At 38.3% G+C, this 144,179-nt stretch overlaps 7 protein-coding genes across 10 annotated transcripts in view; 3 read left to right on the forward strand and 4 right to left on the reverse strand.

The window, feature by feature from the left end:
• Positions 1-18,167: 18,167 nt before the first annotated feature.
• Positions 18,168-44,536, reverse strand: phka2 (phosphorylase kinase, alpha 2 (liver)). Of its 2 annotated transcripts, XM_033983703.2 has the most exons (32): positions 44,291-44,536; positions 44,099-44,184; positions 42,016-42,174; positions 40,777-40,824; positions 39,138-39,306; positions 38,464-38,546; positions 38,313-38,393; positions 37,821-37,919; positions 37,092-37,238; positions 36,964-37,017; positions 36,061-36,183; positions 35,888-35,983; positions 34,294-34,401; positions 33,589-33,667; positions 33,001-33,135; positions 32,144-32,253; positions 31,924-32,068; positions 30,926-31,004; positions 30,031-30,179; positions 28,963-29,133; positions 27,741-27,856; positions 26,998-27,134; positions 26,051-26,213; positions 25,459-25,538; positions 25,302-25,380; positions 24,657-24,786; positions 24,070-24,171; positions 23,463-23,581; positions 22,273-22,326; positions 20,488-20,721; positions 19,255-19,455; positions 18,168-18,594 (listed from the first exon to the last, which is right to left on the reverse strand). In XM_033983703.2, exons 2-32 carry the CDS (start codon positions 44,174-44,176, stop codon positions 18,421-18,423), a joined length of 3,702 nt encoding a protein of 1,233 aa, XP_033839594.2. In that variant the 5' UTR covers positions 44,177-44,184; positions 44,291-44,536; the 3' UTR covers positions 18,168-18,420. The 2 variants fall into 2 exon arrangements, with proteins under 2 accessions (XP_033839594.2, XP_055088547.1); XM_055232572.1 differs by lacking the exon at positions 22,273-22,326.
• Positions 44,537-44,970: 434 nt separating this feature from the next.
• On the forward strand, positions 44,971-50,944 carry LOC117386365 (AP-1 complex subunit sigma-2-like). Its single transcript, XM_033983722.2, has 5 exons — positions 44,971-45,130; positions 45,596-45,774; positions 47,600-47,708; positions 48,410-48,547; positions 50,658-50,944. The coding sequence occupies exons 1-5, from the start codon at positions 45,128-45,130 to the stop codon at positions 50,703-50,705; spliced, it is 477 nt and encodes a 158-aa protein (XP_033839613.1). The 5' UTR covers positions 44,971-45,127; the 3' UTR covers positions 50,706-50,944.
• Positions 50,945-52,867: 1,923 nt separating this feature from the next.
• On the reverse strand, positions 52,868-59,596 carry zrsr2 (zinc finger (CCCH type), RNA-binding motif and serine/arginine rich 2). Its single transcript, XM_033983711.2, has 11 exons — positions 59,314-59,596; positions 59,032-59,111; positions 58,856-58,934; positions 58,655-58,763; positions 57,893-57,979; positions 57,464-57,502; positions 56,775-56,905; positions 55,494-55,707; positions 55,330-55,385; positions 54,641-54,750; positions 52,868-53,704 (listed from the first exon to the last, which is right to left on the reverse strand). Exons 1-11 carry the CDS (start codon positions 59,352-59,354, stop codon positions 52,983-52,985), a joined length of 1,668 nt encoding a protein of 555 aa, XP_033839602.1. The 5' UTR covers positions 59,355-59,596; the 3' UTR covers positions 52,868-52,982.
• A 211-nt stretch (positions 59,597-59,807) lies between these two features.
• LOC117390613 (transmembrane 6 superfamily member 1-like) lies at positions 59,808-76,121 on the reverse strand. Its single transcript, XM_055232057.1, has 10 exons — positions 75,855-76,121; positions 75,684-75,787; positions 75,063-75,160; positions 74,862-74,965; positions 73,361-73,443; positions 70,206-70,324; positions 69,066-69,161; positions 68,171-68,263; positions 66,633-66,752; positions 59,808-60,475 (listed from the first exon to the last, which is right to left on the reverse strand). The coding sequence occupies exons 1-10, from the start codon at positions 75,944-75,946 to the stop codon at positions 60,278-60,280; spliced, it is 1,107 nt and encodes a 368-aa protein (XP_055088032.1). The 5' UTR covers positions 75,947-76,121; the 3' UTR covers positions 59,808-60,277.
• A 403-nt stretch (positions 76,122-76,524) lies between these two features.
• LOC117390196 (BTB/POZ domain-containing protein 1-like) lies at positions 76,525-87,699 on the forward strand. Of its 2 annotated transcripts, none has more exons than XM_033987867.2 (8): positions 76,525-77,065; positions 79,463-79,619; positions 81,184-81,289; positions 81,801-81,998; positions 82,791-82,983; positions 83,469-83,556; positions 84,751-84,897; positions 86,518-87,699. In XM_033987867.2, the coding sequence occupies exons 1-8, from the start codon at positions 76,659-76,661 to the stop codon at positions 86,674-86,676; spliced, it is 1,455 nt and encodes a 484-aa protein (XP_033843758.1). In that variant the 5' UTR covers positions 76,525-76,658; the 3' UTR covers positions 86,677-87,699. The 2 variants fall into 2 exon arrangements, with proteins under 2 accessions (XP_033843758.1, XP_033843766.1); XM_033987875.2 differs by having other exon boundaries at positions 82,854-82,983.
• Positions 87,700-96,282: 8,583 nt separating this feature from the next.
• Positions 96,283-98,247, reverse strand: LOC117392121 (RNA guanine-N7 methyltransferase-activating subunit-like protein). Of its 2 annotated transcripts, none has more exons than XM_055232390.1 (3): positions 98,158-98,247; positions 97,793-97,981; positions 96,283-97,274 (listed from the first exon to the last, which is right to left on the reverse strand). In XM_055232390.1, the coding sequence occupies exons 2-3, from the start codon at positions 97,978-97,980 to the stop codon at positions 96,989-96,991; spliced, it is 474 nt and encodes a 157-aa protein (XP_055088365.1). In that variant the 5' UTR covers position 97,981; positions 98,158-98,247; the 3' UTR covers positions 96,283-96,988. The 2 variants fall into 2 exon arrangements, with proteins under 2 accessions (XP_055088365.1, XP_033846003.1); XM_033990112.2 differs by lacking the exon at positions 98,158-98,247 and adding an exon at positions 98,125-98,152 and having other exon boundaries at positions 96,846-97,274.
• Positions 98,248-98,652: 405 nt separating this feature from the next.
• homer2 (homer scaffold protein 2) overlaps positions 98,653-144,179 on the forward strand; it is a 78,957-nt gene continuing 33,430 nt past the window's right edge. The window contains exons 1-5 of the mRNA XM_055232381.1: positions 98,653-98,860; positions 98,939-99,124; positions 122,690-122,846; positions 138,362-138,493; positions 139,974-140,066. Coding sequence (XP_055088356.1) covers positions 99,120-99,124; positions 122,690-122,846; positions 138,362-138,493; positions 139,974-140,066 — 387 coding nt within the window. The 5' untranslated portion in view covers positions 98,653-98,860; positions 98,939-99,119. The remainder of the gene's footprint in view (positions 98,861-98,938; positions 99,125-122,689; positions 122,847-138,361; positions 138,494-139,973; positions 140,067-144,179) is intronic.

Consider the following 144,179-nt stretch of genomic DNA (forward strand, 5'->3'; position numbering starts at 1 on the left):
GAGCCGAACGCTGTGGTGACGTCGCACTCACTCTGTCCATTTCTTTATACAGTCTATGTCAGGGGTGGGCAAACGTTTGACTTATGGGCCACAATGGGTTTTAATATGTGACAGAGGGGCGGGGCCAGGAGATATGTATGTATATATATAATAATTAATTTAAATCATTTCAGTTAAAACACAGAAGAAAAACTTTGAACAAGGTTTACCCTCACCTATTTTAATGTAATTTGGTCACGCTCGGCGGACCGGATTAAAAAGCCCAAAGGACCGTGTGTGGCCCCCGGGCCGTAGTTTGCCCATGTCTGGTCTATGGTCTGAATACTTTTGAATGAACTTTAACTTTATTTAGCATCTTAAAATTTCTTTTATGATGGGTTTTTCAGCAATCCAGCAACAAGAGGAGGAGATGAAAAGAAAGTTTGGAGACATGTTTAAGGACATGGAACTTGTAATAAAGTGAAGCCTATTGGATTTTTACTTTACAAACTCTTAGTCCTAAGGGCTTAAATGATGAACTGTTGTTTAATGTAATGTTGTGATGTGGATATGTAGAACTGTTTTTTGCCCTCTCTCTGAGTTATGAGGGAGATGTAATGGAACCTTTTGGAGGGGTCAGTTATGTCATTTATGTCTATTATGCTGTTTTTTACGAAAATCTAAGGTATATAGTATATATCTGCTATTTTTTCTGATTGGTAATAATCATTATATTTTTCTGGTTATTATCCATGTATTTTAATTCACAAAAAACGTTTGTAAAGGGAAATTATGCACAATCTTGCGGGTGTTTTTTGGGTTCTGATTGTGAATACATGTGTCTTACGACCATTGGTTGATTAAACTATAGGGGGCGGTCCCTTGATTTATATAAGGGGAGCGGAAGGGGCTGTCCTCATACCTGAAGAAGGTCAGAGCGACCGAAACGTTGTATGGAATAAAATTGCATTAAGAGTGAGACAGTGTGCGGGAGTTTTTCTTTAATTTTTAGACATGGGTTTTTCAGAGATAAAATAAAACAGGACACTGTGAAAATCATTGTGTTCTATTTTGTACATTTACTTACACATATTACACTGTTTTCTGATCTGTTCTAATGTTTCCTCGTCACAAACAGACCTGGAGTTGTGTTTTGTTTCATTCACATGTTCACGTTTTAGAGACTCATCTGTGACTAATCTTAATTTGGCAACTGAAAAAACACAAGGAAGTGAAGAAGAAAAAGAGCCCTGTTGTCTAGAAATGCTCAAACAAACAAACAAATAAATAAAATAAGAAATGAGAATCAGTCTATTTCACGTGGGCAGTCTCAGTTAAATAATATGCAGCCTAGCGACGGAGTGTTTTCAGATGTTATCACCAGGCCTGGACTCACAAACACAGGCCAATGTAATAAAGTGAAGTTTAACAGGAGCGTGATGTGCTGTTAAAAGCAGATTCTACATTAAGGCCACAGCAGGTCAGACTCCTCAGTGTCCAACACACAGACTCTACAAAGAAGACACTGAGTCGAGGCTGGAGCAGGTTTAGTGGGCCATTTGGAGCGGAGTTTCATATTTGGGATTCCGGCTGCGTACAAACGATCTGATGATTATAAATCTGATGTTATGTCCAGGCTGTTTCTCTTATGTGACTCTTCACTTGGATCAACACTCTGTACGTCTTGAGTGATATGATTAGTAAGTAAGTACATCTTTTGACAAATGTAAACCCATTTTTGGCGACTGGAACACATTAAAATGCAACAGAAACCAAGACAAAAATAGCAGACCCCCTTCCTCACAGGTTTATACTGTTGTACTTGTGGTTATTGCTGTTGTGAGCCTCTAGAATTTGCAGTGTTTTTATCAGTGCTTGTGTTGATGTGTTATGAATATGTGGCATTGGGGGCCCCTAAAGGCTGGGGCCGGCCCTGCAATGGACCCAACGCACAAAATAGTGACATACAAACCCCAGGATCATGTAGAGGGTTAATACGAACATTTAAGACCAAAATGACGAGTCTGACAGCAGCAGAGACAGAGAGAGGAGACATAGTTTTTCAATTAAAAAGTGAATTGGAGCCAGAGTCGATGGAGCAGGAAGTGCACCATGATCACTTCCTGTTTGGAACGCAGTAGCTAGCAGGTTAGCTCCAGAGTAAACTTGTTGTTTTTTCTGCTTTATTTATGTGATTAACTGTTAATATCTTACGTTAACAAACCAGACACGTGTTCAGTTCTGTCTGTGCTTCATGGAGCTGAATAAATATGTGTTATGTTACGGTTGTTTATACATGTTACTGTTCAATTGTTTGACCTGTTGTGTTTGTAATACCTGTGAGAAAATGTACTTGACTCGTTTTCTTTTACACATTTCATATTTTATTTCCCCTTCATTTATAAAACCATAAAGGTGATGATTTTTCATTTGGAACAGTGTTGTAAATGTTTCGTTTATCATAAGTCTAGTTTAAGGTCACGGATACTACTTCCTGTTTCAGCCTTTTACGCTAATGCTAAGTCTTACCCGATAGAGCACGATTCAAAAATATAAAGTTTGGGGTTCAGTGGTTTGTTGACTCGTAGGACAAAGAGGAGTGCACATTTTCCGTGCGTCATGTGCAGTTTTGTGCGTTTATGTGATATGAGCCAGAGCTTATGTTATATTTGATGTGTTTGTTCTACGGTGTGAACTGTGAAGAAGACGTAAGACCACGGTAAACATCACAGTAAACTCTCGTGTTTCTCGTGTTTGTGGACAAGCCAGAATATGTTACATTAGCGTAGCGTATCTAATTAACTGCTAATATCTTAAGTAAACGCACCAGACACATGTTCAGTTTGTTGTCTATGTGTTAGCGTTATCGTGCTGTACTGATATTCAGCCTGTTGTTCCCTATTTTATTATTATTGTTTTAACTTGTTTTTAAAGATAAAATGTCTGTTCTTGGTCTCGGATTTTGTAAAATAAATTCCCCCCCAAAAAAATGTGACTCGCATGTGATTTTTATGCATTTTTTTTCGTTGGTGCACCTTATACTCTGGAGTGATGTATAGTTCAGAAAATACAGTAATGTTATAATTATTTGAACAATTTTTTATTGCATTTATATAAAACAACAGTGACATTAAATCTTTTACAGCAAAAGACCAAAGCAAATCTTTTATTAGGCTGTTGCTCGGACGTCTCATTAAGGCGTTCACTTAATGCAGAGGAATTTAAAACATGCTTTTTAAATCGATGAGAAGCCATGAACCTTCAGAGGAACAGGGAGAAAACGGCGGAGGAGAGGAGCAGCAGTACCACAGTGGGAGCAGTGGGGGCGCTCCCATTGCACAAGTCGCCCTCACAACAGCTCAAGGGGCTCTTACACAGAGCGTTGGGAATACAGCCTCTTGCGTAAACTCCTGAGGAACAACAAAACAATTCATTTGAGTTCAGTCACAAATTTGAAATGATGTCGTCCACATTCCCTGGGGAGAATGTGTTAGACTGTTAGACTTTAATCTGAGCTTTTTAACACAATCTGAGGATAAAGAACTGTACTTATCTGGATCTACAACAGATGAGCTGATTTGTGCTGTTAAACACGTCCCTCTCAAATAACATTACTCATGAGCTAGCATTAGCATTAGCATTAGCATTAGCATTAGCCAACAGTTTTTCAGTGAGTCACTCTCACACACTCACATGCACACTCACATGCACACTCATATACACACTCATGCACACTCACATGCACACTCATGCACACTCACATGCACACTCACATGCACACACCCACACACACACACACACACACACACATTGCTATATGCTTGCAATAAGCTTCCGCAAGGTTCCATTCTCGGACCCACTCTATTCAATATTTATATAAATAATATCATTCATGCTGTGGGGGAACCTCACGTGCACTTGTACATGGACGACACAATCCTTTATACGCACAGCCCTTGTTTTAACACTAGTGTATCTCTGCTTCACTCTCCTGCAGCATGCTTTCTCTGAACTTCGCTTAACTCTAAATGTGCAAAAAACAAAAGGCATGATCTTTGGCAGAAAACTCCCTCAGAATATCTGTCTAAATATTGTGACCCTGGACGGTGCAGAAATAGAATTTGTCAAGCATTATAAGTACCTTGGTGTATGGTTAGACTCGTCCCTAAATTTTGAAATGCACATTAATAGTCTGCTTACTAAAGTGAAATCACGAATAGACTTCTTATACCGTAACAAATCATCCTTCACACACTCTGCTAAAGAGCTGCTAGTTAAAGCTACAGTCCTTCCTATTTTAGACTATGGTGACAAACTTTATAGATCTGCATCAAAAACTTTGCTCCACACCTGGATGTTCTTTATCATTCAGCCATTCGTTTTGTTACTGGTGCAGCGTTCAACACTCACCACTTTAGGCTTTACTCTCTGCTCAAGTGGCCATCTCTTCACACCCGCAGACAAACTCACTGGTTCATTTTCATTTACAAAGCTTTAGTGGGTATGACCCCCTCATATCTCAGTTCACTGCTAAATATCCACAGCTCCAGCCGTGCACTCCGCTCCAACAGATACATACAGCTGTCAGTACCAAAGCTCACACAGCCTTAGGCCAAAACTCATTTCAGTTTTCTGCAGCAAGTGACTGGAACCATCTACAGCAGGATTTAAAACTTGGTTCTTTTGTTTCACTCTCTGTTTTTAAAAGCTCAATCTGTTTAATTTTAAAAGATCACTGCACATGTTTTTAACCACTATTCTATCCTCCCCTTTTAATGTTTTATTCTTTTTGTGAATTGTGTTTGTGTTTTATGTGTTTCACTGAAGCTGCCTGTCCAGGTTGTCGTTGTAAATGAGAAGTTGTTCTCAATTGACCCACCTGGTTAAACATTGAATAAATAAAATAAAATAAAATACCCGGAAGCCACAAACCACGACAAAAAAACAGACAACAAAAAAACAGCGGGGCTGTCAAAAATGCAGGTGTGTTGTTGAGTTCAGTCAAAGACACTGGAAGATTATGAACATACAACCTGTCTGCTTTGTTGTCTATGCTTTGTTGCAATAATAAGAGTAGGAACTGAGTAATGATAATTCAGTGTACAATAAAATATACAAAGCTAAAATATAACTGTTGTGGAATATTTCTTCATTATTATCATGACAGAAACAGTTGAGAATAACCAGCAGGGGGACTCCCACCTCCTAGACCTGTCTGCTGCTGCTTCTTCAGGGCAGGCTCTTCTGCTGCACCCACAGGTGTGTAAAGGCATTAAGTTGTGGTCAGGCTTTCATAAAACTGTATGAGGTTGTTGTGAATTTCAATGTGCAACTTCAGTCTACAATTTTCCATTAAATGTACATATGTACTGATTGGTTTTCTATATCCATTAACTTGTGTTTAAACGTCATTCTCATAACACTTTGTTTTGTAGGTCACTGAAGAGGAGAGCGAAGAAGAGGTCCCTGGTGTTGTCACCCTCCAGCTTCGAGAGGGAGCTGCTGGCAGCACTCCAGAACAGACCTCCTCCTCCTCTTCGTGCTCCGAGGATGAGCACTTTTTCTTGTCTCTGCTTCCTCTCCTGCAGAAGGTGCCACCTCATTGTAATGATTTTGTAAAATTTACCATTCACTAATTATTATATAAAAACACCATTTCCTTTAATTTTGGAACCTTTGGAGCCTACCGTGTAGGCTGCAGGGAGGAAACAGACCCTCCTTTCTCCTCTACTTCATATGTTCCCTCACTTCCCACACACCTCCTCCAGGCAAGGTCCTTTCTAAATATATATGTAAATATTTTATAAAAATATCTTTTTTTGTTAATATTTGTTGTTACAAAATTTTGATGCTGTTGTAAAATAAAATGTGTACATTTTAATATGAAACGTTTACTACTTTTTACATGATGCACCATTTTTCTACTGCTGTGTAGTTTGGGGTAATATCAGTAATTGTTAACACAATGAATACCATATTTACATATCTAAAAGTATTTTACTTCATTTACCAATTCAAGCCCATAGATAAAACATCAAAAAAGCATAGATAAGAGTTAAATTAATCTGTATGTTTAATCATTTCCCTGTGTAACCTGGTAATTAGGGCCAGTCTTGAATGTTATGATGAACCTGAAGCTACAGTCAGCAGCCCAGTCCTGCAGACATTACCAGCAAACAAGAAACAAAGAACAGCACAAAAATATACAATCTTAAAATGCAGGTAGTATAATATTTGCTAAGTGGATAAATATAATGAATCACAACCATAGATTGTAAAATGTTAAGCTCTTTATAGTTCACTTCGTGGCTCCTAAAAGAGCCGTTGTGGGTCAGTCCTGTGGTGGACATGAGTACTCTGCGGGCTGCCATGGCACTGCTCCCTCTTCACAGAAGTGAGACTTGAACACCTCTCTCACCCTCGTGGCCTCGTGGGACTCAGATTTTAAACTCTCCTCAGTGTTCCCTCTTGAGTGTTTGTTGGCTCTGGTCAGGTCCTGAATGGTGGTGCATAGAGATTCTTCCTCAGGCCATGTTTTTGGAGGAGGGTCTGGAAAAGATAATAATAAAACTCAGTTGATGCCTGCTCTGCGCTCACTCAGACAGTACTACTTCTGCCCAGGCTACAGCTACTGTGGGTGAAAGCACCAAGCGCCCTCTGCTGGTGATACCGATTATTGCTCTTAAAACAAACCATCCACAATATGATCCAAACAGATATAAACAGTAGTTATATTTAACGTTTACAGGCCTAGTTAAGACTAGATTTAATTTATGGGGGGTAAACATCTTAGAGTTCATCAGAAATCACATAGTGCCACACTTATATCAACTTGATTTGAAATATTGTTCTAAAATATAATATTGCAAAATGACTTACAGTAACTTGTAAATGGTCACAGTTGTATTCATTTCTGCTCTTCTTTCCAGAACATTATCTGTTAAAGGAAAAAAAGAAACGGTATAATAAGCTGTTCTACATTAGACAATATATGTGTGTAATCCCTCCGACACTAAACCTACCAGATATCTGATAACTCCAGCATTTGCATCATGATGACGACAGTTAGGCTCTTCATCTTCATCCTGTGTTAACTTCAGGGGCATCTCCAACAGGTGACAGTAGAGTCCACTTCTATACTGCAATAGACAATTAAGGATCAAATGAAAGTGCTGCTGGGAAAAACAATACAAGATTTTAATTCAAATATCCTTGACCTTTATAAGCAAGTTTGAATATTTCATCTTATCTTAACTTGAATCTGTCTGGAATGAACATAAAATAGAATTCAACAAACCTTGCAGCGTTCTTATGGAGGCATCTCACTCTTCTGTCCAGAAACATCCATCCTTCTACTGCACTGAAAAAAACATTTGAAGAGAAATGTTAAGTCTTAAGTCGTTTTCACATGTTAGTGCGGTCTGCTGACTGACTCCAGTGAGCACAAGATTTAACTCTGTTGCCTTTAATTTACTCTTGTTCACATACACCATGCATGCATCATTCACCCCAAACACTCACCATGAGCCACATGAGGCCGTCATGTGGAATCGCTCATTTTGTTCCATCTGTCCCATCTTGCACAGAATTTTTAACTGACATCTAAACGACTTCTTTTAATCACCCTCTGCTTGCTTTGCCATGGTCACTGAAGCTTAAAAAAAAAAAAAAAAAACACACACAATTGCAGTGATTAATTTGTGGCAGTGTTTCTGTCAGAATATCACCAGAAAACCACATGTCAGCTGAAGCAATTTAGCAATTTACAATTTAATTGTTTATCCATATAAGACAATATAAATAATAGATGATGTTTAGTTGGCACCTTCAGTCTTTGTCAGAAGCGTCTCATGGAGACTGGTTTGACGAGTCTTAAGAGCTGTTCTTCCCAGGTTTGGTCAGGGACTCCAACATACCGTAAATTTCGGATTATAAGCCGCTACTTTTTTTCCACGCTTTGAGCCCTGCGGCTTTTACAGCAATGCGGCTTATATATGGAATTTTACTGGATAACGGCCCCTGGGGGGCGCTCTCTAGCTGTAAACGTAAAAGTGAGACAGACGTGGGGAAAGATTCTGCTCTGAAGAATTCACTAGTTTTGATTTTGAACGATCATTTTGCGCATCATGAAATGGATATGATGCCGTTTTTAAGATAAAGAAACAGAAAGGAAACAGAGCAGGGGTCGGCCTTTAACACGCAAAGAGCCATTTGGACCCACTTTCCACGTAAAATAAAACACTGGGAGCCGCAAATACTTTTTGACATCTAAAATGAAGATAACACTGTATAATAACAATAATGTAACGGAATAATGTAGGTTTTACTTTCACGGACAAGCCTTCTACACGTGGCAGATAAATATGGCAAAAACAACTTAAGTGCATTAAAAAAATACAACTCACCAAACCGCTGCATCAGAGGGAGCCCTGCGCTGATTATGTGATTATGTCTACTCTACTCCGCAGTTTCTTTAAAAAAAACAACAACAAAAAAACTCGTAGCGTATCATTTTATCCCAGGTGCTTATTCTCCATGTGCCAAAGCAGTTTTGAAGGTTTCATTGCCTCATTTGCTTTTCCCGTATGTTACGTAGAGCGGACTCTGTGCGTGAGAGTCACCTGCAGCGACAAACCCAGATTTTAAGTAGGCATTGTCTGTTAAATTTATCTTTCTTTTTCTTGGAGGTCGTAGTCTCCTCTTCTGGCTCCTCAGTTGTCCTTTTCCCCTTTGTTAAAAGATCTCCAAAGACTTTTGTTTTGGCTCATTTTCACTCACTTGTGGCTCTACTTTTGTGCGTCGTGTCTGATGTGTTATACGTGATACGTCACCGCGGAGACAAGAGCAGATAATAGACTTGCTACTACATCAAATAGATTTCTGTGGCGATTTCCAGCAGGATTTTCATGATACATCTACGGACGAGCTTATTAGTGTGTCATTAGGGACGGGCGAAAGTTGCTCCTGACCCCTGTGCGCACAACGTCTCAAAATCAGGGCTCTTTACGCAGGACTATGAGCTGTGTCTGTGTTAGTTCCCAAGCCACGCAGAGCCGCAGTATGAGGCTGAAAGAGGCGCATACGGCTCCGGAGCCGCGGGTTGCCGACCCCTGAAATAGAGCCACTGCACGTGAGCTCGACATCAATGAATCCAACTTGGTCAATGTAAAAAGACGACAAAAGTTTTCAGAGGAAATAAAAGCAGATTTTCCGTGTTGGTGCAGCTTTATTTTCTAAACCTGCAGATGTGTTCATCCCGTGTTGTTGTCGTGTTGGTGCCAATTTTCAGGCACAGTTTTAAAAAAAGCGTGTCGGTGCACCGTCTTTCTGTGTAAATGTCTCATGTTACAATATGAAAACCTGCGGCTTACATTCAGGTGCGGCTTATATATGTACAAAATTGATTTTCTCTTCAAATTTAGCTGGTGCGGCTTATATCAAGGTGCGCTCTGTAGTCCGAAATTTACGGTATCTCTCATTGTCTCCTATTGGCTGATATAGATGAACTATGCTGTAATGTGTCTGGTGGTCCAGGCGTGGTCAGCCTGACAGATCGATCATCTCCTATTAGCCATCGTCATAGATACCTTTTACCAAGAAAACAAGATGATTATTATTAAACTAAAATCAGGATTTGATTTCAACAGTCTTACTGCAGCTCATTTTTACAACAGCTTTCATTATTTTTGTAAAAGCTACTAAACCAAAGAACATTTTTAGCATAGTCACTAAACCTACCAGACATCTGACAGTTTCAGCTTTCGCATGATGATGACAACAGTTAGGATCCATCATCTTCATCCTGTTTCAGCTTCAAGGGCATCTCCAGCAGCTGGCAGTACAGTCCACCTGTATACTGCATTAAACAATTAAGGATCAAATTAAATCACTGTAGGAGGCATTTATGGTGAATAGTTACACTGTGTTTTCATGTGGGATTTGCTTATACCTGAGGCACAGAGGAGGAAAGAGGCAGGGTTGTGACATCTGTATGTCGTGAATAAATGCATTCTGTGAACTCTGGCGTCCTAGAGCGTCACTGTTCCATGAGACAGGACCCAGTGTAGTCCCAAAAGTTCATTGGATCCAGTGTGAGCACAAGCAGGTGTTCTTAAACTCAAAATGACATTATCAAGTAAAAAGACACAGTACTGCTCACCGGAGAACTTGTGACAATACCTACCTGTACCTGTCACTCTCAAACAACAAATGAATGGTTAAACCCCACAGCGTAGGGACTTACAGTTCGCTGCTGTAGGGCCAGTCGCTGGAGTGCCAGGTCTCCAGGGTCTCCAGGGTCTCCTCAACCTCACGGACAGCGGAGGCAGACGTCAAGGGGGTAGTCACCAGCATGGAGTCTGAGCCAGAGACGTACATCCAAACCTCCTGGTCCATGTGGTGCAGGTTGGGAAGCATAGTCCACAAGAGCTGAAAGAGAGCACAGTCACTTTAGAGTATTGTGTCCGTTTTATATGTGACCAACAGTATTCTAGTATAGGGTCTGGTATACCTCCCAGAACAGGGACTCGTCCCACACATGGAGCCAGAGAGGGAACCGCTGCCGAACTCCAGGCTGCTCAAACAATATACAGACACATGTCAAACACAATGCGACAAGGGCACAATGTCTCATTCAGAGAAACATTAGACTTACCTGAGCACCAGGGCGAGGGGGCACAGAGGAGCCAGAGGCGGAGGAGCCAGAGGCAGAGGAGCCAGAGGCGGAGGAGCCAGAGGCGGAGGAGCCAGAGGCGGAGGAGCCAGAGGCAGAGGAGCCAGAGGCGGCGGAGCCAGAGGCGGAGGAGCCAGAGGTGGAGAAGCCAGAGGCGGCGGAGCCAGAGGTGGAGAGCCCAGGGCTGCGACTCTCAACAGGCTGGAAATCAAGAAAAAGATCGTGAGCCATTTGACTTTTCATGCAGTTAAGTGTCACTGAATATTTAAGACAGGTCAAACTCACCTGCACACGAGCAGAAGGGCCAGTCTGCCGAGGCAGAGGGCGTCTGCTGCTGGCAACCTACAAAAGTTTAAGTTTGGTTTAAAAGAGGTAAAAATGCAAAAGGGATAAAAACATGTGAAAATTCACACAAACAATCTAAACCACCAAGAGACAGATTTTAGTTGAGTTAAGTGTGTGAGCCTTACCTGCTGAGGAGCTGCGGGCGTCCCAGTGGTGGAGGGCCCTGGGCTGTGCAGTCTCTGGACCTGGAACATCAGAACACACAGGTGAATACCGATGTCTTTATAAAAGACATTTTAAAAAGAGCAAAGGGCAAATGTGACCAGGCCTACCGGAGCAGAAGAGGAGGGTCGAGAGCTGCCCCTTGCTGAAGGATCACCACGGCGGGCACGAGTGATCCGAGGGACAGGCGCCGGAGACCTCTTCCTCTTCCTGCCGCCCTATTGGACAGAAGATAATCAACATTAGATGTATGCTAAAAGACAGTATCTAAATGACAAACTAAGTAAGGTCTTCTTTCAAAACCTCACTACAGGAGTTTGTGGAAGGTGGATAAACAGTAATCAAAGACCTCGGCAATCGGGGTTACTTTTCAAAAAACAAATGTAGTGCAACAGGATGCTTATTTTAATATCTGTGTGCATTGCCTATGTTTTATTTGGTTAGTGTTGTAAATGTATTGTAGTTTCTAAATCATGAATAAGTTGATTACTGCAGCCAATACTCAAATCAAACATTTTTGTTGAACATGCATAAATGTGAGCCATTTGGCCACTTTGTGTTGATCCACTCCAAATTCAATAAAATTCCATAAAACACAACACTTATTTTCAGTAAGCAACATTAAATAAAATACTCTGGGTTGTTGTAAGTTCACCAACTATTGAGCAGATTTACTAGAACAAACTCACAACTGTACTTTCAGAGATGTTGTCCTCTAATGATATATTTACAAAGCAAATCCCTTTTATTTATTAAAAACATACATATACATTGAGGATTCATTCTTTTTGTACAATTATAATACAAGTATCTTTAGTATAAAATCAGTGTTTTGGCCAAATATGGCCTTATCAAACAATATATTTAAGTGTGAACATGTTGCTAAACTGTATTAAACTGTGTTCAAAGTCTTCCCTTTTAAAATTTAACCATGGAGCCTATAGACCCTATACAAGTAAACATTTATATTTTAACATTTCTAATTCTATTTTCATTGTGTTAGTTATTGCTACTTTGTCAATGTTACTGATGCCAAGTAGAAGTAGTAAATACTGAAAGTAGCCTTATAGCTAACGTTGTTATTTATGCTAATAATCATCGCAAATGCTTTTTAAAAAGACAAATTTGCTTTACCATGCTGCAGTTGAACTTAAAGGCTGGTGGCCCAAGTGCTGCTGAACTTGAAGGCTGATGAAGTTCAAGTGCTGTGGGAACAAAAACAAAAACAAAGCTGCGTGAGGCGGTGGTGCTAGTTTAGCTGCTATTAGCCGTTAGCTTAGTCTGCGGAGAACAGTGCGTGGCTTCTCTCTCGAGGACAAGAGCGAAATGGTGGATTTTGAATTCGAATGTTGTCCATAACAACATTATGTTGTTATTCTTTGAATGTTGTGTAACCATTGGCAACCATGGAAGGGTGATAAGATTTCCGTGTTACCTGTTGATGTTTTCACGGGAAGAGCCATAGACATCAATCTTTCCAAATCCAATGAGTTAGACCAGTTTGGGCGAAAAACGTCTCTTCTGTCCAAATCTTAGTTTTTGCTGCAGTTAAAAGTATTGGAATGATCATAAACTCATAATGGCTCCATCAGTGTGAATGCACATACACCACTACATTCTATCATTTCACTGTCTAAACAACCAACCCAAAAAGTAGGATTTTATTCACTTTATGCACTGCTGTTTTTAAAACATCATATTTCACTCACTAATAGTGAACCTGGTTGGAGACTAAAAAGCTCAAACTCTTGTTTAACGTACTTTTATTATATCAGTTCTGCTGATATCTTCATTACTGAATTTGCACACAAAGGGACCCACATGTGCCAGATTTGGACAACCAATTTTGCAAACTTTGCATAGTCAGCTGCTCTAAAAGTGCTATGCATGGGATTCAAAATATTTGCCTGTATTTTATTTTTTATTTTTTTATCAAATACAATTCAATTTCACCTTTTAAAATCTGAAATTACAAAAAATGTGTCAAAGCAATTTGATAAAAAAGTCATTCATCAGACTTTTTACTGTAGTTTGTTTTTTCTTCCAAGTTGGTTCTTGCCCGAAGGAGCTGGGGAAAAAAACAATACATCATTTTAGCTTAAGTATCCTTGATCTTTATAAGCAATTTGAAAGATTTCACTTTTTCAGTCCAGAGCATCCTCTGCAATAGTAACAGGTCGGAGGTGCCACTGGTAGGTGCTGCTGTAGTCACTGTCTGATGTGTCACTGTCGTCTCTGCGCAGAGGTCGGCCCTTTTTTTGGCTAGAACTGGATTAGTTGTGGGCAATGTTCCCTCTAATTTTTCACGAGTCTGAGCAAACACACAAACTCCCTGAGCGTCCCATGGACCAGTGTGAGCGACATCGGACGTGGTCACTGTGGTCATCAGACGTGGTCACTGTGGTCATCGGACGTGGTCACTGTGGTCATCAGACGTGGTCACTGTGGTCATCAGACGTGGTCACTGTGGTCATCAGACGTGGTCACTGTGGTCATGCTGCATCACATCCATCCAAGTTAAATGTTTTATTAAAAGAATCAAATTACCACATTTACATTTCTGTTATAAGACTTTTAATTAAGTGCTTTAGCCACTTATACAATGAAAATGACAAACATCTTGCTCATGACCTGTGTAGTGTGTTAATGCTATTGGAAGTATAAATATTTCATTTTAACTATGGAAAAACATGAGCTTCAACCAAACCAAGACAACTGTAAACTCCAATGTTGAAAACACACTTAACATTTTTATGATAAAGCTCTGACTTGTGTTATGAGTATAATCTATTGTGTGAAGCTTTTGCTGTGTCTGAGTGAGATTGTCCCACTGTGTCTGGGACAGTCCGGTGACTCTTTTACAGTAAATGACACGATCATTTGATTTTTACAACTCATAAACTAGTGACAGTTTCAATGACCAAAACACACTGAGAGGAATCTGTATCTGCAGCTGCTCTATCACTGTACATTTATATATCAAAACACAATATATAATGTGTATTTGTACATAAAATATATTCAAAACAAGTGGTATGGGCATTAGCTAATGCTAATGATTACGCATGATATATTTGAGCCACAATTAAGTGAACAGCAGAATAAACCACACTTACCGATCAGGAACAGCATCCAGTCCATCCGCACATCAGGTCCTCTGCTCCTCAGTCCATCATTAGATCTTCACTCGGTTCCATGAGCCGCTCCGGGTCCAGATGTCTCTAGTTTAACTTGTACAAACATCCACAGTGTCCTCGGTCTTTAAACGCAAATCTGCTGCAAAACAGTGAGTGAAATTACGCAAAATTACGCGCGCGGATCTTTGCCCGGGGGCGGGCCGTGGGAACGTTCAGGGGTTAAACTTAGAATTATTAGCGAGTTTTCAGTCCACATCGGCCACACTGGCTAAAACTCTGGTAGCGGGACATGAGGAGCCTGTAAAGTTAAGGATTCCCTTTTGTTCCTCTCCTTTTTTAAAAACCTTAAATGTTTTTAACCTCAACAATGCATGTGCAGAGCTGACATAATAATTGAGTAAACAGTTAAAACCCAAAAGGCGTGGACCTTGGTGTGGCTCTATACACATGTTGTGCGGGGCCAGTGGGGATCGAGCCGTTTATGTGCAGTTTATGTGCAGTGCAGTTGATCTATGTTATAATGTTGTTTCCTCATCCCAAACGTACCTGGAGTTGTGTGTTGTTTCATTCACACATGTTTAACACACAAACCCTGCATTATTAGGCTGAGGAGTTTTCACGAACAGAAAACACTCTGTTCCACCTTGTGATGTCATGTGGTAATACAGGAAGTGCCTCACAGTGTTTTTAAACTCCACACACCTTCACTAGACTAATTTGGATGATTTCAGCCCTGGAATTGCCCATCTGTACTGAACCAAAGGTAAAAGGTCACTGTCAACGTGAAATCTACCGCTTCATGACATCACAAGGTGAACCAGAGCATTTTGAGCTTTGAGATGTAGCTAGATAAATAATAAAGTGTTACTCAAACATGTGTGAAACAAACACAGCTCCGGATGTTTTTGAGGAGGTAACAACATTATAACATAGCTTGATATAGGAACTTTAATATAAGAACTTTAATTACTTCATAACTGGATTTGTGAAGTAGATTTAGAAATATTTTTTTCTAGAATCCAACTTGTTGAACAGAACTGAAATATAGATAGGCTTATTGATGCTGATGTCATCATCAAGACCGTTGACACTGATGTGTGGATTAACATTCTATCTTAAAAATGGCTCTCCCGCGCCCCCTGCCAAGTTAAAATAGGCCGGAAACATTTATTTCTAACGCGACTCTGAAAATATTGAATGACATGTGAGGCCAGGGTTGATCGGCAGCCCTCCCACTGAAGCCTGCTCTTCTCTTTATCACTACTCGCAGTTTTAATTACTGTTTGTGTCATAATGGCAGACAAATTGGACCAAAAGATGCAGAACTCGGGGAATGTTTACAGTGTTTATTTACAGATTGTGAATTACAGTTCATTAAGGTTAGTAGATGTGGCGGGGAACAGGAGACGGGGTGCGGGTCAGGATCCAGGGGCGAAGCGGGCGGTGCAGCGGAGCTGACAGTGCGGGCAGCAGAGCGTGAGCCGGGGTCTGGGCGCGCGGAGTGCAGGGACGGAGCCAGGGCGACCAGAGCCAGGGCGACCAGAGCCAGGGCGACCAGAGCCAGGGCGACCAGAGCCAGGGCGACCAGAGCCAGGGCGACCAGAGCCAGGGCGACCAGAGCCAGGGCGACCAGAGCCAGGGCGACCAGAGCCAGGGCGACCAGAGCCAGGGCGACCAGAGCCAGGACAGGGAGCAGGGTGCAGAGACGCTGAGTGCGAAGAACAGGATGAGACGAGACTGTACCAGGTCGTAGAGGCAGAGTATGGGCAGAGTAGGGAACGCGGGAGCCGGGTCCAGAGAACCGGATGTGAACACGTGGACGATCTGGCACCGAGTCTCTGGTCTTGGCTTCTCTTATCCACGGCAGGTGGTGGTAATTGCGCTGATGGGCTGCAGGTGCCAGGGGCTCAGCCCAGCTCCAGCTCCGGCAGGTGAGGGAGGAAAGGGACAGGGCAGGAGACAAAACAAGGAACAGAAACAGTGCGGATCGTGACAGTTTGAGACCTGCAGAAAAGGCCGAGGGTTTATTTTTAAGACGTTCATAATATGAGCAAACAAAAATATAACAACAAATAAACAAATAAAAACAGCTAGAATAAAAAGATTGATTCAATTGTATCTGTTGAATGAAATTCAGCACAAATCTTTATCGAAATCAATACATTCAAAGCTTTATTCGATCTCAAAACCTGCATGAAATACTTTACTTTTTACTCTTTAAGTACACTTTTAAACAGGTACTTCAATAGTGTTACTTAAGTAGATTTTTTCATTTGATACTTTTACTTTTTATTTCTTTACCCTGGTTCTTTTACTTAAGCTAAAAAATTGAATAGTTCTTCCACCACTACTGAGACAATGTTTGAAACAGCTGGGACTTGTTATAAAGCCACAAGCTGCACACAAACTTGACATATTGTAATTAAAATACATCTTTACTTTTCTGTTTCTTTTTGCACAGATATAAATGAATGCAGTGACAAAAATGGCGGCTGCTCCCATCTGTGTATAAACCGAAGAGGGACGTTTAAATGCTCCTGCCCCCGCTCCCACCGCCTCTCCACCTACAGCTGGAGCAAGTGTGTCCCAAGAATATCAACTGTTTAGTACGGTATGGGCTGGACCAAGTCGGGCAGGACAATTTTGTAATAAAAAATCAAATTGTGACCTCATCCCTGTGCTATATTTGAGCAAAGTTTGTTCTTCTCCAGTACAGATATATTGTACTTAATCATAAAGCTTTATATTGTTGAAGAATTAGGAAGTACAAGTTTATGAGTGAGTAATGTGAGTTGATATTTAAAACAGACATAGTAGGATCGTGTAATGAAATACTTTTATATAATATATTATTGACACGATGAATATATATACTGTATATAGTTAAATAATGTGAAATATGTAACTTTTTTTTTACAGAATCTTAAATAAAATACATTGGTTACACATGTTTCTTCAGTTGTAGACATTGCTCACCATGAAGTAAACACAGTTATGATAAATGTAAGTAGTACATATTGTAATCTGATATTTTGTGTTTAGTTCAGAGTTGACACCTTTTCTTGTTCTTGTATCTGTTTATGTTGTTAATGTTGCTGCTTTTGTTTGTGACACTTTGTTGCTATGAACACAAAATATCAGATCATTACATTATTTAAATTTTTCATTCACCACAGTCACAGCCATGCAAAAGCTCACAATAAAATAATATACAGGATGTCCGTAAAGTGTCTTTACAATTAAAAAAATGTATTACAAAGGGAATTGATGAGAAAACTTAATCAGACTTGTTCTATTGTATTCAGTGATTTCCAAAGTGTTTGACCTCATTTTAATCCACCTCTATATGGGCACCATTAGTCGCATGAAGCACATCAAGACAGTACTGGATTTCTTGCCATGTTCGCTGTAGCGTACCCTCCTCCCTGGTTGCAGTCGCATCAATTATCTTTTGCTTTAGTTCAGTAATGTCCTGTATCTTTGTTCCATACACGATATCTTTAAAAGAAAGAAAGAAATCCGGAGGTGGAGGTGGTCCGTCCCTTCCAATACCACGGTTTGGAAATGTTTTAAGGAACTCACAAAAAATGCAATGTGGTTAAAAACTTTTATAACCACTGAGTACAATAGAACAAATCTAATTAATATATCTTATCAACTGCCTTTGTAATTAAACTGTAAAATTGCAAAGAGGCTTCATGGATACCCTGTACTTCCATTCATTCAAAAGTATAATTGTGATGAACCAACATTACACACCATAGTGTACTACACAGTGGATATGAATGAACACATAATGGCTGTCTAAAATGTCATAATACTAGAATAATAAATTAATAAATAAAAACATTTATGTTACACATACTCATATAGTTCTCAGTCAACAACCTCCTTTAGTTCAGTTCAGTTTTGCTTCTTTCTCTCTTCAGTTACAGTTTAGCTTTGACATTTTACCATACAGGCTAATCACTGGAAGCACAAAAATCGTGATTTCTTATGATTGCAAAGATTAAATGTTTTTTTTTTCAGCAATTGCCATGACAACAACAGTACTGCTAATATTATCACAGCTATAAGTGCATTTTGTTGTAGTTTTGGGCCAGTTCAGTCACACGAGGAGAGTCTTCACTGTACCAGGCAGCTTGTGTTGGGCAGGAAGTCTTGAACGTAGGTGACCGCGGCTTTGGACAGATAGGTCATTGTCCCGTAGCTGCCACTGGGGGCGCTGTCGTAGAAGAAGTTGCAGATGCCCGTCGCGGGGTCCTTTTCCAAGAAGTAGTCACCAGCACTTATGGATTTCTGAGTTTCAAAGCAGAATATATCGTAAATGGATATAATTCAAAATCTGTAATTTCACAAAGTAGTATTGTTAATTTTTGAAATTGGTGTTTTTGTTCATTGTTCCACAATTTTTGACTGAAGCAGACAAATTTCTATAGATATTTTGGTAACATTTCATAATAACTACACTATTTACACCCTTAATAAAGCATGAAGAAAGACTTAGTTCATAACCAACAAATTCAGTCATGGGGCAAATTTGGAGACAAGTTCCATAGGAGGAATTTCGACTGATTATCATAGCAACCAAAAAGCCAATCCAGAGCGAGGCTGTTGAAGGTAATGCCCCTTCCTGCCCACACCGCTGGCTTAACAGGGAATCAATGCTTAGCAACGCTGTCAAACAAACCTGTTGCTATCGGGGAATGAAGGTGCCTGATTAGTCTGTTAGTAATGTTCATATCTTGATAAAATAGCGAAATAAAAATACCAGGATCACATAGAGCGGGTTAATACGAACATTTTAAGACCAAAAGGACAAGGCTCACTGCAGCAGTTACAGAGAGAGGGGCGACAGTTTTCCAACGTAAAGTGAATTCTAGTGCCCATCTTTACTTCTCAGCGCCTTAGCTATGTCCATTTATATATACAGTCTATGGCTATGCTGATTTTTCTTACCTGGTCGCTGAGGAAGAAATCGTTGGCCAAATGCAGTATTCGGTCGACGTGAATAATGCTCCCAATCGTGGTCACGTCGACGTCCGCGACCAGCCCCAGCACCATGAGCGTCTCCACCAGCAGCTGTCTGTACTCAGGCTGTGGCACATGGTTCAGCACTGACTCCACCTGAACCGCAAACTTTATCTCTCCAGCCGTCATCTACAAACAAACAACCAAACACGTTAAAAGCAAAATATTAATAAAAAAACGTGCTGTGCCACGGTAGTCTGAAAGAAATCTATGAGAAACATGAGTATGTGCACCAGTCTCCCAGTTATGAGCCTTATCCCACTTATGACAGTATTCTGGATGTAACATTTACACGGACTCATTTCCCTGTATATATGCACAATCAGAGTATCCTGGATGTTCAGAGGGGTCGTTATGGCAACCATGGTAAAGATATGGCAAGGAGCTTAACATTTTGGTAATCTTACTAGCTAATAACAAAGGAACAAAAATTAAAATGCAGGTATATGTAAAATGTGGTTGTATTGAAATAGACTGCTTTTATTTTGTTTATAGGTGTAAAAAAACATTTTTTTAAACTTCCAGTAGAGGTTTGAGTTGTTTTAGGAAAGTTGCTACTCGTACCGTATTTGTTACTTCAGTTCGCACATGCTCAGTGCAGCACGAGTGTCAGAAATCTGGACACTGGAACTATCAGAATATCCCAGTCAGAGTATCCTGGTTTCTCATAACCAGAATACTGGCTTATCCAGGATACTCAAAAAACCCGATCATAACTGGTTTACTCGTACAAATGTCAACGCACTCAGTGAAAAATTAAGCAACCCCACGGCTTTTATGTCTCAAAAACCACACCAGGTCAAATAAACACTAGGAGCGTGTCTAGATGGGGGACCTGGGGGTGTAGAATCTCAAAAGTCACCCCAACTATAATTATGGCCATTAATGAGAAAAACTGTTGAATGCAAGTTCACAAGATTCTCCTGATTTGCCTGAGAAAGAGCCCTGATCCCCAGTCTCTATTCATATCATCATCTGTATCGTACACTATTGTTGTCGCATGTTCCTTGCTAGTGAATGTAGGCGTGCCCCTGGTCAACATCCAAGGACACGGGGACAAAGTCATTTGAATTGATATTTGAGCTTTTTTGAAAACTAGTTTAGATTTTTTTTCTCAGTACAGTAAATTAAACGTAGGAACACCAACCCTAAACTCTGTACCTCACTGGTGGTGGAGGAGGGCAGCACATATCCATCTATAGACAGCCCATGGCACTTCTGCAGGATCTTCCAGACTTTTTGATAGAATCCAGTAGGGACTCTGTTTATCGCCCCATCCAGCCTACGCCTCCTCAGCCACTGCCCCTGACGGTCCTCCCAGATCAGCTGCCCCTCCCCTGGACAAGAGCTGACCGGGGACAGGATCCCGCTCGGGGTGGAGGGGCTGCTGCAGCGCTGAGGGTGCAGAGAGAGACAGAGACGGGGGTGTTAATGGAGTTCAGGGATAAACGTGTCAATGAAACTCAACCTTATGTACATTTAGGGAGAGGTGAGGGACGTTAATACCACTTACACACTACACAGTTATGATTAGGAGCAGTTTTAAATATATTAAATACTTTAGTTCTTTCTGATCTTTTGTTTTTGTTAGACTATTGCTAGGCTAGGTAAACACTCCAGTAACACATGTATAAAATACTGTTGGTATAAATATAACTTATTTAATGGTGAATCTTCTGAGGGAGGGTACACCACCTGCTTGTCACCATGGATGTTATTTCGTGGCGTGGAATGTTCCAAAGTATGGCATTAAACTTATCAATCAGGGTAACACGGAGTCAAATTACAGATCTGCGGAGAGGCGCCCCCGTTCATAGTTGTGAATGTTTGTTTTACAAGATTTTTTTTGACCAATACAATAACAAATGCGAGATAGAAAGACACTTTGTCACATTCCAGACAAGCCAATGACATCTCCATGGCAACAAGCAGATGGAAAACTCCCCATCAGAAAAGTTGCACAGTGCACTTTTAACTTAGTCTGAATTATAGTTTTATTACAACAAATATAAAGCTTTGTGCGAACAATATAGCACATCACTTAGAACATTTAGTAGTTTTATAATTAAGCGAATTGCATCAAAAATAATTGTTAAATAGTTACTTTTTATAATTTGTGATTTCGAGTTAAACATTATATAATATACCACCATAGACCGCATTGAACAGCCTCTAATCTTATGTAATTAACTACTTCATAATTATTAAACTGTTGAAACTGTCTCTACATTGAACTGCTCCTTGATGAATGGGGGAATACTTCAAAAATAACCCGTGTGTGTGAGCTATAATAACATGCAAGTTAGACCATACGTTCATGTGACTGAAGAGGTGTTTTAGGAAAGTAACCCACACTATGCCGTAAGACACAAATGTAGATAAGGTTGAGGAAAATTCCCACTGACACTTGGAGATATTGTTTCCCACTGATGTCATGCATGACTTCAGAAACAAACACACACTAACAGGAAAAGGCTCTGTATATTTTCAAATTAAGACTGACACTGACATTGCTAGTAATAAAAATGAAAGGTCCTATATTAAGAAATTGATGCTTGTTGTGTTTTGTTTCATTCGCACATGTTTGAGTATTAGTCTGTCTGCATCTCCAAAGCTCAGAATGCTCTTTTTTGTTCAGTAGAGATTGGCAATTCCAGGTCTGAAATTATACAAATGATTCTAGTGAAGGTGTCTGGAGTTTAAAAACACACTGGAGCACTTTCTGTACCACCACATGACATCACAAGGTGTTTTTTTTTCAGTTTGAGAGAAGAACTCAGCGAAAATATGCAGTGTTTTGTGTGTTAAACGTGCGAATGAAACAAAACACAACTCCTTAAAGTGTCCTAAATGAGCCTTCTCCGTATATTTAGTGTGTTTTTGTTCAGTGTGGATTAAACGTGAGTGAACATTGGAGCAGGTTCAGACGCAGATGAGATGTTTTACCGTTGAACGAGGAGAGGTGACTGTGCTACTCAACGAATGACCTCCGCTGATGATCTACACACATATATACAACAACATATACGGACAAGATGGAGGTGAAAGCATACTTGACTCAAAACGCTTGAACGGTTTGATGAAAAAAATAAATCTGAAAATGCTGTTAGAAAATATTACAGACCAAAATACACCATCTGAAAACAAGGCAAGTACTGTTCAGATAAAGATTCATTCATTAATGTAGTTTATGTATCACAAGCAAAGTCGCCATGAGGTCACCTGTACCAATTTGTAAACAGGAATTATACTCAATATTAATTATAATACTACTTTTTTATGTTATGTTCTTACCAAAGTGATTAATACAAGTCAGATCTGTCTGTATTAACATAAAACATTTAAAAAATAATATAGTTTAAAGGTACACTATGAAACTTTTGTGAGGTATTGTCCACCACCTGCTTCTCTCCATGGTGATGTTCCACAGTATCAAATTAAATGTTCTGTTTACATGGAGACAAGAAAGTGAAACCACAGAGTCAAGTTTCAAGGCAGATCTATGGAGAGGCGTCAACAGTCACTCAAAATATGTTAAAGCTGTAAAGCACCTGTAATTGAATAAATAAAATATTGATATAATTATACATATATTGAGAAACATTCCAGACAAAACAATAACATATCCATGGAGACAAGCAGGTGGCTGATGCTCCACCAAAAAAAGTTACATAGTGCACCTTTATCATGGTTATAACCCAGTTCAATTTCCCTATTTATTATGGATCTATGATGAATTATTTTAGAAAAGCAGTTCATTTGAATCTGAAGATGTTCATTTAGACCTATTAGAAAGTAAAATGACATCATGGCATTCTTAAAACGTTTATAAATGTTAGAAATTCCACTTTTGAAACAGAAAATGCAGTTTCCGGTAATGGATCAAACCCTGGAAAAAATGAAGAGTCACAATGCAATATCTATGGAGTGTGTTAAGTAAAGTAAAAAAGAAGCAGAGAATGTACACTTTATGAATCTGGCTCAACAACTGTAAAAATAAACACATGCTAAGCGTTCTCAAACCTAACGCACACTGATCGGACGAGAACCATCGAGCTGTAACCAGAAGTAGGAACAACATTAGAGGTTTTTATTTAAAGTCATATTTTAAGTTTTAGTCTTGTGTGATGCTGCACCTGTTTGATTTCGCTCTTGAGTTTGTGAATCCCTGTGCGCTCAGTTTTGGTGGCTCCGGTGTGGCCGATTTCACGGATGGAGATGGCAGGGCTGGTGGCGGTGGACTGGATCGGGCGCACTGGAAAGTTATCATAAAAGCAACATGAATACAATGTGTAAGAACAAATGATTTCAACTTCCAGATTCTCAAAAGCAAATGACATTATTAATATGTCCCTCATAGCTAAAGTGATGTGTTTGTGCAGATCTAAACTATAGGATTAACAGGTTTTATGCAGATCATAGACTGTATAACAAGAGTGTGACATCACCCACAGAATTAGACTGAGTTAAATTAAACTCATCGAAGGTAGCAGTTACAGGGGCGAATTTGGAGCTGAGTTCAACATTTTGAATTCCAATCGCGAATATCACAGCAAATAAAGAGCCAATCTGGAGCAAGGCCTTTCCGTTGTTTGTGGAGGAAACTATGATAGTTCAAAAACTGCAGATTTAGCGTTCTGCTAATTGAGTTTTGAGAATTTTATGTAAATAGTGATTTGGATTCAATAGTGATTAATGTTGCAGCACTAATTTATAGTTTATAGTCATGCAAATGAAGCTCACCACTGCGCTCCACCCCAAACTCTTTCCCACTGAGGATGTGATGGAGCAAACTCTTCATCCCAAAAGGACTGAGGCTCATCAGGCTCTCAGACGCCTCCTCACCTGAAAACATTCATGAGAGCTTGTATTTTAAACATATCAATTTTGAATATCGAGTCACCTGAGTCCTATTTTACATAATTGTCGATGGCCAGTTATTGAATCCTCAACTGCCTTCTAGCACATTCTGATTAGCAATATTGTTTGTTTTGCATTGGACCTGTCTGTCTGTGTCAGGGGCAGTATTTGCCTCTAAATGCAACTAAACTGCACTTTCTTCGTAGTGGAACTTTCGGTTGAGCAAGAATCCCATTCATTTCGATGGAGAATTTGAGAAAATATTTTTTCTTCAGTTCTGGTCAGATTATTGGTCGACACTACCTTATATATATCTGAAGGGAGGAGCTAGCTATGCTAAAAGTGGCTTTGAGATGAGCAGTGAAACATCTTCACTCATACAACTACTTGTCCAGTTGACAGATTTTACTTTTGGCTTTTACTATGGATCAGACCTGGATGACTGAGGGATTACACAGTAAACATCTCACCGGAGCAGTGGAGGCTGCGTGCCAGCTCTGTCGCCATCACCTGCATAATGAGCCCAATCCTGAGCCTGAGCATGTCCCCGAACAGAGAGGGCTGAGAACGCACGTACATGGCCAAATACACCATGATCTCCTGAGACAAAAACAACACACAAAGGCTCAAATGTTTGGGGAAAAATAAGAATATTTTTTAAAAGAGATATTAAAATTGCAATTAGATTCATGAAATATGTCTAAAATTAAGATTCAAACCTATACTACATATTTATTTATATTGTATTTAATAGAATTTGAAGAGATCTAAACTAAATAGTATTCTAAAAAAAAGTTCATTCAGTCTTCTTTTCTTCAAATTACTTTTATGCTTTAATCTAACAGACCAGTTTGTTTATTGACATGTTTCAGCTACTGTTTATAGTCATCATCAGAAGAGTGACGTGATGCTGCTAAACTACGGTGTTAGCATTAGCATTCTTAGCTCTCTGCAATGGACACCCTACCTAAATAATTTGCGCTTTTATGATTTGCTTTTTGTGTTCATGCTGATTGTGAACTGTGAGTTAGTCTATTGTGATTAAATGTTGAGCCTATTAACACAAATATATAAACATTGTACTGGTATAAAAAATAGTTTAACTTAAAATGTACCTGGGTGAGAACAGCAATGCTAATGTCCTGTCCACTGGCTTCATAAATGAGATTGTTGAGTTCTTCTGGAGGGAGGGGCCTGGAAAAGGAGAAGAGAAAAATGAATTCACTTTAAAAAATTTGAATAATGTTTTATGACTGTATCATTTTATCATACACAGTGATGATTCTCTCTCTTGGCTCAGGCGGAAGTCCAACTGTCAGCTGTTTGTGGTGAGAGATGAGGTCTGTACAGGCCTGTGTGAAGAGACAGAAATATACAATATGATATCACAAAAAATACTTAATGTCTAGATTTTTAGGCTCAAAACGGTTCTGTTTAGCTGTGCATATGATTGAAAGGTTTTTATTCTGCACTCTTCTCTTTTAATGTTTAATGTTTGATGATGATTATTTGTGATTATTTATGTTTTGATTTGTTGTAATGTCTTTCTTATTCTGTAAAGCACTTAAGATTTACTTTGTGTATGAATTCTGGTATACAAAACAAAACATAAACAAATGACAAAATAAAACAACCCAGCAACTGTAAAACTCTCAAACTAAGCTAGAAGTATTCAAGAAATAATTTTAAACCACGTAGTGTATTCCTTCTTGTCAAGCTTACTGTTTATAGTTGCCATTTTTAGTGCTTTTCACCATTCAAAAGATATAATACTTAGTTTTGAATTGTTCTTTTTGATTGTGTTTTGTGTAATACATAAATGTTTAGAGAAAACTTAATACATACACATATATAGCACATATACCTCAGCCAGGACCTCCACCCTCTTGCGGAGCATCCCAGAGATGTATCTGATGAGGCCCCACTCTTTGGAGGCTCCAGCCTGAGCATACAGCTCCTCCAGCAGCACACGCACAGTCACACCCTCCTGACCAGGACCAGAGAGCTCCACGGGCCAGTCTGGACCTCTGCTCAACAGCATCACAACAATTATACAGGCATTTGAGGTTAAAAGGTCCTATATTACGCAAAATTGATCTTGTGAGCTTCAAACTATGTCATAATGTTGTTATCTCCTCAAAAACATACCTGAGTTGTATTTTGTTTCATCCACACATGTTTGAGTAATCTTGGTTTATCAGTCTGTCTACATCTTCAAAGCTCAAAATGCTCAGTTCCACCTTGTGATGTCATGAAGCGGGAGGTTTCAACTTAACAGCAACCCTTTTGCCTTGAGTTCAGTAGAGATTGTCAATTCCAGGTCTTAGTGAAGGTGTTTGGAGTTTGAAAACACAGTGGAGCACTTCCTGTATTATCACATGACATCACAAGGTAGAAGTGAGTGTTTTCTTGTTTGAGAGAAGAACTCAGCCTAAATATGCAGGATATTTGTGTTAAACATGTGTGAATGAAACTCCAGGTATGTTTGTGATGAGGAAATGATCAGAAAATGGCGTAATATGAGCCCTTTAAATCAACAGGATTTCAGTATTGGAACTGGAGACACAAATGACAGACTCATGTGAGGCTCATTCTGCTTTCTGACTGGATAATTATCTTGAGAACCAAACATCAAAAACACAACATAAATAAAGGGGACATCAGTTATCAGTAAAATCTAGATTGGATTTCAATGTTAACTCCATATCTGGGAACAGAGATAGGCCAATTTGATGACATTTTAAATCAAAATCTAAAAAAATCTAATCTAATCATGTCCCATTTATTCTCTATGTGCCATTGGAGTCTTACTTCATCATGTAGAGTATGTAGAGGATGTCGGCCTGGTCCTGTAGAGTGGGACATTCCTTTAGCTGTTTCACTAAAGTTGAGAAGTCTGTGTTCCCCTGAGCATCCCGCGGCAGATGGAGGTCAGCTACACTGTGGGGCTGCGGGAGACCAGAGTCAGACAAAACTATATGATCTGACAGGGTTAAACACGTGTTAAAGGTATACTGTGTAATTTTTCAGGTGGAGGGTATGACAACTGTCTCCATGGAGATGTTATTGCTTTTCCAGTAAAGTTCTTCACTATAGCATTAAGATCATCTGTTTTATATTAATTCAATTTCATTTTTTTATTGCTGAAATATACCTTGAAAAACATGCACTGCCACTAAGAGTGGGGACGCCTCTCCACAGACCTGACCCATAACAAGGCCTGGTGCCACTCGCTTGACTCCATGGGGACAAATGTATTTAATGCCATACTGTGGTGCATCCCCAGCAAAACAATAACACCTCCATGAGACAAGAAAGTTACAAAGTGTACCTTTAACATACTAGAGACAATATTAATAGAAATGTGTGACAATTTAAAGATGAGACAAGCTTAAAAAATAATTAATCAGATTGACAGATGACGGTTCACTTTCCCCCGCTCACTCCTTCCTTACTAAAATAATAATCACATAAGAAAGCATCATTTTATGCCAAATAGCCCATAAAGGACAGTTAAACCGATAATGTGCCAGTAGAAAGATGGCCGCTCCCACCTTCTGCTGCTTTGTGAGGGGTCCGTGGTGAAGATGAGGCACCTCCAGTAAGTTCAGGGTTTTTCTGTGTTTTCGGGTGGTCATGGCAGGAGTGACAGGGAGGTACATGGAAGCCTCTGATAAAGACAGAAAAAAACGTGTTAAGGACCTGTGTTTTTACATATACGTGGTTGCCGTAGTATTGTCTAGTGCTGTATGATTTGGTGGAAAAATATGTACCGGTAATTGTGATTTTTTTATGACAAACATTGCGATTAGATTTGCAGTTTGTGTTTCAAAAAGAGGGTTCTGTTCAAAGTTCACAATTTAAACAAGAACTGACCAAAAAGTTTTAAATAAGATAAGACATACTTTTATTGTGAGGGAAATGCATTCTCTACATTTGACCCATTCTCTACATTTGACCCATCCTTCAACCAGTTCAGTTAATTTGTTATTCTTTGATTAATGTACCTGTGCTACTGTGATAATAAGCCTAATTTGGGGTCATAACAAAATATATATTTTTTGCTCTGTAAATAGTTTAATTCTTTTGTAAATCATTATGTAACGCCTTCAATTATCTGCATTGTGGTATACAAGTTATATCTTATTTTAATCAATATTTTGTGAGCTAATTATAATCAAACAGTTGCCACCCTTTTAACGCTGGCTTTACTAATTTACTTTTATTGTGTGAACTTTTCTTTTAAGGGGTATTTATTGGATCTCTCAAATCACAGCAGATTGTGATTTCCCTATTTGTTAAACAGAATAAACTTCCTGTTATCTGTACTACAATACCCAGAACACAACGCAGAGTAATATCAAACGGGGTGGACTGGTTATACATTCCTCACTCAGGGACCATCTCCAGATCTTGAGCTTGGTCTGACTACCTTAGCTGTTGTTAACATGTTTTGGGATTATGAAAACAAACTACAATGTTAGTAGTGCTTTTGCAGAATAAGATTTTTTTTAATGTTTTACAATTATGGTACTTCAAAATGTGCAGCCTTTGTGATTTGCTTAGTTCTGCTCTGGTTTCAAAGTCCTGGTTTAGAATCTATTTGGCCTTTTTTGTCCTTGTTTAGTCCACTTTTAACCCTTTACCAATGGCACTAAGAAACCTAGATGTTTTCAAAATGTTACCAAAGAAGCATTTGGTATGTCATTGTGGACTATGGCTGCTTTTGATAAATATTTAGCATTTGTCACATTTGAACAGTGATTTTGAACTCACGAGGGATGTTGAAGCCTTGGACTTTGGCCATGAGTGACAGGATGTCGCGAGTGGTGTGTTCTGCACTGAAGACATGGTGCTGCCCCCTCTGGATGGGAGGGAGGTGGCTCTTTGTGTTCGTGCTGTGGAGAAGCTGGGTCAAGTACTGCTCAAAGATGTCCTTCGTGTTTTCTGAATAAAACAAAAAATTCAAAAGTATTGCTTAAAAAAAGGATTATCAAGTAATTTCTATTGTATCTATTAAATAACCTTTCCATGGCTTGTTTTTAACTGGCTGATGATATATGAAATAAGATATATGGAATTATGGAGCAAAGAGAAAGGGTAATTAAATCGACAATTAAAATAAAAAAATATATATATATATTCAAATCCTCAAAGTAGCCACCGTTTGCATTTTTTTTGTAGAAATATTAAACTTTTTTCTTTAATACATAATTAATTAATACATAGACATCTTTCTTCATATATTTGATGTCCTTTATATATATACAGTGTAGAAAGTAGTAAAAATAAAATAAAAAAACAGAACCTGTAACAATATAGTGCGTTTTTTTAATACTGATTGTGCATGTTTGTGTTTGTGCTAATCTAATATTTGTTTGAAGATGTTTGAGCGACCACAAATAATTTAACAATGGAGTCCTACCCAAATATTAGATTATTTTATGTTGGATTATGGTGACATTTATTTCACTTATAGTGTTGTCACGATACCAAACTTTCAAACTCAATTTCGATACTAAGGAATAGGACTGACATTCTATGCTGATTTCAATACCACAATTTTAGAGAGTAGACTGTTTTTTCCAACACAAAATAACAGTACTCACTTTATGCTACCATGAGGTCTTGTACTAGTTGTGTATAACTTAAGATCATTCAAAAACTCTTCAGGAAAGGTCAAATTTTGTTGTGATTTTTATTAATTTTCTTTTTTTTTTCTTTTTTCGAATGAGTGTATCTAATTTCAAAACTAGTTTTAGTATCGATTTTTATTGTGTTTTTGATACTGTTGATGACCCTATTTGAGATCTGTCACATTAAACCCACATGTGAAAACTCTACCTGAAGACCCATAGGTGTCATAATTGTCTCCTAACTCCTCTTCATCATCATCGATGTCTTCCTGAAACTCATCATTTTCTTCGTCAAGGAAACTGAGGCGAGTGTGAAATGATGTGGTCTGAAAACTGGACAGGTCAGCCATCTGCACTCTAAAAAACAACAGCAAAAACAGCTATATTATGGTCCATATTCCACAAAGTAGAGCACTTCAAATGAAAAATTCTCTTCAAGGGATGACACCCTTAAAATGCAGTGATAAATGTTGATTCCTATTTGTTGGCCTACATAATTCATTTGTCCCGAAAATAAGTGGAAGTAAAAGTATAAATGTATTTTAAAAGTCCTATATTGTGCAAAATCTACTCGAGATTTAAGTCATGTTATGCCATCAAAAACATATTTGGAGTTGTGTTTAAAGTTCTTATATTAAAGTTCCTATATCAAGCTATGTTATAATGTTGTTACCTCCTCAAAAACATACCTGGAGCTGTGTTTGTTTCACACATGTTTGAGTAACACTTTATTATTTATCTAGCTACATCTCCAAAGCTCAAAATTCTCTGTTCCACCTTGTGATGTCATCATGAGGTGGTAGTTTTCAAGTTAACAGCTACATTTACTAAAGATTGTCTATTCCAGGGCTGAAATTATCCAAATGATTCTGGTGAAGATGTGTGTAGTTTAAAAACACAGTGGAGCACTTCCTGTATTATCACATGACATTGCAAGGTAGAACAGAGTGTTTTCAGTTTGAGAGAAGAACTCGGCCTAAATATACAGGCTTTGTGTGTTAAAGATGTGGGAATGAAACAAAACACAACTCCAGGTCTGAGGAAATAACGTTATAACATGGATCAGGAAATAGCAAAATATGGGCACTTAAGTCAAAACAGACCTTGCTCCAACGAAATAGCCGTCCTGAAGTTTACGAAGAGTTGTGATGATACAAGGATCTATGGCATCTCCGTCGTCAACTATGAGAGACAGGTGAAACTTTCTACTTTAGATTAGAACACAATTTACATATTATACATAACACATCAAATATATGGAGGTATTCCACTGCAGCTGAATATGGCAATTTTGATAACACTGCAATTTTTTAAACACTAACACTCATTCTCCATAATAAATAAATATGTGTAGCACTACAAATTGTTTAAAGGTGCACAATGTAACTTTTTTATTAAATTCATTTCAAGTGTATTTATATAGCACATTTAAAACAACCAAAGTGCTTTACAAAACAAAAAACAGACTGAGGTTCCACATTGTCACTGGATTAAGAAAGCAATTGAAAAACATAAATGTGCCAGTGGGACTATAAACCAGGATAAGGGGGCTTTTTTTTTTTTTTTTAAACTTTTTTTCTCTTTTAAGCTAATTTTATGATGACAAATCAAATATGTCATTATCATTCTGCCAAATATACAATAATGATGCATAGGAATACAGTTGACATCGGACGTTTCATACACTATTAAATGTTTGACATGAAATCAGACTAAACTTTTCCTGTTTTAGATCAATTAGGATTACCATATTTTTTTCTACTTTTTTTTTTTCATTACTCGCAGGAGCGTCTCTCATTAAATCAAATGTTGTCAATAAGCCTATTGGAAACTTCCAAAGACATCGTCATCTAGGTTTTCAAATCTTACTGTATGTCACTTCTGAAAGTAATGAAAAACTGTCTTTAAATTGCCTCATTATTCTGGCATTTAGTACATAGAAATAATATTGGTAATGTTAACTGACCTAAAGCAAAACAGGTTTAGTCTGATTTCATGTCAGACAGTGAGAAAAAAAGCATAAGTGTCTTTTTATATAGTGTATGTGAACTTCTGGTTTCAATGTTACAAACTGTTTATAATAAATAAAATGAAGCTGTACCTAACATGCTGCGTGTGATGGGGAACGTGAGAGTGGGGCGTCCGGTCATCCTCCAGCAAGACGACAAATACGCCACTTCAGTCCGTAACATCTCCACGATCATTTGGTTATCAAGAGCCAGGTAGAAATGGTGCTGATCCAAAAACTATTTCAATAAAGAGAATAGCATTAGATACACTTTATACATAGGCCTGGTTAATTAAGGAAACAATGTCTTTACCTGTGGAGTGAATATATAAGATCGGTCTCTGATTTCATAAAACTTGGATGTTCCTAAAACTCCAATGTGTCTGTATGGTCTCCCACTTAAATTTAGCTTCTTACAGTGCCCTAAAATTAAACAGAATAATTTTAAGGGTTAAAATACAACACATGTTCTTATTGTTGTTATTAATTAGTTAAAATTAGTTTAGGGATTTATTATAAGGTACAGATGTGCACTGGAGTATTTAGTTTCAGATTGGAGCTATAAAACTGAGACTGAGTCATTTTGATTATTAGGCAAAATAAAGTTTATTTTCTTGAACTGTAAAAATTGTAATGATCTAATGCTTAACTCTTACTGAACTCACTCTTACTTACTGAACCTGGTTAATTGGCTCCGTGCACAACTATGAGGTTTTCTTTGTGTCAAGGCTAATGCTAACACTACCTAATCAATATTTCAATAATGCCACTGACAGAAATAATCTGCACTTAAAAATAATACAGCAAATTGCATGTTGTTCTTATGTTACATTTAACGTTTTAATAAAAGTTAGCATTAGTACTGACACATAAAGAAGTCTGTGGATCGGAACCAGCCGGCTACCATGATCAAAGATATTTTAAACACAGAAATGTGTTTGGAAACAAAATAGTTGGAACAGTTGTTTAAAGGAATATAACAGTATAAGTTCTTTTCAAATTGTGTGTATTTTGTGTTGGTACAATCGGGTCCAGTTTTGGCAGTTATATAAAAATGGATTATGCTGGGCTCTGTTGATCTGTATGAAGGAGAATCTGTATTTTTAATCAAATATATACTTGAAATATACCTGACATAGACCCTAATAGTACAGTATGTGCAATTGTTACCAAGGCGGACGTAGATGTGGCTGAGGATTCGTGCAGGCAGAACTCGGATCGGTTGAACCTCTGACATCTTCTGAACTTTGAACCCGAGGTCACTGAGAAGCTCTTGGATCTCCTCCGACTCAGCCAAAACACAAACTGTAAATTAAACATTTTTTTCCCCCTCTTTAAATATGGACTGAAATAAAAACATATGCAAGTGACAACTCAATCATTTCAGCCATGGAATTGCCAGTTTTTACTGAACTAAAGTAACTACCGGTACTGAACTAAAGGTAAATTAAGTTAACTTGAAAACTACCAGTACATGACATCACAAGGTGGAACAGAGCATTTTGAGCTTTGGAGATGCAGACAGACTATTAAACCAGGATTGCTCAAAGCTGTGAATGAAACAAAGCACAATTCCCGGTATGTTTTTGAGCAGGTAAAATTATAACATGGTCTTACGCTCACACAAGTAAATTTTGTGTAATACAGGACCTTTAAAGTAAAGTAATAAACATAAATGTGTCATCACCAAAAAATAAATATATTAAAAATAGAATAATGCAAATGGTATCTAATTTCAACAAGTCACGCAACAGTTACCTTGTACAACAACATCTGGCTTCACACTTGTAGAGAACCTCCTGTTGAGGGGATCAATCTCTCCTGGTGCCAAGAAACCCTGGATGAAAATGAAAACATTGAAAAAAACAAACAAACTTGAATCCAGTCAGGCACAGCGCAGTTTGTTTTCTGGTTGTCTAAAACTAGTTAAAGAAGACCTACTGTGCTTGTGTCTGTTCTATATTTTTTTTCTGACACCCGTGGATCATTATGTTAGAATTTGCATATTTTAAACTGCAATATTCATCAAAAACAATTTAATAAAAGAAACAATTCCGCTTACTTCCGCATTAGAAAACTGCAGGATTTATTTTCATTCGTAGCAAAATGACTAGGCAACACTGCCAAATCCTGCACGTATCAAAATTGGAGAAAGGAGTAAGCGGGCGTATTCTGGTGGTAGTGAAAATGGGGATTGATCGGCAAAATGGTGTCAAAATAAGTGATTAAAGATTGCTCAAACATGCACGAATCACTCCAAATACAATTTCAGGTGAGTAAATTGTGGGGGAAACAACTGTAACATGGTAAAAGCCCTAAAAAGTCAATTTTGCAGAATAGGTGTGCTTTAAAAGTGGGGAATATTATATTTTAAAATGTGTAAGTTTTGTTTTCCCTCACAGAGTATACAGAAGAACCAGCAAAAACTTGTATACATTTGGTTGACCCTAAGTCTCTGTGTACCTCAGCCAGCAGAGAGCCCACGATATAGAGGGACTGACCCCACATGTGAGGCAGCTGCCCCAAAGACACGCGGTCCACAGTGTGAGGGTTCCTGTACTCCTCCTCCACCTGAAAGCAGAATATTTAAAGAATCCATATTACACTGTTTTCTGATCTATGTTATAATGCTGTTTCCTCATCACAAACAGACCTAGAGTTGTGTTTTGTTTGCCCTGGAATTGCAAATTTCTACTGGACTAAAAAGCTAGATTAATGTACAATGTATAAATGTATAAAAGCTAGCTGTTACTCCAACTCCAACTTTTGAGGAGGTAATAAGATTATAACATGACTTAAAGCTCACAAGAGTCCATTTTGAGTAATACAGGACCTTTAATAAAACAACACAAGGAATTTTCGCTATATATAATCATGGCAAGAATGTGGCAGCTGGTAATGGTTGAGTTTCAGGTGACATCACAACGGTCTACAGGCCAATAATCTTAAACAGCGATGGGGGAAGGCTAAAAGGACTTCAGGGACCGGCCTCCTGCTGGTCCCAGAGTCAGGACTAAACATGGGGAATCAGCGTTTAAGTTTTCTGCAGCTAAAACCTGGAACATTCTTCCTGAAGATGTGAGACAGGCCTCTACTTTGACAATGTTTAAATCCAGGCTCAAAACGGTTCTGTTTAGCTGTGCATACGACTGAAAGGTTTTTATTCTGCACTCTTCTCTTTAATGTTAATTTTATGATGATTATTTGTGATTATTTATGTTTTGATTTGTGAGATTTTAATGTTTTTCTTATTCTGTAAAGCACTTTGAATTACCTTGTGTACGAATTGTGCTGTACAAATAAACTTGCCTTGCCTTGTCTAAAATTAACATTTAAAAAGCAGATTTTTGTTGTAATTGCTCGGGGTGTTCTACATATGTCTCTATGGTAGAATTTTCGGAGTTACCATGGTGACAGAATACACAAATTAGAAAACATTAGCAAAAAACACAAAATGGACTCAAACAACACATTTTCAGGAGCCTGTGATCAATCCGAGCGTTCATGGTCCTGTTTAGGAGTTTGAAAAAAGTTGGCTAATGCTAGCTAGCTTGTGACTGTAACATTATGTCTGCCAGACTTGATTAACGGCACAAATCGGCTCACCTGTCGTAATTCCAGCTAAGTTAGTTCTTTATGGTCAGATTGTGATAAAACCAAGCACAGTCTAACAAAGCCTCAGACAGAGCAGAGCCTACAGTTAGCATCACCCCCCCCCAAGGGAATGTTGATGACACCAGCTGAAAAGTGTCAATTGTTATGAAGATGCCATTGCTTGCTTTGCCAAGAATATTCCACAGTAGGGCATATAAATATCATCAATGAAGGTAAAATTCTCTATGGTGTCCAATATTCACACCATTATTTATGAGAATTTGATATGAGTGGGATGGGGTCGGTTTAAATTTCAGGGGTAAGTCTAAACTACTACATCTTATTTTACACTGATTTTTTCGTACCGTTCACATTGTTACTGAGCTGTTAGCGCCCCGTGTTTTCAGATTAAATTAGCAGCCGATTGAAGTGCTCCCTCGATCTATTTTTAGACATAGATTACCTTGTCATGTGGGACTGAATACAGCTCAGGTAGCAGTTTGATGCCGTTCTTCTGTCTGATCAAAATGCCCTCTAATGCCTCTCGATACTCCTCCACCTATAATATAACATTATCATTAACATTTCGGTCAGTTTACAAATACAAAATAAACTGATTTTTACAGCCAGTCTTACCTGTCCATGGTCTCCAGAAAAAACCCCATCCAGGATCAGGTAGGTCCAGAAAAGGGGCCACTCACATTCGATGTTCTCAAACAGTTTGAGCTCAGCTGGGTCATAGTGTAGCCGTGTGGGGTCCTGGACAAAACATGAATATGAATTATAGATGAATGCAGTTGTATCTCAAAACATACATAAATACAGCATAACATAGCATTAGCATTAGTTAGACTTCACTTTGGGTTACAGCCGGGTGGAACGTAACAAAGTAAAAGTAGTAAAGTACTGTACTTAAGTAAATTTTAAAGTGGATATTTTTTACTTTTACTTCACTACATTTAAGAGTACTGTACTTTCTACTCCACTACATTTTTGAATTGGACTGAAAAGTAGAAGTATTTTTTATTATTGTTTGAGACCTTCTGAAAAGTCTGAGGGGATTATTTTTTACATGTTCGTAGTTTGAGAAAAACAAAAATATACAAATAAAAACAGCTGGAAAAAACAACTGATTTAACTGTTTCTGCTGAACAAAATTAAGAACAAATCTGTATGAAAATCACTACATTTGAAGCCTTAAGACCTCAAACTCTGTGTGAAATACTTTTGCTTTTTATTCTTTAAGTACATCCTTAAATGGATACTTTTACTTAAGCTGATTTTTTCATGTAGTACTTTTACTTTTACTTGAGTATTTTTTGCTCCAGGATTTGTACTTTTACTTAAGTAAATAAATTGAGTACTACTGGCTACAGCTAAGATTTTGATAGAAATAAGACAGTAGACTGCTCAAATAAGTATAATTAAGACCAAGGATGCATGTTTTTCAAGGTATTTCTTCAATAAACACACATATAACTGAACAGATACAAGATAAGACACAGAACATTAGAGACAAAGCATCAAGTTGATTCTTACCTCTTTGGGACAGCGATATCCATCTCTGATAAACCGGCAGCAGCCATAACGTCCCTTAAAAAAACACATATATTTGGTACAAAAGTATGCTTGATTTAAATATATACTAAAAGTATTATTTTAGTTACCTGTAATTTGTTTATGATCTCTAACTTTGTAATAGCCACTAGCTCTGCGTTTTCAACAGCGAAAGCAGGAAAAGAAATGACCGACAGAAGCCCGGCATCGATCTCCTTTGAAGGTGAAGCTCTCGGCAGCATGGAGCACAGGATGGACTGGAATAAAAGTCATTTAAATTAGAACCAAAATAATACAATATTGAGAAACTGCATATGAACTGTATATGAAATCCTCTTCCTTTGTCGTTTTTATATCGGGCTTTTCTACCCTCAAGTCACTCAAAGCGCTTTACATGAGGAAACCACTCACCCATTCACCACACATTCATACACCAGTGTACACAGACACTGGGGGCGAGGTGGGTTAAGTGCCTTGCCCAAGGACACAACAACAGCATTCATTTGTAGGAGCAAGTATCACACCGCCAACCCTCTACCAACTGAGCTACAACTGTGTTTTGTCCTGTAATTGTTTTATATGAGGTCTTGTCTTGAAAATCCTTTTTAATCTATACATCAGCGATTGGTTCTGGTTTAAGTCAGATTTTGGCCTTTATAATCATGGTTTAGTCCTATTTTAGTCCATGTTAAAGTTAGTCCTGGTTTAGTCCTGGATTAATCTATATTGTTTTCAGGTTTAGTTCAAACCAGAAGTTGCCTTACATATTGAGTGAGTAGTTTAGTCCTGGTTTGGTTCTGGTTTAGTCCTGGTTTAGTTCTTGTTTAGTCCGAGTTTACCTGGCAGTGTTCAACTTCATCAGGTAAGACATGGATCACAGACTTGGGTCCTCCGTGTGCACCAAAGAGATCCAGCTCGTCTATGGCTTCAAGAGCTGCCTAAAGATAGAACAGACAGGTAGAATGTACATCCTATTTTGTTTGAGAGAAGAACTAAGCCCAAATATGCAGAGTTTGTGTGTTAACCATGTGTGAATGAAACAAAACACAACAGCGGTTATGTTTGTGATGAGGAAACAACACTATAACTTAGATCAGAAAACAGTGTAAAATGAGCCCTTTAATATTTCATTATATTATGTAAACATGGTGTGAATGCAGAGACTAATAAAAGATACAATGATGTGGTTTGTCAGTCAGCATTCTCTGATTTCATGGGGTAGCTATGAAGCAGAAGTATGTGTCTTATCTGACTGGCCCTGCGCAATATAAACACACACATTGTTCTGTCTTTTTCCACATAAAATGACTTAAACCTGAGCCAATCCATACCTTGGCCATACCCACAGAACTGGCATTCAACTCAGCAATGCCTTGATTAGTTTTGTCCCCACGTTCCCACATTCCAAAATCCTAAAAGAAAAAAAAAAGCATGTTGTTAAGTTGTTTTACCATTAATGAGACAGTGAGAATGTGAACTCACTGCTACTTTATATGCAGCTTCAATGTAGAAGACGAGGTTTTGAATAAAAGCTACTTCATCCAGGTTTGAAATGATGCGAAGACCTGAAAACAAAACCATGTTAGGGGGTTGTAGAAAAGTAGATTGTATTAAAGAGCTTTGAGTGCCTTTAAGGTGGAAAATGATATATAAAAATGTGACCGTTTACCATTTATTAGACAGAGTGATTTGAGTAACATTTAGTTTAAGACTTACAGGTAAAATTACATGATTAAAATGTAAAACTAATCAATATTTCCAAAGTTTATGTCCCCTTTCTGTATCCTTTCTTTGTCTTAAAAGTGTGGATGAGTCAAAGAAAAATCCTTACTGTTTTAGGTATTATAATTCTAATATAAATATAATACCAATAATATGTAGTTACTGACGTCTACTGCAAGATGTGATGTTTTACTGACTAAAAAAGTGTTTTACTCCAGAGTTAGTGACTTCTAGTTATCAGACAACATCGGGTCAGTAGGTGAACACTATACCAACTGAGCTACTATCACCCCTATAACTCCTACTACTAATATCACTACTACTACTGCTAATAGTACTATTTACATTGTTAGTAAAAGTTGTCCCAGTACCAGGCACGTCATCTGGAAGTGTTAAATATATACTATGTGTACATATAACTGACTGTACTGTACCTGAGGCGGTCATCTGGGCCAGAGTGAGCAGGTAGATGGAGGTGGCATCGACCTGGAGGTGACCCCATTGGTCATCGCCCACCACCGTGGCACAGGTGGGAGTGTGGTACTTGGCGTGAAGACAGTCCTTTGTGCTCTGGGTCTGTTTGAACTTCTCCACTTTGGCCACCTGAGGGAAGAGTGGAGTTGGTTTAGCTGCAGACCGTTCACTAATAGGATTACAGAAGGGACTTGATAGCTATGTGCTCTCCATATTAAAGTGCACTGCTATGACAGAACAAAGCTGACAAAGACATTTTTATTTAGAGGGCCTATATTACGCTGCTTACTGATCTATGTGATAATGTTATTTCCTCATCACAAACAGACCTGGAGTTGTGTTTTGTTTCATTCACACATGTTTAACACACAAACCTGCATATTTAGGCTGTGTTTTTCTCTCAAACAGAAAACACTCGTCATGTCATGTGGTGATACAGGACGTCCCCCACTGTGTTTTCAAACTCTGTTCACCTTCTGGAATAATGTTGATCATTTCAGTCCTGGAACGGCCAAAAGGAATTGAACTAAAGGTAAAAGGAGCTGTTAACTTGAAAACTACTGCTTCGTGACATCACAAGGTGGAACAGAGCATTTCGAGCTTTGACTAATAATAAATGGTTACTCAAACGTGTGAATGTAACAAAACACAACTCCAGGTAGGTTTTTGATGAGGTAAAAACATTATAACATGACAAGCTCACAAGGGTCAACTGTGTAATATAGGACCTTTAGTAATCAGGAAGCAAAAAAACAAATCAATTTCAAGTTCCCAAACTATGCCTAAATGTACTTTCTGCAAGTATTTGAAATTAAATAAATGTACAGCTTATAAATGGTGTATTATTTATGATTATAAGCTTTAAAGGTGCACTATGTAACTTTACTTGAGGGGGCGTGTTTGTCTCCATGGAGATGTTGTACATTTCTTTAACTACAGGTCTTATTTATAGCTCAAAAATTACTTAAAAAACATTAATTCTTACTATGAGTGGGGGCACCTCTCCTCAAACCTGTAACACATAATTTGGTTTGCAAGTCTCCATGGAAATTCATATGTTTATGGCCATACTGTGGAACATTCTAGGCACATCTCCATGAAACAACCAGGTGACAGACACTCTACCAGACAAATCACATAGTGCACCTTTAATGTGTCGTTTGTGTTGTTTCTATTACACATTTTACCCAAAGCAGCAGTGCTATCTTATCATGTGTTTGTCTTTGTCTAAACCATCATGAGGACAGAGAAAGGTTCATGAATTATCTGCACAACAAGCAGCTCTCTCTGTTTGTTTTTGAGACAGGCCTCTACTTTGACAATGTTTAAATCCAGGCTCAAAACGGTTCTGTTTATCTGTGCATATGACTGAAAGGGTTTTATTCTGTACTTTTCTCTTTTAATATTAATTTTATGTTGATTATTTATGTTTTTATTTGTCTTTCTTATTATGTAAAGCACTTTGAATTACTTTGTGTATGAACTGTGCCATACAAATAAACTTGCCTTTTTAAAAGCCTTGAAATAAGCAAAAATAGCATTCAGCCAATAGAAATTTAATCATATTACCGCTTTACTTTACCTGTTTGTGAGTCTTACCTGTCGCATCATGCACTGAAGAAGACCTTGCATCAGCTTCACCACACTCTGCAAAATAAATCACAAATACTATTTACTATTTCATTGCCATCGTGATCGTAGTTATGGTATTAGATCATTAATGGGCCCATATTACACAATTTTCTGATCTGTTATAATGTTGTTTCCTTACCACAAACAGACCTGGAGTTGTGTTTTGTTTCATTCACACATGTTAAACACACAAACTCTGCATGTTTAGGTTGAGTTTTTCTCTCAAACAGAAAACACTCTATTCTAACTTATGGTGTCATGTGGTAATACAGGAAGTGCTCCACTGTGTGTTTAACCTCCATACAGCTTCACTTGAATCATTTGGATAATTTCAGACCTGGAATTGCCAATCTGTAATGAGGAAAAAGTAAAAGGTTGCTGTTAACTTGAAAACTACCACTATATAACATCACAAGGTGGCACAGAGCATTTTGAGGAGCTTTGGAGATATAGACATACTAATAATAAAGGTTTACTCAAACATGTGTGAACGAAACAAAACATTTCAAACACTCCAGGTGTGTTTTTGAGGAGATAACAACATTATAATGTGGCTTCAACTCACAAGAATCAATTCTGTGTAATACAAGACCTTTAAATGCATACTTTTTATACTTTTAAAGATGCTGATAATGGCATACTAGACACATACTATCGTGTAATTCAACATGTGAAGTCATTTTAATATATATATATATATAATATATTTTTATTGTCAATTATCAGAATCAGAATCAGAATCAGAAGACTTTTATTGCCATAGTCTGTGAACACAGTTCACAAACTAGGAACTTGATACGGTGAAAAAGTGCAACATAAACACACTGAATAAATACAAATACAAATAAGAGCATGCACAAAGTTAAAAAGATATGCTTAAAAAAATCAAATGAAATACTTAAAGGGAAAAAATATGTACAATAGCAGCATCAGAATTTATATGCAGATGAACAAAAAGGCAGTTTCTCTTGCCTCATTTTAGTAATAACTTACATATGCAGAATAAGCATATACAATAATATAAACAGAATTAACTGATAAGAGAAATGAATAGAAAAACCCCCAAAAAATGTGAAAAACAGCAACAGTGATGTAAGCATATGAGAATCTCCCCCTTGATTGTAACCCTGCCAAATGTACTAGTACTACAGTAAAATACAGAGCACACGTGTCCAGAGCAAACATATCCCTCTGTGTACACCCCACCTGCTCCAGTTCGTAGGCTTTGGCCTTGTCCTCATCGCGGTCAGCGTTTTTCCGATAGGCCATCCCCAGCGCCCACACAGACAGGACGCTGTAGACATTGTCCCGCACCCAGGCATCCTTCTGCTGGGAACTGGCAGGCAGCAGGCCGGTCACTGGGTTCTGACAACATAATTCATACAATATGTAATTAAATATATCAATATCAAACAGAGAGCAATAATTATGATGGAGTTAAGAATAATGGGGTTAAGAGTGATCATTTCGTCAAGTATTTTTCACAAATAAAGAAATTCATTTCTAGAATCAGAAAAGACAAAATACTAAACATTAACCAAATAATCTGCACAATCATATATATATATATATATATATATATATATATATATATATATATATATATATATATATATATATATATATATATATATATATATATATATATATATATATATATATATATATATATTTGAATTATTATTATTATTATTTTTAATATTATAGACATAATTTTAGACCTTAGGCTTAATTCAGGCTTACTTCAGTAAATGTACAGAGGTAAAAAGTTATTCAAGTAAAAATATCACATGAAAAAATTGACTAAAGCAATAGTAATAAAGTAAACGTGTTTTACACAAGTTTTGTTAATTTGTTAAAGTCTAAAAACGAGACATACTTTGGTCAACAGTATCAATATAAATTAATTTCTCAATTTTTCTAAATGTTTTGCTCAAAGCCAAAGCTTGAACTCAAAAACTTTAGGCAGGATGTTACCACGAATATGGTAAAAATAACCCCTCAGATTATATGAAAAGTGCTTTTTACTTTTGAGGCTAGTTCAAAGATGTAGTGGAGCAAAAGTACAGTATCTGCTCTCAAATGTACTGAAGTAAAAGTCAAAAGTATCCACAGTAAAATGTACTTAAGTAAAGTACAGATACCTAAAAATTCTACTTAAGTACAGTACTTTACTACTTTTTATTATCTTCCACCACTGGGTTTAGTCAATTATTGTCAACCCATCATCAACAAAATGGTTTGTTATTTCTCTAGTACAGTCCTATTTGGACAATTCTGCACAGTTATAAACAAGTAGCTAGTCCATAACTACACTACACCTACTCAATTAACCAACATTTAAAACATTTTGTATTTGCCCACCTATATTTTTAGTTCACACAAATTCATCAGGCTAAAACCAGGCCATAAGACTATTGCTACCATACGTAGGAATTGTTTTATGGAAACTCTATAACCACATCATCTGAAGTGCTACATTGCTGACATTAGAGACACCGTTTATACTTAGAGTCGACAACAGCAGCTGATATAAACTCAAATAACTTTTGATAACAGACATGGCTGTTTTTTGACCTTTGCCCCAATCATTTTCTGTCTGTTAACAAGCAGTTTACGCTGGTTGAACCTGTAAACATAGTTGTGTTCAGTGTCCAGTGTAAGAAATACATCGCTATCTGCAGCTGGTGGGTAAAAAGAGTGTAGGTGAATTGAGGGTCATCGAGATATTCTGAGGTATTAATACTTTGACAGAAATTAAAATAATGGATAAAACATATTGTGTATGTAGTGATTGTTGTTTTAAGGATGTAAAACTTGATTTCTATTGTAAGTGAAATCATGGTCCTGGATTTCCTGGATTTCTAACTATGGTAACCTCCTTCCGTGGTCATAGCAACTAAGCAAATCAAATCTTAAGTAATATCTATTGAATGGGGAAAAGTCCTTCATATCAGGAAGGAACCCATGAGTACACACTCTTCAACAGCCTTAAACTGCACCTGATTATTTCTACTTGCATATTACTTGACTGCCGACTTGTCTATATTACAAAATTAACCGTTGACATGTTGGGTAATAATTGTTAGTTCTTGCACGATCAAATGACGTCACAGAGTGCTCTATTTTAGTACAATACTGGCTAAAACATACGTCCAACCTGTTTTTCCACTATGGGACACAGCCAAAATTAGCCAATGATACAATGAACTTAACCTATGCTATAAACACTTTGTATATAATGGCTTTGAGAGGAGAAATCATGAGTTTGTGGGAATATACAACCCACCTGATGGCATAAGATCGTCTCATGTACCAGCCTGGCATAACCATCAAGTCGTACTCCCGAGTTACTGCGACTCCTCATTATGACCGCTGTGCAAACAAATAAACGAATTATTTCACATTTTGACAATGAGACGCAAGCACACTATTACTGCAAATATGTCAGATATTTAGGTTAATCTTTTTAGGAACCTACCGTGCCTTGGTTCATCATTTAAACTCCGCAGTCCATTTTATTAGCAGGGCACCTTCACTGCTCTGCGGAGGCTGCTACAGAAGTATGCTAGCTTGTATGCTAGCGTTCAGCAACATTTAAGCAAGTAGTCCCGTAATTACATCCATACCGTTTATAATCTAAAGTAAAAAGCCATTTAAAACATTGTAAGGCCTTTAAATTAGAATGGAGTGCATCTCGACAGGTTTACATCAGGTGATCGCAAATTCTCACCTGTAGTTCTATGTTAATGCAGTAGAGGTCGCCAAAGTAAAGGCTTTAGTTTTCCATGGAGCGTTTACGAAATAAAAATCAATTTTTGTTTATAAAAAGGTAGAATTTTCTTTTAGTAGGAGTGGATTATAAAAATAAAAATAATTAGAATAATATACATGCAATAACAATGAATAATACATTTAATAAAAATAATAAAATCTAAGTAAATTATTGCGTAAATGAAAAAAAAAATAAAATAAAATCCTGCTTTTCGTGTAAAAATATAATATGTAATGAATCAAAAGAAAAGAAGTCTAATAAATAAATAGCATAAAATAAAACAATTGCTGTTAAAAGTATAAAAAGTATTTTGTTGATTTAGCAAATAACGGGATTTTTCAGCCAATCAGATCGCAGCGCTCAGGCTCCCTCAGCCAATCAGAGCAGGCCTGTCTCCACCGTCGTGCTGTTAGCTGGTGTAGCATCCAGCAGGCTAACAGGCGAGACAATACTGACTTCTGCTCACACTTTGTGCTATTTTTGCCATGTTTGTCGCTTGAATTGTCAGAGAAAAAGCCAAAAGACAAGACCAACCCCTCATCAATGGTAAGGATTTGTATTTGTGTAGATAGACCGCTGCTACGCGTCGCAGGAGGGGGCGCAAATTACACTTTCTTGTGTTGTTATTGGGCTTAATTAGAAAGAGCGCATACAACTCAATATAATCAATCAATGTCCCGAGCTAGCTGTACTTTCATCAGCATTATAAAACTGGCACGTATATATATTATTGTCAAAAGTGTTGTATCTCTATCTGGTCTGGTTAGCTATTGTAGTTCCTGTCTAGTCATCTTTTGCCATTTTTTTTTTAGTTCTGTGCAGTCCACGTTTACATTTTATAAACTCAAGGAAAAAGGATTGCATACATATATTCATACATCATTATAAAGAATTATGTAATTTTATATATACATGTATTTTTAAAGATCGACCGGTTTCATTACATGCCCAAATGGCTCATTGTAATTGCACAAATGGACAGATTGGACTAATGTTTTCCTTTTCCTGTAGATGCAGTTCATGCTGTTGTTTAGCCGTCAGGGGAAACTGCGCTTACAGAAATGGTACGTGCCTCTGTCTGACAAAGAACGGAAGAAGATCTCCAGGGATCTGGTTCAGACCATTTTGGCCCGAAAACCCAAAATGTGCAGTTTTCTGGAGTGGAGGGACCTCAAGATTGTCTATAAGAGGTGAGGGGGAAAATTGTACAGTATATAGTCCAAAGTCAGTCTGTTGTTACATTGGAAGTACTCATGCCATCATTAGACAAAGTGTTAAAGTTGTAGTTAACATAAAATTCTAGCTCTGTTTTGTAAAATAAACATTACCATGCACTAATATTGTTCACAAAGAAGTTTTTAGAAAGAATGGGGGAGGTGAAATAGTTGCCATCTGTGTGCACAAGTTACTAGTACTATCTTTGGTCGTGATTTCTTTTTCTTTAAGCAACCCTTGTGTAACTAATACTGTACAATTATAAATGGTTTTATATTTAAAATCACAAGTTAAATTGAAGGCGATAGATGAATAATTTTATATCTTTTATTCCTAACTGAAAAGCTTGAAACCAAAGTGTGTTCATCTCTGAAGATTTTATTTTTAAATTCACTTGAAACAGTCTGTTGTGTTTTGATGCCAAACCGCCACCCCCTCACAATTCACAGCTCCACAATGGACAACAATGATTCAGAGATGCACTGAAAATGCTGAATATTATTACATTATTGGCGTTGAACACAACAAAAACAAAGAGGCTAGTAGAGACCGTGACTCAGATCGTGAACGATTACAGTTAGTTCAGTAAATGTCATGTAAATTAAAATCTAATTCAAATGTCCCTGTGTTTAATCCTGTCGTGAGTACTGAAGTGCAGAGTAATAATAGTAGAATTGGTTCATTGTTATTGTACTGACAACAATTTCATACATCTTTGAAAATGTTTTGCCTTTTTTGGGGACCCATTTTCAACTGACTAAAGGTAGCTTGAAGGACCAAGGTTAAATGAGAATTAGAATTAGTCAGTTTAATATTCAAGTAGACCAGGGGAGGAGCTAGAGGAAGTGTCTGGGGTGAGGCAAGCCTGGGAGTACCTGCCTGGACTGCTGCCCCTGCTACCCGGCCCTGGATAAGCTTAAGAAAATGGATAGATGAGTGGCCGGACCATCAGACCCTAAACCAGACCCCAAACTAAACATGTACTAAGGTCTCTAAGCAGGATTAAAACATCTAAATTTATTTTATTTATTTATTTTTATTTATTTATTTATTTTAATTAGGACAGTGCATATTAATCAACATGTCAACAAACAGCATCAATGTAAATATGCCGGAATTAGCACAATAGCTACTTTACACCCGTTGTCCTACATCCATATTTACATCCAATCTATCTAAGCTTGCCAAATCGTGAAGACCTCTCCAATGAAGTCACATATAACTAACCATCCATCTACTCTGTTATTTAGTTGAACTTGCATGCATGAATGACAAATTAAAAAAAAAATAACTTAATATATATTGCTAAGTGGTAAATCATCATTTCCACCTTCAAGGCACTCAAAGCACTTTACATCAAGGAACCACTCACCCATTCACACACACATTCATACATCATTGTGCACAGGGTGGGTAAGTGTCTTGCCAAAGGACACAATCATTTATGGGCACTGGAATAGCACCGCCAACCTGTGGGTCAATGGGTCTGACCTCTCAACCTATGATGTTAATGTCGAAAGCGCGATTTGAACTTCCAACCTTCAGATCATTGAGCACCAGCGGAGCTACTTTTGCCTCTAATAAAACAACATTGCATTCACACTTGTCCTGGTTTGGTCTCGATTTGATACCTTCTTTATGTTGATTTGGCTTGGTCCTGTTGTAGTCCTGGTTTAGACCTGGCCTAGTCTGATCTAGTCCAGATTTAGTTCCAGGTGTAGTCCCAATCCCAGTCCCAATTTTGATGTGGAGTTGGATTGTGCATGTGTGAACACAGTCTAAAATTCTGTGTCATTTCAGATATGCAAGTTTGTATTTCTGCTGCGCTGTTGAAGACCAGGACAACGAGCTGATCACCCTGGAGATCATTCACAGATACGTTGAGCTGCTGGACAAGTACTTTGGCAGTGTAAGTTTTGCAGGACACCAGACGACACTAAAATGAACTGTTTTTAGACTTTCTGATCAATGAATTTGGGGACAGTATATGATTGCAGTTGCTATTGTGATTAGATATGCAATTTATATTTTAATAAAAGGATTTTGTTTAAAGTTAATATTTTAATTGCATCCAAAGACTGAAATATAAACTGACCTCACAAAAGTCACATTTCAGAACATATTGGTATAGATCTAAACTACAGGTTTAGCAGCTTTTATATAAGATAAGACCAGACCAGAAATTATGATGATCTATTTAGGCTTGTCACGATAACAAATTATGCAGTACGATATTTTGCTGAGGTAAAAATACATGATAAACGATAATGTAGCAACTCAATTATGCCACTGACACAACAACCCAAGAGCAGATTTAAACCACAAAAACTATTCTAAATCTACAATATTGTTAAAAAACATGAGCTGCGATAAATAAACAGCAATATTAAGCATTTTATTCCTTAGTTTATGTCATAAAAGTTATCATACAACCAAAAAAACCCACAAATTTGCCAGTAGTGCAAAGAAAAAGTACACACAATAAATACTGGCCCAGATTTCATATATTGAGTCAATATTGTACAGTCTTTTGAGATTGTGATTTCGATTCCATTTCAGTTGATCTTGCAGCTGTATTTCTGACCCTGTACTTTCTTTGTTCCCTCGTAGGTTTGTGAGCTGGACATTATTTTCAATTTTGAGAAAGCCTACTTTATCCTGGATGAGTTCCTGTTGGGAGGAGAGGCTCAGGAGACATCCAAGAAGAACGTGCTAAAGGCAATCGAACAGGCCGATCTGCTGCAAGAGGTACACTCCTAAACTGTAAAACATTTATGGACTCTTAGATGGGGGAAGGAGTCAGTGTTTCGATATTGATTCTATGATAGATTTCTTTCAAAAATATTCTCATTGTTTACGTACTAGGGCGGGAATCACAGTGTCTTTCACGATCCAATACTATACATGATACATGGCTTCAGATTGGATGATCTGATGATTTTGCCTACTTACTTGCGATGGTCAATATATAACACATGATATTCTGCTATCACTACTTTTAGCAACTGAATACATTTTAACAACTGTACTTCTTTGTTAAACTACTAACTGCACAAATGTAATATGAAACATTAATGCAGCTGTGTTTGTAATCCCTCAGTGGTCCAGGTACGATCCACAGTAAAAGAAAAATTCAAATCTGTCAATGGGGACAAAAGTTTTAGAGTGAAGACATTATGCTGCTCATCCAAGCTGCGTCTTTACTTTAGTTTATTTTACTATATTTTAGTTTAGTTAGTTTTATATGGAACCTGACATCAATGTTTTCAGGCACAATGATTCTAAAAATACATAAATAAATAATACATATTACATAAATAACATTTCTGTTCTCTAAACAAGACAAACAACAACAAAATGGTAGCAATGTCACAAAATAAATACAAAAATAAAGAAAAAATATAACAAGAAATATAAAAACAACAACAAAAATTAATAGTGAAAATAGTGAATGAATCAGTACAATTTTATTTTATCAGTAAGTCCTATTGATTTCATTTAGAAAGGAGTACTGAGTACACTGATTCAAATGTATAACATTTACAATGAACTAAATGCATAGTAAAATGTAGCTTTGTAAATGAAGATGTGGCTGTGTATAAGTCTATGGGTCTGTAGTGAGGTCAACCCTGCTCTACAGATTACAGTGGTGAGTGTAGTAACTGTCAAAAGTAACAAGACGAAGTACGGTGTGGGTAAAAAGTATCAAGGTTTGGTCTTTGCTGCGTAATCATAAATAATGTCGCTATAATCCAGTGAAGACAAGACTGTAGATTGAATTAATATTTTCCTATTTTTATATGAAAAACAGGCTTTATAGCTTTAAACAAAACCTATTTGAATTGTAAGTTTTTGTGAAGGTTGTCAATGTGTGTTTTAAAAGATAGAAAAGATAGCCTGCTATCCAACCAAATACTGAGGCATTTATAATGAGGGACTGGCACAATGAGATATTCATTTAAAGTACAGATGCGGTCGTAGGAACCCGTGACATGAGATCTCATGAAGTACATAGTTTTAGTTTTTAGTTTTAGGTTTATTAGTGACCATTGAATTATGTCAAATGCATTTTGTCATTATGGAGCAAGATAGCACCTCCAGACCCAATCAACACAAGTTACATTTTTGTTTATTTCTTATTCAATACTGAAATAGATGAAGCCTTTACCCCAGAACAATGTGGTCCCTGGTTTGAGTCTAGTTTTGTACCATATTATCCATAAAACACTGCCTGGCCAAAAAAAAAAAAAGGTTGTTTCGATTTCGCTTCTGCAATGTCACAAGATTTATTTCCATCCGGTGTTGCATTAATTTTTCACCAAGATCTTGCATTGAGGCTGGTCGAGTCTGACGCTGCTCAAAGCTTCTCCAGCACATCCCATAGTTTCTCAATGGGGTTAAGGTCTGGACTCTGGTGGTCAATCCATGTGTGAAAATGACGTCTCATGCTCCTGATCCACTCTTTCACAATCTGAGCCCGATGAATCCTGGCATTGTCATCTTGAAATATGCCCAGAAATCCATTGATGTTATAACCTGGTCATTCAGTATATTCAGGTGTCAGCTGACTTCAGTCTTTGAACACATACTGCTGTTGAACCCTAACCTATTTGTTTAGTTAAATCCAGGTGGCGACAGTTTTTTTGGCCAGGCAGTGTATATCTTCATAGGGGCTCTGCTGCCCCACTTTGTCCTGTTTTCTCCATCGTTCCTGACAGAATAGGTACTCAATGACCCATTTTAGCAAGGTCCCAACACTGTTTTTGTAGCGTACTCTGCAAAATTTGTTCACGGACACCACATATGGCTGATGCAAGAATATTCAAACTGTTGTGTCATCTTTATCTTTTCTTTACAGGAAGCTGAGGCCCCACGCAGTGTGTTGGAGGAGATTGGCCTGACATAAACCATCAATATAAAATCATATCACAACTCCCCCATATTTCCTCCATTTTCTCGTCAGTGTTGTGAATATTTTGATCATCACCGTACTGTAGATTCTGTACCGTGTTCCCAATCCCTTGTGATGTCTTTGCTGTGGTGCCAATTGTGGTTTTGTTGTCTTTCTGTGTAAAAATGAAAACCTTTCTATGACCAAGCAGCACAATTACCCATGTTCACTCCCATTGAACCCCATGTACAGTATTTTGTGATTCTCAAACTGTTCAGAACAAGCACCATTTGATAGTGATGGGTAATGCCAGGGGGTTTTGTTTACCAACACCAAGTAATATGATGGCAAAAAGTATTTCCTTTATACAAAAATAAATAGATACCGGTTGCAATACTTGCCGTCTCCTCACTGGTATTTGTTGATATCGGGTATCGGCAGAGACTTAAAGTGATTAAAATCCTTTGAAACTCCTCTAATTAAACTTATACATGTCATTATTTTTGCTCCACCCTTGTTTGAAATGTTTTAAAAATTAAGTAGGTGCAGATAAACTAAAATATAAGCAATGAATTTCAGGAAAACTGTATTAAAAACAGTGAGAATGAGAGTAAATACATTCCAATCTCATGTCAAGTATTGATTTTTGGTGTTCATCTCCCCATCACTACCATTTGAGAAAACATTTGGCCTGTGTTGTAGCATCTTCAATGAAGTAAAATGTGAATTCAAATGGGAGTATACCAGAACTAAATAAGGACTAACCGTGGTCCAAAATTAAAGCAGGCCAATTCCAGGTCTGAAATGTGTTTAAACTAAGACTTGGTTAAGTCCTGATTTTAACTAAGTATATAAAAAACATAAAAAAAAATAAGTTTTGGTCCAAGTTTTGAATTTGCTCTCATTTTTGCCAATTTTAACATAATTCAGGTCGAATCAAATTACTTAATCAGGTCTATGCTAGAACAAAGACCAAACCAGGACTAAAACCAAGTCTGAAGTGCACATAAAGGGCCACTAATGGGACTTGTCCTACAGTTTGAGAACCACTGCCATAGTCGATAATGTAGCAACAACAAACTCTCGGATTTGGGAAATTTTATGGCCTGAAAGGTGCTACTTACAATTTTTATGAAAACTAGCAACTAATCATTTCGACCCAACTCCCACAATCAGATCTAAGTGTAGTTAGCATGTCCCCTTTAACCAGTGTTAATTGTAGTATTCTTTTTCCTAAATGTAGCTAATGTATCGTATTATTATTCTTGTTCTTGAGTTGTCTTAATTGGCCTGTTGAAAGTCTCAGGTCACACCCCAAATGTCCATAGCTTTATTCAGGAGAAAATAAACATATTAAAACGCTATATTGTGCTAGGCCTGTCATGATAACTCATTTTGAAGTGCGATATATTGCTGAAGTAGAGGATAAATGATAATATTGAAACCAAACCTATCCATCCATTTTCTTCTGCTTCTCCAGGGCCTACCCTCATCTATGGTCTTCACCCAAAGGTCATGACCATAGGTGAGGGTAGGAACATGCACTGACCAGTAAATCGAGAGCCTTTCAGAGTCAAACCATAAAGCACAATTATCTTCAAAAAAATATTAAATGTGCAGTTTTGTAAAAATATATATATATATATGAGCTGCAATAAATAACAAAATGCAGCACTTCAGAAGTTAGTTTCTCTTGATTGTCCCATCTTGTCATGTATTGAATGAGAAGTCCATGTAGTATTTATGATGACAGGCCTATATTGTGCTTTTTTATGGCATACTATGTAGGAATCAAACAGAAATGAATTCATAATAAATATGTAATATTATAAACTGTAATGATAAATTGATCAAAAGCCTTATTCAATTGAAAACAGCTTGTGGCATTTTACATTAGGTATGCAAAACGGTATACACATATATATGAAGTATACCTAGAATTAACATTATGACCAAAGATCACTGTGTTGTGGGATTTTTTTTTTTTCTATTAAAAAAGCAAAAAGTATTGTAGACCCACCCTAACTCCGATAGGATATAAAAGGTGAAATTGCTAAATGTTTTGTTGAATATAATTGAAAAAAGATGTACTCAGCTCATGTTACTTTTTTATGACACTGCCTCAACATTTTTATTTTACATATTAATAAATGTATTCAAAAAGACAATTTGTGAGTGTTTTTCTTTTTAATGAAACAAAGCAACATATATACATTTTTTACAAGTCAAACCAACCGGACTTAAAACTGAAAAACGTATCCTGTTTTGGGACTTTCGTTTCTACGTTTGCTCCTAGCTTTTATTTTGTAAAGATTCATCAGTGTTTTCATCAACCTCTTTTTTCACAATTTCGAGAAAACTTTTTACCTCCTCAGCTTCCTGTTTAACACACACTTCCTTCTTGTCCTCAGTTTCGGGAGTTGTTCTTGTAATTTCTTCATCTGAATCTCCTGAACTTGTTTTTGGTGATTCTTTGCTTTTCTTTTTATGCTTTTTCTTACTTTTCTTTTTGCTCTTTTTCGAATGTTTGTGGTGTTTTTTGGGGCTGCCATCGTTGTCTTCTTTAGGGCTTTTAGTTTTTCCATCATGCTTTGGGCTTTGACTTCTTTTGGGTCTTGTCCTCTCTCTACTTCTGCTCCTAGATCGCGAATCCTTATCCATTCTACTAGATTCCCAATCCCGATCTTTACTCCTGCTCCTCCTTCGTCTACTCCGGTCCCAACTGCGACTCCTGGACCTATTTATACTTCTGCTATGACGCCTTTCACTATATCTTGACCGCGACCCCCTATCCTCCGCCCACCTCTCCCCCCTGTACGACCTCTCGGACCTGGGTGGGCTTCGTTGCCTCCATGATCGGTCACTCCGTCTTTCCGAATGCCACCCCTCTCTTCGGTTTCTCCTGTCGGGTGATATGTCACGGTCTGCCTCCCAAAACTCGTTGCCCGGATTACGGAAAACGTGTAAAAAGTTGCAGTTCTTCCCTTTGGGGCACTTCTGTCTGTCGAACAAGCCTAAAAGCAAGAAATGGGTTCAAAATCTGATTATAAATTTTATCTTTATTGTAGATCAAATACTTAAAAATTGTCATGAAAATATAATGTACACTTCTGTTTTACATCTAAATTTTCTACACTGCTGAAAGAGTGGTAATAGTGCTGTCAATGGGTTTCAGAGTGATGAACCATAATGATTAATTAACAAAAATTAAATAATTCACAAAAAAAAGTCCACAAAATGCCGCCTACAAACAGGAAGCTGAAATCCACAAATAAATTGGGAATCTCTTTATGTGAGCTAATAAAAAAGGTACAATAACAAAATCTTCTTTTATTTGGTCAATGAAATTATGAGAAATATGAGAAAAAGACCAAATTTAATTCAACTTAAAGCAGATTTACCATGCAAAATTGACTTTTTCCTCATTTACCCCCTCAAAGTTGTACTTATTTTATGTATGTGGAGTCATTTGTCCGTATTAGAGAAATCTTTAATCGCTTATTTTCAAGACGACATACTGCCGATCAACCACCCTTTTCACCACCTCCCACTGGTCTGTACTTCAGTCTTCAATTTTATTTTTTTAAACCGGTGATATGCGTAAGATTTGGAAGCATTGCAAAGGTCCAGATGGTTGGTACAAATCGCTAGTGTGATCTGCAGGTATCCATAGGAGGGGCTAACGACTTCACCGGTCTTTGTTGTGACGTTTACGGTGACATCAGCTCCCATTGGGCACCTCCGCTTTCCAACGCGGAAGCTAACGGATTTGTTTCTTTTATTAAGTTGTTTAGACTAATATTGCGATTTAAAATGTGCAATTTGTAAGGGAATGATCCACAGGTGTCATATATTATAATTATATAGCAGACACAAGCACAATATGTAAAGATAAATAATTAAATCTGAGTAAGCCTATTGACTGAGTGACTTCCAACAGCAGAGTTTACCACAAATGGCGTTCTTCCATCGAGTTACAGGACACAGCTCACAGTGAAGCTGCCGTCCTGCGTACCAGCGACCATTGAACTTTATCAAAGCCTCCTGACACTGCTCCTCCCTGGAGAGATGAGAAAATAAACAAAAGAAAAGTAGTCACTGATTCACATGTCCTACTCATACACTACTGAACAAAATGCAAGGTGGTTTACACATTAACAGTCAGTGGAAAAATAGAACAGAGAATACAAGCAATAGAACTGGGAGCTAAAAGTAAAATCTGAACTTTACAAAAGGTTATAGGAGTGAAGACATGTCGCTGCTCATCCCAGCTGCTTCTTCTGTTCTGGTCAGATTGCTGGACACTGCCATATATCCATCTTAGTGTAGCTCAATAGACCTAGCCTACTTACAGAAACTGTAAATAGCTGGTTTCAGTTTCAGTTTCAGTGTAGTTATCTCTTCCCTTCAAATAGATATGAGGCAGTGTCCATCAGTAATCTGATCAGAATTGAAGAAGCGGCTTGGATGAGCAGCGAAACGTCTTCACTCCTTCAACTTTATGTCCAGTTGACAGATTTTACCTTTGGCTTTTACTATGAGTCAGACCTGGACGATTGCGGAATTAGACAACCAATAGCACTGTTTAATCTATAGGGAAAAATCAGTTATGGGACAAAAAATGTAGTTTGATTCTTACGTTTCAAATTGGACGTAGACATTTCCTCTCAGATGAGACTCATAATTGCAGCTAACCTGTAAAAAAACAACAAAAAACAATTTTCTACAGTACACTTTATAATACAAAAATACATTTAAGTTTTCTTAGTAATGTAGAACCTTTAAGAAAAACCAAAGCCAAACCTTGAATTGCACCACTGTCCCAACGCTCCTAAACTCGGGCAGGACGTCGTGGTAAAAGTCGATGAAGCTCTCATGAAGCTCCTCCTCACTGTGCTCCAAACACGAGTCCATGTCGAAGTCGTCCCGTTTCGACTGCTCCATCCCAAAAGTGAAGAACATGGAGCGGATCAGGAGGGTCGTGCTGCTGCTGGGGTGGGCATGCTTACGGGAGCATCTAACAGTAAGACAGAGGGGTCAATTGGGAGATTTTGACAGTCTTTAAAATGTACTAACAACATGTGTGAAGCCTGACTGATGGTATATTTTACAGTGACAGTGATGTTCTACATGTTTATCTATGAAGAAATGTTGAGCTGCTACCATGGTGGCACAATGAACACGTTTTTTATTTTTAAATAATCTGAAATATCAAGAAAAAATTTAAAAAATTGATGTATCACAAAATATTTTAAGGAGCCTGTGATCAATGTGAGCATTCATGGTTCTGTTTAGGTGTTTGATTTTCAACAAGAAGGTGAGCGTGTCTATCTGAAAAACTGTTGGCTAATGCTAGCTGGCTTGTGACTGTAATTTTGTGTCTGACAGACTTTTTTAACACTACAAATCAGATCACCTGTTGTAGTTCCAACTAGGCCAGATTATGTTAAAATAAAACTCAGATTAAAGTCTAACTTGAGTAACAAAGTTTCACATAGAACAGTGTCTACAGTTACCATCACCCCCCAAGGAATATAATAATAATAACTGTATTCATAGTGCACTTTACATTTGAAGACAAATATCAAAGTACTAAAAAAAATAATAGAACAATATATCAGCTGCAAAGTATCAATATTGTGTTGTAATACATGTTAATGCTGGTGACCATTGCTCTGAGCCACATTTGTCAATGAAGAGACAAACTAAAGAAACCTGAACCCATTACATCATCATGTTTACTCTACGATTTCATATTATGATACAAGATAGTAATTGTTTTTTAACAAGATGGCTCCATTACCCACACTGGACACTTGTTTTAGTTGCTGAATTTCCTTTTGTTTTAATAAAGGTGTCTGTAATCCCTGAGTTGTCCAAGTACAATCCATAGTAAAAAAAACAAAAAAAAACATGTCAGCTTGACAAGAGACCCACCCCAAGAATCTTTCTGCGGAACATTATTATTTAAAAAAGATGATTATTAATAAGCTCTATTGAATGTGAGTTTTTGAAATTAATAAAGCTATAAACTTATTTTAGTAAGGTATAGAAAGATAGAACAAAAAATGACATGTGTAATACCTGTCTCCAAATCGACAGGCTCCAGTCTTGAGAAAGAAGGGGCAGTTTGCCACGTCTCGCTCAGTGCCGTAGTTCTTTGAGTTTTCAGTCGCCGGACCTTCAGGATTCCTCCAGGCACCTCCATTTTCCAACTGTGCACATGAGAAACAAAGGAATTATTATGTTTATATGATATAACTGACTGAACAACTATGATAATTCTATTACAATATTCAAGACATTAATTTGCTTTATGGTTTAGTCTTGCATTAAAGTTTGGGCTTGTCACTTGGTTCTTAGTAGGTTTACTTGGGTATATTTGAGTTTCATTCAAGATCTAGTTTAGTCAAGATCCAGTCAAGTCCAAATAGTTTGTGAAAAGCTTAACATTTTACTTTAGTGGTTGATTTCTGGTGGCACATTCATCATCCCTTTGTCTCCATAGAGATGTTAATGCTTTGCCTGAAATGTTCTACAGAGTGACATTAAACTTCTCCATGTCCATAATTTTGGTAATTTGGTTGGTCATTTTGAGCACTTTGACAATAAATGAAGGATGGCTAACTTCAATGCCATTCAGCAGAACCTTCTAGGCAAATAATCAAATCTCCATGGAGACAAGAATATGACAAAGCCGCTACCAAAAAAAAAGTTACGTAATGCAGCTTTAAAGGTTTGAGAAGAACTAATACACAGTATTGTGTTTTTACCTGACTTTCTGCTTCATCCAACATTTTCTGAACAGCCTCCTATAAATGGTGCAAAGACAGGGCTTGTAAAAGGAGTCAGAACAAAGACATATCTGCTCACCAACAGTTAAGACCACACATGTAAAAAGACTGTAAAAATGCTGAGAATAACGTTGACCGTTCAAATCCATCTGAAACACTGTAAAAGATACATCCTTGTACGAGGTGAGTTCATGTTTCTTTTAGTGTGCATCTTAGTTAAGGAGATGTTTATGACATTTGTGTTGCTCAGTTAAGGAGTACTTTACAACAGTTCACATGGAAAATACATTCTCGAAAGCAAAGCAATCAAAAAGCCTAATTCAGAATGTTTATATAATGAACTTAATGCTCCAAACTCTGCAGAGGAGGATATGTTTCTCAGTGCTAGCATCCCGAAGCACGTATCACCTCTCTGTCTCTCTTCTCCTGCCTCTTCTGCTCCTGCTCCTCCTCCTCTTTTCTCTGCCGAGCCTCCCATTCCTCTTTTATCAGCCGCTGCAGAGACAAAACAGAACAACAAGGACAAACAGTTCAGGGCACGATAGATAGTGTGAGTTATAAAATTTGAATGAACAATAGTGAAAAAAAAAATCCACAATTGCATCACTTATAAACTAGATCTATAATGCTGATTCGATGCCGATCAATTTTGTTACTTAGGTTAAAGTACTTAAAGTTACTTATGTAAAAGTATCACATAAAGAAAATTTTGTTAAGTAAAAGTTTAAGTACAACTCAAAGTACTTTAAAAATGTTCTTTAAGACTAAAAAGTAAAAGTACTTCACACAAGTGTTGTTAATTTGTTAAAGCATAGTGAAACTTCAGGATGTTACCACAAACATGGTAAAAAATAACCCCTCAAATCATATGAAAAGTGCTTTTTACTTTTCCATCTAGTTCTCTCAAATGTAGTGAAGTAAGTAAAAGTAAAAAGTATCCAAAATGCACTTAAATAAAGTAGATACCTCAGAATTCTACTTTACTACTTGTAGTCTGTTACCTTCCACCACTGTCTGGATAATAATTTAATTCTATAAATATCAGCAAACCAAGCACCAAAATTTATTTTAAAATATTAAAATTGGTAAAATAGTTCACAACATATCAAGTGTCAAACTGCAAGGCACAGTCTATCTAATAATTTTGCAAAAAAACAAAACAAAAGTCACCTCTTCCTCCTCTCTTCGTCTCTGTGCAGCCTCCTCTTTTTCCATCTTCAGTCTGAACTCCTCTTGAGCCAGACGCTCCCTCTCCAACCACTCTTCATGTAGTCGCTGCCTAAAAACAAGCACCATAATATGTTAGATGTTGATTTAATCATCATCATCATCATCATCATCATCAATTATTTTAGCGTAATATTATGGTACCTCTCCTCTTCTGCAATTTTATCTTCTTCATTGTCATCTCCAAGTTCTTCGAGCTCTTCATCTGCATCATCATTCACACCTACACATAAAAGTTAGCACATAATTAATGAACATTAATTATTTGAGCTGCTGAATGAAATTAATTGACCCCACAATATTAACAGCTCACTTCATACCATTTTCTCTGGACTTGGCCAAAGCTTGACGTTTGCGTTTTCTTCTTTCTTTCCTCAAAACAGAACGACGTTGCTTTTGGCTGAAAATAAAGTAGTTTAATTAATACACGTTTAACATAATGTAAACAAGATGCTAGTTGCGCTGTATGTTTACTTTAGATATGATCAATCTGTAAGTACTTTAGTGGAACCCTTTGTATTAAAGACAGTACGAGCGCATTGGCTTTTATCAGAAGTAGATATATAAATCATAAATATAAAGAGGATAAAAAATACACGCACCTGAGAACCGGAGCAGAGGCTGGTCCAGTAGGAGCCGCCATGGGGACCGATGCTAAGTGGCTAACCTGATTTAGCTAGGCTTATTTCACCGCTTCCTAACCCTTTTAATACATCTTCAATTATGTAATACATAATTTCATAAGCATAAATATCCCACAAAGGTACATGTACATTGAAATTAACAGTATTCTTAGTATTTAGTTCATAACATTGTTAGATCGAGATTCATGACAGAAGTAAACGATAGTCACGTGATATTCACTTCCGGGTTCTTTTCTTCTACAAACTATAGTGTCCAAATTGGAGTTACAGCGCCACCATCCTGACAAAATATAAAATAAAAACTTACTTCTTTTCAAACGATAGTCCACATATTAAAACCTTTTTCAGTGTAATGCATAGCGTAGTTCTATACAATAATGCCACAAGTAATGGAGGGAAAAACATATTTATTTCCAAAAAGGTATAAACCATAGACTGTATATATATATGGTGCAAGCATAAACTTGTCAATTTAATTTACAAGCAATGGGTTGATTGAGAAGTATCTAAGGTCACTCATTTATGTAATGTTTTATTATTTATCCTTTTATGTTGATAGCATATGTCTAACCAGCGCTTTTTGCTTAGCTTATCGTTGGCTTATCACAGTCTTTAGATTTGGTAAAACTAACTATAAATAGTATTCAAACGCCTTTAGAACAAACAAACCATTTTCAAAAGAATAGAAGCAATACAAAACAATCACATTTTATGAGTCTACAAAGAAAAACAAGAATGTAATCCACAAACACAAACATAAAATTAAATAAATTCAGAAATGGTCAAAGAAAATGAAAATTAAAAATGTTGCGTCTTCACATAGAATCAACCATATTAAAACAAGACTGAACACCATATAACTTTACATTTGGAAAATTACACTTCTTGAGTCCGACCAACTGTCTGATAACGTTAAAGACTTTTACTCGGTCTTTTTGTCAGATGTGGTTCTTGTTGACAGGAAAAATTCGGGCTGGGTGGAGCAGCGGTAGCAGAGGAGCTGAGGGACCAGAGCGTAGATCACATTCACCAAAAGGAACAGAGGCTGGCTGCTCAGAGGGACTCGAAAAGAGAAGGGGGTCCGAGTGTGGAGAGACGCTCCAATGTGAGAAAACTGGGCCTGAAAACACACAAGCAAAAAGCATAAAGGTGCTGGGTAAATTATCATAACATGGTAGCTTTTATTTTACACTATAGTTATTAAAAATCAATCCATGGATTTCAGTGTTAGGAAAAATGGCAAGAATTTGATTTCGGTGATTACATTTTTTGAATAGTGAAAAATGTCAACAGTGTAAACAGGAAGTTAAAACACATGAATAAACATTTACTAGAAGGTAAATAGACTAGAATGTTGTTGTAAGTGTCTTTATTTCAGCTTTTCAAATTCATTAAATTAAAGTTATTTTCTTTTTATTATTTATTCATGGGTTTCGCTTTTTGTTCAAAGGCACCATTTTGAGAACTTTTTTTTTAGAGTTTTTTTTTCATTTGCTATAGCATCAGTGCAGTTTTCTCATCCCTTTGAAATCCATGGATAAGTCTATACTAAAACAATTCAAAACAAACAAAAAAAATGTTAATTGTTCCCTGTATCTGAACCCATTTTTATGACATAGACAATCACTATGAAATTTAATCCACAACACACTTTAGGCATAGCGGAATACATCAGTTTCTTTTTTAAGCTTGCCCTGCACAGTTTGTTTGTTCAGTATTGGTTCAGCTGCTCACTTCTGATGAAAGACGTCTGGAGTCTGGACAATGGGGTTTAGGTTTCAATGACGCGGGCTTTGGGGTAAGTGGATTGTCTCTTCAACAGTGCTAAGCTATCAAATACTGAAATACACTAACTATAATCCACAAGGAGTCAATAAAAATAAAAATGTACATATTTACTTGGATTTCAATAGACGATAACCCATTTGAATCAGGATTTGACCACAATAACCTTACTATAGCGCTGGCGGTTTGTTGTAATACTCCCTATCAATTATAATTACATTGACACTATGATGTAATTCTAAACCATTCAACAAAAGTTTTACTATTTTTATAATTGTCATATAAACTATTTTAAAAGGTAGCAAAAGGAGCAATTAAAAAAAAAAAGAAACTTGAAATGTTCTCTTCCAAATAAGGCTACAAGTGATATTCCTGCACATTTGTGTCAGTTTTGAATCAGTTTTGTCCATTCACGTTCTGAAGCTGAACTAAAGACATTCACAGGGGACGCTTTAGCACAGACGCTCTCAAAACGTTTCACAAGTACCGCCAAAGAATAGATTTGGCTTTCCAAGTACCACCAGATCTAATTCACAGGACTATTCCAATTCTAGGTCTAATCCAGGGCTAAACCAGGTCTAAAAGTGGACTACAACACTGACACTGTAGTTGTCCAAGTACCACCTGAAGGAGCTCACGTTCCATAGTTTGAGATACACTGTTCTGGATGGATTTTTAAATAGTACTGTTAGATTATTATCATCAGGTTAATAAAAAAAATATATATATATGTTAATTTTGTAAGCATCACACATTCCTATTTCCACCATTGCAATTCTCTCTCACCAACTTTTCAGCCTAAGTCCCTAAAAACATGCCACTCGTCTCATAGCAACCACTGTTGTCAGGCCATCGCTCTGTCTCTATTTTTATCTGCTCTGAACAGCTGACATTTAAGTGAATACCACCAATAGCTCCATTCCTCCTGCTCTGAAGTCATCTCCAATCCCACTGCTGACTGACACGAAGGTCTGTTCCACACGATACCACCTTTGTGCATTATAGTCCAAGACACAGTCGCATTACATCTCCGACATGTTAGTGTCATATGAACCATCTCGTAGTTTGAGGACTTCAGGGACCAGGAGCTCGACTAAAGTAGGACTAAAGCAGGACTAAAGCAGGACTAAAGCAGGACTAAAGTAGGACTAAAGCAGGACTAAAGCAGGACTAAAGTAGGACTAAAGCAGGACTAAAGCAGGACTAAAGCAGGACTAAAGCAGGACTAAAGCAGGACTAAAGTAGGACTAAAGCAGGACTAAAGCAGGACTAAAGTAGGACTAAAGCAGGACTAAAGCAGGACTAAAGCAGGACTAAAGCAGGACTAAAGCAGGACTGAACATCTACTTTGACAATGTTTACATCCAGGCCCCAGACGGTTCTGTTTAGCTGTGCATACGACTGAAAAGTTCTTATTCTACATGCTTCTCTTTTACAGTTAATTTTTCTCACTTGCTCTAGATCAGTGTCCTTCTATGTATTTTTTTTACATGTTTTAGCGACTTTTGACCTTGGTAATTTATTTATACTATACTGTATGTACACAGAAGTACTCAATTTTCTCACTTTAGTAAAAGTATAGATACCAGAACAAAAAATACTAAAGTAAAAGTATTAAGGTACCCATTTGAAAATGTACTTAAAGATGATAAAATAAAAGTATTTTGCACAGAGTTTGAGATCTAATAAAGCTTCAAATGTAGTGATTTTGATAAAAAGTTGTGCTGTGTCTGTTTTTATCTGTATATTTTTGCTTGCTCAAACTACGAACCTCTGTTTATCTGTGCATGTGACTGATTTTATACTGCACTCTGCTCTTTTAATGTTAATTTTATGATTATTTGTAAGTATTTTTGATTTGTTGTATTGTGATTTTAATGTCTTTCTTATTCTTATTTCTACTTTGAATTACTGTGTATGAACTGTGCTATACAAATAAACTTGTCTTGCCTTGCTACAACAAGTGCATTTTTCAAGTACATTATAGGTTTCTGCACACCTGACTGGCTGACAGGTGCATTTAAGTCAAAGTAAATTATGTACAATATTGCGCTTACATTGGGGGCTAATTGTGAATGTATTTTTTCCACTGTTGTGATTGGTTGATTACTCTTAAGGGGGCGGTCCCTTAACTTATATAAGAGGCTGAACTCATAAGTGATGAAGGTCAGAGGGACGTTGTACTAATAAAAGTGAACCAAGTGTGAGACAGTGAGCGGGAGTACACTATTCCTTAGCCTATATAGATAACGTAATATCATATAGTGCTTGTAGATACCAAAATGTCCAAGGAGTTTCTACAAAAACACACTGAAACTGTGCATTACAATGTATACAGTTTTCATTAGTACTGCTCCACACAATATTAATGAGGTACAATACAATAGCTGCCTGCTGCAAGACCATAGGTTTAATCGCTTAACAATTTTTCAAAGTAAACAGAATCAGAGTATTTACAAACTGAGTATTTACGTAAAATATAATATGGAAAGGTATGTCCGCTATTCCTCATGAACATTTTTCCTCGATGATAATTTATGTGGAATCTAAAAATATTCCGGACATGTCCCACCGGGAGGAGGCCCCGGAGGAGACCCAGGACACACTTGAGGGACTATGTGTCTTGGCTGGCCTGGGAACGCCTTAGGGTCCCACCGGAGGAGCCCCCGCGACCCAGCTCTGGATAAGAGGAAGAAAATGGATGGAATGGTTGGATAAAAATATTACAATAAATTCAAGTTTTGTAGAAACCCTAAATCTCCCCAAAATCTTTGTCAAATATGCCCAAGAAGAGTACATACTGTTAATATCCCAGTGCATCAAAAAGTATGGCAATTTTACAATGTAATATAAACTATAATTATAAATAATATTGAATGACTTGCTCTAGATCAATGTCAGTCCGTGTCTTTTTACTTGTCTTGGCAACTTTTAACCTCCGTAAATTACTGATACTATACTGAATATACACAGTGGTGGAAGAAGAACAACATTTTCTTACTTAAGTAAAAGTACAGGTACTGAAGCAAGAAAATACTCAAGTAAAAATAAAAGTATCACATGAAAAAATCTACTTAAATAAAAGTATGAAAGTGTCTAAAAAAGTATGAAAGTGTTTAAAAATGTACGTAAAGAGTAAAAGTATATTGCACAGAGTTTGGTATTATAAGGCTTCACTCATTTTGATAAAGAATTGTGCTGATTTTTATCTGTATATTATTGTTTGCTCAAACTATGAACTTGTTCGAAATAAACCGTCAGCCTTTTCAGCAGGTCTCAAACAATAATAAAAAATACTCAGGTTTAAAAATGTAGTGGAGTAGAAAGTACACACACCTGTTCTCAAATGTAGTGAAATAAAAGTAAATATCCATTACTACTTTTACTTTGTTACGTTTCACCGCTGTACATACACTACTATATATATTTCCTCAGTTTATATTGAATCACGTAGTTAGCAGAGGAATGTTCGGTCGTGTGTCGCTAATCCTCAGAAGGACTTTACGCCTGTCGACCACCACCTGTGTCTGCGGCGTTTACAGCCCTGACACGGTCGGACGTCCCGTAGAGGTTTGGAGAGGGGCCGTAAACACCGGGTCGACCCTCTCTCAAAGGGCAGGGGGCGGGCGGCGGCAGGTGGCCCTCCTCAGCACATTAACAACAACGCGAGGGACCACTCATGACTCTGGAGCATTTGGCAAAGTCCCAGCAATGCACGTTTCATTTTATTATTCAATCAGCACATGTCATATTTGTATTTGTGCAGTTTGGAGGGTCCCACTTTAGTGCACTCCAGCGGAATTAACTTTTATGTAAACAATAAGGCTAATGCTAAGGCTAAAGATTGGTGGTCAGCATTGTTGTAATAGTTCACAATTTATCTCATATGGAAAGTAGGAGTCACGTAAGTCAGTCACAGTAATCATTATATCAACTTATTAAATGAAAATATGAAAGCAAGAACAATATTTTTGGGTGTGTGTGTACAAGTTTTCTGTTGCCTTAGTCGTAATATGATGAGATTTAAGCTGCAGAGGGTAGAAAACGTGACTTCTATGGCTAATTACTGGTTTGTTCTCTTATTCATTTGTTGCAGCTCAGGCCTTTTCAATGAAACAGTCGATTTAAAATGGGTTTACTCGGATTATCCCTCATTATTGTTATTGTGTCAGTGGAAAAAAAATGTTTCAATGTTATCGTTTATCATAATATTTCTCCGTAGCGTGTCAGAGTCAAATGGGAATCACCCAGGTCGCAAATAGGAAGTAGTCTGAGATGAGTTTCAAAGCTTTTTTTTTCCTGGAACGCACCATTACTCTACTGATGTTTAAATATATTTGTTTGTACTGGCTTTTTACACGAGCTGAGTGTGACTCTTATTTATATTTGCATTGTATTTGTTGTGTTCTCTTATATTTTTGCATGTTTTGTTTTATAAGCTTTCACTTTATATTGTGCAGCATTTTGGGGAGCGATGGTTGTTTTTAAATGGCCTTTATAAATAAACCTGACCTGACTTTAAAATAACATTACGTTTATGTTCTTGTGGTTTAATTTACTTATAACTGAAGGCATTTGGGCATTCTGTTTTATCATGTTTGTCTTCTCCTTTATTTTAGTTTTGATGCAGTCTCATAATCATTTATCTAGATTCGCAGCTTCTTCCATAACTTCTTGGTCCATACGAGCTCGTTGTAGTGCCAGTTATTGATTATGGAGATGCGGTTTAGATGCAGACTTCAGCCTCTGCTTTGAAACCGCTGGATCCACTATTTCACTCAAAACGCTTCATTTTATTACAGGTGATGAATTTGAATCGCATCACTGTATTCTGTATGAAAAAGTGGGTTGTCCATCGCTGTCTGTCAGAAGAAAACAGCACTGTATGAAATGTATCTATACTACTACTACAAACTTCAAAAACTGCCAGAACACCTCACCTGTTTGTTAATCATTGATACGGGAACATTTAACACCAGATCCCATGACTGCATAAGGCTAAGGACAAGTAGTCACAGCAAAAATGAGACCAGACAGAGGCTTTTAGCTGTTTTTAATGTTTTATATTGACTTGTATACTTGTTTTTTGTTAGTTTTTCTCTTTGTTTTGTATTTTAAATAGGGAAAAAGAGCACCTAAGTGATCTCAATGGTTTCCGCTGTATAAATAAACACAAAGGATCTGAGGTTGTCAGCCAGATCCCCAATAGAACTTGGGATGGAGCGTCAAAAAATGGCCGTTGTAGCAGTTGAGCAAAACTCTTATGCAGCTATATTAGCCAAACATTGTTAAAAAATAAACCAGCGTGGTGGGACAACCCGATAAACTGCAGGGTACAGGAAAATTCTATGAAGTGTGACGTCACAGTCCCGAGTTCTTTACCAGAGCGAGATACTGCCATTATTCCCGAGGGCAAAATACCTTAGAACGTCTATGCCACCTGTGCAAAAATATATAGGTGTAATTTTGTGTGTGTGCGTGGCTGGACTTACCTGTGCCAATGCTCCCGAATGAACAAGAGTCAGATCAGGCATCCACCCACATCCTGGAACGATCAGGGCGTAAAGAGCCAGAAAATAGTACGGACCAGAATATAACAGGCTCACCAGCATCTGAGAGAAACAAAATTCACTTTTTAAAGATAATATACATGGGTATCTGTCATGATTTCAGTGCCTCCTCCCTTCTATGTCCTGTGTCTCCCCCTCCTTCGTGTCCTTTGTGTGGAGACCAGTCAGTTAATCTTGCATTGTATTAACCTTTGGCTCAGTTTAATCAAGCAATTCACTTTTTGCTAAACCTGCTTTTTGGATTAACTTAACTGCTAATACCTACCTCCGCTCCAGACCCAAATCCTAACCTAGCTGCCTCCACTGCCCTGTTCCCTGGACCTTCAACTAAACTCTGAAACACTTTTGCACAACTTGTCAGAGTGATGTGAGTGAGTGTTGCCATAGTAATTAACAGTTCAAAGCTAAATATTATATCGTTTGAAAGGTAAATAGTCCTCAAAATGGAGCCTATAAACAGGAAGCTGAAACCCATCAATCCATACAGAAAAACATACACAGAAAAACTCGCTAAAACAATTCTATTAGGTCTAGCTACAAAATGCTGTAAAATGTCACGCAGCAACTAGCACTCTATTGTGTTTATAAGCACAAAAGTCGCTGGGTGATATAAATATAAATAATCATATTTGCTATAGTTTCTATTCAGTTTTAATCTTGTGTTTTTTAAAGGGCCCATATTACACTATTTTCTGATCTGTGTTATAGAGTTGTTTCCTCATCACAAACAGACCTGGAGTTGTGTTTTGTTTCATTCACACATGTTTAACACACAAACCCTGCATATTTAGGCTGAGTTCTTCTCTCAAACTGAGAAAACTCTGTTCCCCCTTGTGATGTCATGCAGCAATACAGGAAGTGCTCGGCATGCACCTTCACTAGACTCATTTGTATAATTTCAGCCGTGGAATTTCCAATGTCAACGGAACAAAAGGTAAAAGGTAACTGTTAACTTCAAAGCTACCACTTCATGACATCACAAGGTGGAACAGAGCATTTTGAGCTTTGGAGATATAGACTAATAATAAAGTGACTCAAACATGTGCAACTGAAACACAAATCTAGGTATGTTTGATGAGGATGATGAGGTAACAACATTATAACATGACTTAAGGCTCAAGAGTCACTTTTGCATAATATAGGACCTTTAAACTATTTTATATCTTGTTTATGATACGTTAAGACTAAATTCAAAGGCAAAGACAGTATTTTTGGTCTCTTTGAATGTCTATTTATTTGCAGAAACTGACAATAAATCTTCTGGAATATAGCCTAAGTGAAAATAACTCTTAGCTAAAAATACAAAAAAACAAATCTACAAATGTTAAAATTATGATTTGCTGAAGAATAAGCTACTGAATACAAAAGCCTGAGTTACTACAACAGGGATATGATGCAATGTTTGAAATATAGGATCGTTTTAGGCGGTGCAAATCAAAGTATGTTGGTTAATGTTTTACCTGCACTTTTGGATAAGCTGTGGGATCTTTGAGGTACGGTTCAAACTGCAGAGCGTAGTCCTGACACCACTGACCAGAGCAATCCAAGGCAATCTAAAAATACACACAGTCAAATGCACACTAATACAATCATGTATTAAAGGTATTAATCAGGTTAAAGGAGCACTATGTAACTTTATTTTTTCTGATGGAGGGACCTTCTTGTCTTGTGTTTGCTTCAGTGGTGGATGAATTTTGTTACATAAGTAAAAGTACAGATGCAGAGTTAAATAGTTACTCAAGTAAAAGTATCAAATAAAAAATCTACTCTAGTAAAAATATTTAAGTACCCATTTAAAAATGTACTTTAAGCATAAAAAGTTAAAGTATTTCACACAAGTGTTGTTATTTCTTATGAATTTTGTGTATTTATTTTTGTTTGCTCAAAGCTGAAGCTTGAACTCAAAAACCACAAACATGGTCAAATGAACCTCTCAAATCATATGAAAAGTGCTTTTTACTTTTCAGTCCAGTTCAAAAATGTAGTGGAGTCGAAAGTCAAACATGTATCCACTATAAAATTTAAATACAGATACCTAAAAACTCTACTTAAGCACAGACTTCAGTACTTGTACTTCGTTACCTTCCACCACTGGTTTACTTTGCCTGGAATGCTCCATAGTATGTATATCAGGAAATATTACAGATGAGATCTGTGGAGAGCCAAGCCCACTGGAATGCCTTTATTTCAAGGATTTTTTAAACAACAGACACAGATACATTTACACACTGCACTGCCATACTGTGGAACATTCGAGGCAATGTCATAACATCTCCATGGAGACAACTTCCAATGGAAATGTTACACACACACACATACATTTAAATTTGATTGGGTTAAATAAAAGTTTCTTACCAGTCCTCTAAAAACACAGAAGGCAAACGCAGGAATGAGGTAGATCACAAATAACATGTCCGTTGGTCGCTGGGACAAACGTTTCCTTTGAGTCTCCTGAAAACAAAAATCAACAGGATTCATTATTATCATTACAATAAGAATGTAATTTGAGTTGGGATCAGTATTACAGTTTTTTTTGTTGTATAGTCCTGGTAAAGTGTTCTTAGTCTAATTTGTATAGTTTTTGTGTAGTCTTTATGAGTATTATAGTAAGCTACTGAGTAATATACATGTTCAAGTAAAATGTATGTAATGTATGTCAAGTATCTAAGTATCATATATGTAGCTATAGGTAGGAAAATAAATTGTTTCCTGAGGTAGTGACACTTGCAAGAACATAGTATTAGTGAAGACGGTGGTAAATTGAATATTTTTACATTTTATACATTTTTTTGGTTTGGTGGTCTGTCCCATTTATTACCATTTTAAAGATTGTTTTTTTAATGTATAAAATACTGAGCAATGAACTACCTTATTGAGTTGAAATACATAATAATAAATGTATTTAAAGTCATAAATGTACTGTTTGTAATGTTTTCGCCCCTCAGCAGCATATACGTATTGACACTTTGCACTGACATCAAGCTGTTCAGCCGTTACCATGGAGACACAATGCAAATGATGGCAATAGATTCCCAAAAAAGTTTTAGCATAGTCTGAAAACTCAAGAAAAACGCAAAAAAGGATATAAAGAAGACATTTTCAGGAGCCTGTGATCAATATGAGCGTTTATTTATAACTGAGTACTTCATAAACTGCCTGAATATCTCACTTGTTTGTTGTTGATACGGGAACTTTTCAAACAACATCTCATGATTGTCTATGTCTAAAAAAATGGCCGCACTAGAACTGAAATGCGGGAAAGTGCTTTTGGTTATTTTGCTTCCCAAACACGGAATACATTTCAAGGACAAGCAAAACTGGATAGATTGGGGCCACAAATGCACGTTAATAATCTCACCTGCTCCTGTTTTTAATGTTTTAAATGGACCTGTGTAGTTATTTGTTTTGTTTGTATTGTTCTGTATTTTAACTGTATAAATCAAGATAAAAGAATGGAATGAATCAAATGTAAGTTTTCGATTTTGTATAACTCACAGTGGTTAGTGTCTGTTGGGTGGACGGCTGGCTGAAGATGCGGAAACAAGCCCAAACTGCGATAAAGATGTACCCCCCATAGAGCAGAGAGAGAGGGCCCACGTAAAGCCCATATTTACCTGGGAAAAAAATCACAAATATTGACTATCGTTAGAACAGCATTGTCATAAACATACAAAATAAAAACACACACATTTTGAACTTTGAATCATCACTTACTATATCAGAGACACAATTATCGTGCAGCTTTTTTTTTTTTAATTAAGGACAATAAAATAAAACATGAAACAATACAATAATAATAAACGTGAAAACAAAACACAAATACCTAAAACATAAAACAACCATGGTCACAACCCACTAACCACGCCCCTTTTCCTTTAACACACAAAAACCTTAAACATAGCATTAAAAAAAAGCATAAATAAACCCAAATACATAATCCCCCCCCCCCCCCCTTTTTTTTCATTATTAATAACACTTTAATAAAACTTTAAGCCACTACTTTAAGTCACCAGAATTATTTTTTTACCATTTCATTTTTTATCTTTTCACAGTGATCTTAAAGCATGTACCGTAAATTTCGGATTATAAGCCGCTACTTTTTTTCCACGCTTTGAACCCTGCGGCTTTTACAGCAGTGCGGCTTATATATGGAATTTTACTGGATAACGGCCCCTGGGGGGCGCTCTCTAGCTGTAAACGTAAAAGTGAGACAGACGTGGGGAAAGATTCTGCTCTGAAGAATTCACTAGTTTTGATTTTGAACGATCATTTTGCGCATCATGAAATGGATATGATGCAGTTTTTAAGATAAAGAAACAGAAAGGAAACAGAGCAGGGGTCGGCCTTTAACACGCAAAGAGCCATTTGGACCCACTTTCCACATAAAATAAAACACTGGGAGCCGCAAATACTTTTTGACATCTAAAATGAAGATAACACTGTATAATAACAATAATGTAACGGAATAATGTAGGTTTTACTTTCACGGACAAGCCTTCTACACGTGGCAGATAAATATGGCAAAAACAACTTAAGTGCATTAAAAAAATACAACTCACCAAACCGCTGCATCATGCATCGCGCTGATTATGTGATTATGTCTACTCTGCTCCGCAGTTTCTTTAAAAAAACAACAACAAAAAAACTCGTAGCGTATCGTTTAATCCCAGGTGCTTATTCTCCATGTGCCAAAGCAGTTTTGAAGGTTTCATTGCCTTATTTGCTTTTCCCGTATGTTACGTAGAGCGGACTCTGTGCGTGAGTCACCTGCAGCGACAAACCCAGATTTTAAGTAGGCATTGTCTGTTAAATTTATCTTTCTTTTTCTTGGAGGTCGTAGTCTCCTCTTCTGGCTCCTCAGTTGTCCTTTTCCCCTTTGTTAAAAAGATCTCCAAAGACTTTTGTTTTGGCTCATTTTCACTCGCTTGTGGCTCTAGTTTTGTGCGTCGTGTCTGATGTGTTATACGTGATACGTCATCACAGAGACAAGAGCAGATAATAAACTTGCTACTACATCAAATAGATTTCTGTGGCGATTTCCAGCAGGATTTTCATGATACATCTACGGACGAGCTTATTAGTGTGTCATTAGGGACGGGCCAAAGTTGCTCCTGACCCCTGTGCGCACAACGTCTGAAAATCAGGGCTGTTTACGCAGGACTGTGAGCTGTGTCTGTGTCAGTTCCCAAGCCACGCAGAGCCGCAGTATAAGGCTGAAAGAGGCGCATACGGCTCCGGAGCCGCGAGTTGCTGACCCCTGAAATAGAGCCACTGCACGTAAGCTCGACATCAATGAATCCAACTTGGTCAATGTAAAAAGACGACAAAAGTTTTCAGAGGAAATAAAAGCAGATTTTCCGTGTTGGTGCAGCTTTATTTTCTAAACCTGCAGATGTGTTCATCCCGTGTTGTTGTCGTGTTGGTGCCAATTTTCAGGCACAGTTTAAAAAAAAAGCGTGTCGGTGCACCGTCTTTCTGTGTAAATGTCTCATGTTACAATATGAAAACCTGCGGCTTTTATTCAGGTGCGGCTTATATATGGACAAAATTGATTTTCTCTTCAAATTTAGCTGGTGCGGCTTATATCAAGGTGCGCTCTGTAGTCCGAAATTTACGGGTACTAGGATTTTTTTTTTTTTTTTTTTTTTTTCAGCATTTTTAAAAGAAAAAATAAACAATTTAACGTGCGTTTTTCTCATATAAATTTTGCAAGGCTGTAGAAAACGCAGTTATAGTTTTATCTCGCCCAACAGCCTTTTCAGATTACAAAAAAACTACAAAAAAAACCAAGTAGCTGTGTCTAATACTTAGTAGGGTTGTCAAAAGTATCAAAAATCAGATACTAATCGACACTAAAACTAGTATCGAAACTAGATACTCGTTTGAGCAGGTATCAATACTAATAAAGTCACAATCACAGGGCAGAAATGAATCTTTCCTGAATAGCTTTAGAATGATCTTGAGCTGTATTAGAACAAGTAAAAGACCAAATAAACTCCTACCTGGACACTGAGGGAGTACACAGATATAAGTACACATGAGAATATAAAAGGAAGTACTACCACTTAATGTTTAAAATCACTTTCTATTGTTTTAGTTAAACTGTAGATTATACCTTGCAATTCTCAAACTGTGGATGATACTTCCTGAACTCTTGCATGAGGAAAAAAAAATATTATGTCGAACTATTGTGTTGATTTGTTACAAGAACTAAGAACTCTTTTCCGAGACCCGAAATTAGAATTTTGCTTCATCTGAACACATTTGTTTTTGTTTTAATTTCAAAAACAATAATTAGACCTTTGCAGTGCACTATTTATTTTGCCCTTTCTTTTCGATAAACACTATATTAATTATTACAATACAGGTCTTCACACCTCGGGCTCCTCCAAAGGACTACTCCTCTGCTGCTGCAAATAATCATACTGCCTAGCCCTAAATTAGCATTACACAACACTAGTACTTAGAGATGTGTACTATAAAGTAAGTAATAGTGTAATCTACAATGGGAATGGTATAATGTGTCCCAAAAATAAAGCATTAGTCAGAGTCTATTGTTGTAAATGTTTGGGAGAATGCCCTGATTGGTTTGGGCGGGGTCTCTACGGACTCCCCCTCTAAATACATCCCATTATTTTTAGTGTTCTTACCAACAGTGTTCCCGAGAATGTAGACTATGGCACGCATGAGAAAGGATCCCACCCAGTACAGGCCGATGGATCGGTAACTGTCCCTGCCATTGTCAAAGGAACATGGACAATATGTTGACAGAGAGGATTAACAAAGACACGTGTCATACAGAGAGAGGTGAGATGGACAGAGGGAGGGAGAGAGAGAGGGGGGAGAGAAAGAGAAAAGAGGGAACGCTGAGCACAGAGGGATAAGGGGAAGACGGGGAGAGAGAGACAAAGGGAAGATAGAGACAGAGGGACGGGAGAGACAGAGGTGTGGACTGAAAAATGTGGAAGGAACAGACAGAGAGAGGAAGATAAGAGAGAAAAAGGGAGAGAGCAGGAGCAGGAGAGAGAGAAAAGGGAAGACAGAGAGAAAGAAAGAGAGAGACAAAGGGAAGACAGAGACAGAGGGAGGGGAGAGACAGAGGTGTAGACTGTAAAATGGAAGGAACAGACAGAGAGAGGAAGATAAGAGAGAAAAGGGGAGAGAGCAGGAGCAGGAGAGAGAGAAAGGGAAGACAGACATCGAGAGAGTGGGAGAAAGCAGAGAAAGAGAGGCAGGAGAGAAGAGCGGTAGGGGGAAAAGGAAGACAGAGACAGAGGCAGGGGAGAGACAGAGGTGTAGACTGCAAAATGGAAGGAACAGACAGAGAGAGGAAGATAAGAGAGAAAAAGGGAGAGAGCAGGAGAGAGAGAAAAGGGAAGACAGAGAGAAAGAAAGAGAGAGACAAGAGGGAAGACAGAGACAGACGGAGGGGAGAGACAGAGGTGTAGACTGTAAAATGGAAGGAACAGACAGAGAGAGGAAGATAAGAGAGAAAAAGGGAGAGAGCAGGAGCAGGAGAGAGAGAAAAGGGAAGACAGAGAGAAAGAAAGAGAAAGACAAGAGGGAAGACGGACATCGAGAGAGTGGGAGAAAGCAGAGAAAGAGAGGCAGGAGAGAAGAGCGGGAGGGGGAAAAGGAAGACAGAGACAGAGGGAGGGGAGAGAGAGAGAGAGAAAGAGAGAGTGAGAGAGAGAGGTGTAGACTGTATATATGTGGGGAAGAGACAAAGAGAGAGAGATAAGAAAGAAAAAGGGGAGAGTGGGAGAAAGAGAGAGAGAAAAGAGGGAAGATAGAGAGAGAGAGACAAGAGAAAAGAGAGAGAGGGGGGGAAAGGGAAGACAGACAGAGGGAGGGGAGAGAGAGAGAAAGAGAGGTGTAGACTGTATATATGGGAGGATCAGACGAAGACAGGGAGATAAGAGAGAAAAAAGGAAGAGCGGTAGACAGGGAGAAAGAAAGAGAAAAGAGGGAAGACAGAGAGATAGAGTGAAAGAGACAAAAGAGGGAAGACAGACACAGAGAGAGAGAGAGAGAGAGAGAGAGAGAGAGAGGGAAAGCAGAGCCAGAGAAAGAGAGACAAGAGAGAGGAGAGAGGGGGAGGGAAGGGAGAGAGTAAGAAACAGGGGGAGATTATTTTAGACGCTGACTCACCCCCATGTTATAGCGGCGATCACTAGTAGATACATGAGATAGTGTACACAACCGTCCCAATAGGAAATCATGTGACCGTGGGCTGTGTTAATGTGCGGATCTGCCTAGAAAACAAAAAAAAAAAATTAAAAATGCATATAAACATAAACATAAAAACATACACAACATACACATTTATGAACCTGCAAATCTGACACTCACCTCTTTGAGATAAAAAGTCACAAATCCATCAATTATGTTGTCTTGCTCCAAACCAATAATAAGATTGACGACGCTCAGAAATGCAAAAACGGCATACACTGCAAAACAGCAACCAGTCAATATGAAGTAGGTATTTATGAAACATCTGTAAACATCTATAAGCCTAAAAAAAAACTTCAATCTGAGTGTTAAAGGGAGGATTGAAGATTCTGAAATTAAACATAAGATCAAAATGTCCGGGATTCATTCAGTGTTATTGAGACTTAGGCTATTGTAAGCTCAAGATCTTTAACTAACATATTTTAAAAACTAAATCAGATTTCATCAAACAAAAACAAAAAAAAATACAAGAAAAAAACCATTGTATTTAAAATTGATTAAATAAGGTGAGGATTTCTTTAAGCCGTTCTCTTTAAGCCTTAAGATAAAGCAGATAAAGTAAATATTGAACTAAATCCAGGATAGAAAGTCTAGAAATAACAGGACTGTGGTGGTGTCATGAGTAAATACATCCATTGCCAGTGATTTTGTGAATGGGACTTGACTGACGTGACTACTTTTTGCTTTTCTGAAATGTGCATGCTGTTTAACTGAAAAAAAGTAGTAACGTTTGATTCATACCATAAAAGAGAGGATCTGATGGCGCCTTCTTGTTGAGGATAAACTGTCCTGAGATGCATAAAGTTACAAAAGTGGCACACCCAGCGTAGAACAGCGCCTCAGCACTAAAACAATACAAGAAAACACCAAAACATATGCAACTCCAAGCATTCCTCAAGATGTCAAACTCACCTGTCGTTGCAAATGAGTGAATTACATAAGTAGCAAATTGGGATGGACGTAAGGGAAAACACAAAAACCCCGGTCCCCGCAGACGCACTCATATTGGAGCCAACTGTCTCCGCCTTGGTAATAGAAAAGTAACTAATGACCTAAAATGAAAACTATTGATCACATTTTGCGGTTTGTGGCAGAAGTCATAGTCGCAGCGAACAATAACGTGCAGGAAGAGGCTTTTGTTCTGCAGGAGACATGCTCGGGTTTGATGGTCTGGTCTGGATTCACGCTGACTTTACCGGGACTTCACGCCCCCACGCGCCCCCACGCGCCCCCTCCTCCTCCTCCTCCTCCTCCTCCTGCTCGTGCGCGTTTCATGAGGACAATGCTATTTCTGGTTGACAAATGAAGGCTCAATAAACAGCTTTTAAATATTTTAATTTGAGTTAATATTACTAATTAAGTGTCCATGAAAGTGCAACTGATAAACATATAATAAATTAGCCTTTTTATTTGATGTTGATTGTAAATAGTCAATAGGTCAGGAATGGGAAAGTAGTTAGGTTTCTTTTTTTATTCATTATTTTATTTTATTATTAGTTTTCTGTCCTCGTCACCTTGTTGCTGTTGTTGTTGTTGGTACAAATAAAGATTGATTCAAAACAGCCTAAAGCCCTCTGCGCATGCGCTCTTCCGGGTGCATTAACAAAACATCGAGGAGCGATGGCGTCTGTTGAGATGGACGGGACGTAAATAAAGATCAGATTTAACGACACTACTCGGCTCGTGTCGCCGCCACTTTCTGGATAAAGAAAGTCTATGATAATGGCGTCTGCCGGGGGCGGCGGCAGTGGAGCTGGCGGCTTGGCTTCCAACCACAGTGACTCTGCCTCCTGCGGCTCCAGCGCGGCTCAGGCCACAGCTGCTCCCGGGCCGCCCGCCTCTCCCCCGGCTCACGGCCTTCACCGGGAGCCCATGTACAACTGGCAGGCCACGAAGAGCTCTCTGAAGGAGCGCTTCGCTTTCCTCTTCAACAACGAGCTGCTCAGTGACGTGCGCTTCATAGTGGGCAAAGGCAGACAGGCTCAGAGGATACCCGCTCATAAGTTCGTCCTGGCAGCGGGCAGTGCCGTGTTTGATGCCATGTTCAACGGAGGGATGGCCACCACTTCAGCCGAGATAGAGCTGCCCGACGTGGAGCCCGCCGCCTTCTTAGCCCTGCTCAGGTACGACACCGTAACGACACTGTACCCATGGACCAGTGGCTACGTTTATAACTACACCAAAATCCGATTATTCTGTGATTTCTGAACATTTAAGATGGTTTTAAATAGCATCTAAACCACAAAATTTGATGTAAGTTATCAGAGGGACTATGATCAGAAAGACTGAGGTGAGTTTGCTGTTTACATACCAGTGACAATGCAATTCAACTGCACAGATACACAACAGAATATGTTTAAAATTACAGTGATTGTTTCACTTATGAAAGTCAAAAAATGTGCACCAGGCCCTGTATTCCCCTGTCTCCACTGCTGTTTTATTAGAACATTATCTGAAGATTTTTAAGTTTTGTAAATGATCACATATAGTGCTTTTCCACCTTCAAGCCACTCAAATCTCTGTACATTTAGTAACCACACACCCACTCACACATACATTCATACACCGTTGTAAGCAGATAATGGGGGCGAGAGGGTTAACCTTTGGGTCAGTGGATCTGACCATTCTACCAATGATGTTTATGTCAAGAGCGGGATTCTAACCTCAAGTCTTCAGATCAGTGGACAAACACTCCCCTGCTAAGTTTTCTTATACAGCAATTCTCCACCTAGTGATAAAAATGTCATGAATGTCATGAATTACAGACTGCAGCTGTCTCATTTTTGTGTTTTAGCCAAGGAATTACCCTCATAAATTTTTTGTCATGAATAACTTATGAACTGCCTGTACAACTCATATTTTACAGCTGCGGTTAAAATATCTGACAAGAAGATTAGGATGGGTGTGTCTAAGCGTTGTAGCAAAAAATAAAACAATTGAGAAAAGTGTATGATGAGTAATGTTGTGTATGTATAGTACAGTGACAGGAGATGTTGATTTTACCTTTTACATGGTGAGGATGGCTACGAGACAGACAGCCCCATGTCTTAGATGTTTTCTTGGGATAGGCTTCCATCTGACTGGAGTCGAACACCATGGATGACGTCACACTCACTTAGTCGACTTCTTTATACAGTCTGTGCTATTTCCTGTATTTACCACAGAAGCATCAAGTGACTTGTCTTGTAGGCTGCTTTACTTCTTTTTTCCAGACAGTAAGGGAAGTTTACGCCCCCTACTGTCTGACATCTTCTCTAGGACTGGTGTATGCTCCATGGACCTCGTTTGCAAATCTCAGTAGTATCTCTGATCCAGCAGTGGTATTTGTTGCCATCAGCACAGATGGCCCTGGCATTGTTCTAGTTGAGATTTGCAAACAAAGTCCGAGGATGTCCAAGGAGCATAGATTGTGACGAGGGAGCGTACACACTATTACACACATGGGAAGCAGTCCTAGAGATAACGTCAGACAGTAAGCTTCCCATACTGTCTGGCAAAACCAAACAAAGCAGCCTACACAACACATCACTACACCATCACGTGACACTTCTGAGAAAGATACAGGAAGGAGTCAAACAAACCCAAAAAGAATCGCTTGTCAAATCAGATAACAGAAACTTTATCAGAGCAGCTAAATCAGAGAGGCCAAACCGATTCTGAATGTTTTAGTTGAAGAACGATTAAAGATTATAAACTGACTATAAACCAGCACAAGACGCAAAAGATCTAGGCTGTAGCACATAAGTAAGGTGAGTTCTTAGTAGGGCTGAGTGATTTAGGAAGAATATTGTGATTTTCCTGACAAATATTGGGATTGGGATTAGATTTGCACATTTCAAAGTTCACATTTTAAACATGTCCAGAAGAATTGACAAAACAAACTAAAATATGAATCACATTTCAGAACATGTTTGTATTGTATAGAAATTATGGTACTTCAGAAACTGCAGTATTTGTGATTTGTGATTAATCTTACAGCCCAAATAGTTAGCCATGACACTTATGCTGTATGTTTCTACCCCTGCTCCACTTCTACTTCACTCTGCAGAAATGCCTATCACGATAATTACTTTTCGGCTCATCATTCAAATATATATTTTTGGGGGCAATATTTATAATGTGTATAGTTTTTTTGCACTACTGTACTGGGAGGTTTTTTGTTATTTTTTTGGCTATAGAATAAGATTTAACATGTAAATGGTTGAATTATTATTGAATAATTTCTATGACTTATTACAGATGCAAACTAAGTACTAAAGTGTTTCATTCTACTGTTTATTTATTGCAGCTCATGTTTTTTAACGATATTGTAGACTTAGAATAGTTTTTGTGGTTTAAATCTGCCCTTGGGTTGTTGTGTCAGTGGTATAAATTTGTTTCAAAATGATTGTTTATTTCAAAATTTGTTATCGTGACAGGCCTAACTGCAGAGCCAAATACATCTTAAAAAAAAAAAAATACAACATACACAGACCTATTACTGGGAATGTCCTTGATGAGATAACATCTTGTTGTTTTAGGTTTCTGTATTCTGACGAGGTCCATATTGGTCCAGAGACTGTTATGACGACACTGTACACGGCAAAGAAGTACGCCGTCCCTGCACTGGAAAGTCACTGTGTGGAGTTTCTCACCAAACATCTCAGAGCCGACAACGCTTTCATGCTTCTCACTCAGGTAATGAGTTTGAACTCATGTTGTAATGTTGTTGCATCCTCAAACAAAGACCTGGAGTTGTGTTGTTTCATTGACACATGTTTGAGTCACACTTTATTATTACTCTGTCTCCATCTCCAAAGATCAAAATGCTCTGTTCCATCTTGTGATTTCATGAATTGATACTTTATAAGTTAACAGCTACTTTTTACTTTTGTTTAGTAGAGATGGGCAACTCCAGGCCTGAAATTATCCAGATGATTCTAGTGAATGCGTCAACACAGTGGAGCACTTCCTGTATTACCACATGACATCACAAAGTGTTTTCAGTTTGAGAGAAGAACTCAGTCTAAATATACAGAGTTTGTGTGTTAAACATGTGTGAATGAAACAAAACACAACTCCAGGTCTGTTTGTGATGAGGAAACAACATTATAACATAGATTTTAAAAATTGCGTAATATGGGCCCTTTAAAATTGACAACATTTGACATGAAAATCTATGCAACGTCCTTTAAACTGTGTATTATTTGGGAGCAAACATATATTACAAAGCGTTACATTTTGTGATATCATATGGAATTGAAAAGGTTTTTCAAACTATAACATAATTAGACTTTCTGTGGATTGTGACTTGTGGTGACGATAACAGATTTTGAAGTGCAATATATTGCTGAAGTAAATGTAGACGATAAATGATAATGTTGAACCAAACCATAAAACAGAATTATCTCAAAAAAGTATTATAAATAGACAATACAACAGAATAAATAATAGAAAGTAACACTTACTAGTAGTAGTAGTAGTAGTAGTAGTAGTAGTAGTAGTAGTAGTAGTAGTAGTAGTAGTAGTAGTAGTAGTAGTAGTAGTAGTAGACTTGCATCTATAATGATTCATGGAAGTTCATAATTCATCTTCCTTTAGATCAGATCTTATAGTACAGAAAAATAACCAAACTTTTCCCAGTATTGAAAAGCTTGTGACAGGCCTAATCGTGGGTATATTTTCTCTGGAAAAGTGGAAATATTTTTGTTATTTTTCTTGTTACGCAATAAGATTTGAGCTGTAGAGGTGAATAACTCACTTCTAAGGCTAATTATTGGTTCAGCTTATGCTTTTTAATGATACTGTCTATTTAAAAATGGTTCACTGGGATTAACCTGCTGGATTTAAAATTTTTTTATGCAATATTTATCTGTAGCAATATATAGTTTCAAAATGTGTTATTGTGACAGGCCTATTCTCTTAAAGTTAAGAAAAAGCTGTTTTGACTCAAATTTCTGAGCGAACTGGTTCTGGCTTGATCAGGTTTTGTGTTTATTCCAACTATGTAAACTATTTTCAGAACTTTTCTATCAGTGCCTTTTGAATTCAGCATGAAAATATAGTTACTGGGGTTACTGTTTTGCCAGTGTAATGATTTCAATATAATTATGTAATCGATATCATTTTATTGAAAATTATGTTTAATTTTTGTTTCACATAAAGCTTTTTTTTCCTCAGTTAGATGTTGAAATGGACAACTCTAAACAACTCGAATGAATCCCAGTTTTAACTCTATATTTTTGCTGTTGTCTTTGTACAGGCCAGATTATTTGACGAGCCTCAACTTGCAAGCCTCTGTTTGGACACTATAGACAAAAGCACTGGAGATGCAATAAATGCAGAAGGTTTCACAGATATCGACCTTGGTAAGAGTTTTAGTCATAATTTTTGGTTTGTTTAGGACGATATTGACAGTAATTTAACCACAAAAGGGCCAAAAAATTGCATCTTGTTTGACAGTATACTTCAGATTCATATTCAGATCTTGCATAGCTTCAGAACAACTATTTGGTATTATCTTTTCAAACAACATATTGCTCACTTCTAGTTTGACATATGTTTTTGTATGTGTCACCTTTGATAATTGGTTAAATCAGACCTATGATGCAAAATGGAAAAAAAAATTGCTAGTGTGATCTGCAGCTATCCACTGAATGACTCTTTGTTGTGATGTTGTTTACGGCGACGTCAGTGCCCATTTGGCAACACAGTTTTCTAGACTTGTTTCTTTTATTAAGTCGTTTTAGATGAATATTGTGATTTAATCTATGCTAATTATAACATAATGATCCACGGGGGTTATAGGTTATAACAATAGAGCAGACACAAGTACAATAGGTCAGCTTTAAGGCTCATATCGTTTCTTTGTTTGTATAGACACTTTATGTGCAGTGTTGGAGCGGGACACTCTGAGCATCAGGGAGAACCGTCTGTTTGGAGCAGTGGTTCGCTGGGCTGAGGCCGAGTGCTACAGACAACAGCTTCCTCTCACTTCCGAAAACAAGCAGAAAGTTTTGGGAAAAGCTCTGCCGCTCATACGCTTCCCGCTCATGACTGTGGAGGAGTTCGCTGCAGGTAAGTTTTTAAAAATCAGTTCATGTTTAATTTTAGGTTATGGGCCTCATTCACTTCTTCATCCATTTCCAAGCCCAGTCGCACCATCACTTACCAACTTTGTTTTATTTTTACTTTTATCAAAACTTTTCTCCTTCATCAAGCTTTATTCATTTATTAAGCCTTTCCATCATCGTCACCAACATCTTCTTAATATTAAAGGTGCACTGTGTAGCTTTTCTCAGGGAGAGTACACCACCTGCTCGTATGTCGTCTCCGTGGTGATGATGTTGCTTCACCTAGAATGTTCCTCAGTCTTGTCTCTCTCGTTTCATGTTCATTTGCAGCTGTGGTGTTACCCACTTGTCTCCATGGAGATGTGAGTTTTATTCCATACTGTAGAATATTCCAGGTAAAGCAGATAACATCTCCGTGGAGACAAGCAGGTGGCAGACACTCCACCAGATAAGTTACATAGTGCACCTTTAATATTTTTGTCTCGCATAGTTTGTTTATTTTTCTTCTACTGGGGTCAGATATTTTGAATTATTAGCATATTATTAGCACATTAGCATATTGTTAGCATATTTTTTGTACTTACTGTTTTCTAGCCAGTAAACCTATAAAAAAGAGTTTAATTATAATTTCCTAATAAAAGTACAATCAGTGTCGTGACAGTTAAATGCCCTGCCAGTTAAGACATTGGCGTCGTCTCAGATTTTGTGAATGAGGCCCATCTCCTCAAAGTTACTGTTATAACCAAAGTACTGCAGCTTCCATCCACAGACACACATATTCTCTCTTGTGCGACAGGGCCTGCCCAGTCTGGGATATTGTTCGATCGGGAGGTGGTAAATCTGTTTTTACACTTTACAGTAAACCCCAAACCGAGAGTCGAGTACATAGACCGGCCACGCTGCTGCCTCCGCGGAGAGGAGAGCAGCATTAACAGGTTCCAGCAGGTGGAGAGCCGATGGGGGTACAGCGGCACCAGCGACCGGATAAGGTGAGTTTAAAACTATTTGAGCTGTTCCTGTAGTACTGTAAAAGTGCTTTGAGTGGCTTGAATTTGGAAAAGCGCTATATAAAAATTTGACCATCTACCATTTACTGTTTAAATTTAACTACAAAAGGGCCAAAAAATCCTACACTATTCATTTTATACCGGAAGTTGCTGTGGGCGCCGCCATCGTCATTTGGGTTGTATTACTTTGTGTGGAGCTGCTGATTTTAACGGCAAATAAGTTCTATAGGGATTACAGAGCCGTTTTAAAGCTTCCCAGAGAATCGGTGCAGTGTTGACTTGTTGTCGCACATAACCATCGAGCATTTGACACAAAACAACCTACTTTATAAAATATTTTAGCGCCTTTTTCCCAAATTCTCGATTAAAAGGAACAGAATTTTCTTTTCATTTTGTATTTCTGGTTTGAATGAAGACTTTTATCAAATTCAACCATCCTAACCCTTTCTTTTGTTTCTTGTTTCTAGGTTTAATGTGAATAGAAGAATATCCATAGTTGGTTTTGGCTTATATGGTTCGATACATGGACCAACGGACTATCAGGTCAATATACAGGTAAGCTTCTGATATAGGGACGTCTTTATTTGTTGAAGATACTAGATACTTCACTGAGAGGGTGCATTTTTAACCTTAGTGACCCGGCCCCGAATAAGTGGAAAAAATGGATGGATGGAAGATACTAAAATTTACTAATAAATTACATAGCATTCATTTCAGTTCACATTTGTATAGCACGTTTAAAACAATTTCAGCTGACCAAAGTGTTTCACATAAAAGTCAACAAAAAACAAATAAGAGAACAAGAAAACACCCAGATATCCTGTCTAACTGGTATTAAATACCAGAGAGAAGAGAAGGGATTTGAAGTCTAGTCATAAACTGTGTTAATTAGAGGATCTGACAGACAGAGGGAGGCTGTTCTGTAACATTGGCCAAGGTGCTGTCACAAACAGGGATGGGACAATAAAGAATAATATACAATAATATGTAGACTATGTAATTAGTTGGATATTTATAATCATGAGAATCGCCAACAAAGATAATGGCCATTATATCACCAGAATGTGCAGAAAAAAAACAACTTATCCCTGATGATCTCTTCTGGATCACTGTTGTTTTCACTTTGAACAAAGCCCAGTACTATAACTGTTTAAATATGAAACCTATTCTATAATATCATTTCCAAAAGCATTAAAGCAGTGGTTGTTTGAGAGTCAAATATGTCACCGTGTATAACAAAATTACATTTTTATATTGAGGGGTTGTTGGTTAAACTTTTAACTAACTTCAAATGAATTGTTCTATAATTGTCTGTACGGAGAGTGTGTTCTGTGCTGGTGTGTTACATTTGCTTTTGTGTTATTGTTGCTGTTCCCTGTCCTGTAGACTGTTTAACATCAACCTGTCGAGGGACTGAAGATGGAAATTAGCCATAATTTGGCTATAATCTTTACATATTTACATTTTTAAATGTTCATTAATATATGCTACCACTTTACAAGAAAATATTAAAATTATAATGATTCATATCCATATCATTTTAAAACTGTTAGCCACTTTAATTAGTTTGAATAATTATTGTGATATAATCGTTAATGGCAATTATTTTGGCCATGATAATTGTGACACCAAATTTCAATACCATCCCATGTCACAAAAAGAATGTAGATGCTTTGTAAATAAATACATGCTGTTTTACTCTTGGCTCATTTTCTTTCTAACCTTTTGTTTCTTGTTGATTTCCCTCAGATCATGGAGAGCGACAAACGTGTGACTTTGGGTCAGAACGACACAGGGTTCAGCTGTGACGGGACAGCCACTACCTTCAGGGTCATGTTTAAGGAGCCCGTGGAAATCCTCCCCAACGTCAGCTACACAGCATGCGCCACACTCAAGGTCAGACAAGAGTGCAGTTTATTCACAAGACCACGCCGCTCTGAACGTTTCTACTGTAGTTACTAGGGATGAGACATTTTATATAATTAGGTTAATCGCCAACAAAGATAATCCACATTATATCACCAGAATGTGCAGAAAAAGGCTACTTCTCTTCTAAATCGTTGTTGTTTTCACTTATAACAAAGTACCTGTTCATAACCTGTTCATAATATTAAAATTATAATTATTCATATCCAAAACATTTTAAACTGGGAGTAACTTGAATAATTATCGTGATATTATTGTTGATTATTTTGTCCTAGATAAACATAGTGGCTGGTATAGGCTACTTTAATCTCGTAAAAATGAAGTGTAGTTATTTCATATTGTTGGTTTAGTTATTTTATGATGACATTTACCCACAATGCACTTTGTTTTATTACTTTTGACAGTTATTATACCCACCACTGTGATCTGAACAGCAGGGTTGGCTGGACCTCAGACTTACACACCCATTTGTTTATTTATCAGGGACAATGCACATAAAAAAAACATTTACCTACACAAAGAGGTAATATGTTTGTGCCAGATTATAGCAATTTACAAAGCTATACTGGCAAAACTTCCACAGTATCTCACCTCCCTGATTCAATTGCTTTTAAATTCTATGCCCCCTCATTTAAGGCTAAGGACGAGCTGCACCAGAACTGAGATGGGAAAGAGGCTTTTAGCTGTTTTCCTTCACAAAAATGGAATACGCTCCAAGGAAAAGCAAAACTGGACACGTTGGTCACACAATTGCAATTTAATAATCTGATAACAAACTTTTATACACACACCTGCCCTTGTTTTTGATGTTTTATATGGACTTACTTGTTTTGATTGATTTTTGTTGTTGTTTCGTTTAGTTTTTTTCAGTTTGTGTTGTATTTTAAACGGGGCACCCATGGAAAAGAGAGTCCAAGTGTCTCATTGGGTCCCCCTGTATAAATAAAGATAAATAAATAAATGTATGCTCTGATAAACCAACTCAAACTAAAGAGTGTAATTCCCTTAAGTTAATTTAAACACACTATATCTGTCATCTTGTAAGTTGTTTTAACTTTTTATTACGCATATTATTAACTATAAATGTTTTGTTTTTAACTGTTTTTGTACTCAACTCAATGAAACAAAAATATATTCCTACCTTATCTTAGGGCTAACGTTATAGAGGCCTCAGATATTTACTTTTTTGGGTGTAGGGACCAAAACCTATTGTGCCTCCGCTGCAGCATCTGTTTTTTGCCAATAAAAACACCTGTAATAGAAGAATTGCAAGACAAACCCTATTAAAACCATACTGCGGTACATTCCAAAAGCAATAACATGAGACAGGTAGCAACTTACATAAAGCATATTTAATGTTCAGTTCCTTGATAATCTTTTGGATGAGAGTTGAAACCTCCCAAGGAACCATTTTGTGTAAAACAGGACCTTTTTTGCCATTCTGTGTAATGAAAATTGTAAACTAGTAGCAGACATTGGCATACCGCTCAAAACCTAGTCCAGATAATGACTTTGTGAAACTGTTACTACTATGAAACAGTCCTATTCACCACTTCATTCCTCTATTTTCTTTCCCATATCCCTCTTTAGGGTCCAGACTCTCATTACGGCACCAAAGGTTTGAAAAAAGTGACTCAGGAGTCAGTGACCGGGACCAAGACGACGTTCCTCTTCTTCAGTTCTCCTGGAAACAACAACGGCACATCAGTGGAGGACGGGCAGATCCCAGAAATCATTTACTACTCGTAAAAACCCGATGCAAACGTGACACTGACTGAACCAGGAAGACCTCAGACAGAGAGAATGGAGAAACCGGACTGCTGGAATTTTAGTGCCTCGCTATTGAAAATGATAATAGTCCCATGAACTTTAGATCGTATGTGCTGTGTCCTTGTACAGATAAATATAGATACATTAAGGCTTGCAGATCTGATCACACAGGATCCTCACCTCATTCGATTTTTACAGTTAAGCCCAAAATTATTCAGACTTTTCCATTTTATTTTCAGGTGACTTATCTACAAGTTGTACAAAAATGTGTTCTCTTTGCCACGGGAGTCGACAAAGGCGTCTACCGTCCCGCGCTCCAGGGTCTTAGGGGCTCAGAATTGCAACCACAATCTATTAATTTATATTAGGCATTTATCTTGCCCCGGGCCCCCAAATTTTCTGTGACAGGCCTGCTTTTTTCTTCTAAACTATTGCAGGCATGTGTTAATGACTCTGGTGACTCTGTATTGCTCCCTAGTGGACAAATATGAGAATGAACGATTTATTACAGCTACGTCTACCTTGCAGTGTTTACGTTGACCCTTAATGGAATTGGTGGAAGTAAAAGAACAAATGAACCTTTATGTTTACAAAAACTACAAAAAAAAATATTCAAATGTTTTTCAATGAGTACTTGTGAATTCTGGATTGTAAAACATGACATGACACATTTTTTTTACTATTACTGATTACATTTTTTGCACACATTTTCTGCAGAGTTGACGCTTCCTTGGAGTTACTTTGATGTTTTCATATTTTTCCATCTTTCACTTTTCACTTTTTGTGCTGATCAAACATGAATACATTTGGGCTTAACTGTATACTCACTGTATGTCAGCCAATGCCATTTTGTGTTGTTTTGTTGATATATTTCACTGTGCACTGATGTCCTTTGTTTCTGGCATTGTTACTCTACATATCTGTGTATTTGAACATTATGGTACATGCTGTAATTTATAAACGCATATGACATTATTGAAAATAAATTAATAATCTCAGATCATTTTCGTTACTGTCGCTATCAAAGTTATGGAAACTTAAAGGGCTCCTATCACGTTATCTTCTGATCAATGTTATAATGTTGTTTCCTCATCACAGACGTACCTGGAGTTGTGTTTTGTTTCACTGACACGTTTAATACACAACCCTGCATATTTAGGCGTTTAGGAGTTTTTCTCCCATACACGAAATGCTCTGTTCCACCTTGTGATGTCATGTGGTAACACAGGAAATGCTCCACTGTGCTCCATATACCTTTACTAGAATAATTTAAATTAATGCAGCCCTGGAACTGCCGATCTCTACTGAACTAAAGGCAAAATGTTAGCTGTAAATTTAAAAACTACCACTTCATGACATCACAAAGTGGAACAGAGCATTTTGAGCTTTAGAGATGTAGCCAGACTAATAGTAAGTGTTACTCAAACATGTGTGAATGAAACAAAACACCACTCCAGGTCTGTGTTGTGAGCTTTAAGACTTGTTGAATGTCGTTAGCTCGTCAGAGTCTCCTTTGCGTAATACAGAACTTTAAAAGTGTTCAACATTAATGCTCTGGCGCCATCTGCTGGCCAATCGTATAATTAAGAAAATGTGGTTGTCTTTTTTTCTAATGTAAAGACGATACATTCTTGAGACCCCTTTTCACACAAAAAAATACCTTTCTATAATAGAAGCACAAGAACAGCAGCTGTATAAGAATATCAAATTATTATAAAGACAAATTATAATAGGCTGTATTATAAAAAAACAAATACAGATGCTACCCAGTGACTGAGCAATTACTTTCTATAAGTACTAGATCTGTAAGTATACTAAGTTCTGTAAGTATAGTATATTCTAATAATTAAATTCTTATATTTAAATCTATTTTTAATATTTATTTCTTTTGACAAGCGCAAAGGAACTGCATTTTTTCTCAGTTTTGCGCTCATGGTCTGATCTGTAGGTCTATAATTTACTTGCACATGTGCTGGTAGGTATAGGAGTCGACAGGGCGGGAACAAAGGGGCCTGTTGTCCCAGGCTCCAAGGTCTTAGGGCCCCAGAATTGGACCCTCTACCTATTACCACGTGAGACTTGGGCCACAAGACTTCACAATGCCCCCCTTTAAATGTAACATTAAAACCGAATCCTATCCTATCTTATCACCTTTTTTAGGAACACCAAGCTATAGAAAACCCTTAGATAGAACCAGTATGGTGCAGAAAGCCCCATTATCCATGCGACATCTGCGCCAACTGCCCTGCGTGACGATACTTGGCAAAAAAACGCAAAGTCTTTTTTACGTGCATTTATTGCCACGTGTCTATTCTGTAGCACCCTGCGCACAGTTCTTCCCTGTTGGTCCAGCGCTTTGTCTGGCCTCTTTGTGTCCCTTTCGAACCGATGTGATGTGACAGCACGGGAGACGGACTGCCCCGGGACGTGTCCTTGACGGTGAACTCGTGCGCCACAAACACCGCTCCATCGCACCCACTGTCTGCGTCTGAGCGCGCACAATGCACCCACCCACGCGCCCGCACACAAATTCCCCTACAGCACTCTTCGACCTACATCTGTGCAGAGGAGGGGGGAGAGAGAGGAGAGAGGAGAGAGGGATGCGTGACTGGGGTTGGCCTGGGACAGTGGACCCCAGTGGCAGACAGTGCAGTGTGTTCATTTGGCTTTTATGTTCTGCTATAATGGTGGAATTGCCTGGACATAAAATGGCAGCCTACAGTATTGTCACATTTTCATCTAAAAACGAGATGTACTGCAGTAAAAATGATCTGGTTATGAATGCTCCCAGTGCCTATTGCCAGTAGTGCCCAAGTAGAGATGGTCTGTGTTCACATTTTTTTATATTTTATTTTATGAGGCACTTAAAGCATTTTACATCAAGGAACCAGTCACCCGTTCACACACACACATTCAGACACAGACACCGAGACAGTAATCATCTGTGGGAGCTAGAATCACACCGCAAACCTGTGGGTCAATGGATCTGCCCACTCAATCAAATATCTTTATGAACTACTGTCAAATCAAAAGTATGGGCATTAGACTGGGACATATTGTAATGAGTAGACCCACCTAAATTGCATAGGGCCCAAAATTTGATGCTACACCAATGTCAAAGTTGGCTCAAGGCTGATTTTGGAGCACTGAAGCCTCGAGAAACTAAAATAGACCAAAACATACGCAATATAAAATCCTCTAGCTCCTGACCAAGCCTAAGATCTGGAGGTGGGTCTCTGAACACTTCTGAAGCAGCTCCCTGCTCTTGACGTGTGGTCCCAGCGGAGTTGAAGGATGTGTCAAATGCAGAGAACGGGTTTTGCATTTAAAGTTTACCTCAACCTTAATCTTAACCTTGGAGGAAGACACAGACGGGGTGCACAGTTCCACAGTGTAGGGATCAAACACTGGACCTTCTAAATGCTCTAGTGAATTACATAGGCTACTGTATGATGAGTATATACATTTGTTATTTTACGAGGGTCATTCAATAATTAAGGTGAATTTTTCGACTTTTAATACAGTTAGAAGCTTACTTTTTTCTTTTTTCTTACATTTTTTATTATTATTTTTTTTGTTTTACTTGTTTTTCACATGGATTTAATTTCTTTTGCAGATTAAAAAAAAAAACATTGAGAGTTTTGGCGATTAATAAAGATGGCAAAGAGAATGTCACTGTGTCTCGTGTTCGATCATCTCAGGAGACCTCACTTCCGTAGACCTCCCAGGCCTTCATCCTCAACACTGCTCCGTCCTTCTTTAAACAATTTAGCTCATTTGTAGACATTTTTTTGGCTAAAACATGTGGCACCAGACACAGTTGACATTCTCCTATGAATTTCAACACGTTTGCACCTTCAGCGACCAAAAACCTGATAACTGACCACTGTTCAATCCTGGAGCATGTTTCTTGGTCGGCCATCTTTATTAATCGGCAAAACTCTCAAAGTTTTTTTAAATCTGCAAAACAAATTAAATCCATGTGAAAAACAAGTAAAACAAAACAATAAATAAAAAAAGTAAGCTTCTAACTGTATTAAAAGTCCTTATACCAAAAGATTCACCTTATTTGCTGAATGACCCTCGTACATACAAATAGTCAACGATATATTTTTACAGGGGTCTTCAGTGGTCTCAGTCAGACGTTGGTTGGATTAGTCACCGTGTAGTGGGAGGAAGCGTCCATTTTGTTTCTGTCAGAGGTGCATTTGAATCCTGCTGTTGATGATGTATTTAACCTGAGAAATCTATCACCACCTACTCACAAAGACACAGACTGCAGCGATAGCCAATGCGGAATAATGTGGTGTTTTAAAGACGCCCTATGGAGCTTTTGTGATGAGAGGCTTCGTCACCTGTTTGCCTCCTTGCTTTGCTCAGAATGTTCCACAGTATGGCATTAAACGTATTTATCTTGCATTTGTTTCATTACAGGTGTTTTTATTGCTCAGAAAAAACAAAAAACATGCATTCTAACTCTTAGCGGGGTCACATCTCCACAGATCTGACATGTAACTTGGTCTGGTGCATGGTGACGGATTCATTTAATGCCATTCTGTGGAAAATTCCAGGCAAAGCAATACCATCGCCTTCCACCATAAAGGTCGCACAGTGCTGTATTAAACCACGTTATTATTGAGAGACAACCAAATGTGTCAAGGTGAGCCCCCTGGTGGTTGGAGGGTGAACTGCAGTGCTCCCAAATCTCTCTCCAGCACAATCGAATCTTATCAAATCTTACGAGCGATAATTATGTATTTCAGGAGAGGGCCACCTATTGGAGGAAACCAGAATACCAAACGCAAAGCCACCCAAACAAGAGGAGATGAAGATACAAATATCACAAAGGCCTCACAGGATCCAGAAATGTAAGATATGAAGTTATAATAGGTCTATTTACCTAAACGTTCATCATTCTGTAACCCACGGATTGGTCAAAGCATTTGTGAAGAGCGACGCTGTTTGGATATTGCGCTATACAAAAATAAATTGCATGTGTTTGAGGCTAACCACTCTGCCGCCATTGTTCCCATAGTATAAACCAGCCTCTCCCCTTCCTCAAAATGCTCCGTTTCACCTTATGATGTCATGAAGCATTGGTTTTCAAGTTAACAGCTCCGTTTTAACCTTTGTTCAGTAGAGATTGACAATTCCAGAGCCGGAATTATCAAAAATGATTCTAGTGAAGGTGCATTGGAGTACTTCCTGTATTACCACGTTACCAGACAGTTCTTCTTTGCTCAATTCAAATTCTGTCATAGTCAAAAACAAAAAGCCCTATATCATATCAGTCCCGTCATGACCCCAAAGCTTTTAATCATATCAATACACTCCCACTCACCGTTAATGATCGTTTATGTCCCCTGATACACGATATTGAGATGGCTGCATAGGAGAACAATGTTGGATTGGGTCTTTAATGTGTGGTGGGCGGCTGGTCTCAAACTGCTCCAAGTGGGCAGCGATGAATCACCAGCTCTTTCTCTGGGTCTGAAGTGCCCTGTTTTATACCTGTCGCATCAGTGTGCAAATTATGCCATTCAAAAAGGGCTCCATCTTGGGTCACAAAGTTTAGTTTTTTAGCTACACCACGGCCTGTATGTATTAATGGACACAGCTGATCCGCCAGCCGCCATGTTCCAAATAGGAAGTGATCAAGGGCGTGCTTCTAGCTCCATCGACTCTGGCTCCGTTTTACTTTACATTGAAAAACTGTCACCCCCTCTCTCTGTAACTGCTGCTGTCAGCCTCAGCCCATGGAACAGACTTGATCGTTTGGCTCTGGATTTAGAAGAAAACAACCAACACTTGACACTGAATCATCTTTGATATCACTGTCTAATAAATACAATTGAGCATTTATATAAAGTAGCAATGTTTAATTTCTCTGGAGGGTCTGCCACCTGCTTGTCTTCATGGAGATGTTATTGCTCTACCTGGAATCTTTCACAGTATGGCGTTTTTAAATGGATCTACCTCGCAGTTCTTCCATTACAGGTGTTGTTATTCCTCAAATCTACCTTAAAAACATGCATTCCTAGCGTTAGCGGGGTAACCTGATTGTCTTTATATACACGGCCAGTCAAAAGTTTGGACACACTTTTTCAGTTTTTGTTTATTTCCGTGATTATTTACATTGTAGATTCTGACTGAAACCATCAAAACTATGAATGACACATATGGACTGTAGCAAACAAAAATGCTCTCAAAATAACTACAAACTTGTTCTAGATTTTAGATTTTTCAAAACAGCCTTTACCCTTTGCTTTGAATTCTACATTGCTCTTTTGAGATTTCTTGACTCTGAAGGAAGGCCAAGGGTCTGCAGCGCTCTCCACAAAGAAAAGGGTCAATACTTTGGGGATTTGAATATAAAATATCAAACATATATAGTTGAGTTACTTCACTTTTTTTCGTTGCTACATCAATGTTTATATCTTCGATCATATATTTAATGTCTTCTCTGTGTATATAAAATACAGAAAGTAGTAAACAAAGAAAAAAAGAAGGTGTATCCAAACTTTTGACTGGTAGTGTATATAAATGAATTTAATGCCATACAGTGGAACCTTCCAGGCTATGCTGTAACACCTCCAAGGACAGCAACAGATGGTGCACACTGCAACTTACATAGTGCACCTTTACTACTACTACTACTACTACTACTACTACTACTAATAATAATAAATAAATAAATAAATAAATAAATAAATAAATAAATAAATAAATAAATAAATAAATAAATAATAATAATAATAATAATAATAATAATAATAATAATAATAATAATAATAATAATAATAATAATAATAATAATAATAATAATCCATCCATCCATCCATCCATTTTCTTCCGCTTATCCGGGGCGGGGTCGCGGGGGCAGCAGTCTAAGCAGGGACTCCCAGACTTCCCTCACCCCGGACACGTCCTCCAGCTCCTCCGGTGGGACCCCAAGGCGTTCCCAGGCCAGCCGAGAGACATAGTCCCTCCAGCGTGTCCTGGGTCTTCCCCGGGGCCTCCTCCCGGTGGGACATGCCCAGAACACCTCCCTAGGGAGGCGTCCAGGAGGCATCCTGAGCAGATGCCCGAGCCACCTCAGCTGGTTCCTCTCAACGTGTAGGAGCAGCGGCTCTACTCTGAGCTCCTCCCGTGTGACCGAGCTCCTCACCCTATCCCTAAGGGTGCGCCCGGCCACTCTGCGGAGGAAGCCCATTTCAGCCGCTTGTATCTGCGATCTTGTCCTTTCGGTCATTACCCAAAGCTCATGACCATAGGTGAGGGTAGGAACGTAGATTGACCGGTAAATCGAGAGCTTCGCCTTCCGGCTCAGCTCCTTCTTTACCACAACGGACCGATACAGCGACCGCATCACTGCAGACGCTGCACCGATCCGCCTGTCAAAATAATAATAATAATAATAATAATGGCTATATTTTCTTTTGTTTAATATGATTAGATTTTTATTAGATTTTTTCCTCCCAATCTTCTGTGTTTAATATATTTTTATGTCTTTCCAGGCTGTACAAATCAGATCACCATAACTGCACATCTGGCAAAGCCTATACATAATCCTAAAGAGCTTAATCCAATAACAGAGTCAAAAAGTCACATGTTCACTTTACATTGTTGACATCAGATTATGGAGGGTAAAAACCAGGGATACCACTGTAAAAATAATCCCACTTTCTTTCATACGTATGTTTGACAGTATCACGTTTATCAGTATATTAAACAAAATATCTTGCCAAGGAATGATGGTTACACAAACAAATATTTAAAGGTCTTATTCTGTCTATAGTCTGTCAACATCTATAAAGCTCAAAATGCTCTGTTCCACCTTGTGATGTCAAGAAGTGGTAGTTTTCAAGTTACAGCTGCCTTTTACCTTAAGTTCAGTAGAAATTGGCAATTCCAGGGCTGAAATCATGCAAATTATTCCAGTGAAGGTGTACGGATTTTAAAAGCACAGTGGGGCACTTTTTATCACCACATGACATCACAAGGTGGAACAGAGCGTTTTCTGTTTGAGAGAAAAATTCACAAAACATGCCAGGTTTGTGCTAAACATGAAACGTGAATGAATGAAACAAAACACAACTCCAGGTGTGTTTTTGACGAGGAAACAACATTATGACATCGATCAGAAAATAGTGTAAAATGGGTCTTTTAATTTGACCTAAAAAGAAAAAAGTAAAAGTGCATTTAGAGGCTCACAGCTCCGAAGAAGACTGATAATTGTGCGAAGGGGAAGCCTGCTGAGACCTTTAATGATTCATGTGTGTCATTAATACATTATTACTACACGCTTCATTGGCCACAGCTCACTGCTCAAAGATGGCCACCCCTTATTATCACTACAGCTGGGATACGAGTGACATAACATTTTATAAGCCTGTAGTTTAAAGCTTTGGAGATGTAGACAGTAAAAGTATTTCACACAGATTTTAAGATCTAAAGATTTGTGCTCAATTTTGTTGAACTGATTTTTTTTTTCTTTGCATACTTTTGTTTGCTTAAATTATGAAAAGTGAAATGAATGAAAATAAACTCCTCAGCCTTTTCAGCAGGTTTCAAACAATAAAAAAAACAACTTTTATTCTTTAGTCCAGTTGAAAAATGTAGCAAGAGTAGAAAGTACTGTACTTTACTACTGTTACTTTGTTACATTCCACCACTGATCTTTACCTGTTTTAAAGAATTACCACAAATACAAAATAAGCTCAAATAGAAGCAATAAGTGATATTTTACCCCCCAAAACTGTGTAACACACATATTTTTCTGTTGTGACTGTATAAACACATTAAAGATACACTACATTCATGTGGTGCCTGCGGGTCTGACATGCTAACCCACTCCCCAGCTGATACACTGGCATTGTTTCTGTGGAGTTGTTGCTATTTCTGGACTTTGGCTGAGATTGGGTTAACACAGTTGATTTGGGCCCGAGCCGTGCAATCAGCCGTGATGATAAGCAGCACAGGCTCGTGTGGGGGTGGCACTTGGCAGGAGAGAAAGTGAGGGAAAGTGAGAGAGGGACTGGAACTGTAATCAGTGCAAATTAGAAGGTCTCAACACTGACTGCTGTGTCAAGACTAATTCAGACCAAGATGGAGGGTGGCAGAATTATGAGTGTGTCTGGAATTTGGATAATTGCTTTTGTTTGCATAGAATCGCAATTTAATAATGTGGTAATGAACTTACACATGTGCACCTGTTTTTAACATTTTATATGGATTTATGTACTGTACAGTACCTATTTGTATTGTGTGTTTTTGTTTGTATTGCATTTGGAACAGAGCCCCCATGAAAAAGAGACTCTAAGTGTTCTCATTGGGTCTCCCTGTATTAATAAAGATAATACATAAAGATTTACTGCAGTGTGTTGACTGTAAATAAACAATATGACTCATTTGTATTATGACATATCTTAAATGTTCTTTTTCTGTCAAGTTATTAAATGAATAAATCTAATTTTAGTTATAATGTTGGCAGAGCAAACAATGCATGGGTACATATTTGAAATTATTAACAGTAAATTATGATACCAAAGTAAATGTGGAAAGTGGAAAATACAAAGAAAAAAACTGTAAGAAAATATGTGTTTATTGAGATCTGATGAGTCCAGTACTACTGTGTCAGAAAAATATGATCATCTTCTGGTCATTCATTGCCTGCAACGTCTGTAAAATTGTTTAAAAAAAACAATAACAGCGTAGTCGTGCTGTTACATGTTACAATTACATGATGTCATACATTTACACACACCAGTTTTACAAAAACAAACACGAAAAAAGGAGACGCAACTGAAGTACAAAGTTTGAGTTGAGATTATAGTTTTATCATTTTCCTGAAAAATATGGATAAAGTAGCATTAATAAGCCTTCCTATACCCAAATCACAAGCCATTACAGTGCAGTTATGTTGTAACAGAAAATGGAATTCTGTCAACTTTAAAGTTTTGGCAACAAGAAAAGCTTCAATCTAAATGTCAAATTTGGAGCAATAATTCATGACTCCTTCGGGCTTTCTCAGCCTGATGTGAAGGATTTCTATTTCATCCCTACTCATCCAGGATTCATAGAACTGTAGTTACATTTGTAACCTTTTTATGTTCTTGCTTCAAAATCACAGACAGGTTTAATTGGAGTCAATAGAGACATCAAGTCTAACTTCTAACCCTGGGGCCATATGAAAGAAGCCATGATTCAACTGTTGCACATTTCCATACATCTATATTATCTGCAATACAAGTTTTAAGTCCTTATAAATACTGACAAAACCTGAGAGATATTAGTAGCGGTCGTATTGTGGCCTCTGGCTGTAACCCTGATTGGAGCCTTGAGAATGGGACTGATACCCTCCGCGGAACCCCCTCTCTCGGTCTCTGTCCCAGGACCTCTCTTGGTCTCTATCCCAGGACCTCTCTCCACCTCTGTCTCGATCCCTGCTGTAAGATCTGTCTCTATCGCGGTCATGCCAGTGCTGCTGCTGCCCCCGGTGCTCCCCTCTCCAGCCGCGCTCTCCACCATAATCTCTGCCCCAACCACGACCTCTGTACCCCCGCCGGTCTTGGTATCTAAAAAACAAAAGAAGTCAAACAATTATTTTAATTACAAACAACATCTTGAAAGTACAGGAGCGCTGGACAAATTGACTATCACGGATTGCCATGCGTCGCCTCCTTTTCCTATTTTTTAATCATGATGTGACTGTGTCCAACTCTTAACACTTTTGTAAAATGGAGAACAGTTAAGGGTAAGAACATTTATGGTAATCCATCTAGTTGCCAGTTGACTAAGACCAAGTCAAACCATTGTTGTAACTGTAGAAACACTAAAATGTCAATATTGCACTATACTACATATATTACTAAATGTTTTTCATACGAGTCCTCATGGGTTTGTTTGTCAGCAATTTGACAAGATGGAATAATAAACATTTTGAACCCACAGAAAGAATATAAAATTATCACCTCATTTAGTCTGAACGTTTGGAAACCTGTCAGAGACCATGTAAACAGATACTTTCACCTGTGCCCATGTAGAAACGTTTGTGCCCCAAAGCTGTTCGTGTGTAAATGATTTAGGAGCGCACCTGTTGTCCCTGCCTCTGTGGTTGCCTCCGCCACGGCCCCTCCAGTTCTCCACAATAGGAGGCGGGTCAGGCGGGCGCTTCAAGTATTCCTGGTATTCACGGTCTTCTGAGGTAAACCTGTGGGCGAACAACTCCTCGTAGTCCTCAGACTTCTCCGTGGTCTGAGCCTCCTCTGTGGTTTCAGCCATACTACAACAACATCTTGATTAGCAACTGGAATTATAATGAATGAATGAGCAGCCCACATGTGAGTTAGAGACAGCCCGAGGAACTGTTAAAATGATACACGCTGCTAAATCAGACCGTTATAAACAACATCACAAATAACATACCAATGAAACAACAAACGATCTACGGTATCTTACCTGTATTTCTCTTAATAAATACAAATTTACGCCCTCAAAATCCAAACTAAACAAGCTCACTTTGCTTGTCCGTCGACGGAAATGCTCCCCCGGAAACGCGGTACATAATTTTATGGTTCCTAGTAACGCAAACCTGACAAACCCGTAGAAAAATCTGTCAAAAAACTGGCAAGTAACAACAGTAATAACATATTAAGTGGATTGTTAATTATTATTTTAACAATGAACAAATTAAAACTACAATAATTACGGTTATGTGGCAGTGCCGGACCCGTCGCTATGGTTACATCCAGTCCGTTATTTTTCCCCGTGGCAAAAAATATATAGTAAATATTTCTACTTGCTTGACGGAAATCCCTCTTTATTTGTTCATTAAAACAGGATTACATTATTATATGTTTTTTTTTTATGTAAGCTTACTTTGTTTCAGGTCGCTGTCACGGAGGGAAAACGCCACCGCAAAGCCCACATAACCAAAGTGTGGGCGGCTCGTGGGTCCAACAGATGAAGCGTGCGTGAGCAGGTGGACGCCGCTCCGTGTCGCTACTGTCTCCATTCACTCCGCGCAATCCCATCGGGGAGGACCGAGCAAAACTACACCAACCAGCGAGGACACTTGACAGGCACATATCAACTTAATTACTCGGAGATTGTTTGAAGAATATTTCCGATAACCTCACCGCGTTACTTCGCCGTGGAGGAGGTAAAACTTCTTTAGTTTGACAAGCCGGTGAATCTAGTTTACGAAGTGATCTCATATTACGCACTTGTCTGTTGGCAGTAAGCGAGCGACAGAGACCCGGGGAAGGAGTGAAAACGCCAAGAAGCTGGTTGCACTGGGAATGAACTCACTGGAGAGCTAGCTAATTATCCACGGACTTTGCTTTGTGACAGTTTTCCAATAGTAGGAGTCTTCTCTGCAGTGGTATTTTCCTAAGGAGTTGTTCCTCAAGTCCACGGCAATGGGGTGAGTATAAGGAGAAAAGCGCTGCTGTCATTCCCTTTGGCGATTATCATGACACCTGCACTGTATAAATATGCCAAAAATGTCTCCCCAATCCAAAAATATCTCTTTATTATAATATTTGTGCAATATTTGTGTCATTTACACCGCTTTCACTTGGCATGGCTTGATGGCACGCGCTACAAGCAGAGGATACCCCCAATATAGGCTGCTCTATTTATGGATCTGTGGCATATTGAAGGCTTTTTCCCCAGTATTTCACATTGACTTTCTAATGACATCCTAACACTGAGCAAAATCTATTCTAGGTGTCACCAGATTTCAGTTTTATTTTTTTGTGTAGTGATTTTTATGCCATCCAGTTGCCAGGGTCAGTATCAGTCTACCTCGTTCCCCTACCTACCCAGGACACTTCTGGCATTGTATTGTCCACATTGGTGAAGCTGTTTACAGGAAAAGCATTATTTTTGCCTCTGTGGTGTGAATGTTCAGTGGCTCATTGTCGCTGTTATGCAATCACCCAACTCTATTCACTTCTATTTGTTGTGGAGACATTTCCAGGCTGGGCAATGCAAACCACCTTTTTTTCCAGAACTCTTTAATAACCCATGAAAATGCTAATGTGCAGACATGTCAAATAAACATTGACTTGGGAGAATAGGCTAAAGCAATAATATTTTTATGTGTAGGCGTTCAGTGCCAGCCTTGTAGTTTCCATGTGCAACATTTTTTCCAAAGTGTGTAAGAAACCAGTCTAACAGTACAGACTCCTCTAGAAATTGGCAGAGTGGTGGAGCAGGTTTGGAGAGGAAAAAAAAAGTCGTATATATGTCGGGTTTGTGTGGCCAAGCAGCTACCAGGGTAAGGTCACACCTACAGCGATGGCATGGCAGCTGGTTTGTTTCTAGTTTCACTCTACGACAGTTTTTAGTTTCACTTGAAACTTTGCCGCACAGTTAAATGTATGCACTTCATTTAAAATGTTGCACTTGCCCCAGTTAAAACATATTCTGATTTTTAGCAAACTTTCCAAAGAGTTTTTAACAACAAAATTGTACCAGAAAGGAGTACTCATACGGGGCTCACCCACCCCCTGTTTCTAGAAGTAAATTTCTCATGTATTTTTCCCATAGACTTTCCGAAATAAATGAATATTAAAAGTTGGAAAGCATACTCAGGGCTAATCGGCTATGTGGTAACAAGTCCAAAAAGCATGTTTAAAAAGCTGCGAAATGTTTTAGTATCTTAGCGGTTTCTACAGTTTCAGAAAGGGGTTTGAAGTAGAATTATAGGTCTTGTGGTCATTAGATACCACAAAGCTGATACCTCAGCAGTGATCGCCCGCCCCTGGTTCTAAAAGTACAGGTCTCATTCATTTTCCCATAGACTTTCCAAAAAAAAAAAAAAATTAAATTTGATAGTTTGCTCAGGGTTAATCAATTACGTGACCTGTAATTTTACATTTGCTTTCTAGATTTAAAACAATTGTGTTATAGATATTAGTTACACATAGCCGGTTAAGCTCCACAACTCTTAATATTTGTTTTAAAAGTCTATGAGAAAAATAAATAGGAACTTTACTTATAGAACCAGAGTGGACTTCAAAGTGCGCAGGACTGTTGAGCTCCATATAGATATAGTGTTTAGTTGTTTTGAGAAATGATTTGCAGGTGCACTGTGTAACTTTTCTGCTGGGGGGTCCACCACCTGCATGTCTCCATACAGATGTTGTTGCGTGTTGTTGGTGCATATACATTTATTCAATTACAGGGGTTTTGTTGCTCAAAAATACCTTGAAAAACAAGCATTCTCACTGTGAGCGGGGGTGCATCTTCACAGATCTGACGTTGCCGAAGGGCATCACTGCTTTTCTCCATGGAGATATAAGTTTATTGTCATTTTGTAGAACATTCTGTGCAAAATAATAACTTCTCCACGGAGACGAGCAGGAAAGTTACATGGTGCACTTTGTTGGACTTGACTCTGTTTCCAATCCTAATTCAGTTCAGGTCAATTCCAGTGTATTCATATACTTCAGCTGATCAAAGTGCTTCACATAAGAAGTCAACAAAAACAAAAAACAGATGTACAGATCACACGATTCACAGTAAAAGAACAATAAGAAATAAGTGTAAGAATATGAATGTTTTGCTGCATTTGTTGAGTTTGAGCTATTCAATTACAAACTGTAGTAATAGAGTAAATTTGCACTCAAGTAAGAGTAATCTTACTTTAAAATAATATTGCTCAAGTAGAGGGCTGTCATAATAATTATTATATCGACTTACCGTTCAATATATGCTAGATGAACAACATTTTGCACTTTTTTAAATTTAGCATTTTGCACTAGTGTTTCTGTAGCATTAGGCCTTTATGATGACATAAAAATGAACTTACATGACACATTACAGATACTAGAACTAACACTTTAGTCTTTCATTGCTCTATTTATATATCGATGGCCACGTTATGTTTAAAATTATTCACTTAGAAAATGGGTTACGGTGATAGTCCTGTTTTAAGCTTATTATGAAAATGGTATGAATTAATATTATCATTTATCGTGATATTTTCAGTCATCATATCGCACTTCAAAACTTTGTATCAGCCTACTAGAGTAAAAATATAGTACCCAAACTTACTTAACTAAGAATAAAAAGCATTTGGAGAATTGTTCAGATGTTTTAATATTGTCAACATAAAGCTTTTGTCACCAAGTACTCAAGTAAGAATGTTGTTATTTCAAACTAAATATTTGTTGTCACTTGGCCTGTCATGATAATCACTATATATCGAGATCATTCAGTATGTGACACCACTCATCCATTCACACACACACATTCATACACCAGAGTACGCAGACACTGGTGGCGAGGTGGGTTAAGTGTCTTGCCCAAAGACACAAAGGCGGTATTCATCTGTGGGAGCTGGAATCCCACCGCCAACCTGTGGGTCAGTGGATCTGACCGCTCAACCAATGATGTTTATGTTCAGAGCGCACCAGTCTTTGAATCAGTGGACTCTACCAATTGAGCCACTGTCGCCAATTTAGACTAGACTTTGGGGATAATTCCACTTTTGTGAATTGCGTCAGTGGGATGGATTTGTTTCGTATTATTGTTTATTGTCTATATTTTCCTCAGCAATGTATCATACCTCAAAATGTACTACTGTGACAGGCCGAGTTGTCACTATTCTGAAAAGTACTATTTCTTTAAAACACAAGTAAATGTAATTGAGTACTCCCATCTCCGATTCAAACACATGGATTTGTTAACCAAATGCATTCCCTGTGTCAGTTACATGGGCACTCCATTACTCTGCAAACAGCTCATTATGCAGCCCGCCTGCTCTAAGTGATTCGCCAATAGTGATTCTCATTGATCCCAGTCTCTATTATTTTTGTTTCTCTGTCCCGTTCTGTCTGCACGCTCACATCCTGACCCAAAGCCGCCTCTCTCAGATCTGGTGTTTCCCTTTGAGACTATTTGAAAAGAGGTTTCAGTGGAGCAGAGGTCACAAGTTTAAAGCTAGAGTTTGCCTTTCTTATTTTCTCTCATCTTGAATCTCTCTGTATCGCTCTAATTGTATTATTTTTCCACCCTTGGGATTCAGATGTGATGAAGTGTGCTGTTGCGTTCCCAGTTTAATAAGATGCTTGCCGTCTAATCATTCACAGTTGTGTGGATTTGAAATTGGTGCTTTTGGTTGGAGGCAAAGAGTGTTCTAGTGCAGACCACTTTTGCACTTTGAAAAGCTGCTAACAACAACTTTTATGTAATTGAAATACTGACAATGAGTAATAATAATACGTCTGGCTTATATAGCGCTTTTTTGGACACTCAAAGACGCTGTACAGACAATAAGAAACAGTAGAAGTAGAAGATGATGGTAGGAATCATGAGGGGAATGCAGGATTGAGCAGGTGAGTTTTTAGTAGTGATTTGAAGTGCTGCAGTGAGTCTGAGTTCCTGATGGGTTGTGGGTGTGAGTTCAAGAGGGCGGGGCCGGTGGCAGTGAAGGCTCGGTTCTTCAAGGTTCGGTGCTTTGTCCCGATGAGGGGAGCGAGGAGGTTGGCGTCGGCTGACCTGAGGAGGCAGGTGGGACTCCTCAGGTCAGCCATGGAGTAAGACTTGTAAGGGGTGAGGAGAACCTTGTATTGGATGCGGTGTTGTGCGGGGAGCCAGTGGAGTTGTTTGAGAACAGGGGTGATGCAGGCTTTAGAGTGGGTGTGGGTGAGGAGGTGGGCTGCAGAGTTCTGGATGTATTGCAGTTTTTGAAGGTGGGTCGAAGGTAGACCGTACAGAAGGCTACTGCAGCAGTCGAGTCTGGAAGTGATGAATGCACGAGTGGGCTGCAGTGGGCTGTAATATTTAGCAGTTTTTGTAGTGATATTAACACCACGAAATAACTAATATTAAAACATCCCCCAAACAGTCAGTCATTACTGAGTAGTCGCCCACTGATCGTGACAGTTTGTCCCAGTTTCGCTGCAGGATGGGTCATTGCAGAGGTTTAAATGCACAGTGGAGCAGTTTGTGTATTACCCCGTGACATCACAAGGTGGAACAAGATGTTTTGTGTTGAGGGTTTGTATTTTAAACATGTGTAAATGAAACAAAACACAACTCCAGGTATGTTTTTGATGAGGAAACAACATTATAACATAGATCAGAAAATAGCTTAATATGGGTAATTTAAAGCTGCACTATGTAACTTTTCTGTTGGAGGGCCTGCCACTTTCTTGTCTCCATGGAGATGTTATTACTGGAATATTCCACAGCGTGACAACAAACATGTCAGTCTTACATTTAGTCAGTTGCAGGCGTTTCTAATGACTCAAAAATAGCATTCTTACTACGATTCTGTAACTTGGCCTAGTGCGTATCCATGCAGAGAAGATAAGTTTAATGCCTTACTGTGGAACATGCAAACAAAGCAATAACATCCTTATGGAGACAACCTTATGGAGACAACCTTATGGAGACAACCTTATGGAGACAACCTTATGGAGACAACCTTATGGAGACAACCTTATGGAGACAACCTTATGGAGACAAACTTATGGAGACAACCTTATGGAGACAACCTTATGGAGACAACCTTATGGAGACAACCTTGTGGTGGACACGTCACCAGAAAAGTCGTATAGTGCATCTTTAATTCCAGACATTACTGCATGCATATGGAAAAAAAAAAACATTACGAAATACACTTAAATAAATGCCAAAAGCGAACATCAACATTCACTCGGTATCTGTAGAAATAGCGTGGATTTGTTAGACTTGATCACTTCACCTCTTGTATTGATTTTTGAAGCGGCTTAGCTCTGATTAGGCTTAGTGAAGAAAACTGGTTGTATTTTCATTACCTCTTCAGTTCTGTATCTCATTCCGTCTTTGCACTATAATCACTTAATAAATCTCATAAGAGCTCTCATCACTTTCATACTTATTGCAGACAGTATACATGACCAGCTACAGTGGTGCATGCTGGGAGAGAGTCTAACACGGGGATCTTTTGAAGCTTAACCCAGGCTGACCGGGGATGGACTTGCTAAGGGCTTAGAGAGCTCATTGATTAGCCCAGTGACATGTGACAGGACAGTAGCAGCCCCTAGACGAGTATAACGGGGGTAAGCCTGCCCTCATGTACAGGGATTTTACAATTATTGGGATATAATGTCATATTTTAAGTGTTTTAGGGAAAAAAAACACATACTCTTAAGCTAGGAATCTCATCTTATTAGAAAGTTTGATTGAAGGTTGTGCGATAAATCAAAAAAATACAAAAATTATGTTGTAGAATTTTAAATATGGTATAAGTTAACGTCTTAATTTCAAATAATTATTATGTTAAGTCATGATTAGGATTTTGTTTCATGCAGGCCCGTCAACAGAAATTTGGGGCTCTGGAGCAATAGTTCTTATATGGGCCCCCCCTCTAATGTAAATTAATAGGCAAGAGGTTACAATTCTGGGACAATTGACTCCTTTGTCCCTTTCTCGTCAACGTCCCTTGCTTTATACTCTACAGTTAGATGTAATAAACCAGGACTTGGGCACCAATATGTAGGAATTTATAATAATGTTTTGTCTATTATAATGACAAATATAACTATGTGTCGTTTTAACATAAATTGTGAAGTTCTTAACACAGAGAGGACCAGGAGGTTTCAGTCTGAGCGGGTGATATAAAGGTGGAAGAGAGGGGAGTGCGGGCAGGTTTTAAAACAGGAGTTAAGAAAAGGACACACTGAAGCCGGTGGGATGTCCCAGCAGCAGATGGAGCAGACCTGGGAGCCCATCTGCCCCCATCTGCCCCCCCCTCCTGCACCTCCTCCTTATGTCCAGAGCTCTCAGATTAAGGTGGGCTTTGGAGTAAAAGGCTGCTATAGAAAATTGCGATTTGAGATATTGAATTTTTCCATTTGAATACGCAAAATAAAGATAAAACTTACCATAAAGTATTTTTGATCAATGTATGACAAATCAAAAGCCCATTTGTAATACAAGAAATGTAATGGAAAGAAACCGAAACAAGACTAGCACATCTGGTCTACATTTGGATTACTAAACCAGGACAAAACCAGGGCTATGCATGAGTTTCTGAGTGATAAAAAAAAAAAAATGCAAATACAAAACAATTCAAAACAGATTATTACAACTTTTGAATAGTGAAAGTGCTCAAAATGCTGTCTGTAATGTGAAACCCATGAATTGACAAGGTTTAAGTCTAAATCTGGACTAAACCATGTTAAATCAGATTTTGAATAAGAACACACACATTTATATAGTCACTGTGTTTTAAAGGACCATTTAACACGATCATAATTTAGTTTCCTGAAATCTCTATCACTGTGACTTTCCATTATCTGAACAATGAAAAAATGCCATATATGTAACGTATTTTGCACCTTTACTCTGAATACTACAGCTCTGTGTCGGAGGGTCCTCCCGTTGAGGTTGCTGGTTTGAATCTGGCCCACTGCCCCCAATGCGATCTCATCTGAGTGTGTAATTAGACCCTAGTGTGATGCTTGTGATGAGCCATGATGACATATAATAACAGTAATTACCAGATGAAATGGATTTGTAAAATTATAACAATAGAGATTATAGTGAGTCACATTTACAAATCATCACCAGATGCCCTTCCTCCAACACAGCTCTGATCTATTATACGGCTCACACATTCGACAGTGAGAGATGCAAACTCCAAAAGGAATTTTAACCTTAACCTTAAAAAACCCCCCCAAAAAAACAAAACACATTATTTTATTTGAGTCTATTTTAGGCTAATGAAGTTACACAGTGCAGTTTTTTTCCTGTGAGCGTGCTTGCATCTCCACAAACCTGACTCGTACTTAGCCTAGAGGAGGGCCACGAGCTTGTCTCATAGAAATGTTGCTCCTTTGGCTATAATATGCCACACTGAAACATATTTATAGAGAATGTTCCGAGGTGTTCTGTTTCCCTGGAAATATGCAGGTGAAGAAAGTTACACAGTTTTACTTTTAGGATTGTCTCTAATTGAAACTAAAACTCAAACTGGTACTCGTTTAAGCAAGTATCAATGCTGAAAAAACACACATAACTGAATCAAATTGGACCTTTGTTGAACAGTTTCATCTTGACTTTTATCAGCACCAAAATGTATAATAAACAAATAGTATTAAAATATGTTATAAATCACATTATTATCTAAAAAAAGAGCTTTTAAGATGCTCATTTATGTCTGTTCTTTAGTACTGAAATCAAGTTCGAAATTGGTATTGAAATCAAGTGACATGTTCCACTTCTACACCAGTTGCTTTAAATCCATGTGGCCGGGGGGCTGTTGTTCTAAAGACGGGCCTGCGCGTTATTTCCGCTCGTGCACATTTTCTGCCTCAGAGAAAACACGAACTCTCAGGTGGTGCATATATGAGCTCCTTCTGCACGAGCTGCTCTCTCATGCAAACATAATACTCTGCTCACTCATCAGGTGAACAGCCACTTAACCTGACCCCAGCTCACAGGCAAAACCACACGCCCGACTCCATCCATCCAGTTTTAATACGCACAAATGATTACACGTTAGGTTATTATGGTCTGTCTGTAGCTGCTGCGGTGAAATGCCTTAGTTATTTAGATTTTTTTTGTAGTAAAGTTACAGTGACCACAAAAATTATCCCTTTTGTGTGACTTCGGAAACTGCCAAGCTTAAGGCATTTTAGGAATTATTTTGTTAAATGTGCGTCACCTTGTCTCCGTGATGATTTTATGACTTTTACGCCTGGAATATCACACTGTATAGCTTTAAGAAACAAAATAATCTAGAGACGAGCAGGAGAGGCCACCAGTGCTGTTCTTTTTATTTTTGAGCAATAAAAAAAATACCCACGATTAAACCATGGATGTTAAATAAGTTAGAAACCCACCTCTTCTCCCTGGCATTTAATAGTAGTTAGGCAGGATATCTTGGTGTCTTATTGTTCTTTTCCTATGTATTGTGTTAACTGTATAATTTTTTTTGTTGACTTTTATGTAAAGTACTTTGGTCAGCTGAAGTTATTTTAAATGTGCTATGTGCATAATAATGAATTGAATTGAATAAACCATACTGTGGAACATTTCACATGAAGCAATAATATCTCCAACAGGACAAATTACATAATGTACCTTTTAATTGCGAGATGAGACTGGATTAAGATTCTAGCCACTATAAGGGTCAGTCATGCTGTTAGATGTAGTCGATTACAGGAATGAAATATTAAATGTATTTCCCCCTGCACAATAGGATCACCTGGTCTGGTCCAAATAGACTCTGTGCACAACAACGCCCAGCAACCTCACTGTTAGCATCACTACTTCCTGTCCAATTGTATCTCTTAAGGTTTTTGCCAAATCACACAAACCTGACCATAAATATTAAATGAATATTAAAGATGAGGCAGTGGACAGGGAGCTGTGGGTGAATGTTAAAAACTTCACAAATAAAATGAATACTTCACTGGAAGACACTTCTGTGTTTACAAAGAGATGCTTGTGTCTAATGCTAACGCTGATGCTGATTTTGAGGCATAATAAATATTAAAATAACCCCACAAACTGAAGTATTCTACTTGTAAAAATAATTGGGTAGTCTTTATTTTAAGTAATTTGAACTGTAAACTGTAGCTTTGAAACACAATGAGCTAGCTAACATATTGAACATTGTGAGATTGTGTCAGTGCCTTGGCAGAGGTCAGTGTTGTTGCAGATGGCAGATTGTAGGAAGAATAAAGAAGATGGTGGCAATTTTATGCTTCAAGAAACATCAGTAATAGTCAAAAAATAATAAACCGCTCAAATGTTCTTTTTTATCCAGTCAAAGTATTCAATCGTTTCCTCTCTCTGTATTACTCCTTAAGTCCATTGTGTCTTGGGTGAATTGGTGATGCAGGGAGGAGTGGGCGCTTGCTGTCAGACTTCCTCCATTATTGTGTGGATGTGCAGAGAGCTCGGAGCAGCCAGTGTCAGTTCCTTTGAACAGATTTAAATTCACTGTATCTGTCAAAGCTCTTATGGAATGACAAGTGAATGAAGTCTCACTTACTATCCACGCCTCCTGCAGCAGACGGGCCGCAGACGGGCCGCAGACGGGCCGCAGACGGGCCGCAGACGGGCCGCAGACGGGCCGCAGACGGGCCGCAGACGGGCCGCAGACGGGCCGCAGACGGGCCGCAGACAGACCGCAGAAACAGTGGAGAGTCTTAAATTACCTTTTTAAATAATACAAATGACTAGATATTTAGTTACATAGAGTTTTGTTTCTGCTTTATGTGAATGATGAGCTGCTTGTGTAAACAGTTAGTCAGTTTAACCATGTTTACAGGAAACTCCCTACTTTAGCTAACATGGTGCCAAGATTCTGATTTATTGATTGGTCATTCTTCAAGTCATATAAAAAAAAAAAAAAAATCCGTAATTTTAGTGAAAAAAAAAAAATCTTCAAACTAAGAGCTACATCCTGGGTAAAGAGTCATACGAAGGGCTACCAGTGTGAGACGCTCTTCTGACATAACACCTTTAGTTATACATCATTAATAATGATAAATGATGATCATCTATGTGAAGACATTGATCACGTTAATGATTTCTCACAATTATCAACAATGACAGCAAGATGGGAAACAAATATGAATATTCAGCGCTTTAAATGTATTAATCTCAGTAATTGTTAAATTTCCAGATGACACATCACTACATCTCATAGGTAAAGTGTCCCATTTTCACCAGCCACTGACAAACCTTTTTAACAAAACATCAACTATGTTGCACCATGTTTCAAAAAGTTTTCAATTATGTAATCTTAAAGAAAAATCAACTTGCATATTTTTAAATAAATCTCGGTTGTTTATCCAAAGTTGCCCTTAGTCCTGGGCTTTTCCTTAGTGCCTTTCTTGGTGGGTAGTTAGTGTGGTAGCTTTTGTGACACGTATTGAAGTGTCCCTCCACATTGTGGCGTGCATCTTTACCGCGCTCGCTAGCTGAGCACTGGTTTGTCATGTGCACAATACTAACCTTTGAACTGAGTAGGTCAGAGTTCACCTTAATCTAAACTTCACATATAATGAACATATTTTTAAGATATTGACATTTTTAAATCCATATAAATGCGAGGGTGATTTTAAAAAAAAAGCAACAGAATAAAATTCAATTTTCGATTCAGCTCAATAGTGAGTTAATGAACTATTTTTAGAACCAGCCTGCGGGCAGCCCAAATAAATACTGCTAAAATCCAGATTTGTGTTGTAATACAAGAAGTTAATGTGTCCGGTCACTCATAGAAAACATCATCAGCTTAAACGTTTACCGTTTAGATTTGTGAAATGACAGAACAAACAGAGAGACAACAAAAGCACATTTCTCTCACCTCAGATTTGATCGCTTTAGTGCTTCTCTCATTCATATATTTTTCTTTCATTTATTTTTTTCTGATACGGACGGCGAGTTGGCTAATCCATCTGTCAATCACGCCTATTTGAAAACCGAGAGCTTCATCGGTGATCAGACTCAGATCTTCGTAAAGTATTGAAGAAAAGTGTTTTCTGGATCCCAGGCAGTGTAATTCATGCAATTTTGGTGTTTAATATTACAGTCCTTTTGTCAGTCCCTCCCTGTTGGGGCTGTGTGCATGTCTCCTCTGTGTGTGTCTCCAGCCTTTTACAATAGGTAATTTACTGAATATAAATTGCTCCGACTAAAATAAATGTGAGTCCCTTTATTGTCTGTCTGTGTCGGCGCTGAGACTAATTGGCTGTTGGTGTCTCCCTACTTTTGAATGAAGCAGCTGTAATATACAGCCACCTGCTTCGCTAATGGCAATAAGTGGACTAGATTATTGAATGGAAAAAAGACCTTAAAAAGATTCAAATGAGAAGTTAAAATAGTCAGATTTTAAGATTCAAGAAACAGTTTTTCTTTGAAACGTGGTGATGGTTTGAGGAATTACTGTCAAGGTGAACAGTGGGTTCTATTCAACATCAGTCTGATTCTAACTGAGACTTAAGGTGAATTCATACATGACCAGTCAAACGTTTGGACACGCCCCCTAAGTCAATTTTTTAAACTTTATTTTTACAACTTTTTACATTTTAGATACATACAGAATTGACCTCGAACATATGAAGCAAAATATGTGTAATTGTGTAGCAAAGAAAAAATATAGCTATTTAATGTTTTCCTTATGTATATAAAATGTAGAAAGTAGTGTGTCCAAGTTTTGACGAGACCGGGAGGAGACCAGGACGAGACCGGGGACGAGACGGGGACGAGACGGGGACGAGACGGGGACGAGACCGTGGACGAGACCGTGGACGAGACCCGGACGAGACCCGGACGAGACCCGGACGAGACCCGGACGAGACCCGGACGAGACCCGGACGAGACCCGGACGAGACCCGGACGAGACCCGGACGAGACCCGAACGAGACCCGAAACAAAACCAAATTTACATGAGGACGAGGACTTAAATAAAAACATCGTAAGAATAGATTGAGTTTAAAGTTGTTGTTATAATGTGTGAATAATGACAGTAAATATAAGTATAGGAGTAGCAATAGTAAATATAAGTATAGGAGTAGCATACAAGCACACAGAAATAGTACACCATGTTCACTCTGCAGTTTGAGTTTCTTCCACCCTTTTACAGTGCATTTTTACACTGCAAATTGCAAATAAACTGAAATCAATTTGTATCCCAAGAGGTACATGGCTGAAGAAAAGCATCCACACGAACATTCTGACCATGAAAACTGCTGAGGTGAGCGATTCTAGCGATGCCATATTTCGTCCTGAACATCACCCGGCGCTGCGTCTGACTGGAGCAGTGGTATAGTTGTTTTTGGCCTCTGGGGCTTTGTAGAGAGAAGCAATTCTGTGAACAGGCCACTGACCCTGTGTGTCCCCCTGGCACAGAGCTCGAGTGTGCAGCTAATGAGGAGATCCCATTATGGAGACACACAGTCATTCATAACACTGCCCTCGGCGCCACTCAGACATGTAGTAGAGATGTGCAGTTTGGTCAGCGCTGCTTGCTCCTCTGTGTACAAGTAGTAACAATTTTGTACCAACTAACAGGCGTTTTCTGCTCTGTTAGGGTAGACACCGAGCACGTATAGTTGTGGTCTTACGTTACGCAAATTGGATTCTTGTGAGGTTTAAGCCATGTTATTATGTTGTTAGCTCATTAAAACAGACCTGGAGTTGTGTTTTGTTTCATTCACACAAGTTTGAGTCATCCTTTATTATCAGTCTGTCTACGTCTCCAAAGCTCAAAATGCACAGTTCCACCTTTTTAATTTTTGTTTAGTAGAGATTCAAAATTCTAGGGCTGAAAATATCCAAATGGTTGTAGAGAAAGAGTATAGAATTTACAATATACAATATAAATTACATGAAACTTTGAGTTGCTTGTCTCCATGGGGATAGATGGGTTAGATGTCAGATGTTTGATATTTTTGACCCTACTGTCCCATTGTATAGCATAGCGGCATAGCATGCAGTATTCTCCCTCCCATCACAAACATGCAGCTTGGCTTGAGCACATTTTGTTTCACCTAAAGTCGGTGTAACAAGTTCCGTCTCAGTTCTCGCTTTAGGAAGAACGAGAGGAATGTGGTGTGTCTTATTTGTGTAGCAGCTGAAAAGGCAGTTTTGTGATTGACAGGTCACCTCTGTGTCTGCTTAGCTTATTGTTGAACTGGTCTACCTTTGACCCCAGTGCTCCCAGTGTTGGCATTAGCGTTAGCATTAGCAACGCCCTTGTAGCATGTTAAAAATTAGCTGATTTAGATGGATGGATTTGTTTAGGGGAAATGAGCCTGCAGTGGATTCCTCAACTGTGGAATGTGAACCAGGCAGTTTTCGCATGAGTTTATCTCTATCTCCATCTCTCTCTATCTCTCCATTTCTCTCTATCTTTATCTCTTGGCATCTTGCTGTATCTCTCCATTTCTCCCTCTACCTCTGTCTCTCTCCATCTCTTTCTATCTCCTTTTCTCTCTCCACCTTTCTCTCTCTCCATTTCTTTTTCTATCTCCCTCTCTGTTTCTGTCTCTCTCTCTGTTTCTCTCTCTCTCTCTCTCAATGTCTCTCTATCTCTCTCCTAGTCTCGCTCTGTCTTTGTGTTTCTGTCTCTCTCTGTCTCTCTTTGTATCTCTGTCTGTCTCGCTCTGTCTTTGTGTTTCTGTCTCTCTCTTGGTCTCTCTCTGTCTCTCTTTGTATCTCTGTCTGTCTCGCTCTGTCTTTGTGTTTCTGTCTCTCTCTGTCTCTCTTTGTATCTCTGTCTGTCTCGCTCTGTCTTTGTGTTTCTCTCTCTCTCTCGGTCTCTCTCTGTCTCTCTTTGTATCTCTGTCTGTCTCGCTCTGTCTTTGTGTCTCTGTCTCTCTCTCTGTCTCTGTCTCTCTTTGTATCTCTGTCTGTCTCGCTCTGTCTTTATGTTTCTGTCTCCCTCTTGGTCTCTCTCTGTCTCTCTTTGTATCTCTGTCTCTCTGTGTTTGTGTTTCTGTCTCTCTCTCTGTCTCTCTCTCTCTCTGTCTCTCTTTGTATCTCTGTCTGTCTCGCTCTGTCTTTGTGTTTCTGTCTCTCTCTCGGTCTCTCTCTGTCTCTGTCTCTCTTTGTATCTGTCTGTCTCGCTCTGTCTTTGTGTTTCTGTCTCTCTCTGTCTCTCTTTGTATCTCTGTCTGTCTCGCTCTGTGTTTGTGTTTCTGTCTCTCTCTCGGTCTCTCTCTGTCTCTGTCTCTCTTTGTATCTCTGTCTGTCTCACTCTGTCTTTGTGTTTCTGTCTCTCTCTGTCTCTGTCTCTCTTTGTATCTCTGTCTGTCTCGCTCTGTCTTTGTGTTTCTCTCTCTCTCTCGGTCTCTCTCTGTCTCTCTTTGTATCTCTGTCTGTCTCTCTCTGTCTCTGTCTCTCTTTGTCTCTCTCTCTGTCTCTCTCTATCTCTATCTCTCTTTATCTCTGTAGGTGTTGTAATGGAGAGTTAATCAATGCCGATGCTTGAGAGTGTAAATTGGAAGCATTAGCATTAGCATTAGCGATCTGTTATCTGATACTTGTGGCGAGGTTTAATGCCTCTCACTGTAAACAAAGACGCTAAATGAGTAGTACTGGTTTTCCTTCATTCAGATCAAGTGTTCATTCATTGAAATCATTGAAGTAATTGCAGTAACAGTGTTCTAAAGGATTTGTTGTAGTTAGCACGGCACCATTTTGAAATATTACAATTACAACTGAGTATTACAATTACCATTAGATTTGCAGTGTTTAAGAAGTATGAGTCTGTTCAGAGTGCACATTTTAAAAACAACTGGAACAACTGAGATAAGCCTAAAATATGAATGGATAAACTCGTAGTATTTGCTTATATAACCATCTAAAATCTGTGGTAAGGCGTTCCCCCAAAACTAAAGCAAAAGAGATCCAAAAAGCCCTTATGTAACACTAAGACTTTAAAGGAACACTACGTAACTTTTTTTTGGGTGGAGAGTCCGCTACCTGCGTGTCTCCGTGGCGATCTTACTACTTTGCATGGAAATAGTTGGAAAACCTGCCTTCTTTCTCCATGTACTACCTTTAACTGGGCTTTACTTTGTCTCCATGAAGACGGATAATTCCATACTGCGGAACATTCTTGGCAAACATCTCCATGGAGCCAAGAAGGGGTCCAACCGTCCATAAGAAAAGTTACATAGTGGACCTTTTAAAGCATCAGCAGCAGTATCCATTAGTTTTCTCAGTAGAAATCGACGGATGTGGGTTTTTCTCATGGCCGATACCGATTATTTTGAATCCCGAGCTCTGCCAAGACTTTTGGACCGATATGTAGGGCCAATTTGGATTATTGTCCCCAAATTATGTTTACATTTAACACCACAAACTTATAAGAGCGCTGTGTAGTCACATTCTGTGCAGCTATCTCTTTGTATTCAAGTGTTACTATAAAGATTTGTGTGTATTTTTTAAGCCGCAGATTGACCAAAACAAAATATCAACCTGTGCTGGAGAATTAAGGCCAATAGCTGATACGCCAAAAAGTCCAAATACTATTCTGATATTGCGGTCTATCTCTAATCCTCAGTTTTGGTGCTACTTTTTGACTTTCTTGCAGTTTTTGCATTCTACTCTTTGGGGAATACCTTTGTGGGTTGCAGAGGATTTTCCGCATTGCAGTATTCGGTATTCAGTCAAATTTAAAATGTTTTTCACTGGCAAATGTCACTGGCGCTACCAAAATCTAATGTAAAATCTGCCGTATGTTATTTATTACCAAAATGTACCACTTACTCATTTTCTACAAGCAAAATCAAAATAGACCCATTTGAATATTTTCACTATTCTACAACAAGCTCTATCCAACACATTAGAGTTGAAAACATTCCTGATTCATTATTCCTTTCCCTGTCCTGTCATCACATTATCACCCTGCAGATCGACTGTTTACAGATACAACAAACCCTCGTCTGGATATCTTTCAGCGCGTCTTTAAACATGCTTGACTCTAACTGGCCTCGGGAGATCGCACGAACTAAACCTGTGAATTATTTAACGGAGCAAGAGAAGAGGGGTACAAAGCACTCCTGTCACTATAGGACACAGCCCGGCCTTGGCGTACCACCTAAATACTCCCCAAATGTCATCTACGTTTATCCCCCAAAACATCAATCAAACTAATGCGTTTTATCTGCCCAAAGGCGATTGTATGCGTTTCCAATGGCCTTTAGCGGCTTCTGTAAAGGTCGTGTGGATAAGCGTCGCTCTGATCGTTTTAATGGCTCATGTTGTTCCCAAAAGCAGATGACGAATGAGATTAGGATTCAAAATGGACTGCGAATTTGTAAGGCTTTAATTTCAGTGTAATCCGCAGGAGAATAAGGGCAATATTAGCTTCAGAGAAAAACTGGCCTGTCTGTCAAACGTTATTGAAATCGATGAGATTGATGGGTTCATATTACCACTGGATTGTTTCATAAAGCAGTTTGTGGTTTGAACACTGCACTCGCTGCCCCATTAAACTTTGAATAAATTGCCATCCCGCTGTAACACTGTTAGCGGGCAAAACTCCTACGGCTCATTAGGAACACCAGTCTGGAATATTTGATTCATATTAAGTGTGTAATCTTGCTTGTTTTGAAAAATGAACATTTAATGAAGCTGATTAACTACTGCTGCTACTACTACCTATTACTTTTACTTAATCTTTACTACAACAGCGTCTACTGTGCTACACCACAGTTTGTTTGGCTGTCACCATAATGTTGATATTTCTAAATTTCAGAAATATCAACACAGTGTCTATAGAAAAATCAAAGTTCTAGTTTTAGAGAATATGAGTGCATTGTAAATCAACCATCTAAAAAAGAACAACAACTACTACTGCTACTACTGCTACTATTACCTTTGCTTCTGGTGCTACTGCTGTTACTACTGCTAATATTACCTTTACTACAAGTGCTGCTTCTACTACTACTACTACAGTACATAGGTTTGACTGTCTGTATTGTGGCCTCTCCTGTGAGCTCATAGCCTGCTCTAAAATGCAGCATGTGAAAGGGTTTTCCTTTTGCATGGGTGAGTCTGCGCTGGAGCGAGTGCAGTGTCAGCTTATGCCCACATCACATCAGCTCAAAGTCCTGACTTCACCGGGACACTGCAGAGCTCCACAGATTCAACGCTGCACAGAAAAAATGCACCACGTAACAATAAGACTAGGTAGAGATGCATGGATGATAAGGAACTGACAAGACAAGTGATATGGACTGAGAATTGAACCGACAACCTCCTGGCTTTGAGTCATTATCCAGCCTTACACTTTGGAACTTATGCTGGGAATGTAAAACAAATCTGTATTAAAACTATACAAATACATACAAATGTACTGGAGAAAAAAAAATCATAGATAGAGATGGATAGATGGATGGATGAATGAATGGATGCATAGATAATATATAGTTTAATGGATAAACAGATGGATGGATGGATGGATGGATGGAGAATGGTTTTAAAATGGTCTTGCTCTTTATTATTAGACCACACGATGATAATTTATAAAACTACTTTTTATTTCATCCTTGTGCTATTGAAAGTGGTTTACAGTATGGAGTATTTTCCAGATGATTTAAAAGCTATTCCTTACTAACTTCCCCATTTCCAGAAAATATTGTCAAAATTGTTGGTTGTGGACAAAATGAAAAGATATATTTGAAAAAAAATCTTGAGTTTCTCAGACACTCTCCTCCATCAGTTAAGTGTAGCTGCTCTCATCTGCTCTCATCTGTTCTCATCTGCTTTCATCTGCTCTCATCTGTTCTCATCTGCTTTCATCTGTTCTCATCTGCTCTCATGTTCTCATCTGCTCTCATGTTCTCATCTGTTCTCATCTGCTTTCATCTGCTCTCATCTGTTCTCATCTGTTTTCATCTGCTCTCATCTGTTCTCATCTGTTCTCATCTGCTTTCATCTACTCTCATGTTCTCATTTGTTCTCATCTGCTCTCATGTTCTCATCTGCTCTCATGTTCTAATCTGTTCTCATCTGCTCTCATCTGTTCTCATCTGCTCTCATGTTCTCATCTGTTCTCATCTGCTTTCATCTACTCTCATGTTCTCATCTGCTCTCATGTTCTCATCTGCTCTCATGTTCTCATCTGTTCTCATCTGCTTTCATCTGCTCTCATGTTCTCATCTGTTCTCATCTGTTCCCATCTGTTCTCATCTGCTCTCATGTTCTCATCTGTTCTCATCTGCTTTCATCTACTCTCATGTTCTCATCTGCTCTCATGTTCTCATCTGCTCTCATGTTCTCATCTGTTCTCATCTGCTTTCATCTGCTCTCATGTTCTCATCTGTTCTCATCTGCTTTCATCTACTCTCATGTTCTCATTTGTTCTCATCTGCTCTCATGTTCTCATCTGTTCTCATCTGCTTTCATCTGCTCTCATGTTCTCATCTGTTCTCATCTGCTTTCATCTACTCTCATGTTCTCATTTGTTCTCATCTGCTCTCATGTTCTCATCTGCTCTCATGTTTTAATCTGTTCTCATCTGCTCTCATGTTCTAATCTGTTCTCATCTGTTCTCATCTGCTTTCATCTACTCTCATGTTCTCATCTGTTCTCATCTGCTCTCATGTTCTCATCTACTCTCATGTTCTCATCTGTTCTCATCTGCTCTCATGTTCTCATCTGCTCTCATGTTCTCATCTGCTCTCATGTTCTCATCTGCTCTCATCTGTTCTCATCTGCTCCCATCTGTTCTCATCTGCTTTCATCTACTCTCATGTTCTCATCTGTTCTCATCTGCTCTCATGTTCTCATCTGCTCTCATGTTCTCATCTGTTCTCATCTGTTCTCATCTGCTTTCATCTACTCTCATGTTCTCATCTGTTCTCATCTGCTCTCATGTTCTCATCTGCTCTCATGTTCTCATCTGTTCTCATCTGTTCTCATCTGCTCTCATGTTCTCATCTAATCTCATCTGTTCTCATCTACTCTAAGGTTAACAGTGTGAGTCTCCCACAGATGAATTCTGTTGTTGTGTCCTTGGGCAAAACACTTTACCCACCTCACCCTCAGTGTCTGTGTACACTGGTGTATGTATGTGTGTGTGAATGGGTGAGTGGTTCCTTCATGTCAAGTGCTTTGAGTGACTTGAAGGTGGAAAAGCTCTATATAAAAAGTGTGACATTAACCTTGTGGCCTTTTCTGAGTTTGTCCAAAGTTACAAAAATTGCACGTTGTTACTGGAATCTGTCATTTTCTTAAGGCTAGCTTTACGATACTTATGTTAACATGCTGTTGACTGACACTCCCTGATAGTTAATTTTATGACTACTGGAGAATGCAGTAGAGGCAGTGAAAAATACTTGTTACTATTTACAAGTGAAAGTCTTTTAAAACCTACAACTTTTCCAAAATGGTCTGTATTTAAGCTGTCACACTCTGGTACCTCAAATTACACAAAATGAGGTCAAATACAAGAGATTTAAAGCAAAGAGTCAAGTTGAAAGTTCTGCTACTATACCCGTTTTATTGCTCATACTGTTGTGATGTCAATCGTCCTGCCGTCATGACCACCGCTGGCTCTTGCACTATAATATTTCTACTACCATGCAACTTTTTTGATGGATGGTCCTCTACCTCCACAGTGTAGCATTTACTTTAATCTCAATGGAGACAAGCAGGTGATGCCAAGTTCAAGTTTTTGGTCAAATCTGTGGGGGCGACCATTCAGTTAGAATATACGTTTAATGCCATACTGAGGGACACAGCAATAACTTTATGATTTGAACATTGAGGGCAGATGTTAGAATATACAAACTCATCTAAATTTAAAAGTGTTATGTTTTATTATATTTAAAAATTGAGTGTTACATTTCGATGGAGTATTAATTCCTAACACATAACGCTAACTGCTAACTGTAAGGAGGGTTCCAATGGGGCCCAACAGAGATTAAACATGCATTGATGACGTCTAAAACCTCTTTAGATGTGTTTTTGATGAAGTAACAAAGTCAACATGGTTACAAGCATTGATTTTGATACATTGATTTTGATATTTTAGGATCTATGCTTTGTGGTGTTGAACAAAAGTGAGGAAATCTACATAGCTGCCTCCATGTCACCTTTGTTATCCTGTTGCACTCACTGGTTTGACGCTGCTGTCTAAAGTTGGATGTTTATTCCAGATATGAGGGGACTGTTTCCATTAGCTAACAGACCCCCACTCTGTATCTCCATAACAGGCCTGTCACAAAAAGAAATGTTGAAGTACGATATCCATGTACTGCAACTACTTTATCACTGATACTATAACCCTAAATTATTAATGAATTAATCATTGAATTTATACAAGACCTTTCATGACACCCAAAACGCTTTACAGAGCATTTTTTATTCACTCTACTCTGGGTGGTGCCAGTCTGTGCTATCGACCCGTCCGACCACCACTAACGTACTCACACACACACCACATTTATACTAGTCAATGTAGGTGAAGTGTCTTTTCCTGATGACAGATTTTGCCACTGGTGCCGAACTGTGGCACTTGGTATTCCATATTCACTGAACCTGAAAAAGTATTCTTCTTACTTCAATATAGTATAGTATCATGATGAGAGCAGTAATGTCCAGTGGTGGAACATAACAAAATAAAAGTAACAAAGTACTGCACTTTCTACTCTACCACATTTTTTAACTGAACTGAAAAGTTATTATTTTTTGTGACTTGCTGAAAAAGCTAAGGGGTTTATTTTTAACATGTTCATAGTTTGAGCAAACAAAAACATACAAATAAAAACAGCTAAGAAAAAAAAAAACAACTGAGATAACATGTGATACTTTTACTTTTACTTGATTATTTTTTTGCTCCAGTATCTGTACTTTTACTTAAGTAACATAATTGAGTACCACTCAGTACCACCACTGGTAAGATCCCACCCTGTGCTAGAGCCACCTACTGCAGAGAGGGGCTAGCGAAAACGTGCTAATAGCTGCAGGATGCTGAGAGGATTCGGGGTTTGTGTTACATTAACACCTGCCTGTCTGTGTGTGCGGAGCTTGGAGCTGCCGTACGTTCAAAACTATTGGTCATAAGCAAAGGAGAGTAAATATCAAGTACATTCTAAGGACAGACCTGGGTAGGCCTACTGGGTTGTCACTAGGGTTCGTTGTCACACTTACACCTAGAGAGAGTATATTTGAAATTTGGAGTAAAAATATAGAGAGGGCCTAGCGAAAATGTGCTAATAGCTGCAGGATGTTGTGAGGATTTGGGGTTTGTGTTACATTATCACCTGTCTGTCTGTGTGGGGGTCCTGGGCGTCATGGAGACAGCTTTATAAACATGTCAAACTCAAGAAGCTGAGAGGGGATGCCAAGATGGTTTCCATGTCGACCAAGCATTTGATTCACTGAATAAATATTTTATTATATTTATAAGGTTGTGTAAGGACAACACACTTTTTCCTGGTAATCAGTCTCAGTGTTTTGATTGGATTATATTTTGTCATATTTAAAATGATAAAAAATGGCTGTCATTGTTTTTTTTCTTTCATTTTCTTTCATTTTTATTTTGGTATTTAAGTATTGTTAAGATAAATAGACAGGTGCATCGCGTTATCACTGTACGAATACAATAAAAAATTACAAATATAATGATTAAATTCAATATACACACTAAGAAATGAAAGAATATACTGCCCTCTCCTACTCCTCCTCCACTCCCACCCCACCCACTCATACCCATTCACTCGCACACACACACACACACACACCCACATGCACCTAAATACACACTCACTAACACACATGCATAGGTCTGTCACGATAACACATTTTGAAGTACAATATATTGCTGAAGAAAATATAGACGGTAAACTATAATACTGAAACTAGTTAATGCCACTGACGCAATAATCCTAAAATAAGATTAAGAACAAACTATTCCAAATGTACAATATTGTTAAACAACATGAACGGTAATAAATAAATTGGTAGTGATTTTATGTCTATAATTTGTTACTCATTATCAAACCTCTAAAGCTCAAATCTAATCGTGGAACAGAAAAATAACAAAATGTTCTCCACTAGTACAAAGAAAAAGTCCACACAGTAAATATTGACCCTTAAAACGTATTGTTCCATTTGTCATGTATTGAAAGATAACTCCATGTAGTAATTATCCTGACAGACCTACGCACAGGCCTACACACGCACTCCGGGATCAACACTGTTCCAACAGGTTACACCATCGTGAAGCCTTTCATTACAGGATTATTTTATTACTAAACCAGGAATCAGGAACGAGTGTCTCAGTGTCATCCAACCAGTGCTGTACAATTGTTAATCTTGCACAGAATAGCAATAATCATACTAGTTTTGTTTGTTTGCAATACACGATAATATTGAAACTGTTTTTGTCACTGACACAGAGTAAAATAATCCCAGTAAATCTATTTTTAAATATTCTGTATTATTTAAAGGCTTGAGCTGCAACACATAAACAGCAGATTAAATCAATAATTACCCATAGAAGTGATCTATTCAACTCTCTACAGCTCCAAACTGATCTAAATGGAAAAAAGACCTCACTTTTACAAAGAAAATGTACACTATAAATACTGAGCCCCAAAATATATTGTTCCAGCTTTCATATCTTGAACCATAAGTCCGCTAATATGGAGTAGTTAATATTATGTCGATATTTTCTTATATAACTTACTTTAAAATACTTTTAATCAGCGCCATTCAACACAAATGAAATTTCTCCTTCCAAACTCTATACTCTGCTCCGAACCACATTCTTTTACTGACAGAGGATACGCCGACGATTAGAAACGACAGAATCTCAATATAAATGTGATTAATTGCACAGGCCTAGTCATAAAAATTGAACCTGCCTCGTCTCTATTCTCAGCGGGGCTATAGAATGTTGTGATCTCATCTGATACACGCATTTTGACACTTGTTCATGAAAGCTGTTCACTGGACGTTGTCATGGTAGCGGCATGATTGTACAACAACAACTGCTACTGCCATGTTTGACCGGCTTTGCACACATTAAAAATTCATTCAGGATTATCCGAAGGTGTGGTTAAGTGCTTGGAGCTAGCGTGTGTTAAAAACTACGACGCATAACCAGAAGAGAGTACAAAATGGATAGCAGCAGCACCTGTCTCTTTCCTAACAAACAAATGAATCAGTTATATAAAAATAAAAATGGTCTCACTGTTTATTCAAATATTGGTGATAAAATAAAGCAACCAACATTGTTTTGATGACATTTGAAACAGGCGACATGCAAGTATTTTCATATTCAAAATACAAAACACAGCATTATTCAAGCTTACGTCCAATCCTCCAGTGAATTTGTGTGGAGAGACATATTTTTTTGTTCAGCAGGCTCCATTTTGAAGACGTTTCACCATTCAAAAGCTAGAATATTAAGGTTAGAATTGTTGATTGCTATGGAAGCAGTGCAGAAACTTGTGGATAGGTAGTAGGTTAGTTTGGAGTTGGCTCTGATCTCTTGTGCTTCTTTTGCGTCCAGGGAGCAGCCGATCTACACGACCCGAGCCCATGTCTTCCAGATTGACCCCACCACCAAAAAGAACTGGGTCCCGGCGAGCAAACAGGCCGTGACCGTCTCCTACTTCTACGACAGCACCCGGAACAGCTACCGCATCATCAGCGTCGACGGGTCCAAGGTACGAAATATCTGGGATTGGACTATATCCCATTCGCAGTTACTTTTTAAGATCGTACTGATTGTGAATTATAATTTTTTTAATATTCTATGGCAAATCAAGTTTATTATTATAGCGCAATTGGTAAACAAAGTAATTCAAAGTGCATTACAGAATAGGAAAGACATTCAAATCACAATACAACAAATCAAAACGTAAGTAATCATCATGAAATTAACGTTAAAGAGAAGAACAAAAACGTTTCAGACATATGCACAGATAAACAGAACCGTTTTAAGCCTGTCTCACACCTTCAGGAAGACTGATCCAGGTTATAGCTGCATAAAACTGAAACACTGATTTCCCATGTTTAGTCCTAGTTTAGTCCTGGTTTAGTCCTGGTCTTGAGTCCTGGTTTAGTCCTGGTTTAGTCCTGGCTGGTGCCCAGAGTGTGAGATGGTTCAAGGTGTCACCTGTGCCTCAAAAACACTCCGTAGCTGACTGGTACCACTGACTGTACCCAAGACTGAACAGAAATCTAAAACTTGGCCACATACAGACAAAAATAAAACAGATGAAACAGACCTTCCTCTTCCTCCTCACAGAACCTGCAGTAGGGGGCATTTCCTATCTGCTATTTAGATAAAGATTTTAAATTGAAATATTCTCCAGACTATTTTAGTATTATAAATCGTCTGTTAGAAACTTCCATGGAATCAGGGGCTTTTTGTTTTGGGAAGTTGAAATAAATGCCCCATGAGGAAAAAGTGAAGCACCAGTTTAAGAGTCCATTTGTAAATGAATGTGTTTGTGTTTATGGCTTCTCATTTGTGGGAGACAAACCAATAGGTCCTGGAATAGATTTTTAAAGGGCCCATATTACACTATTCACTGATCTATGTTATAATGTTGTTTCCTCATTACAAACACACCTGAGTTGTGTTTTGTTTCATTCACACATGTTTAACACGCAGACACTCCAAATTAAGGCTGAGCTCTTCTCTCAAATAGGAAACACTCGCCTTATAATGCCATGTGGTAAAACAGGAAGTGCTCCACTGTGTTTTTAAACTCCATACATCTTTACTAGAATCATTTGGATAATTTCAGATCTGGCAGTGCCAATCTCTACTGACCACAAGTTAAAAGGAACTGTTAAGATGAAAATTAATGCATCATGATATCACAAGGTGAAACAGAGCACTTTGAGCTTTGGAGATGTGAATGCAACAAAACAGAACTCCAGGCATGTCTTTGATGAGGTAACTATACCATGGCTTAAAGCTCACAAGAGTCAGTTTTGCGTAATATAGGACCTTTAAACATTTGATCCATGTGAGTTGCTTTTAAGTGAAAAAATATGAAAAAATAGTTTGAAAAGAGGAAAAGGAGTAGATTAGAGAGTTGAGCTGAACCAATTGTTTACTTTGATACTATTTAAGAGGCTTTTAAGGAACAGTTCACTGCTCGTAAGTTTTTTTTTAGATTTCAGTCCTCCGTTTTCAAAAGAATTAGATATGTATTGATTTTTATTTTGATTCTGGTTTACTCTTCCATATAAATTTGAAAATTTTAGTTGAAATTGGGGAATAATCAAAGCATTAACCAATGTAACCTTACCTCGTATTGTTAGAGCACTCCTCTTCCAGGGCTGTAAAACCCTAGCCATTTTTTCTATCTTACTATAGAATCTATACTACTACTATTTCTTTAAACTTTTCTGGAAGGTGAATCCCTAATATATCTACTGGCCCAGTGGTCCAATTAACTGGAGATGGGCTGTTTAAAATGAAATCGGTGTCTTTTAGAAATCCAATTCTCAAAATATTGCACTTCTCGAAATTGGGTCTCAATCCTGATATTTTTGAGAAACTGTTTAAATCCATAATTAATGCTTCCAGCTCTCCAAGTGTCTCTTCCTACAAAGTTGAATCCAGTTTTATAAAAGTATCAGCACATCCGTATTTTTATCTTTGCAGTGTGTTAGGGGCAGCTGGCCTCAGAGTTAAGCTCAGCTGCTCTTTCCCATCATGCCATCCAAAAGCTCATCATGCCAACTTTTATGTTTCCGTGTTGCAGAAAAACATGCCCATTATAATATTGAAAGTAATATTTAAATTTGTCAGTCCCTGTCATTTGTAGAAGCATCTGTGCCTCCTTAAAGAATGTAAGAGCCTCTCACAAAATCACAAAGGTTAATCTTGTTCTAAGGGATACTCCATGCGCCTCATGTAAAGTGACTACGTGAATGAACAAGCTTATGTAAAAAAAATATTTGGTTAACATGTTTAAAGAAGAGCTACGAACGAAGGAAATACGTCACAGTGACCGTGTAGCGGTGGGGGTGCAAACGGGGTTTGATTGAGGCAATGATGTCTTGAATACAGGAGAATAAAGCTGCCTCAAACATGCATGAGTCACACTTTAAACGACTTGGAGTGGATAAATGAGAAGGAACAACTACACAATTATAACATGGTAAAAGCTCTAAAAAGTAGATTTTAAAGAATAGGTCTGTTTTAAAATGCTAAATGCACTTACCAATTTACAAAATAATAGGCCTCCATTTATTCAGTCTAACTTGAATCAACTAAAGAAACTGTTGAAAGGAAATAATTTTGACTATAAGCCTATTGATTGGTTAAAGATGGGTTTATCATTTTAGATCATCATTTAGCAACAGGGAAGAAAATAGCCTATGTCTAAAACCACTAGAAATGAAGAAAAAACGCACTGATGAATGTATTCTCAAATATCTGTATACGTGAATTGAGTATAGTGCCAGACTAGAGTGACTTTCTAGAGTGATTTCAGTTTACCCATTTTCCTTCTGCCTCTAAAACTGAGGAGACATTTGGGTAAAGAGTTTTTGAAGAGTTTAAAGTCTCAGTAGGGTTGTGAATGTATTTGTCCGCACAACTGCAGGTAATCACGTGTGAATAAACGAGCAGCTCAGAGGAGTCATTGTTTCCATGACGACGACTGTTTGACATGTACTAGTCACTTCTAAATTTGATTTCGCAGAGCTCAATCCTGGGTGGAGGAATTCTGGTTCAGGTTAAATTCCCACAAATATTTCTAATAGACTTGACATAAAAATAATAAAAAAATAAAAAATTAAAAAAAGGAGAGAATGAATATTGCACAAAATTGTAAAACGACTTTGAGCAGTATATCCCCAGGCCTTTCTGTGTGGAGTTTGCATGTTCTCCCTGTGTCTGGGGGGGTTTACTCTGAGCACTGCACCAGAGGTAAAATCTTCCAGTAGTGTTAAGGGTATTGGTGGTGGTAGTGGTAGTAATAGTGGTAGTAGTGGTAGCAGTAGCAGCACTGGTTGATGGTAATAGTGGTTGTGGTAGTAGTGGTAGTAGTTGCGTCTATATTTTCTTCATCAATATATCATACTTCACAACTTGTTAACGTGTAGACATGCACTGATCCAGCTTTTTCAGCTCTGATACCAATTCCGATTCTATGGCTCTAAGTATCTCCCAATACCCGAGGACTGAATATTCACCTTATTCCAGAAGTTGCCGTGGGTGCTGTCATTGTCATTCAGGGCCGATCTTTACAGCAGATAAGTTCAATAGGGACTACGGAGCTGTTTTAAAGTCTCCAGAGAATCGGTGCAGTGTTGACTTGTTGGTCACATGAACTCTGAACATTTCACACAAGTCAACCTACTTTATATCTGATTTTAGCTGCAAAACGTTTCCCAAATTTTCCATTGAAATGAGTGGAATTCTCACTTAAACGGACGTTCCACCACAAAGCAGTTTAGTCACATTTAGGGCAAAAGTGGGCGGGGCATAATACGCTCAATAGGCCAAACCAGGATATTGACAGAACTGATCTTTTGGAGCCGATACCTGATCCAGTGCCGTTATTGGATATAAGTATTTGTATCAGTGCATCTTTTATTGTGACAGGCCTAACGACAACAACAACTAATGACGATATGAAACTGGACTTTTAACTTTTAATGCAACTGAAAAGATTTATTCGCAGACTCCAGTGCCACGAAATGGTTCCTATCAGAAAAGCAAGTCGCATACACGTACTAAATCCATTTAGTTTGGCTGCAGTGCAATAAAGAACCATATGTCCAAAAACTCCGATCAAACAGTAGCTGAATCTGGCTTGCCTTCAGTCTGTGTTTTTCCGGTGGAAGCTGTAGGCGTAAAGTGCTGCACATCATAAAACTCTGAGTCACTTGAAATAGATGTTAATATAATCCTGGATGTGTGTGTGTGGAGTCTCCAGGAACGGAGCGGTCTGCTGTGCCCAGTATGTGACAGACCGCCAGCTCACATCGCCCTGAGTTTGAAGTCACGGTGAAGGCATAGGCAAGACTATTCAGCACTTTTAGATACCACCAACGCTCATGTGAACAGACAAGAACGCAGGGATGTAATAAAATGTGATGAGACATTTGGGGTTTCATAAGAGGACTACTGTATCTATCTTAATATAAAGACTTTACTATCACAGAGGATATTCATTGAACAAGCATTAAAGTTATGTAAAGTGCTTTGAGTTATCTTAAAAGGGGTGAGAAATATGCCAAAAAATAATATCACAATGACCAATGGGAGACGGGGATGGGGAGAAGCAGTTTTTGTTCTTTGAGCTGTAGAGAAATACTGAATCAGAACACAATTTTACTTTTACCACCATATCACCCAGGCCTACTTAAAGAGGAGGTACTTTTTGGAGCTTTCGATTTAATGTCGTTTCCTCACCAAAAACATGCCCGAAGAGGATTTAGACGTCATCCATTCCTGTTTGACTAATTTAGCGATCTCCACCGGGGCGTATTCGAACCCTCTTTACTGTTAGCTGTAAGTTTGTCCATTGCTCCGCCCACCAGCTTACGTCATGTTCCCACACGACAATTCTCCATAAATATACAAAAGCGTGAAACAAAACTGTACACTACAACTCCACAAACCTGATGTGAAGTGCAGTAGTTTCATAAGCACGCTGATGTTGTTTTGATAGCGCTCTGAAGGTGGGTGACTTAGCATCAAGAGCAAAGGGAGGGGGGACTCGGAGCATGAAAAACTAAGGTGAAACTTATAAAATATGTTAATAAGCTCTTTCGGTGAACGTGTTAGCAGTTGATACCCCATAGAAGTAAAATACTCTCTCTTTAAAAGACACTGTATTCATCCTAGAAAGTAAAAAATGATGAGTAAACACACAAGCACAAGCAGCCCTGTCCCCCATGGAGACCAGACCTGCGTCACTAAACATATAACAGTTTGTCCTTGTGGGGTTGGCACAGACGGGGCACAGATTTATCCGTTTCTGTGTATCACACCTCAGTCTGATCAGCAAACACACTGCTCTACATCGCTATTCAACATAAAGTGACTCAGTGGTAATAATGGCTTTACATGCAGAATATGTGAGATCTTTTTAAAGTTGCACTGTGTACGTTTTTGGTGAGAGGTCTGCAAACTGCTTGTCCCCATGAAGATGTTATTCCTCTATCTGGAATGTTCTACAGTATGGCATTACACGTGTCTATCTTATTTATTTAAAGGGGCCCATATTATGCTGTTTTTTGATCCATGTTATAATGTTGTTTTCTCATCACAAACAGACCTGGAGTTGTGTTTTGCTTCATTCACACATGTTTAACACACAAATCCTACATTCTTCTTCTTCTCTCAAACAGAAAACACTCTATTCCACCTTGTGATGTCATGTGGTAATACAGGAAGTGCTCCACTGTGTTTTTAAATCCATACCCCTTCACTAAAATCATTTGGATGATTTTAGCCCTGGCCATTAACTATTGAACTAAAGGTTAAATGTAGACATTAACTTGAAAACTACCACTTCATGACATCACAAGGTGGAACAGAGCATTTTGAGCTTTGGAGATGTTACAGACTAATAATAAATGATAACTCAAACATGTGTGGATGAAAAACACAATGTTTTTGATGATGTAACATTATAACATGGCTTAAAGCTCACAATTTTTCATTGTTGTGTAATATAGGACCTTTAATCACAGATGTGCTCATTTCTAAATTACACCTTGAAAAACATGCATTCTTGCAGTGAGCGGAGTCATTTCTCCACAGATCTGACCTGTAACCTAGCCTGGTGGTGCCACCTGTTTGTCTTCATGGAGATAGATCAGATTAATGCCCTACTGTGAAACATTCCAGACAACACAATAACATCTTCATGGAGACAAACAGGTGGCACACATTTCTCCAGAAATGTTACATAGTGCACTTTTAAGAAAATAAAAAGTAAAGATTGAATTTTCTCAGCTTTGGGTTGTTTTTTTGAGCTCTCGTCACATGACTGGTGTTTTGTGACAAGCTCTTATTGAGCCGTCAGAGAGAAATGTTTGAGAGGTTGTGGTTCACTGTGGCTGAGTGCTTATGTCTGGCACCCTGCTTTTTAAAGACACTAGTAGGTTCACTATTTAAGTGACTGACACTGAGGGTGCATTGCATTCACATGCACATGCACACACACATGCACGCACACATGCACACACGCACATGCACACACGCATACATGCACACACACACATGCACACACCCCTACATGCACATGCACACACACCCCCACACACGCACATGCACACACACACATGCACACACGCATACATGTCAGATTTTCATGCTTCTTAGAAACGTTATATCCAAACATTAACCTTTTTTATCCCATATCTGAACTTTAAATCATGTTGTTGAACTAATAATAAACTATTTCTGTCATAGAGGGTATGTAGAGATTTTAGTCCCCACAGTGTGATAAATACACACATCAAAATGAGGTAGAAACCACGACTGAACCCGGAACTAAACCAGTACTATAAAAGTGCTAAACTGAGCCTAAGAGGTGTCTGTTCTGTTACTGGTGTCTGCTTTGTGATCTGAAGTCATGTTTGATCTTAAATGTGTCCCTACAATCAAACCTAATTCATTGACCGTATTGACATTTGTAACCATTACAAATGTTGTTTTTACTACAGCAGTTTGACTCAATCTTCTGTTCTTCTCCTCTTTCTCTCCCTCTTCACCTTCACCTCGCTCTTTCTCCCTCTCTCTCACACCCTCTCTCTTTCTCCCTTTCTTTCTTTCCCTCTCTTTCTCTCCCTGTCTTTCTCTCCTTCTCTTTTCCTCTCTCCCACTCTCCTGTCTCTCCTCCCTCTCTCTATCTCTCCTGCCTCCCCCTCTCTGACCTTCTCTCCCTCTTTCTTATCTCTTTCTCTCTCCTGCCTTCCCCTCTCTCCTCTCTGACCCTCTCTCTCCTCTCTCCCTCTCTCCTGCGTCTCCCTCTCTTCTCTCTGATCCTCTTTCTCCCTCTTTCCTCTCTCCTGCCTTCCCCTCGCTCCTCTCTGACCCTCTCTCTCCTCTCTCTTGCGTCTCCCTCTCTTCTCTCTGATCCTCTTTCTCCCTCTCTCTCCTCTCTCCTGCCTCCCCCTCTCTCCTCTCTGACCCTCTCTCTCCATCTCTCCCTCTCTCTCCCTCTCTCCTCTCTGTGGGAAATGAGGATCTGTGATTAGTCTGAGGAATGAGACCAGACAGGGTCAGAGGCTTTACAGTTTGTTCTGGGCCTTAAAGTGTCCACACGAGTCCTGACTGACCACACAGCTGCCCCTGTCTCTCCTCGCCCCTGTCTACAACGTCTCTCACTCTCCTCTTTCCCTCCTTCTCTCACTCTCATCCCTTTCTTTTCCACCTCTTCCTTCGCTCCCTGTCTCTTTCTCTCTCTCTCCTTCCTCTCCCTCCCTCTCCTAATCACTTTCTACCTTATCACTCTTTTCCTCTGTCCCTCTATCCCTCTTTTCTTTCTTTTCCTCTCCCTGCACTCTCTCATTCTCCCTATCTTCTTCTCTCTTTCATCCCTTGCTCCTTCTCTCTTTTTCCCTCTTTTATACTTTTCTTCTCCTTCTCTTTTCTCTCACTCTCTTCTGTCCCCCTGTCTCCCTCTCTCCTCCCCGTCCACTCCTATTTTCTCTCACCCCCCACTCTGTCTCCCTCTCTCTCCCTCTCTCGTTTGTCACCCTCTCTCCTCCTCTCTTATTTCAAATGTCAACACTTGTTTAAAATGAACCGTTTGCCCAAATTCTATCCCGTAAAAAGCTCAAAAGTTCAAATCTAATCACCTTCTCATTGATCATCAAAATCATTGCAATTGAATGTGTTTTCCAAGATCGTTCAACCCTAATCCAAACCATCACCAAACACGTTCTTGCATCCTCACTGTTAACAAACTAAATCTAGACTGGTTCTGTCAAAGTAAAGACGCCTTTTTGCTCTTAAGTACTTTTTGCTTTTTATTTGAGCGAGATTCCCACGTATTTTTCCTCGGGATGTAACAAGATTTTGTACACATACATATATATATACATACACACATACACAAATATATACACACATATACATACATACATACACACATATACACACACAAATATATACACACATACATACATATACATATGTACATTTACACATACATACATATACACATACATACACACCCCTACATACACACATATACACACACATACATACACACATATACATACACATATACATACACACACACACCCCTACATACATATACACACACACACACCTACATACAAATACACACACACACGTATATTTACACATACATACATACACACACACACACATACACACATGTACATTTATACATACATACATACACATACATACACACACACACACAGACCATCTCCCTTTCTCACTTCCCTCTCCTCCTCTCCTCTCTCAGTCCTTCTCTTCCCTCTCTCTCCTCCTCTCCTCTCTCAGTCCTTCTCTTCCCTCTCTCTCCTCCTCTCCTCTCTCAGTCCTTCTCTTCCCTCTCTCTCCTCCTCTCCTCTCTCACTCCTTCTCTTCCCTCTCCTCCTCTCCTCTCTCAGTCCTTCTCTTCTCTCTCCTCCTCTCCTCTCTCACTCCTTCTCTTCCCCGCTCTCTCCTTCAGCCTGTCACTTAGTCATACAGCTGTGGGGGCGTTCGCTCGGCCCACTCTCTCCGCCGGCCTCAGAGCTGCACTTGTCAAAGCCCACATCACCTCTGTGTCCACACCCACCTGTGACAGAGGAGCACATCCATTTATCTGACCCATAATCACTCCTAATACACAAGTACAGCAGCTTTCATAATCATATACATTTACAATGCACTTTGTCCTAACGATTCAGTAGTGAAATAAACATATACATATACAGAAGCTCAGTTTATTTACTGATTCCAAGGTTGGCGGTTTGAATCCTGCTTTTGATGTAAACTACATTGGTTGAATGCTCCCACAGATGAACGTTGCTGTTGTGTCCTTGGGCAAGACACTTAAAGGTCCTATATTCCAAAACTTAACTCTTGTGAGCTTTAAGCCATGTTATAATGTAACAGGGATTAAACCTCCTCGAGCTGTGTTTTGTTTCATTCCAGTAATTAATTTGAGTAATCCTTTATTATTAAATGCTATTAGTATTATATAAATAATAAATAAATATTAAATACTATTATATAAATATTATATAAATATTTCACCTTGTGATGTCACGAAGCAGTAGTTTTTGAATTAATAGCTACATTTTACCTTTTGTTCAATAGAAATTGGCAGTTCCATGACTGAAATTATCCAAATGATTCTAGTGAAGATATATAGATTTTAAACACAGTGGAGCACTTCCTGTATTACCACATGACATCACAAGGTGGAACTGAGTGGTTTTGGTTTAAGAGAGGAACTCACACTAAATGTGCAGGGTTTGTGTGTTAAACATGTGAATGAAACAAAGCACAACCCCAGGAACATTTCTGATCTATGTTATAATGTTGTTTCCTCATCACAAAACAGTGTAATATGGGCCCTTTGACCCCTCCTCACCCCTTTGACCCCTCCTCACCCCTTTGACCCCTCCTCGCCCCTTTGACCCCTCCTCACCCCATTGTCTGTGTACACTGATGTGTTTTTGAATGGGCGAGCGGTTCCTTAATGTAAAGCGCTTTGAGTGCCTTGAAGGTGGAAAAGCGTTATATAAACATGTGACCATTTACATGTTTCCTCAAGCCTTAAAAACTTCGCAATTTAATGATTTCTATTTATTTCAAAACTGATCATTATGAAACCTATGGCAGCCTCCCAAAACATATCCCATAGGTAGAATCCTTCAGTTAAGGTAGTCCCGACCAAGCTCAAGGTCTTCAAATGGGTCTCAGGGTGGGACACTGTTTCACCCATTACTCCTGACGGGTTGCCCCAGCGGCATTGAAGGACGGGTCAAATGCAGAGGACAAGCATAGTGCACCAACCTTATGAGTTCTTTCTCGTCTGTAAAGTGTAATCCAACCACAGTAGTTTAGCATTAGCTTATCACACAGCTCCACTATGGCTCTGCATCACCTGTCCCCACTCCACACATCATGTTTAGATATATATCATTGGACAGGACCATCATTTAAGAGATGTTTTGACCCAGCTGTTAGCAGTCACAGTGCAGCTTCTAATACAGTCATTTGTGTTGGTTTGTTTTAATTTTTTATGATGAGTTCATGATGCGCCAGCAGCAAATCATGAAGTTGATGCTTTCAGAGTAAACGCTTACTATAACCTTGAACATGTACTAAAAATGAGATTTTCTCAAACTGCCTCTGTCGGTACACAAGGCCCTCTGCAGTTAAGAGTTTTTGATTTGCTTAGAGACAAATCTATTTTCATGGGTTAATCATGATATATCTTCTCCGTGGTAACTTTAGACCCATTTTAATCCTTGTTTAGCCCTATATTAGTCCAAGTTTAATTGAGGTGAAAAGTTTGAGAACGACTGAACTAAATAATCGTGCCAATAAACTAAATCTCTATTGGATATGGAGATGCAAGTTTTTATGGGTGTGTTGTTGTTGTGTGGCTGTTCACCTCACTCCTCCACTGCACAGCCATAACCCAGATTCTCCACCACAGCTCTCATTCACGTTGCATGTTCTTGTAACACTTTGTGATCGCTGCTTAATATTTAACTAAAAAAGATAAAGATGTTTGCCCAGACTGCCCTTTCAGACCATCAGTTGTTGTTTTGAGGATGCAAACTGGAACAGTACAACAGTGTCTGGTGCATTTTTAGACTATAAAGTGCAGCTTCAATTTACTGTAAACAAAAGGCATAAATAATAAGTCTAAATTCTGAAATTAACTGATTTGTCTAGCAACTACCACTACAACTACAACAACTACTACAACATTACTACTACTACTACAACATTACTACTACTACTACTACAACTAAAGCTACAGCAACTACTACTACTACAACATTACTACTACTACTACAACTAAAGCTACAGCTGCAACTACTACTACAACATTACTACTACTCCTACAACTAAAGCTACAGCTGCAACTACTACTACAACATTACTACTACTACTACTACAACTAAAGGTACATCTGCAACTACTACTACAACATTACTACTACTACTACTACAACTAAAGCTACAGCTGCAACTACTACTACAACATTACTACTACTACTACAACAACTAAAGCTACAGCTGCAACTACTACTACAACATTACTACTACTACTACTACAACTAAAGCTACAGCTGCAACTACTACTACAACATTACTACTACTACAACAACTAAAGCTACAGCTGCAACTACTACTACAACATTACTACTACTACTACTACAACTAAAGCTACAGCTGCAACTACTACTACAACATTACTACTACTACTACTACAACTAAAGCTACAGCTGCAACTACTACTACAACATTACTACTACTACAACATTACTACTACTACTACTACAACTAAAGCTACAGCTGCAACTACTACTACAACATTACTACTACTACTACAACTAAAGCTACACCTGCAACTACTACTACAACATTACTACTACTACTACTACAACTAAAGCTACAGCTGCAACTACTACTACAACATTACTACTACTACTACTACAACTAAAGCTACAGCTGCAACTACTACTGCAACTGCTACAGCTACTACTATAGCTACAACTCTTACTACAACTGCAACTACTACAACTGAACTACAACTCAACTACTACTACTACTGCTACAACTACTAATACAAGTACTACTACAAGTACTACAACTACAGTACAGTAGTTGTAGTACTACTACTACTATTTAGTAGTAATAACAATAATAATAATTCTTAAAAAAAAAAAAAAGTCCGCATAATCATAATTATTCATGTGCTCCAAACTCAGTGGTGGTAAGCTGCCTTCGACCACGACCAACACACACACTCACACACAGTTTTCATACTAGGCAAGGTGGGTGAAGTGTTTTGACTAAGGGCACAACGACAGACCCTCGGGTTGAGGGACCACTGCTCTAATCACAGAGCCACTGTCGCCCACTTACAGTTTGTGTTTCCTGTCTCCTGTGCCTTACATTTTCCATCCTCTCATTAATTATGGCTAATATGTTTCTAACTGATGCACTATGCAGTTTTTCTGGTTTGGGTCCACTATCTGCTTGTCTCCATGGACATGTTACTGCATAGCCTGGAATATTCCTCAGTATGGCATTAAACTTATCTATCTTGCATGTATTTCATTGCAGGAGCTTTCATTGCTCAAAAACGCCAAATCCTAACTGAGCCTCAGATCTGACCCATTTCCGACAGCATCACCTTGTCTCCATGTGGATAAAATGCCATACCATGGAGCATTTGAGGCAAAGCAATAACATCTTTGTGGAGGCAAGCAGTTGATGAACCCTGCACCAGAAAAGTGACACAGTGCAGCTTTAAAGCAGTACATAATGAATTCCTGATGTCTCGTTTGACTGATGTTGTGGAAGGACATGAGTCTGTCAGCCGCTCTGATCTCTAAACGCAGGGCCCGTGTTGCTTCGACACGACTCTGTAAATTATAGACAATTAAGAACAATCCTGGCAGGGTAATTATAGACATTCACACTTGCCCTGTGTTTTTGTGAGTTGTGCTCCTTTTCATATGTGTTTCTGAGTCTAGCATGGCTCCAACACATGGCTGCAACACAGTTTAGTAGTTGATAAGCAAATTTATATGTATTCATTTATTTTGAATAGTCGACTACTCAAAGATTATTTCTATTATACATTGAGATTTTTTAAAATACATTTTGAACAAAATAAAGGTTACATTTTTATTTTTATTTTCATGTATCTTTATTTATACAGAGAGAACCAGACTGTTTCATGAGCGCCCTGTTAAAATACAGAACAATACAAACAAAAACAAATGACTACATAGGTCAATTTTTAAAACATGAAAAACAGGAGCAGGTGTGAGTATAAATGTTTATCCCCAGCATTATTAAAAGTTCAACAGACAAGTGAGATATTCAGGCGGTTTATGAAGTAGTCCCTTATAAATCTATTTTAGTGCATTTAGTGCGTTCAGTGTGGTTCTCTTCTGACAGATAGTGATGGCCAGCCTACGTTTTCATCAAATGTACAGTAATGGGTTTTAAATTCATCACCTTTTCTGACACGAAGAGATAAGTGAAAGAGTGAATCTAAAGGTGTTAAAGCAGTGGCTGAAGTCTGCAAGTGGATTGTATCTCCATATGACTGAAGGCTTTTTAGAAAGAGAGTATTTTAGAATAAAGTGTATTATTGACTATAATCTTGTATATTGTTTTTACGTTTTGATTTATTGGGCGTGTTTTTTCCACTGATCCGAAGGTTACCGATTTGAATGCTGTTGTTGTGTCCTTGATCAAGACACTTAACCCACCTCGCCCCCAGTGTCTGCGTACACTGGTGTCTGAATGGGTGAGTGCTTCCTTGATGTAAAGCGCTTTGAGTGAGTTGAAAGAGGAAAAGGGCTATGATTTCAAAATATAATACAACCATTTTGACACTTTATTTAATGTTTTCTCGGACTCTTTCAGTGGAATTGGGTTCCATAACTCCAAAAAATATTGTAATATGTAATAGTCGACTAGTCATAATTGTTCTGATACGTGGTTGCAGCCCTGGAGTTTATAGTTCTACCATACGACCTGTCTAAATTTACTGCAGACGTTTCTATTGGCTAACGCTGAAGCTTCACATTTAGACCATAGCACATGTCGATGGCAGCACATGCTCTGAATAGTTCCAACAGGTGAGCGTCCTGCTGTAGACGTGTGGCATTTGAGCTTCAGGTCAGTGGGTCACTCAGCTCTGGAGATGAAAGATTATGATTGGTTGCTTCCGATGGTGGATTTATTGTATTAATATAAATGATTAACAGAATCCAGTGTAATGTTTAAGGTGGATTTAAGCGGTGATATTAAAGCAGACCTTTTGTGCTTGAGCCTGCTGTATATCGATAATCAATGACACCAGCGGATCATGTTATAATTTGCACATTCGCAAATGACTTAATAAAAGAAACTAGTCTGCTGTCTTCTGCATTAGAAAAGTACGGTGCCCAGTGAGAGCTGACGTCACAGTAAATCTCATCATAACAAAGACCCGTGTAGCTGTCGGCGCCTACTACGGAGAGCTGCACGTCACGTTAGCGAGCAGCGGATTTTTTTTATTATTTATGACTATATGACACTGCCAAATTTTACACGTATTACAGATTAAAAAATAAAATTGAAGAACAAAGTAAGTACAGAGCAGTGGCCGTGTAGCAGTGACTATGAAAACAATATGGCGTCTTTAAAATAACCGATTAAACATTGCTCAAACATGCACAAATCACTCTAAATACAACTTCAAGAAGGTAAAAACGAAGAGGAAATAGGTCGGCTTTAACAACTGACATTCTACCAGGGCTGCAAGATTTTTCAAAATAAAATCCAAATCACAATTTGAATGGATGGCAGTAATGTAAGTTATACAGTTTTCTCTACAAATAATAAAATATCCAGTCGTACAATGAAAAAAAGAAAATGAAAAAAAGTTGAAATGGTTTAGACCTTCACAAACATGTTCTGAAATACATGGGATTCAGATTTTAGTCTTCGATCAAATGTCAGCACCTGTTTAAAATGAACCCTTTGACTAAATTGTAACCCATTAAACATAAAGTGCAAATCTAATCACCTTTGCAGTGCTCGTCAAAATCATTGTAATTAGATGTTTTCCAAGATCGTTAAACCCTAATCCAAACCATCACCAAACACATTCTTGCATTCTCACTTTGGTTCTCTCACACTAAAGACACCATTTTAGTATTTGAGCAAGATTCCCATGTATTTCTCCTCGGGATGGAACGAGATCTTGTGCCAAAAGATCTTGTAAGCTCAATTTACCACCAATCTGCAATAATGAGTGCTATAGAAGCCATGGTTTATGTTTACACCTAAAATCAAATGGATTGTTTCTGCAGTGAACGAGGCTTGGTTAGGCCGATTACACTTGGCATGAGCTCAAACACAGCAGGACTGCAGGATGACTGTGTGTTTTTGAATGGTCTTACAAAGCCACCATATCAAATACTCTCCATTGTTCTTCCGTATTCTCTCATAAACGTATTTCTGTTCCTCTGTCTCTGCTCAGGTGATCATCAACAGCACCATCTCTCCCAACATGACTTTCACAAAGACCTCACAGAAGTTTGGGCAGTGGGCAGATAGTCGAGCCAACACAGTGTTTGGACTGGGCTTTGCCTCCGAGCAGCAGCTGTCCAAGGTCAGACCCGAGCACAGCAGCATTCGTCCACTTCAGAAGACACTGTATTCATGGGTCCTCATGGTTTTCTGTCTGTGACATTTTGAGGAATTTTTTCCTCCATTCAAAAAATATAATATTTATTTTTAAATTGTTAATTGCTATGGCAAGGATAGTTTGGTATAAAGAGACCACTCAGACTAAGGCTGGTATGACAAAGTAATGAATTAGTCTTTTCAAGGTATTAGCTGATTACAATTTTTGGTTCAATTGTATTTTTTCTTTTTAAAAACACTTAAATATGTCTTTCAATTATAATTTCCGAAATCTATACAAAACTGAATTTTAACTGGTGCCATTTACAGCAAAACTTTCTGATGTTGGCATGTCACTTGTTTGATTCCATGGAAACAGAACGCTAAAACCATACTTTGGAACATTGTGCATGGCGGTGGATGCATTTATGTCATACTGTGTAATAATTTAGCATAATTTCCAGCAGGTGTCCCTGCTTGTCTATTTTTGAGCTAAAAAGTTACATGGTGGGGCTTTCACCATGATTCCAGTCTTAATTTCACAGACATAAGCAAAACAGACTTTAAAATGACGCCTACTTAAAGGTCCTATATTATGCAAAATTGACTGTTGTGACCTTTAAGCCATATTATAATGTTGTTACCTCCTCAGAAACATACCTGAAGTTGTGTTTTGTTTCATTCACATGTTTGAGTAATCTTTTATTATTAGTCTGTCTATATCTCCAAAGCTAAAAATGCTCTGTTCCACCTTGTGATGTCATGAAGCGGTAGTTTTCAAGTTAAAAGCTACTTTTTACCTTCTGAGATTGGCAATTCCAGGACTGAAATTATTCAAATGATTCTAGTGAAGGTGTATGGAGTTTAAAAACACAGTGGAGCACACACTGTATTACCAAATGACATCACAAGTTGAAATGGAGTGTTTTCTGTTCAGGGTTTGTGTGTAAAAACATGTGTGAATGATGCAAAACACAACTCTGGGTATGTTTGTTATAATGTTGTTTCCTCATCACCGAGATCACAAAATAGCGTAATGGCCCCTTTAACAAAAAAGTCTAATTTCTTCTTCCAAACTCTGAACTCTGATCTATTCCCTGCAGACCAATTTAGAAGCCAAAGCTTATTATTCAGAACGATTGGATCTCGAATTTAATAGTGTTGAAATTGAAACTGTTGTGGTCTCTGTTTTTTTCCCATGGTTGAGTAGTTCCAAGTATTATTCTATGTACCTACTGTAGTAATAAAGTTCTTATCTTTCCTATCTAATTATCTTTATTTTTATCTGTGTTCAACTGCATTGGGGGCAAGTGAAGCAATCAGGCTAGGATTTCACGCAAATACCAAAATTAAAACTCTCAATCCTCTTCCTTTCCTATCAGATAATTACATTAACAAACCCAGGCAATTTTCTCTTGCAAACTAATCCCTGTATTTTTGTGTCTTTTTTTTTTGTACATTTTTAGTTTGCGGAGAAATTTCAGGAGGTAAAAGAAGCCGCCAAACTCGCCAGGGATAAATCTCAAGAGAAAGGAGAGACAATGAGCAATCACTCACAGGTAAAAATCATGTTTCGTTTGTTTTGTATGTGATTAAATGGGTGATTTTTAGACGCATCATTCGATTAGTCTGTAGTGTTCAAATGACACAGGGACAGGCCACATTACCATTGTTAATATGCAGATTGTGTTTCTGTGGTTGGATAAATACAGCAGGAAGTGGGAGCGGCATTGTGGGAAGAAGGTGCCTTGTTTTGTTATGTCATTAATGCTCATGTTTTTGATGTTTTATGGACACAACAGCGAAATATGCGGGCAGCGGGTTAATACGAACATCTTAAGAACAAAATGACAAGTTTGACAGCAGCAGTTACAGAGAGAGGACTGACAGTTTTTCAATAGAAAGTGAATTGGAGCCAGAGTGAATGGAGCTGGAAGTGCGCCCACGCTCACTACCTATTTGGAACGTGGCGGCTAGCAGGTTAGCTATGTCCATTTACATATACAGTCTATGAGGCGTAATAAAAAAAATCCAGAATGGAGAAAACATGGATTCAAAATGGCAACAAAATAGTTTCAATAATGAACTGATACCAGATCTAAATAAATAAAAATCTGGTTGGTAGCAAAACCTCTGCTACTAAACTAAATAAATCAGCTGTTTTAGTTTGATTCCTTGATATATTTTACTTCTGGATGTGTGTGAATTCTTTAAAACAAAAAGTAAGTTTGCTTTTCTATTACGAAGGATATAAACACTGAGTTATTAGTTTAAATTTCACCAAAATCCTACTTGAAAATGTGTTGTTGTGACAGGCCTATTCTTTGGACAGTGTAGGAGTGAAGCCCTCATGCAGATTGCAAAGTCACGGTTGTTCCTGCGTAGATTTGTGCTGTGAAAAGCAAGTCCAAGGGCAAGCGCAAGCATAACTTATTTAGTGAAACATTTGAAAATACCATAGAATTGATTCGGGAACAGGCTCGTGCCCCCATTGGAGAGTATTACATCATCACATTCAGGGTCTGAGATATTCACAGTTTATAGCTTCTGTTGCTGTTTTCACAACATTAGCGGCACAGCAGGGAAGGTGAAGATTTAAATGGTTTTGTGTTGCTCTGTTTCTCATGCAAATGCCAAGAGATTGTGATTCAGTGCATTTTAAGAGTGGAATTACAATATGCCATTTGGACAGAACAGAAGTTGTTAGTGGGGCGGATCAATGCTGAGGGCTAGGACTCTTAGGAGTTGCAGCAGCAGTAGGTGGATTGGCGGTGAGTTTAATGCCGTACAGTGGAAAATTCCAGGCAAAGCAATAGCATCTCCATAAGCAGTAGGTTGTGTCTGGCTGAGGAAAGAGACACGCTGGTTTCTGTTGATGGGTTTACACTCAAGGAATCAAATACATAAGGTTTTGAAGGGACTCATTTAAATTTCCCTACAGCATTTCCTGGTTGTTACGAAGTTAGATTGACTCACTTAGGATCGATTGCTTATGCCTTGGCATTTTGGATCTGGGGCGACAGTAGTTCAGTTGGTAGTTGGAGTGTTTGTCCGCTGATCTGGATTGGCGGTTGGCGGTTTAAATGCCGCTCCCGACATAAACATCTTTGGGAGAGAGGTCAGATATACTGCGTACACTGGTGTATGAATGTCTGTAAGAATGAGTGAGTGGTTCCTTGCTGTAAAGTAGTTTGAGTGCCTTGAGGGTGGAAACGCGCTTTATAAAAATGTGACCATGATCATGTTTGCAAAATTTTTCAGAGCACATTCTACACTCTGAATTTTGACTGTTGAATTTTAGAACTCAAATGTGTTTTTTCAGAGTTAAATAATTCAAATAAAATAAATTATCTTCCATATTGAGTAGACTATTTACCTCTTTCCAAAACAAAAATACTGGCTTCTTGCATATTCATAAAAGAATGTAATATAGAACATAGAAATGTCTTGGCTCTCAAACTTGATCAAACTCTTACCCTTTGAGACTTTTGATGGCCAGTTGCGCATCTCCTCCTTTGACTGTGGACACATGCACATAGTACAAAATACTCAGTGGGTTGTGTATTTTTATTAAATTTAAGCCTGTACTTCCATTTGAAACACTTTTGCAATATTACCCTTGTTAGACCTTGCCTATTTTCTTTGTCAAAACTACCTGTATCATAATTGGGAACCACTGCTGCCATTTTACATTTTTACAACAAAACATACACTACCAGTCAAAAGTTTGAACACACCCTCTCATACATTTTTTTTTCTTTAATTTTACTACTTTCTACATTTTATATACAGAAGACATCAAACATATGAAGCAAGATATATGGAATTATTAGTGAAATAATGCTGCTAAATGTTTTTCGATAAAGCAAAGGGTGGTTACTTTGAGGATTTGAATATTTACCTTTTTTCTTTGTTACATAATTCCATATATATCTTATTTCTACATTTTATATACACACAGAAGACATCAAATATATGAAAGTAGTGAGATAAAGAAAAAAAACACTGAATGAGATGGTGTGTCCTTTGAGTGGTAGTGTACATATTCACCTTTTCCCCTTTTAGTCTCTGCAGATTATTATACGAGTAATCTTGCATTCTATCATTATAACGCTATTTAAATGACTTCACTCAGAGCTTTAGCTGTTCGATGCTGCAGTTCTTCTAAAGCACTAACCTAAAGTGAGAAAGTTGTTTTTAGCTCAGTCACAATGCAGACTAATGGAGTGAATGTGCTCCATGCTGCCTCTGCTCAGTGGGAGTCTGGTGACTGCTGTTGGCACAGCTTGAATTTATGTGTCAAGTGCAGGCATTTGAGATAAACGCTACAAAGTGTTAGTGTTTTTAAATGTGAAATGTATCTTATTCATCGCCAAGTCACAACATTATAAGGATTTAAGAGCAGCTTGCCACTATTTAAAGTGAAGGTGATTGTCATGTTTTGGTGAGTAATATTTATCTAGTTTTACATTAGTGAAGTGGCAGTTTGTGGGAAAAAAGTTGAGAGCCTCTATGTCATCAACACAAAACCCCATTTCTCTGGCAGTTTGAATCTTGGCAAATAATAAGTATTGTGTAAATTTCACCTGGCAAACTATGGAGGTAAATCTGGAAGGTGAACCTAAAGGTGCGTTCGTGCATTCATGTGTTGGACGCCTCTAGTTGGACGCCTCTAGTTGGACGCCTCTAGTTGGACGCCTCTAGTTGGACGCCTCTAGTTGGACGCCTCTAGTTGGACGCCTCTAGTTGGACGCCTTTGAATTTGAGGAGAAAAGACTCCAATGCATGTTATGGACACCGTGGATGCACGTTGAGGAAAAATATTTGACGCACGTCCAGGACGTCCGTTGCGGTCTGCGAGTGCCTTTTGGATGTTTTGTTTTCCCTGTGTCTTTAAGAACTCTGCAGACCAGGCTGAGAGAGTGGCTTTAGTCTATTTATTATATAAAATGCTAGCTTTATGCTAGCCGGTATGCCCGGCATAATTAAGTTGCCGCTAGTTTGTGGCTGATGTTTTTTTCCCGGATAATGATGTCGCTAAATCACTGGAGTGTAGTCTCTGATTGGTTGATGCCACACGTCAAACGGCAAAAGCATGGGTCCAAAAATAATTTTCTCTCTCTCTACTTCCTCATCACGGACTAGTGCCTCCCACTATGTGACGTTAGAATCACCACATGACCAATTCTGACCCATCAGACCAATAGCTGCCAGCGTGGAGCTGACACAGGCTCAGACCGGGGCTAGGGTAAATCTTACAAAGCTAAATTTTAAGTGCTTTGAGGATTTAGGATTTTAAAATGTTCATGTTGTGAAAATACAGAAGAATTCCTACAAAATTTGACTTTTGTGAAAGCTGTGGATGCCCTGTCAGCTGAACATCGAAAAATCCATTGCACTCTTCTTTCTGGGCTCAAGCTCCTAGGAGCTGCAGTACCTGGAGTGGTCACTAGTCAGTCTCATACCGAGACAGAGGGAGAACGTCTTATCCAGTTCTCATTATAGATCCATGACCGACAACTACACAGCTCTTTGTTGTAATGATGTTTATTGTGACATTTTGTTGGGTAATATTTATCTAGTTTTACATCAGTTAAGTGTCAGTTTGAGGGGAAAAAAATTGGGAGAAATACAAAAATACAAGAAGTAGCGCTGAGTTCTAAAAATACATT

This window comes from Periophthalmus magnuspinnatus, chromosome 3 (assembly GCF_009829125.3).
Source record: "Periophthalmus magnuspinnatus isolate fPerMag1 chromosome 3, fPerMag1.2.pri, whole genome shotgun sequence".
Lineage (NCBI taxonomy): Eukaryota > Metazoa > Chordata > Actinopteri > Gobiiformes > Gobiidae > Periophthalmus > Periophthalmus magnuspinnatus.

Excerpts from the sequence above, each read along its gene's own strand:
- phka2 (XM_033983703.2), bottom strand. The coding sequence starts at position 44,176 with ATGAGGAGTCGCAGTAACTCGGGAGTACGACTTGATGGTTATGCCAGG. Across the intron at positions 38,547-39,137 it reads GGCCCAGATGACCGCCTCAG|GTCTTCGCATCATTTCAAAC; the intron begins GTACAGTACAGT and ends TTTTGTTTTCAG. Across the intron at positions 38,394-38,463 it reads AAGCTGCATATAAAGTAGCA|GATTTTGGAATGTGGGAACG; the intron begins GTGAGTTCACAT and ends TTTTTCTTTTAG.
- LOC117386365 (XM_033983722.2), top strand. Across the intron at positions 47,709-48,409 it reads TGGACAAGTACTTTGGCAGT|GTTTGTGAGCTGGACATTAT; the intron begins GTAAGTTTTGCA and ends GTTCCCTCGTAG. Across the intron at positions 48,548-50,657 it reads AGGCCGATCTGCTGCAAGAG|GAAGCTGAGGCCCCACGCAG; the intron begins GTACACTCCTAA and ends TTTTCTTTACAG.
- zrsr2 (XM_033983711.2), bottom strand. The coding sequence starts at position 59,354 with ATGGCGGCTCCTACTGGACCAGCCTCTGCTCCGGTTCTCAG. Across the intron at positions 59,112-59,313 it reads GCCTCTGCTCCGGTTCTCAG|CCAAAAGCAACGTCGTTCTG; the intron begins GTGCGTGTATTT and ends CTTTATTTTCAG. Across the intron at positions 53,705-54,640 it reads ATGGAAGAACGCCATTTGTG|GCTTGTTCGACAGACAGAAG; the intron begins GTAAACTCTGCT and ends TCTTGCTTTTAG.
- LOC117390613 (XM_055232057.1), bottom strand. The coding sequence starts at position 75,946 with ATGAGTGCGTCTGCGGGGACCGGGGTTTTTGTGTTTTCCCTTACGTCC. Across the intron at positions 75,161-75,683 it reads ATCAGATCCTCTCTTTTATG|TGTATGCCGTTTTTGCATTT; the intron begins GTATGAATCAAA and ends GCTGTTTTGCAG. Across the intron at positions 70,325-73,360 it reads CATTCTCGGGAACACTGTTG|GTAAATATGGGCTTTACGTG; the intron begins GTAAGAACACTA and ends TTTTTTTCCCAG.
- LOC117390196 (XM_033987867.2), top strand. The coding sequence starts at position 76,659 with ATGATAATGGCGTCTGCCGGGGGCGGCGGCAGTGGAGCTGGCGGCTTG. Across the intron at positions 81,999-82,790 it reads TGTGGAGGAGTTCGCTGCAG|GGCCTGCCCAGTCTGGGATA; the intron begins GTAAGTTTTTAA and ends CTTGTGCGACAG. Across the intron at positions 84,898-86,517 it reads CAGCATGCGCCACACTCAAG|GGTCCAGACTCTCATTACGG; the intron begins GTCAGACAAGAG and ends ATCCCTCTTTAG.
- LOC117392121 (XM_055232390.1), bottom strand. The coding sequence starts at position 97,980 with ATGGCTGAAACCACAGAGGAGGCTCAGACCACGGAGAAGTCTGAGGAC. Across the intron at positions 97,275-97,792 it reads CACAGAGGCAGGGACAACAG|ATACCAAGACCGGCGGGGGT; the intron begins GTGCGCTCCTAA and ends TTTGTTTTTTAG.